Raw genomic sequence first — 127,254 nt, forward strand, 5'->3', positions numbered from 1 at the left:
CCCCCCGAGAGAGATCAGAAATGTAGTTGCCATTAAAATGCAGAACTGAAGTGTTGTTTTTCATTCACCAAACTATGTCATTTATTCCGAGAAAATTGTGAATGCAACATCTTGCACTCAAATCAAATCTTTTCTGCATGTAATTATCATTACGGCGCATGATAACCTGCTAACACGGGCGGGCATGATGTACATAAATACATCTGCGGGCAAATAATTCAAATAGGAGTGTTTTACAAACCAACACACGTCACTCATGTATTAAAATGCAAATGCGCACGTGGACGCACAGTGCATACATTTATGAGGTGCCGCGGGTCCCAAGACTAATGAACGAAAGGAAATGAAAAACAACACATGATTCTTGTTTAACAAATTCCAGAACAGCTTGTTTTTCCACATCTTGTCCTCAAGCAAATTTTAGCCAGGCTGCCTCAATTATATCTGCAATTATAGAATATACTTACCTCTGAGAAACAATGGGTCATTTTATTCCACTGATATCTGCCGGACTTTGGATTACAGTTTTTAAAATTACAAATACAGAAATAACAGTTTCAACCTTGTCTATTTATTTATTTATTTATTTATTTATTTATGTTTGGTTGGTAACCCTAACCCTATTTAATTGTGTTAAGGAACGTTTTAATCATTATTAGCTACATATTACAGTCTTTGGTAATTTGGTAGCAGTACGGAAAAAAAATACGTCTCAAAAGTATTCTCATGAACAAGGTCACATTTTTCATCCAATTATTTTTTGCTATGCTGTAAACAATATTTCTCAGATGTCTAATTAAAAAATAACAAAAATAAAACAAAAAATACTGCATATTTTAAACCTGTGCCTGTTTTATAAACTGTTGGGGAAAATAGCTACAATGCTTCATTTGTAAGTCCTCCATTTAGGGTCACTTGTAATTATTTGTTTGTGTCAAATGTGTTTAAAAAAAATTGCACGTCCTCACTATTAATCTTAGCATTGAATAAATGAAAGCAAAACGCAGTGGAGGTCCGCAAACAAATCACCTGTATTGACATTTCACCGCAACCTGGGATTATTTATTAAGTAAACAAGACTATGCAAATGCACGACTGCAGCATGGAGGGCAATCTAAAGGAACATGAGCGATGCAGGAGAAAAGAAAACGTTTTCACCTTCATTACACGTACGCATCAGACACAAGCTGAAAAGTTCTTTTACTTTGACTATTTGAAAGCAGATGTCAGACTTCCTCTTTAGCAACACTTGACAGGAATTAAAGGATGAAGACATGAAATGAATTAAGAGAATAGAAACATCAGAGCAAACAGCGCACCGGCATCAGTCTTTGCCGGATGAAATAGATTTGCTGTATCGGACGGCACTGTAAGCGTTTATGACTCAAATCCATTAGAGGAGTCGATCGGGTCAGCCTCCTTGGGCCATGAATGTGAGTCAACAGAGGGAGGATCAGATCTTCGTTATTGCCTGATTAAAATCAATTTGCTGTGTCTGACACGCAAGGTGGAAAGCCAAAATGAGATATGGGAGGTGGTAGCACGGTAAACCGCCTGGATTATAAACATATGGCAAAAATAAATCCAAAGGTCATCAGATGTGGCCTGTCGTGCAAAACCATCAGGATTAAGATGAACAGGACAGGGACGATTTCAGATGGAATGCCAATGATGATGATGATGATGACAAATTCAACCATATGTTGCGTGATCGCAAGTCAAATTCCAACCAATGCACACAGGCGGGCACAATGGAAATACATCTGCTGACAAAACATTCCAATAGCTGTGTTTTAAAAATCAACACACATCCAAAGCAAATAAAATCACATAAAATTCTTGAATGTGTATTTTAATGACGAGAAACATCATTCTTCGCAGAGGATAAAGAATATATGACTGACTGCTGCGTACTGTGTTTGTGTTCATTGCTATTTAGCTTTAAGCTAGCAAACGGAAAGATTTTGAAAACAGAAAGTTGAATTCTCTGTTTACTTTAGTTTGCCAATAAACTGTGATAAACACTTGAGCCTCCTTTGAAGTGTTATTAGCGATCTGCCAATCAGCGATTTAAGTCGTGCTTGTTATCTTAGCTTGCAAGTCAAAGCAAAAAAAATCTTTTCGTCAAAGGCTCGTATCCCAAAAAACAAAAAAGCTCCACTGTGTTTCCTCTTCGGTCTGTTTCATATTGATTAAAAAAAAAAAAAAAAAAGTCTAGTTGATGTAAGTGAAAGCTTTTCGTTCACTTGGCAGTGCAATTGGCTGTGAAAACAGCGATTGCTGCGACCAATCACCAAGAACAATGTGCAACTTGCACCATCATTAGGCACTTGACCTTTTAGGCAGTTAATTAATGAGCTTGACGGCAGCTCGGGTTCTCTTAAAGACACACGGACGGCGCTTCTTTATTCCATTTAAACCATGAAAGGGGCTGTAAACACCATTAAGGGGCCTTGCTTGATATCACATCAACAAAACACAAGCTCGGGATTTAAGAATCTTTTTTTTAATGGCAAAACAGCAGCAGCTCACTCATTGTCTTCTGCGGGCCCAAGGTATTTGTTAGCACTTAACGGCGCGCTAATGGAAGGACGTCAAAGAAATAAGTAAAGAAAAGATGGTGCCAGCAACGCTTGTCGTCATGGAGGACACTTCTGGCGGTGGATGAGAAAGCGGTTTATCGCGGCACGGGCCAAAGCTTGTGCAGGGGAGCGGCAGTCTGTTAAAACTGCTGTGTTATGGCCGAGGCGGAGGGCTCATCTATCACTGCCAGACGTTGACTTTCTACGGCAAATTACCTGTCGATAACGGACACACGACATCGGAGAGGAAAAAAAAACGATACATGCGTTCTACTTTTAGAAAGAAGTTATTTTTTTCCCAGCTGCTCTCCAAATACATTTGAAGTGATATCAGCATTAGCATTGATTTATTTGGTTTGGTCAGCGATGTTTTCATCCAGGTCCATTTAGCGCCACTGTTATCTTAGCGGGAGGTTATGATGCGTCGCAAAGTGGACGCGTGGCTATTTCAGTTCGATTAAGAATGACAGCGATAGAAGACGTAGTATTTCATTATCGCTGAAGAAAGGGCAAACATCTCACTTTGTTTCAACAGAGTTCTTGTTTCAAGTCATTTGTTTTTCATATTAGACACAGTGATATTTAACGCAAACACAACTTCCAATACAACTCGATGTTATTCCACTTCAGTTTTTTGAATGCCCATTGAGAAGCTTATGGTTTATTCTATCGCATGATTTGGTTGTCTTCTACAAAGCTCCGTTTGATCATGACCATGAATTTGCTTTAATCCACCTTCTCCAATCCAAGTTTCACATTTTAACCTCTGCCCACCGATTTCTCTGCCCCAGCATTAACACAACTAGAAGGTGAAAAAAACCAAGTCGGATCTGACAGCTTGTGCTGTGCCACCTGACCTGTGTACGATTCAGGCTGTGAACACCCGCAGTCAGTACGCCAATGGAAAGTGCCCATCTGAAGGTGATAGACTCTGCTGGCCCGGGGTCACAATGAGTCACTAAATCCGGCACGCAGGAACTCCAGAAAGTGCAGAGGCTGGGCCGCAAGCAAGGTGACGCAAGTTCCCACTCTTCAAATGTTCGGCCACCTGGCATTGCTCCTGTCGCTATTGCCGCAATCTGAACAGCAGACACTGAAATGCAATTTGTTTTTTAACCTCGGGATGAGGACAAATTAGTCGGATTATGAACGCTATTTTAAGCAGCAGCAAGAAAATATGAAAGGATAGTTGCTCTCAGTATTTTGGCCGAGCTGTTGTTGAGTGCATCTGTAGGAAGTCGGGCAATAATCCACACAATGTTAGCCGTCTAAAAAAAAAATCGATTGCAGTCTGCTTTACGAGTCGCAACTAAAGCTTTTACAGACTCTGGATTTTTACTTTCTGGCTACAGTCAAGGTTGCTCTGACCCTCTGAAAATGTGTTATGCCCACTCCTGCTGGATCATGTCACTGAAATGAGCTCAGCTCTTTGTTTAAAAAAAATGAATCAGTGCTATGGTCTAGTACTCGTATCACTGCAATTGTGTAAACAATTAGAAAGGACCCCGCTGAGCAATTGCGAATTTCTTATGAGATCTGCCTTGGCATGAGAATGGCAGGTTTGAAAATTGCAGTGACCCTTTGGTTTACATTCAGAACGGTTTTATTGGCCGTCGCCTGATGTATGCTAAACAATGCAGGCAAGCAAATATTAGACGTTCTTCTTGAGCATAGGTGTCAAAGTCAAGGCCCGGGGGCCAGATACGGCCCGCCACATCGCTTTATGTGCATCCACTTCATCTGTCAATACTAAAGTTACAAATTGTCTTCACTTTTAAAAAAATACAGATATTGCTCGCTACTTTTTGCTCGTTTGACACCCCTGTAATCTTGAGGTTTGACACAAAACCCAAACCTTAAGCAGTGCAAATCTGAGTCAAAGCAAAACAAAAACAGGCACATGATTAAAGTAAGATTTTCACTTTTCCCAAGCGCATTTGTTAGAGCTCCATTAGCATGAAAGGCAGGTAATCATGACAGACGTACACTGTTTATCCACACTCATTTTGTTTTTGTTTGCCACTGGATAAATTGTCAGTGCCACCAAGGTTTCTACGTCTGCATTTTCCATTAGTGATAAAAACCCTTCTAAGCACGGTGAATGCCAGACAATGGCACACACACTTCTTAAGAGTGACCTTTGGCATTCTGGTAGATGCGAGCTTAAAATTAGAGCTTTTTCCCGAGGTTATGACTTGATATCGACATTTGGCACAATGCAAAGCTGCATTTCACTGCCTACATTTGTTCCAAATGTGCAGTAGAAGCAAGCCGGAGATGAAAGTGAAGCCCTGCGGTCTTAACAAGGAAAATGTAGCTTCAAGGGCAAATTAGCCCCAAGCATCCTCCAAGGGATGGATGGAAATGGAATGATAGAGGTCTCAAATTCATATATGCCGCATGTTTTGGTTCATCTCTCAGTGTGGCTCCTGTGAGAAAATTGCAAGTGCATCCACGACGTGAGCGTAATTGTTTCGCTGCCTAACGAGGAAGTCGTTTGAAAGCCAAAGGGACCGAATTCAACGCTAATTCACTTAGGCGAGCTGTTTGGCAAGGCGGCCGATGGGACGCCGACGCGGTGTTTGTCAAATCTCAAGACGAAATGAAGTGTTAAGACAAAAGCGCACGGCCTCGCCGGGGATTCGTCCTCATCCTCCCGGCGCAGACTTGATGAATGGTTCTAATCAAGTGGCGGCCCTCGACTGAAACGACCCCACGCAGACCGCACCTAATAACACTCTGACAACAAACAACTCCAAATGGAATATTGATGCACTCGGCATTCATGGGCCTCTCTTGTTTCATTGACAGCCCCTGGATCAGCTTAAGACGCCCTCATGAATTGGAACATGAAGACGCTGTTTGTTTGTTTTTAACTAAATGGGCGAGGGACGTTTTATGTGTTATATCAGATGACAGCCAGGACAGTCATTTTTTGGTCAACACCGCGTTGTTTTGTTAGTTTTCATTTTAACACGGGTAATGGGAATCAATTCCACACATAAATCGACTCATCCGTTGTGACATCAACATCTGGCGCATGAGTTGAAGCTCATTCTCCCCACGACTCTGCCTCACCCGTGACCCTTCAAGTTAATGGCTTAGAAGAAAAGAGTAAGAAGCGCCTGGGCTGTAGCTCCTCTGGCAGAAAACGCCAAATACTCGGAGACTTTTTGACATCCGCCCTGCTCGTTTCTCTCAGCTCGCATTCGCCATCTGCCTTCCCATCTGGGCACTTTCCTGTATGGCGAACGCCATTGTTGCACTGTCCAATTATCTTTGGATGGAAAAAAGGAAGCAGTTGGCAGCGCTCCATTATAGGCTGGAATTTTGTGGACCTTGTAACAAGCTATAAGTTAGCCTACTTCACAGGTCCACGGTCATGTGCCGTATTTTCAGATTTGAAATCCTACCGTTTTCTCAAAAATGAACAATTCGTCTTACGATCAGGGATGCCTTTAGTATATATGTCAAAATGAAGTGGAATTTTGGAAATTTCCCAAAATAGACCAGTTCATTGAGACGCCTTATAATCCGCTGAGCCCTATCGTCCGGAAAATACGGTAAATAAGATAAAGTCCAACACGGAGTATTTCACACAATTCATCATAGGCAATGTGATTTAAGGTACTCACATTTCACGTTTACTTCCGATTTAAAGTCGAGCAGCTGGGTGCCATGATAGTCGAGCGCAGCCGTAGTTCCGTCGAAATGAGCCTTGTCAACGTTTGCATTTGAACTCCTTAGTAGAACATTTGTACAAGTGTGCTCACTTGGTGTTTTGGAATAATAATAAACAATTGACAACAAATGAAAACAAATTACATTGTGTTTGATTTTAATTTGTGTCATTTGCTCGTCTGAACTGTTTCCAGAAATTGCTCGCGGGGAAGATTGTCAGCGCGCATAATTAGCATTCCAACAAGTCCACTCTGATGGAACCAACGGCTTACATCAAACTTGGATTATTGTTATCTCACTCATTATAGCGCCACGCTTGTGTGCCATGATTATTGTTTGGACAGCAATGTGAAAACAACATTTTGTTTACGCAGGTAGGCTATTAATTAGCTGCAAATGATTACTGTCACCCAAAGGTCAGTTTGTCTTCAAAGGCAAGAAACTATTTTTTCTGTGGCTTCATTAAAATGACGCTTAGTGTGACACAGATTGAGTTCGCACTGATAAAACAAACAAACAAACAAACCAACATTAGTGCAGTGACAAAATTGGCATTCCATCGTATTTTCAGCTCTTACGATTGTGTCTAGTCGTAGTGATTGTATGATGATAAGTGATTTTGTTTCTCGTCATCGTCCCTGTGTCTCTTTTTTTACTTTGAAACTCGGTTTTACTTTTGATTAATTTGTGACTGTTTGTAACTCAAGGCAGCTTTTTTTCAAATTACGTTTCGCCATTGACATGAATGGAGATGTCCTTTTTCCGTTCCTTCCTCTTGACCACTATTTTTATTTATTTTTTTAAATGAAGCTAGGCTACATGCAAATTTCAAAGCACATGTATCAAAGTTTTTTTTTTTCCCCCTTATGACTTATGGGTTTCCTGACCCATGGGATTGATGATTTTTTAAATAGGACCTTTGAATGTGAACAATTAATTAACCTGCTACAGTTAATCAGTTTTGCAAAACAACAATCCATTGCAGACTTATTTTACTTGCGTGACATTTGAAAATTAGTCTTCCTAATTATATGTGTCATTATGATGAGTGGTTAATGCCGAGCCCGAGGTAATTGATTTAGTAATGCTGTGACTTTGCAGAAATGTTTGAGTTTTGGCCTTTTCGTGTGTTTGAAAGCCACACTTTGTCATCAGCCTTTGTTTCTTCTACCTGGATAATGTGTCTGTAATTTATTTCCGATAAATCAGCCCCAGGTCTCAGTTGACACATTAAAAATGTTCCCCACGTCAAAAGGCATTTGCACAGCCCAGCGGGTCTGAAGGAATCCGCAGAGAAGCAATCAATCCTTGCCATAAGGCTGAGCTTGGGAAGAGGACACGAATCCTTCTCATGTTTTTACATCAAGACTTACAAATAGAAGGTGTGCAAAGGACCACAAGAATGTCCTCCGTGTTTGATTCGATTAATTACAGGGACTTTTCTGGAGCAAATCCTTCTGAATGATGTGTTTGAATGCATAGTGTCAATCATTTTCAGGCAGAGTTGAAACGGAGCTCCTTCCATTACCGGATGCTAATATGTTTTTGTATGGAAGAGAAACATTGATAGCGCATACTGCAGCCACGCCATTCACAGCTCTCCTGCGTGAATTGGAAGGAGTCAGGAGGTTGGACCGGAGGCTGCTCTAGGAATAAATATTTCACGCTGGTTCCTATTGTCAACTACTTTCTACTTTTATATAAGTACATTTCACAGTCAGACCAACATTTTCAATTTTGCATCAAATTATTTGTTGAGTACGTATTTCTATTTTTAGCAGTCGAGGGTCGGTAATTTGCTAGCTAGCTAAATGAGGCTAACATATTCAAGGTTTGACAATTGACGATGATTTTTTTTTCTCCAGATATTTTATAATAGGACATTTGGTCGCGTACGGCCATTACAATGATTTACTAAACGTCGTCGCAGTAATCCCTCCTGCACACTGTCAAACCAATGTCAGCCGTAGAGCAGGTGACTGCTTTTTATTGTTGCATCCATTAAACATTTTACGACATAATCATATTAATGTGAAAATGCCCATTTGGTGCTTTGTCCCATTCAATCATTTAGACAAATGACTTGACATGAAAGCATTGTGCCAAAACTCCCATACGTTTGTTTTCGATACTGTCCCGGTACCACGTGGACAATTTAAAGCCTTAAATTAACCTAGCATGCATGTGGGAGGAGAACCACGCAATCAATCAGAGAAGGAAAAACACTGAATTGAATATCTTCACATATATTAATTGAAAATATGAATTCAACCGACCTCAGGCCTTTTATTTTCAGGCTAAGCGATTCAGGTGAAAGGTATCAAATGTCCTCTAACACCGACATTGTAAGGAGGGCAACTATATTAAGGCTACTTATATAGGAACTCCTACCTGCAGGAACATGAGGTAAATGTCACCCTTGATAGCCTGAGGCTAAACTGGCTTTTATCAAGAAGCAGCGGGGGAGGAGCTGTTTGTGGTGATGGCACCTCGAATTAAAAAAAAATAAAAATCAGTACGCTAAGACCTCACCTTTCACTCACTGCCTTGCTGTCTCTAAAGACTAAAGAAATACCACCACCACCAGCAGCAGCAGCAGCAGCAGCAGCAGCAGCAGCAGCCGGCAGCCAATCAAATAGTCATGCATAATTTACCATGTCATTTGGCTCTGCAGTCAAATTGAATATGATTTGCAATTAGGTTATTTCAGCAATATCACACACGAGAGAGAGGCCTGGAATTACCGTCATGATAGACAGCACAACGTTGCGACCTCAAGTGTGAGATTGCCATTTATCAGGTCATTGTAAAGGAATTTAGGAGTTGTTTGTTTATTTATGCAGATATTCTGCTCCTCAAACGCAAATATTTCGGTGGCGTAAGATGTACGACAAGGAATTAGCGGTTAGTCCACTTTAAGTTGCGTTTCGCTGTGATGTTATTTAGTCTAGTCCAGAAATGCTATCTCAGTAATTGACACGATGTTACTTGCGTTAGCATGACGGAAAAGTATTTCCCACCTGGGGGCAGTATAATTCAGAAATGTATCTAATCCAACCACTCGGTCGGATTTCAAAAGTAGCGAAGAGTGAAACGTCTCCTATCCGACACTTTCTATTTTCTACCTGGAAAAACTTTCCTCACGACTGCAGTACTCTAATATGCTTTCCAAGTCCGATATTTGACAGCGGGAGTGAAGTACGGGAAAGTTAATGACAAAGCTAAAAATAATCAAATCCCCTAACTTCATTGTGCAAGGCCAGCAGCAGCAGCAGACAAGAAGCTCCGTGCCTGGGAAATGCGAGCAACCTCAGTGGGAGAGCTACGTATGCATGGCTATGAAAATTGAGGCCTGCGGGTGCAAACATTTAACAAAAGGCATGCTGAGATTCCAGCGCGCTCTATTCTTAGCGAGCTGAAGGCAGGTAGAGCGCAGCTCCCTCATACAAACCCTTCTTCTAATTAAAAGACAACGGTAAATTATAGAGCTGCGACAGTGGAGTTACCCACTTGGGTCAGCGCCGGCAACGGGAGACACCAGAGTCTTCTCGTTCATTGTCACATATTGCCGCTGGCGCTGTCAGTCAAGCGCTACAATTGCTCCTTCTCATACTTCACGTAGTACCTGCGTAAGGCTTCTTCGTCTAAGTGCACAGAAGCCAGCCGATGCGCTGACTTATAAATGACGACGTATGTCATGTACCCGAGTCGGTGCTGTGAGCCCTAGGCTGTTTCTCTCTATTAATTGTGTTCATTTGCAGCCTAACAGCAAGGGCACTCTGGACGTCGTTGTCGATCCAAGCCGCCCATCATTTATTCAGCACCGGTAAAGAAATGTTGCCAATTTGCTTGTAGATTGATGTTTCTACCGCCTCTCAAGCAAAAGCGCAGTTGTGCCTTGAGATACAAAGTGAAGGTGTAGCTCATATCTCAAAAAGTACAGCGGTGACGAATCGAGTCGTAATTCCGCTGAATCGAATCGCTCCACCGAAAACTTTAATTGTATCATACCTGGCGTCAAGAGATAAGTATCAAATCGTCTTTTATTGGAGAGACGCACAATCGTAGTAACGACACATTTCGGATCATTTGAGGCCCGATTATTCCGCCTTGATTCCAAAAGATTTTTTGAAGCAAAAACCATCCTGTCAAGTTGCAGTATTTCTTTTTATGGTGGAGAAATGAGCCGTAATGACCCAAAGTGCCACTGCTGCCACATGGCCTGCCTGCAAAAGCCTCATTCCTATTTGCAGCAGTGCAATTGTAGATTGTAACGCCTCCCCGAGAGCGAGAAGATGAAAGCCGACACGCATCCCGTGTCATTCCCTTGTAAAAATGTTTAATGCAAAGCGTCGGGCCACGCCGGCCTGTCGTGGCTTGAGCAAGACGCTCGTTCATAATAAAGAGCCTAAATAATATTGCACGCCGTGGGCGGAAGGTCCGATGATAAAAATCTGCCTTTCGCAGACAGTTTCGATGAAAAACGAGGCGCTACGCACTGTTTAATGGTTGCGGCTCTCGTAGGAAATGGGCTTTATGGTTGTTCCGCACCTAAAATAACAAGCGATAAACACTGGATCATAATTTGCCGCTGTCTAGTGCCATTTAGCGGAAATTAAGTCTGATACAACTACATAAAGTCTTGCAGGGGGAATGTTGGGCTTTTACGAAACACTGAGGACCCTCGGAATAGCTTTTCACGCTAGCACGGTACTAATTAATATTAAAGCTGCTGGTCATTGATTAATCTGTCACTCATCAAGGGTGTTTAGTAATAGCGGCTAATTAAGGTAGCAACCGGTTTTGAATGCACCAACCATATACTAATTTTGTCTGTTTTTCCACACCCTGTCAAGTCATCAGAAAAGTATTTTGGTTTTTTTTCCCTTCCCTGTCTGCTTCAGTCTCACCTCTGAGCATTTTGACGTGCTTGTAATTATGGAGACACTGGGAAGATATGTTTGGTGGAAATCATAGACTTCATTTTTTGCAAGTTGTCATGAATGCATTTCATTTCATCCATTGGACTGATTTAGCAGAAAAACAGGAATTGGCACTTCTGGATGATTTCAAGTCTTTGGTGGACCGCAGAAAGGTCAGACGGCTTAAATGTTTTCGCTGTGCAAAGTGCGAGGACGCTATCTGACCTTAACAATAATTTGGCGTTAAATGGCATCAAAAGTTTGGAAGACGACGAGGAAGCTCTTCTAATGTGATGTCGTGGATTTTTCAACCTTCATGCATTTTTGACTTCAAAAATGTCCTTATCTTTTTCTTTCATTTTTTGTTTTGAAGTTCAACCTCTAAAATGTTTTTTACCATATGTTGTCATTTACAGCAATGACGTTTCAGATAGAAGCAAATATTCGAGTTGCTAAACCTGAATCACAACGAATAAAACTCTGCAGTGCTGCACGTTGCTTCCATGAATCTCCCGTCCCGGGCAAGGAGGAACTCTCAAGCCACCGGCACATTGATTCTGCTGGTGGTATATGCTTGTCTTTATTAATATTTCATTATTCAATGTGTTTTATGTTTTCATAACCTCAATTTCATTGTACCTGCAATAAAGTCTTTCTATTGCATTATATTTATGTTCAATCTTTATGTACAGCGCTTTGCTACAGCTGCGCTGCGCTCTGTAAATAAAATAAGAGTTTAGTGTCTCAAACATTAGTCCAGATGGACGTGCACTGTCAAACTGTGAATGGCTCATTAAATCAGATCTGTTACTTGACTAACTATGGCAATTATAAAGCTCGTACGTCATTCACGGTGACTTCGGAGACGAGTCCATTAGATCGACTCGCTTGCCTCGTGATGCGAGAGAAACACGCAAGCGCGGGAAGAACGAAGGAAAGCACAAGGTGAGACTCTAACCCGGAACCTCCAAATGTCACGTTTCTGAGGTTCACCAAGTTACTGTACTTTGATTAGGTTGCAATTTATGGTTTGGCTCACAAGCCGAATTTCTGGATTTGAATTTCTCCAGAGCATTTCTGACTGAAAATGAATTCCACCAGCTGTAATTAAGATGCGATACGGCACAGCATAAATTGAAAAAGTTTGCCGCTCCGAAATGAATGCCGCATGAAGAGAAAGGTGAGAGGGTTTTATTCCTGCCGGATCCATGTTTATGAGATATTCAAAATACTGCGACTCAAAGCGAGCTTTTTGCATAAGTCACCGTGGAAGCGTTTCAGCGACTCGCAGGGACGATACAAAGTTGCGTTGACAAACACTTTTTAATAAAGCGACTATTGGGAGTTTCTTTCAATGTCATTATATCGGGAGGGTGAAGAAAAACTGGAGCGAGAACAACCTCCAGCTCATAAATCGGCCATCCTCTGCTGTTGCAATAACGAAATATTTGGCAATAATAAACCTTTCAAAAAAGAGCAATGCGAGGTGCTTAAGCACACAGGCGTGTCTTTTCCATTTGAAAAACCTGCATGTTTACCAAATTGTCTCTTCTCAAGCGTGTATTGGAAACGGATGATAATGACTTATTAATGTCAAGCCTACCTGTTTGTTTTTTCCCCCCGCAGAAACACATCTGCCGCTTTGCTAATGATCTCTGACAGACTTGACAGGACCTCTCTGCTGAGATTTCTCATAAAAACAACCACGTGAATCGATCAGCTGGGCCCCACACCGGCCTGCAGCTGATGCATATTTTATTAGTGTGCACCAAACAAATCAGGTTGAGAACAATCTCATTTCCAACTACCTTGGCACACCCAAATGGAAATGTTTCTGGTCAAATAACGCCGACGGTTCGGCCGGCGCCTAGGAAATGCTAAACGGCTTTGATTCCGATATATGATAAAAGGTCACGCGAACGTAATTATCCTGGAAATATTGACCTTAACGTCGGCCACCCCGAGCTTCATTAAGATTTTAAATCTGAAGTCTGACACAAGAAGGGCGAGCGCATTTTCATCGAGTAATGGGATCTAGACGCGGCGACCTCCAGGAGTAAATACGTCGGATTTCCCTTCCTACTCTGTTCTTCAATACCCGAGCAAAGTCACTTGAAGGTGATACCTGGGAGAATAGGATCCCGAGGCCTATTGACTCTGTACATTATTAATTCCGTTCCAAGCTTACAGCAGCGCCCGCCAGCATCATTTCACAAGCAGAGAGGAGAAATTGGAACAGTTGGGGGTGTCATACTCTGACTTCTCTTTCTGCCCCATGTCAATACCACGCCAAGAAAAGATCGAGGTTACAGCCCACACGCGGGGTCGGGGAGGAGTGCTCGCCGAATCCAAATTCGCTTCTGGGTCCAAGTGAACTAAAGTCGTTTCTGGTAAACTTCAAGTAAGCGAGTAAACTGTTTTTATTTTCATACAAAAAGCACAAAGCAATGACAGACATAAAATTGGTATCGTCGCTTTCGGGCAGAATGCTCGCATCTCCAAAAAAGCTTTTTTTTTTCTTTTCAGGAGAGAAAAAATGAGCAGCAATGGATTTCCCTCCCCAATCCTTTTGCTTACAGCGTATCACGCAAGAATCACATAATAGCGACTTTCCGTGGGCAAAATGTCCGGCGAAAAGAAATGTAGCTTCTGCCCTGTCGTGATAAGAGGTGCGCTGTGTAATAATAACCGCCTCGGACAATCCATCAGCAGATCTATAAAATCTTATTAGCGGTGCAGGTAAAGCAGTGTCGATACAAGGCGACAGATGTGTTGCTAGAAGTTGCTTTTGTTGCAAAGCCACGTGCCGGTGACAAGCGTAACCTTTAAATGCAAGCCTGACAACTTCAATCTGCCTACTTCGCCCTCTTGTTGTTGTTGTTTTTTTGGGCGGGGAGGAAACGGCATAGCAAACGCCGCCCGCAGGAGAATTGATTAAATGTGAATAACGCATGAGCTATGAGCAGCGACTCGCAATGTAGCTGGTCAGTACTACGGGAGAGAGAACAACTGTCGAGATCATTTGACAGCGCCTCGCTAAGTCGCCGTGGCATCTCGGAGTCATCAGCAGCGGCCGAGATTAAAAGCGTTGGAACACGGGCGACGTTTTTGACAACTCTGAAGTGATGCATTTGTCAAAACACATCATGACTAATCACGAACTCAAGCGGGCTTGAACATCTACAACGTCACACAACAAAACACGCATGCACGGTTATGTTTGAATGATGCTTTGAAAAGACATGGCCATTTGTGCCATTTGGAAAGGCTACCTTCATATACAACATGCTTACAAATGTCTTCTCACGGATATGCCAGGCTAAATAATGGAGGTGTCAGCCTCAACGTGAACAAAAGAGGCAGCCGTTACTTTTCGAAAGCCCATGACCGGCTAAAATACTGCTTGACAGTCTGCAACTGTCATCAGTTGTGTGAGGACAGGTTTTTTGACCCAAGACGACTTTTTTTAAAATGACTAACACACCGGTGTCAAACCCAAGGCCCGGGGGCCTGATTCGGCCCACCGCATCATTTGATGTGGCCCGCAAAATTCAAATCATGAGTGTCAACAGTTTCTTGTTAACACACCAAAACTCTATATTGTCTTTCCTTTTAATAACAATGAGGTATTGCAAAAACAAAATCCCAATTTCAAGATGGAAAACTCTGCTGTGTGTGTGTATGTGATAATATCCACACACATTCATTTCTATTTAAGTCATTAACGGCCCGCAACAAAAAATGAGTTTGACCCCTTTGCTCTAACTCAACTCACTTCTCACGTGTGGTAATGTGAGGACCAATACGGTGGCACCGTGAAATACAAGTGAGCCAATTTCAAAGTCGTTCATCCATCTTTTTTTCTTCCTACTAACCAACCAATCAAAACCAGAGCGGTTCAACGTCACGCACGTTCTGTTAATGACCGAAATGTACCCTCCACCTGGAAGCCAAGGTTTATGGTGGCAATCGTCTCTAAACGGCTGCTGATTTATGTGACGTGAACATCATGCAAGCAAAAGAGCTATTCCATCACGGTACACCTTTTGATCAATGCTCCAAATTGCACCAAGGTCATCAAGCAAGAACTATGAAAGAGCAAGGCCACGAAGGCACATACGTTACGGGAGCCACGTACTCGCGATAGGTTGGACCGAGACCGTGTGGGCTCTTACATTATGATTAGAGGTTACTAAACTGCAATACTAGTCAAATCTTTGGAACAACCTCACAGAGAGATGAAGATTGCAGCGAGCATTGAAAAATGATTATCCCCCTCCAAGAAACGTGATTGGTCGGTCGACCAAAGTGGCCCTTTTGGGAGAAAACATTTTTGCAATCCCACAGAGAAATAGATGGCTTTCCAACAAAAGGTGTTGTCCATCGTGCCGTCTTCTTTTGTGCGCTTCTTTGTCTCGCAATGATGTCTTCATCAATAGCCTCTCTGTGATTGAATTTGGGCATCAACAGCCTGCAACAGATCAACGTTTGCAGACGCCCACTAAGCTACGCCGTAATCATGTTTGGACAGAGATAATCTAATTCTCAGTCAATTATCTTGGCTTCCACGGAACTGATAATGCTTGCTCTTAAGCGGCAAATTGGCAACGTTCGAATGTAAACACCATGTTTCACGCTAAATGTGTTGGCTCAGTCTATCGGGGTTTCCATTTTATGGTCCGTGGCCACTTTTTCATTTGCGGGCCACGGCGGAGGTGCTCGCTCGACAGCACGAGGGTGCGCCGAGGGGGGTCCCGGACTCCATTATCATTATCGCTAAATCCCATCTTAGACAGGGAGCGGCAAAGCAGGCAAAGCTACGGCTACGTTTGCCTGCCAAAACGCATGTGACAAAATGACAAAAGCAGCCACGCAGTCACCACCAAGATGAGATTTTCACTCGCAGTCAGTCAAGATGACAATTGCAGATCACATGACACCTACACATGCTCTAAAAATATTCCCCGCAACTGTCCAAGTTAGCAAATGGAATCCTTGAGTCTGTCTGCCTGTTCAGACTGTCACCACAGCGTGCCTGTAAATCCCGAGCAATTATTTGCTGAACGTAGAGGCTGAGACTTTCTCCACGGCATACCAAAGACCGCCACGTTTGTTTGGCCCTTGGGATGTAGCTTGAGCTTTGAAAAACAATCAATTCATGATGAGTTGGGTGTCTTTGCTGGCCTGGAATGACGAAACAAATTTCAAATATTGATGTTGTGATGGTTGAGAAACAACAAACCACATACAGACCACGTTCCAAGTGGCTGGGAGCAGGATCATAAATACATTTGAACGATTCAATTAAAGTCGATGCGCATTGCTTGCGATTGCCCGGACATGACTGCCACACGATTAGCACACGATGGATGGATAAAGTGGATAGGGGTAACAATTCAGACATAGCCGTCATCAAAGTCGTCGCAGTTCTCCAAACAGAAGAGGAAAAGTGGATCATTTGAAGCAATATTCGAATGCTTGTCCCAGAACGGCACAATGGTGTTTGTTGAATATTCTAAAAGCGCTCCTCTGTAGCGCTCTTCACCAGAATAATGAACGCCATCCAAGCTATGCCATTTGACTCCCGTATCAATAAAACAGCAGGGAGATTCATCTTCAGAGTCTTTTTTTCCTTGGCATATGGGATTCCAAGCTCAGTCCTATCTCCTAAATTGGTATCTTCAGTCGACAACCTCACTAAGTTCAAGGTGGAAATGCACAAAAAGATGAAATCAATAGACAACTAAAAACAAAGCCTTAGTTTGGCAGAACAACACAACCGGCTCGAATAAAGTCATCACTTCAACTCATGTGGTTTCTGCAGCACATTTCCTGTTCTCAACCTTTCCCAGCGGACTTCCCAGCACATTTTCACTCTCGTGCTCTATAAGGACAATTCATGTTGGGCTTTTGATTTCAATGGAAGAGACCACAATTCACCCAGGAAAGCTTTTGAGGAAAGAAGATCACTAGTTGGGAGCAAAGTATCATCAAAGCAGCTTTAGCTCTTTTGGCAAAAAAAACTCTTGTGCATCTCATGCTGGTATTAAGCCAACGCTGCATTTGAAAAAACACAATAAAAGCTTTACGGCTGATATTGCAGAAGCGCCGCAATATGTAGCGACAGCCGTCTTTTCATATGGACTGGAAAACGATCCTTTGATCCGTTGACTTATTTGTTGACTTTTTGCGCACAACTCCGTTGTGTGCGGAGCCTCACTTAAGCGCTACTTGAAGCGCGAATGGGTAGTTTTTCTTTCTTTAGCGTTAGCTAGGCGCGTTTGTGACAGAACATAATGTAGCACTCCACCGTAGATAATGACTATTGTGATGGGGCATTCTTAGAAAGAGAAGACATCTAAGCGCGACTAGCTTAAGAGTATTTCTCCGTAGCTGCTGAGCGTTTCAGTAGCAAAGCGACTTTTGTAATCATATATAGTACAGTAGTGTCTACAGAGGCTCCTTTTTTTGCCCCGGCAGTTCTAAACCTTAAATGCATCTCGTTGTCACACAGCTATCCGCCAGAGATGGTGAAGAAAAAGATGTCGTGAATCATCTGATAAGGCAGGGAAGCTAGCGCACAGCTGGATACAAAGGCACAAGCGTAGATCTCGTCAATCCCCTCGGCTATACCTGAACAAATTACAACACGAGTACGGTTTTACATTGGCAATCTCCAAAGTAAGATGGCGTCAAGATCCAAAACAAATGGAAGGACATATGTTCAGTTGAGCAGGTATTCACTACCCGGTCGTTGGCTACACAAGTAGCTTAGCCTAATTTGCTACATTTCTCTTGTGGGTAGCTTCAGAATATCACTCATTCAATTTTCCAAGTAGCTAGTCCAAGCATGGCTCTAACGGTGACAATTCACACACACACATGCGCAAATTCACTTACGAAAGCTGGTGATCTGCAATGGATTGATTGTATTGTGTGCCTGTTGAGTTCAAGAGGATGAGGTCACGAGTAACGCTTGAAATGACACCTCCATGACAGAGACATGAAAGGAAATGTCAACCTCGCTTAGCTCGTACATGCATGAAAACACAACCGTACGGCTGGCCTCGGGCAACGGGGGCATGCTGTCTCGGGGTGCAGAGACAATTGCATTGTGGTCAAATTGCACAGATTGCATCAACATGTGCTGCGCCTGCTTCCGTGGATTACAATCACTGCTGCGTTTGATGTAAAAGAATCAAATTAAAAGCGTCAGTGCGGCGGTAAGCCAGCTTCCCTTTTGGTGACGTCATCGTGTCGTTCATTACCTCAAAATGGCGGTGTTGAACGATAACGATATATTGTTTCGTGGCTTCGAATTTTTTGTTTTATGATACGTGAGAGTTTCGCCCGTCATCGCCAATATGGAACGTACCGTGTTTTCCCATGCATCATGCGCAAAATCTAACAAATTTATTGTCCTAAAATCTGGGGTGCGCATTATGCATGGGTACAACCATTTTTGAAGAAAATCTCCCTCGAAATAAAACTTGAAATCACACCTTTCTTCTTGTTTGTTGTCAATCGCGCATCGCATTCAGCCATCCTGCCCAACACACTTAGTCAGTAAAATTCATAATTGACGACACATCGTTTGATGCGATGGTGCAATCCTTGATGGTGTGTTATTGTCAAATATTGTTTGTTTTTTAATCTCCATCGCAAACCGGATATCATACGGAGGCCGCCATTACAGATGCGCAGAACGGATGCGCAAGACACGTCAGCTATATAAAGAGCGAGAGTTCAGTTCTCTACCTAAATGCGTATTCCAGGTAATATTTTATTTCACAACACTTGTCCTTGTTCCTTTCTTCTCTGCTGTTCACTTCAAACACGCGCCATACGAACACAATGCTCTCGTATCAGACGCTTGCTCGATCACCTGCTCGTTTGCTGTCACAATGGACCCTACACAAATCCGAAACATTTCTCCGCTATCGAGTTTGCTAGCGCATGCGCAGTGATACTGACCGGCAGAATAACATCCGGTTGTTCCCAAAGACGATCTTTTTTCTGAAATAATTTTACGTTTACGGACTTAAGTAAGAGTCCAAATTTGGGTGCGTATTATACATGGGTACAGGCTTTTTTCCAGCATCGACATGCCATTTTTAGGGTGCGTATTATGCACGGGGGCGCATTATGCATGGAAAAACACGGTAAGCCATTATTGATGAGCCATTGATGAGCCCAAATCCAGACGTTCACTTTGACTGAAAAGTGAGCCTAAAGTGAATTTAAATTCCAAAGCACTTTTCTCTTCTTTTTTTGCACTTAAGCTCTGTTCAGAGTATCTATAAATAGCCATCAATATTTAATGCCACAAAAAGATGAGGCCATTTTCTCCTCGGAGCAGATGCTATAAAGAACAATGATGCGCCGCTTTGGCTCCCTGCTACACAAGAAGTGCAAAATAGAAATGCACTTTAAAGGCAGCCGGGTCTCTCCAGGAAGTCATTAGGTCAGAGAAGTGTGGAGGATGGTCGACGAGGGGGCTTTAATAATGAAGAGCTGGCCGGCCGTAGGGAGACGCTGCCGCAGGCAGCCATTTACACAGCCGTGGAAATGAAAGATATTGAGGCGTCTCCAAATGTCCCAACTCTTTGGAAAAAAAAGGGCCAGCCAACACTTGTTAGGGTGAACACAAGCACCCAATTACGATGCAATCATTAATGAGTAAAAGAATATCAAGCTTGAAATCAGAGATGATTTAAAATTGCATGGCACTGGCTTCAAAATTAGAGCGTTTGTTGACATGCGTGCTTTAATCCAGATACGGTTCTAATTTGACAACACGTTTAATCTGACTCTTTGTTTTGCCCAGCATACGGCATATGCGCGCGAGAAGGATAAGATGATTATTATATTATAGCACGGCATCATATGGTCCCATCCATTCTTCTATTAATCTTTTGCAAATATGCAGCAGATGTGACATTTTACAATGATGGATTTGGATTAGACAGCACTGCAGATTCTGTTTTTGTTTTGTTCTTGAAGAAGAACTCTGCGGTGGTATTATTATTATTATTATTATTATTTGACTGTTTCCGATCTCTTTTGGATTATGTACGTTCAACTAGGAGGAATGAGATATGAACTATGAGCATAATGAGTTACCTTGCGGATGCGAAATGCAGCGTGTAAATTAAAAACGCATTGCTTTGCTTTACCCGAGCCTAAAGAACAGTCCAAATGAATTCATATTTGGATTAAAGTTGATTTAGTTGAGTGGAATCAAAAGTCAAGACAAAGCTGCGTTATTCTTTTTTGTTTTTTTTCCATTCACAAGGCAACTCGATGTTCTTCACCGAAGCAAAAGCAGCATTTGCAAACAAAACAACTGAAGAAAATCAAAGGCAAAGAAAGGAGAACAAAAGAAGCTCATTAAATTAACAAAATGAACAAACATGGACGTGCTAATGCAGTCCCGGCCGGCTATGTGTGAACTGAAGGCTTTTTTATCAAACATCATTTCTTGTGATTTTTCACCATGCATTACAAATGAAATGTATTATTTTTATTGGAGAAAGTCTCCTAAGATGTCGTCTGCGGGTGTTTACGAACGATGGAGTGCGAAGAGGCAGATAGCAAGTAAATGCATCCTCGATAGCGCGACGGCATTTACTTACGCGCGTGTGCGTGACCTTTACTTGCTCCTCGTGGACCATCGATTGGCCTCCTCCTACCGTGTGAGTTTTCATTTGCACTTAATTAGTCCCATACGCTACACTTGAATGTCACGGGCGCATTTGAACTTTCTTACGCCCACACCATGCCCATGTTGGAGTTTTCTGTGCATTTGCGTTTGTTTTCTTTTCTTGGGAAATATACGCACGGGCAAATCAATCAATGATCTTTAGCTTTGCCGCTTTGATGGCTTTTGTTGACAGAAACGATCAATGTTTGTGCTGAGAAAAGATGTAAAAAGTGATTCAATATTTAGGGAGTGACAGTGTTTTTAAAGAGGAGTACAAATATGAAGTTAGTTGAGCTAAAGCAGCGACTTTGAGCTATCAAGTGTGCCGCTAATGTGTGCCTCATTTGTTTTTCTTATTCAGATTGAAGCCCGCAGCGCTAAGCCGCATCGTCAATGAGCTCATAAATCCAAGATGAGACTATTTTCTCAATGATAAAACCGAAACGACTTTATTTGAACAACACCAAAATAACGTCGGCAGCAGCAGCGAGGGAGGCCCGCAGGGCTAAACGTCGACAATCACGAGTAGAGCTAGAAAAACATCAAGAGCAGATGCTCACTCATTGTCACAAGCGTGTTGATGAAATTGACAATTGCCGACAAGATAGCTTGACTAATTCCAACAATTGATATTCAATGATGGCATCAATTAATCAATAATGACTCCTGGATTATTTCTATTTTTAGAAATAAAAGAATTGTTTTCTGCTTTGCACATGGACAATGTGTTTCCTATTTATATATGTCTAAAATAAAAATAATTTATTTTACACACTGGTAGGTGGTTGATGATTTCAGTCACATCTTGTTAAAGCAAGTCTGCTCCTCAAAAGGGCCTTTTTTTTCCTCTCGCATGTTTGGTGTTAAAATCAGCGCTTCCACCTCGAGTGGAAATCACAGGAAGTACGGCGCGAGAGGCGCTTGTGTCGACATTGCGTTCACTTTCGCGTTTCATTTGAAATCTGAGTGTGAATACAATCAAATAGCAAATGAAATGATGAAGCCTGTTTGTTACATGTTAGATTGTACTTGGGGAAAAAAAAAAATAGATGGAATTTTAAGAAGAAAACAGTTATGACTAATTCATGGTGGACTACTGTAGTGTGCAACTTGGCCACTGGGTGTCAGTAAAGTGCATTCAGGAGTGAAGAGTTGTTTTTTTATTCCGAATATTTAAATATTACAAACAATAAAGTTTTACTTGACTACTGTGAGTGAGTAATAATAATAATAATAATGGGGTGTTGTTTTTGGCAGAGGATAAAGAATATATACCTGTGGATACGGTTATATTGTCCGTCGACGTTTCGCGTTATGAACCCGTCACGTAAATGCTATTCGTTAGCCCGTCTTCGGCATGTCTCGTTAGTGTTAGCATTCAGCTTACAGTTATGTGGTTGTTTTGAATAAATACCAATATGATTCTCTTTGTTCTATGTTTAGTTTGACGGTAAATTTGTGTGGGCGACATTCCGAGTACAAATCCTGAAGGTCGACGTAGACCTTTGTTGTTTTTTGCTTGGCAGTACCTGTTCAGAAACAAGTGACTCTTATCAGCGGGCGGCTAGCGGCGGATACACGCAACACATTGGAGGCGCCAGTGCTTAATCTCTTGTGGGAGCGGCGAGGTCCATGGCACCTAACTTGCGCACATTTACAATCAGCCGGCAAGAAATCAGAAGGCGCCGAAGCCACGCAAGGCGGCGGAATTGCTCTAATCTTATCAAAGGTGTCGTCTCCAAACAAACACGGCTGAACTCGGATTGCTGCGAGCGCGGTTAATGAGTGTGCTCGTCCGATGGAGCGAGAGAACAAAGATGGTGAACCGCTCAGATGCATGTCAGGGAAGCATCTTCAATCTGACGCCAGATGCTGCAGTGTTTGTGTACCTTCTCAAATTGCAACACAAAAGTAACGACTCGAGATTCCACGGCAGGCTCCCGCCGACGAGGGAATTGCCGCTGCAGGTAAGGCGGCCTTGCTTTTTCTTTTAGATCTTGCAATTCACCAACTTGTTCCATCAAAGCGCATTCAATTATTCATCTTTCAATCTCACAAATATTTTACACCTAAAAGCCTGTTAAAGTGCAAAGTCAGGCTGAGAGCGACTTGAGATATTCTTAGTGTGTCTAAATGCGACGCGCTGGACAGTAAACAAGGTGCGCTCGCACGGTGATGTGAGAACGATGCCGGCGTTCGGCCTCCGTTCGCCATCGAAGTCTGTTGGATTACAATTAGCTCTGGCAGGAAAGGAAACGGCTACACACACACACACTTTGCAGATTTGAGAGTCTGAATGTGCAAGTGCGTGCCGCGCTCCGTTTGTGTGTCAAAGCAGCTTTGGATCGCATGTGTCTTCGGTTAATGGAGTACAAGGCAGCATACTAATTTGTAGATTTAGTCCTTTTTTTTTTAACGTTGCCTATACGTCTTGTGATTAAAGATGGAATCAAAATGCAGATTTTTGTTTCAGTGTAGTCCCTGCTGCCTTTCCAGTCTTCAAACCAAAGGAAGTGGAAAGATGTTAATGACTCGGGTTTGTAATTTGTTCTTTAAGAGGAACGCAGCGCGGCACCATCAACTGGCTTTAGGCTTGTCTGCTGAATGAATTTCCTCGGGGGGATGAATCCCTCCCTGTGTGTTGGGCTGTTTTGGGCCAAGGCGGCGAGATGGAGTCCAGTGAGGCCTCGGCCCGTGCCAGGTGGCAGCTGGGCGAGCGGGTCCCCGGCTAGCTTCAGTGAGCAGTCATCGGGTCCTGCCGCCGATTTCGCTCGGGGTCGCGACGCTTGGGATGTCACGGGCCGATCCGCCGTTTGAAAGATCGCAAAAAACGGACATTTTGATTCCATTATCCAAACTGTTTGGACCCCTGATTGATTCTCATTGGCTGAGGGAATGAATTATTATCAATGATGTGTTCAATTTTAGACAGAAGCTTTAAGCGGCCTCACCAGCAGCACCGAGGAATCAATATGCCTTAATTATCAGAGCGGCAAACAAAGAAATTGTATTAACTCGTTAAATGCCAAAAATGTTTGGTTTTTTTTAGCTGGGAGATAAGCAGCGAGAAAAGTTCAAGATAATGTTTAAGGCTAATGACACAACAAAGAATAAAAGATCCCATGGCAAAACAAGCCGCTTGCTACGTTTGCTACATGACGGCAAGATGCCAGATAAATAGTCAGCGGCGTTTTTCAATTTCTTCCGACAGCGTGCGAGAGCATGGCGAGAACTCGGAATAATGTACTTGGTCCTGCGGGCGTCGCCCTTTGCCCTTTCAAAGCGACTGACTAAGAGACACTTAGTTGAAGGCGTGCGCATTTTCCACTCCTTCCGACACGTTACATTTGTTTTATTCGGGTTTTGCTTTTCAAAGCGGGCCGTCGCTACAAAGCGTGGAGGAATTTTCAAAATCCTGAAAAATAAATTACATGTTCCTGAAAGGAATAAATCATCGAATAGGTCGCCTGCCCCCCCCTCCACCAAAAAAAAAAAAAAACTCAGCAGCCTTTCTGCAATAAGCCCGCATACTAATTTTAACCTTTACAGCGCAGCTGATTTGTCGGCAACACGTCTGCTCTGTTGGCGTGGTCCGCGTTTTTGTGGGCCGTTTTTTTTTTCCCCGCGTGACGTCAGGCTTACTTTTCAATTCACGTTGCATTGCAGCATATCCATCAGCCAATAATAACCTCAACGGCACCCAGCTCATTTTATTTTACCGTTGCCCCTCCGAGACCTATTCTCATTAGAATATCTGGCAATAAAGCACTTGCATTTTCCTCCATTCATAATTGATATACTCTTTTTAGTTCCATTTCTCGCCACGCTTTCACGATATGACCGAGACACTCTCTCGGAATTGACTCCAGCATCGCCGGGCCTCTCGGCGGGAAATGTATTGATTCATTAATCACATTTGCAATTAAGTATCACGTGGGTAAAAAAAAAAAAAACTCATATGAGCCCCCCCGCCGCACGCAATGAGTCCTCTGAGGATATCAACGTGTCAGATTATTCGATTGGAAAATGTAAGGCCCCTTTTTCGATTATTAATCAATGTCATGTGTCGCTTTGAAGCCAACGACGTTTGTATTGCCAGACAATCTAATGCTGATTCAATTGGAGCCGGTTTGATCTGCGAGCTGATTTTTCTGGCTCCCACAAATATATTCTGTACAAATCATTATTATTTATTATTTAAGCGGTATAGAAAATGGATGGATGCTGGATGATTTTTATTGTTTATTATTATTATTATTGTTTTATTTCTATTTTTGTTATTATTATATATAAAAAAAAATCACCAAACTTTGCAGACACATTGAGCCCGGTGAACAATTTTTGATTTATGACCCAAGTACTATAAACAAGAAAATGGGTCTTTAGCGCCCCCTACAGTAGTACATTTGACCTCCATTGATTTCACTCAGCAACTCTGACCGAGACGGACGGCCGGTGTCCCTAGGAGTGCAGCTGGAGGCCATACATCACCTCTGCCCCGACCAGGATTGATGACAGCAACACTTAGCTGACATCACTGACTGGATCTGTCAGCTGTTTTCAAGTCTCTTCAGAGCGTGCTGGAGACTGACATAGGTAGGCAAACGCTGACTCAGCTATTACCTCAAACAACCTCGCCGAACCAGTAACGGCCGCTGAAATGTCAAACGTGCTCCAACACTCCAAACGCTGAGCTTTGCCTCGAGTGTCTCATCTGCTCAATGCTCATTTCCAAGTTTCTGACGACTCGTCTGGTTTTTCAGCCAAGAACAAGCGGGACTTAAAGAGCACCTGAGGCGGTTGGGCGGGCGGGCGCCTCTTGGATGGAAGCAACATAAACGCCAATAACAATCGCACTCGGCCGTTTTTTCCCAATTATGATGCTGACTCATGTTTTGACATCACCTTTTTTCAGTCCGGCACTCGGACCTCCTCTTTGCAATTTCTATTGACTCTGCACTAAATGCAATCCACATGTGGTTTTGCCAAGCACTGGGTGAAAAAAAGTGCGGTCATAAGGTGGCGCCCTGAGGAACACCAGTGGCTGAGGTTGAAACGCGAGCCCCAAAGGAGGCTTTGGCGCGCTCGCCGTTGGTTTTGTGTTAATGTCTCCCAGTGAAATATGTAAAACCCAGATGAAAAAAAGAAGGCCAACCTTTAAAGGTCAACAAAACACAGAAGTGCGCCGATGAAAGCAACTCTCTGATTTCCCGTTAACATTCATCTTGGCCAAGGTTGAATTTCTCGATTTTGGCTCTGCAGTGGCACTTTGTGGCAACTTCCTTTTGCGAGGCAGCACCCATTAAAAACAAATTTGAAATGAGTTTCGATTGTGTAGTGCAATAATAATTTGAGGTTGTGTGGGAAATTTGCATCCTCTTGGAGTTTTTTTTTTTTTAAAGGAAAATGTGAAAAGTAGTAGTAGCTTGATCAAGACCTGAACTGAATTTCCAATTTGGAAAAAAAAAGATCTATTCATTTGAATTAATTAAATAAACCATTTTGCATTCACTAAAAGAGTCATTCTGGAGATCTCTACAAATTTGTTGACGTGTCAAAAGGAGATGTTGGATGTCATTAGGAATGACTCAAATTCTAAAAATCATTCCTTCTACATCTTGAATGTAACATAGCCGGCTGGAATAATTAAATAATTTACAATTGTAAACGTGCACTTCTCTCGACCTCTGTGATATTATCTAACCAAATAAGTTGCTGAACATGTCCGCCACTACTGTCAAATCATCCGTAACCGAGCGCACATTACAAACAGCCTTGATTTTGTTTTTTTGCTGATTCATTTCATTCACAGCCAAACAATTCCATCAATGAGCTCTCAGAATACTGGAAATTGCAAGCGGCCGAAAGCACGAGCTCACCACTTGGCATTGGACATGACAATGCTGGCTACCACAAAGCAAATTAATATCAGACTAATTAGGCTGACAAGCAACTTTGCCGTTACGAGCCGTTATCATTACGAGCCTTTTAGACAGCACTCGCATTAATTCTCGTTGGCTTTCACAAAGAGCCTCAAAGCGAGTGTACATGTGAACATTTCAGAGGTGCTCTTATTTCCCTCCTCAGTGCATCCTCGAGGTTCGTCTTTTCATTTCATGCACAGTAAGAGAGGTAAACAGTAATTTGGTGTTTTCTTTTCCCTCGTGTGACTGCTGGGCAAATTATAGACACAAACACAAAAACTCACCCTTTTTTTATATCGCCCTTGGTTTTGAGAGGAATTCAATGAGTATACTTGACATTTCTGGAAAATACGGAAAGTCTGAGAAATGTGACCCGACCCCCAGGCTCAAGTGCAACAAAGGTCATCACATCATTAACTCCACCAGAAAAAGTAAAGTTTTCAAAAAGATGGCTTGCCTACGTTGCTTATGGAAACTTTCTGTTGAGATTTTGCTACATGAGACAAATATTCAATATTGGACAATATTGGTGAGCATATTGACAAGATATTTTATACACACACACACAAACTATTTTAAATATATATATATATATATATATAAGTATATATATATATATATATAAATACATATATAATATTCCCAGCTATATATGAACTAAAATTTGAAAAGTGTTCTCATCCAATCGAATGTCCATGTGATTCGATTCGCAACCGAAGCGGCTTCGCGTTTTGCATTCCCACATGCGCTGCTCCCACAGTGCCGATTAGGAGCCAAATCTCCACGAGAGACAAACACAGCCCGAAGGAGAGGAGAGGAGACGTTCACCTGCTGCACTGTCTGATAGCGCGTGCACGCATACGCCGAACGTGACTATGCCGCCCCCCCCCCCCCGCCCCGATGCAAATACGCAACTCCATGTGCTGCTCTACGTCACAGTGTCACAATGGCAAAAGAAAAGAAGTCCAACTCTGCTCGTCACCTCATCACGCATGCACGAAACAATTGAGGAATGCGGTTCATGCACAATGCGCACGTTTACCACTGAAGGTGCCAAGTTGAGCAAGCGCCCCCCACTCCCACCCCACCCCGACTGTCCCTTACCTTTGCGCTCATCCGTCCCTGGCGACGGCTCGATGCATGGAAATAATCCCGAGAAAAGGGCTAAGAAGGTGAGGAGGAAAAACTCGGACATGTTTTCGGAGAGCGGGCTTATCAGGAGCCACGGCGCGTCCCCCCGGTCCCGTTGCTCGCTCCTGGCCCAGGTCCAGCTCCAGCTCCAGTCTCCCCCCCTCCCTCCTCTCCGGTCTCCTCCACCACCGCCACGCGGTTGTTAAGCGCCGTTATTCGGAGATGTCCAGAGGATGCGGTGCAGCCAGCACGCCCCCACCGCTCCCCGACGCGTGCACTCGGCTCCGTGCGGCCGATGAGAGCGAGTGCGAGAGCGAGCGAGAGAGAGCGAGGAGCGGCCAGGGATGGGATGGGATGATGGGATGGGAGGCGAATGAAGATGGACAAGTGGCTGGGCTCTTCCCGTCTTCTTTTCCCTCACTGATTCAATGTCGTCAAGGTGGCGCAGCTCATCGCATCGGTCAGCCGGGTGCCGGGTGCCAGTCTGCTTGGACTGGATCAGCCTCACAGGCAATGAATTTAAACTCGGGGAGGTGGGGGGCAGGAGTGTGCAGAGAGAGGGGGGGGGGGGGGGTGAAGTCATTTTGCTCCCTCACTTTCTCGCAAGCAGACTTTCATGGCCTCATATACTCAGCAGCCTCCTGGAGTGTACTTTTAAATGGAATTTATATCCAGTCACTCTTTGCCCATTCGACTACATGGAATTGCCGTCAATCCGTTCCGGCCACACACCTCCAAAACTAGTTTAATAAGGAAAACAGCACACACAGTTTCTAGATCATATTTGTTATATATTTGTAAAAATCATTTAAGAGAATGGCAACAATTGGACAATTTGTGAATAAATTATTTTGGCTCCCTGTGTCGTATGCAAACCAGCCACCGGGCGGCAGTAGAATACAGTCATGCAAACAAACAAAGAAGAGTTTCACTCAACTTACTATTTTGCCTTACTAGGGGCACCGAGAAAGAAATAGTTCTTTTCACCAACAGCTATATCATATTGATATTTTGCATTTTTTTACATTATCATAATTATTGTTTTTGCTAGCTTACTTTTGAACTGAGTCTGTGTGGTCATGCTTAATTAATAACAGAGATGGGTGAAGTCACACATCCTACTAATAATTTTATTTTTATTATTAATAATACTATCACTGCATATTCTTTTAAATATGGCCTTTACGACGCAAATGCATCGTGGCTCCATTCCCCACAGATGAAGCCGCATTTAAAAGATGTCCTGTCGCGCAGTTGGAAATGCACTGCGCAAAACAAGTGTTTTCAATGACAATGAAATGTATCATGGATGAGATGTGTCATGTTTTATTCGAGACATGTCAAAGAATGAGGTTGTCCAAGTCTTTAAGGAAATATCAAGCCCTCCTGTGACCACCATCACCTCATTTTCTCTTTCCAAATGTGTGATGTATTTCATGGGGTCTCCATTTCCTTTTCCTACTGAGAGACGGCGACATTCATATATTGCAGTCAAATTGGTAACATTTTGTGTGAGCTATTGCCCAAAGCGCTTTTGTCAGTATAGATGTTTTTTAATCATGAAAGTAGCATGAAGTAACAGCTACCTAAGAAAGGTGCAATAACATTGTTTTTTTTTTTGCAGAAGATAAAGAATATATGCATGTGAATATGGAGTCCACATGTTTTGTGTTTAAATATTCATTACTTGGAAGAGTTAACACCACAGTTATAGATGCTAAGATTTAGCCCCCAAGTGGCGTTTTCCATGATATGTTAGCATTAAGCTAGTGGGTGTATTCTTAAGGCTAAGTTCTTTTGTTGTCTAAAAATTTGTTGTCTCAAATAGACAATTAACAGCTTGGGAGCAAAGTAAGTAAAAAAGGAAAACAAAATCAGCATTTATCAAAGAATATGATTGCCATTCATCTTCATCCATAATGAATGCAATGCGCCATGATTTGAAATGGCTAAGTGTGCTGGCGGCAGGTAAAAGATAGCATGCGACCGTGGCTGGCGTCAGAAGAAATGAGGAGCCCGGCCGGTGGCAGGCAGCGGCCAGGTCAGCCTAATAAGCCACTCGTGCAATGCGTGTCACTCACTCGCGCCGCAGGTCTCGACATACAGGACGCCCGTCATGAGTACACACTGACACGGACGGAGTCGCACAGTCGCTGGTAAGCGCCAGCCGCCTGACCTTCACGTCGATGTGAATTGCAGCGCACTGCGGGTCTTCTTTTCAACGCCTTTTGAGTGACAGTGACATTTTTTTCCAAGGAGCTCCTTCTAATCCTGACGCCAACTAAACACAACTGCCGAGAGCACCTTTCAATCCCGTGGGAATGACTTGTTATTTCTATTTCAACATCGCAACCTAAATATTCATGACTTGTTCAATTGAAAAGAACAGTTGAATGAGTTTGAAGATTAATCATGGCTGAACAATGAATCAAATTAGAATCAATATGGCAATGAAGTACGAGAATGCTACACCCGTCTTTCATTTTAATTGATGGCGCAATATTATAGTGCGCCATTTTTCCTCATTACGTTTGCAATAGAAACATTTTTTTGTGATGACCCCCCTCGGGTTCCATCTTGCGACCTCCAGTTTAAGACCTAGTGGACTACACCACTGACTTTGGATGACGGCGCTGTTATTTGCTGACCCTGCTTGACCCTGTCATCTCTGCAGGCTCATTATCAAGCTCATAAGACCGCCGCTGCTGGCTCGGCATTCTCTCCGGCCGGGTTCGCGCGAGACCGCCCCCACCCGCACCGGTCAAAAGGCGTTTTGTGAAAAACAGGAAGGAGAAAAGATCATCTGGCAAATCGGGTGCAGGGTCCGTCACGCGTTTTGTATCTCTTGACAGTTATTAGTGGGAGAAGAAGTCCATGTATGGGTCTGAGATTGGTTCCATCTGGTCAAGGAGGAAGGCCGAGCGCAGGCTGATGAGGATCCATGGGTAAACCCGTTTACCCCAACCCGCCCAGGTGAAAGTCAGGCTCACTTCATTTGAATGTTTTATATTTATGGCATAAAGGTGTTTTTCTTCAACATTGACTGGAGTCGTGACTTCTACTTCACACCGATGAAATTAATGAGTGATTCATAATGAAACAAAGTGGCCCAACACTGGCTACTATTTTCATGCAGTGAAGGAGGCTTTTCTGTTGCTGTGCAGACATGCTCATTTGTCAGTTCATTAGGCAAACTCAAATAATCTACTCGACACACTCTTTCAGAATACAATAGCCCTAAAAAAACACCCATTCCTGCATGGTTGGTAATTTTCTTTTTTTTTTTAAGTGCGTGCGTGCGTGCGTGTGTGTGTATATATATATATATATACTACAAAAAAATATATGTGTGTAGATAGATATATGTAGATATACTATAATATATATATATATTATAAATATGTATATCCATCCATTTTCTGAACCGCTTAGTCCCCACGGGGGATATAAATATGTATATATATAGTATAAATATGTATTTTTAATATATACAGTATAAATAGATATACTGTCCATAAAATCAGTATCCAGATATAGAAAGACGCATGTATGTGTGTTTTGCCTCGTTTCCATCAAAATCCATCAACGGGGGGGAAACAATCACGTTATTGTGGGGAGTTGATTGTTCTTCAATCCAATTTCATGCATATCTTGGAGGAAATGAACATATTACATCCACATCTTTCAAATACCAGAGTGCTGACCTGTAATAGCGTTTCCTGGACTCGTATTAAACTGTGAGGAGCAATTTCAACAAAGCAATTTCAAGTTAATTTCCTTTGAAAGAGAGCAAGAAAGAGAATCCTCCCATACGTCCGTATTTACGGCTATAGGGAAGCTGTGTCACAATGACATCTCGCCTTCACATCTCTTTTTCCTCTGCAGTATTTCCTGTAAATTTAGTTGGCAAATTTGTCTCATCACAGGAACACGAAACAAGATGGCATATTCCATCTCCGTGCATCAGATACATTCTCATGTTTAACTCACTACTGCCATCTAGGGATGCATTTCACCGCTGCATTCAAGTCTCTGACTGTGGGTGTTCTTGTGGACAAATATTTTGAGGGCAAGAGAGGAAAACAAAAAAGCCACTGGACCCTCAGTGAAGCCTGCATGACATTCTTGAAAGGTGTTTCTCAATGGACACAAATGGTGGCGATGTCAAGAACAAAAAACAAGCAGGGGGTGAATAAATGAGGGGAAGGCTCCTTCTTGCCACTGATTGAGATTTAAGAGGTGCGCTTCGCTGGAGTTGAAAGGAGCCAGCCGGGCTGGTGGGTCAGCGGACCTTTCTGAAAGCCTTTCAACTCGCCCGCTTCCGCGCAAAGTCCATTAACGGCTTTCGATTACATCCACGATAATTACTAAAAGCATTAATAATAATTTAGACTCTGCCGGGAGTAGGTTCTGCAGAAAAAATTCCTGATACCAAAAGTCTGTGACTTTGCTGAGCAGTTCGAGTCAGATATTGGCGGCAAAGGGCATAAAAGATTTGCGACGTTGTTTGTGGATTTTTACGATTTGTCACTGATCCAATGAAATACTTATGCCAAGGCACGGCTGTAAAAAAAACTGTACAGGTGTCCAAGTCAAGGCCCCGGGGGCCAGATATGGCCCGCCACATCATTTGAGGCAAATTGTGCATCGAATTCATGTCAATTCCAAAATTTCAAATTGTTTTCACTTTTAAAAAATATTGTTGGCAATTTTTATGACCATTCATTTTTTTTAAATATTTGATTTGATTTCAATGTTTCATTTTGAAACATTTGATCCGTTTTTATTCGTCTCTGTTTTGAAAACGTTCATACATTTATTTGGGTTGACAATTTGAACGGCCCTTTGAAGCAAACTATGACGACGAAATACATTTGCCACCCCTGCCATAGACTGACAGCGGCCTCTCTAATCTGGCCGACCTTTTGGTGGTGCAGAAGTGTACATTAATAACCATTAGATCCTGACACATCCTGACGACATATCAGGAGATTTAAATAATCAATGAGGAGACGCGGCTCTCAAGCGCAAACGAGCGTAGCAACTGCATGAGATTTGTGCAGCCACCCGTGTTGGCACAACTACTGTGTAAATAATGAGACCTTTAAGAAGCAGGACAAACATACTGCTGCATTTACTGGAGAGCCGGGCTTTTTTTTTTTTTTCTTCTTCTTGGTTAATGGAGCAACCAATCTGTGTTGACGCACGACCGCAATATGTAAATAATGGCTGTAAAATGACTGCACCGCTGACTTGGAAGATGGTTTTTAATTGGCTCGCGGCATATGTGACAAACAATATTGAACGGAGAAAGCTTTTATAAAATTAACCCTGTACTTGTTTGGACCTTGTTATTGTTTTGACAGGACTTGTGACACCGCATAACTCGTTTTATTTAACAAGCCGATAGTTTTGAGGTTTTTTTTTTAGAAGTGAGAATTGGACTTTGCGTAAACAATAACGTCGCATTCTGCTCGATTAATGCTAACACGAAATTGCTTCGACGTGTAGGCAGACTGTAACAGCATTATATTTTCTTTATCTTCTGCGTAGAATGAGCTGAGCTGAGAAATGAGTTGAGACGCCTCACGATCAGTAGACTTTTGTCTACAGTGACTTTTTTTTTTCTCCGAATGCATAAAATTTAACAAAGACAGTCTCGTCCTCATTGAAAATATATCGCTGCGGTATCAAATATTCGTCACCTGAACTGGCCTGGACCAAATCTATAATCCAAACCAAGTTGAAGGTGTCTAGATATGATAAATGGAGGCCCACACCTGTTTGTTAAAGGTTACAAACCTCGCTGCTTTTTACCACTCACCCATGTGACTCCTCACGCTTCACTTGAACAGCAATGAAGAGTAAGTGCGCAGATTGTTTACGAGAGGAGAGTGATGGCCTGTTGCTCGTCCATCACGCAACTGTTGCGAGAAACAAGCTCGCCCCACTCGCTAATTTCAACCGTGATTGATGTGAGGGATGTGGCCATGGAGCTTCTTGCCAATATCGAAACATTTCCGTTATTTGGCTGGGAGAAATGGCTATATTTTTCAAAAGTCCAGTCCATTTGGTAAGCTATCAACCGTGATTACTGTTCTTCGCCTGCTGCAAGCTCTTCTTCCATTTCAAATATGATAGATAGATAGATAGATAGATAGATAGATAGATAGATAGATAGATAGATAGATAATAGATAGATAGAAGATAGATAGATAGAGTAGATAGATAGAGTAGATAATAGATAGATAGATAGATAGATAGATAGATAGATAGATAGATAGATAGATAGATAGATAGATAGATAGATAGATAGATAGATAGATAGATAGATAGATAGATAGATAGATAGATAGATAGATAGATAGATAGATAGATAGAGAGATGAGCGATGCCTGCAAAATTGCAAAACAGGCTGGCAAAATAAAATCCAAAGACATTTGTAGATAGATGAAAAGGCACGGGGGTTAAGAGATAATCAGAATTGTACTAATTACAGTTAAATTGTGTTCCCCTCCAAATCAACCATCTGCTCTCACAATAACATAGCAGCATGGAACGCGGTCGACAACAAACCGACTCGATGGGAGACATCCTTGAGTAGAGACAAATAGATCAAATAAATGAGCACGCTGGGCAAAGAGGCGGTGGGTGGGCGCTTGGGTTTGGCCAACATATAATTACAATCATTTTGCTCCTAATTAAAATATGCTCTCTTTATTGCTCTCCCGATCCAAACGTACATGATAGTAAAAGAGCAGATGCGCAATGTCTCATGAGGGATTTCACGTTCTACACGCCCGCACTGTGACAAATTGGTCCCATTTCCGCACGGTGACCATACACGCTCTCGCCATATCGCCCGTTTTTGACCCAGTCGTGTTTCTATTTGCGGAGCCTCATTGATATGCGCCGGGGTTTGCATTGATAATTACCTGCTGAGCTCCAGATCGGCTCTGCAATTCAACATCTAATTCCACGGTGTCTGGCGTGTGCGCAGACTTCTAAAACCTGCATAGGTATAATATTCATAAAAGTAAGAAAAGACAGCCAAAGTGAACGCTTGAGTAACAAGGGAAATGAAGTTTTCTTTCATCTGCACCGTCTTTATTTTGATTTTACACAATATCTCTGGAGATACGGTTCATTTATAAAAAGCAGTAACCCGGGTCTGACCTCACGCAAACGACGTATTGTGTGTGTATACCGCAAAAAAGTATTTCTTGACTCCCGCTGAAGTCTGAAAGCATTTTTACTTGCTCCTGAATCTGCTAGCGAACTGAGAAGAGAGTAGCTCAACCATTCCGGATGAGGTTTAAAACAGGTTTGGGGTCATCTTCACGCCAAAATATATATATCTAGGTGATGTTTTATCGAGGGAGGAAAAAATACCCCTTCAGTGACATACTTAGATTCGCTGGCACGGTTGTAACGCAATGGAGTGCAAAGCCTTCCCAGAAGACCCGATGCTATTCTGCCAGTAAGTGTCCGTGGTTAAACAAGCACATGTTCAGACAGGTGCAATGGCCGCCAGTCTCTTTACCTTAATTCCATCAGAACGATGTGATCGTAGAATCTTTATCGTCTGAAACGTTGATTGTTGAAACGTTGATCTTTGGTTAACCGAAGATGAACCAAGCAAGCGGCTGAAAACGTAACTGGGCAATTACGCCAACTGAGGGAGTGCGAGAAAACAGAGTCTGTCTTTGTAAAATTAGAGCCGACAAATTGAAAAGTATTTTCTTGTCAATGACGATAATTAGACGCTTTCTTGTACACAGGCAAAAAGTATCTCAGATAATTAAAAAAGTTCTCCAAACTGACAAAAGTGCCGCCTTGGGAATACAGTCTCGTTTTTTTTTCCGTTATAGGCATTGTACACAGAAAGACGATTTCATAAAATCAATCCGAAGGCAGTCTTGACTGTCAATCATCATTTGTGTTGGAATAAAAACACCGTGCGGGAGACTAAGCTCTTATATGTAAAGCTGCTTTGCAAAGGGTTATTCAAATGTTCACGAACAAAGTTAAGTAGCTACAAGGACAGCCCGTGTTTGCTTGCCTCCCCGATGTGAGAGTGAACAGGAATGCGGTGAAAGAGACAAAATGGCAAGAGAGAATGTCAAAGTGGAGGTGTCGTCGCTTGTTGGAGGAGAAATGGCTGGAGAGGAAATAATCCATTCTAAAACAGCTTTTTATCACAGCTGTATGAAAGGTCAGAAATTGATTCCGTCTGATCTGTGAGGGGAATCTAATTCATAGTGATCTGCAAAATTCTCCCTCCCAGGTAAAGGACTTCAAGAGGGCTTTGGAATGACATCTTAGAAGTCACGGTTTCGCCTCGATGATCATTTTGCTCGCGGACATGCGTTCAACGCAAAGATGCAACCGACGATACCGACTTTGGTCTTGATTCTGTACTCAAACGGCAATATTTTTTTTTCTGGGCACAACATCTACATTTCAAGCTCAAATCCAATCAATTTGGATTGTCGATACGAAGATAATCGTACATACTAGAAAAAAACAGCGTTCCAGAGTACCTTGAGCAGCCAGAGAAAGCAACCAAGAAACTTTGGGGCCAGAGTCGTGAAACACTTTGCATAACTGCAAGATGCTAAATGAGCCACTCAAAAGCCTTTGTAAATGAAGTTCGACTCCCAACGTTTGGATGTTTGAACCTCCGCAGGAGTTGTGCCTCCCGGATGCATTTGCACATCTGAAACGGCGAGTCGGAATTCTTGCCATGGGCTCGGATGCGTCTACAAACGGGCCATCTGTTTCTGGATAGCGGGAAAATGCAGCAAAAGATGAAGACAGGGACCGTGATCTCAGTGTTGCATCAGCTATTGCATATTCAAGGCCTCCATAGAAGTAGCTGCTTGCTCTCTGTCACATCCAGCTCGTTCGTTGTTTACTCTCTCCCCCCTTCCCTTCTGGCTTTACTGTTTATCTCCTATGAACTATGCGCACAGCATTTGCGCAAGCTGACAGTTTGTGTTTGCGGCCCGACTCGTCGCCTAATGGCCTGCTGTGATTGACGGATAGATGAGAAGTCGGTAGACAACGTCGGAATATTTCTCTCACGCCTTACCTGCTACCGTTGTGTTCTCGCAATATATGCGCAATGAATTGGTGTTCTGACAAGGACGGATGGGGGAAGAATTGAAATTCTGCAAACCCTAACTATAAAAGTCAACATTTGGAGATGAATTACAATTGTGTCACAAACATTTAATCATGATTAAAAATTTGGAGTTGATTAGATGACCAAGCAATGTTGGAGACTCTCCATTTGGAAAAATGGCTCCAAAGTGTTGAATAATATTGGTATCATTTTGTGATCTTCACATGATTATCTTTGTGAGTCGTTGTAATTTTGTGTAGAAGTTGTTTATGCGGGTGTACCCGAGCGATTCCATACTGCGACCTCTGCTTCTTCAAATGAGATGTCAATCGCTCAAAGTGAGCACCGAGTGGTGAAGATAAAGCTTTCTAAGAATCAATATGACAGATGGCAGTAAATGACTTTAAGTGCTGTGATTTCTGTTTTACCTGGAAAAAAAAATAAAAAAAATCAGAACAGATGGCAATTGTGCTCTGCCAGGATAACTTTTCAACTATTAACTGCTCTGTTACACATGATTTGCTCTTCCAAACATTTGGAACCTTTTAATTAAATCAAATGAATTAGTCATGGCTGAAAACCAAAACGATACCCCAAAGTTGCTGAACAAAATACATCCTGTAGTTGATGAGATCAAATATAAACATGACTTTTTTTTTTTTCGGTTGTTGCTTTCGTTGTCTTCCAAGTGAAAGCCTTTGTATTTTAGTCTCCAGCGACATCGGCTGACCTTTATTTGATGATCCCTGGCAAAGTGTCACTCTTGTTGCTTAAGGGATTGTCCAAAATAAAATGAAACATGAGGAGAATATGAAATCCAACTTCCCATTGTTTTTCCCGCCACGAACATAAAACACAAATCTATCAAATAAAGTGACTTTGAAATTTGGGTGCCCAGAGCCTAGCAGGACTTGCACCAGAGACCCATTAACCCTAAAATTGGGATTAAAGAGATGCCCGTTTGCCTTTGTGAGCATTTCCCGGGTGCCAGAGATGGTTTTGAGCGTGAGCAGCCGACCTTATTCAGTGTCGCGCGTAAAAGCGAGAGTCAAATATAATCTACCCTGAGGGATACCATAAAGGTTCCTATCGTCTTTCAAAAAATGTCATCTCAAACAAACATAAAAACAAATCAATATTTAGGAGATTCCCGAAATCTAATTTCATAGTCATTAAAAGAGGATATATGTGCAGGTGAGACGGTTCCGGATGGAAATCAATTTTAGAATCACAGATGTGGGCGGGGTCAGCCACCAAAGGCTAGCAGACCCTCGCTTGTACGAATACTGGCTGTCTGAAATAATCAGCTCAGACAACTGCAAGCTGCCAAGGAGTGTCGCTCAATTCAAAAACATCTTCTTTCTAAACGGTCACTTGGACGGAGGAGAAAAGTCCAAATAGCCACTTGAGCTAGGCTGCTGCCAAAATGATTGAAGGCCAACACGTTAACCCAGACCTTCCAACCTTGGGGAATCTACTCGGGTCTGCTTTATTTATTTATTTTCCTTACAGTACTGTGATCTTCCTCTCTCATTGTGATTCCAGGTAAGGCCGCAACAACAATCCCAAGTCCTCGGACAAATTGTGTTTACAGATCTGAGGCATTAAGTTAGCATTACTTCACGGGATAATAGACAAGGTTTTCTCAAGACTAGAAGGTGAACAGGTCGCTAAGTTGCATTATTATTATATTCATTATTACTTATTATATGAAGTTATTATTATATTTACATTTATTATAATATATTATATTCATATTATTTATTATTATATTTATAATTTTTTATTGTTATATTTTATTAACTCATGCACTGCCAACCTAGTTAATATCTTTGACGTCTATGGCATTGAATGAGTTCAGGGAAACAAACCAGTTCTGCAAATGAATCCATTTTAATTTGACAGTCCTACATAAGGCGCAATGTAAATTTTGGATGAAATGAAATTTTAAGGCGCCGTATAGTCCGAAAAGTCTGTCGTAACGTGGTTTGGTCTAATGAATGATTCCCATTTCTTATTCGGCCAAGCTATGCTTTTCAAAGATTAATGAGACGCGAGAAAGTACACACAGAAATAGTTTAACGGAAGTACATAATCGAGTATATATCCTGCTTAAAAATGTAATGTAATATTCATAAGCACGGTGCAGCGTGACACGTGATATTACTCTTGCGCAGGTGAGATAAAAGAGCTCACATCAGCTGACTCAATGGAGTGTAGGGAGGAATGAGAATGCTCCGCTGCCTTGTCTCCTCATCTTAGACAAAGAGTTCACCTGGAAATAGGACTTCAGGGACTGCTAGAGATACACTTTTGGAAGATAAGCCTCATTAACATGGACATGCTTTGATAAGAAGAATGTGACCCAGGTATCCCTACTCACACTCCACGCAACCGAAGCTTCATAGAAAGAAAGTCAAGCCTCGACAGAAAAAACAAGTAGCCAGACAAATAGTTCTACTTCGGACCTGGCCGTGCTACGACATCATTAGATGTAACTCCGCCCACCCGGGTTCGAGCAATTAGAGGATTTTGTTTTAGCTTCATGTTTGGTCCATGGTGCTTTCGTCTTTCCCAGGATTTGTATCTGTGCTTTTGTCAGCAGGACTACATTCTCTTTTCTCCGTTGGATTCAAGGGAATCAGAAAACCTTTGACCTGGTGTCCCTGGGCCACAATTCGGAGAAGTAGTAGTAGAACGAGGGTGTTGATGATGACAACGTAATGGAAAGCAATCTATTAGTCCATTTCCCTGACTAACCATGCGAAGGGCCCGTTGTTAACAGAGTACATGCGGCTTTATGGTCAATTGAAATGTAATGCCGCAAATTAGATGAAATTTCGAAACCTGTTTTAGTTGAAGTTTGCAAAGACAGGCGGCGTTATGATTTCCATTGAGTCGCATTCCTATGAGTCACTGTCTGCCAATATTTGATCTTGATAGCTATTTGGGGGCTTATCTTCATCCGTCTATCCTCTTGCCTTCCCGAAGCCAGAATGTAGAGCAGCTGGCATTGGGAGGGAGGAAGACGAGGCCGGCCCAGCGCGGCGCGGCGCGGCGCGGCGCTCAACGTACCGGCGGCTACGCTCGCGTTTAGATTCATCTTGCTCAAGTCAGCAGTTATCGGAAGACTCGTTGTTTAGGGTGGGAGCGCCCTGGAATTACAATTATAGAGAACATTTTCACCAAAGACTCATTTCTGGTTATTATCTATTCATTTTTTTTTTTTAAATCAGTGCACCACCATTCACAACACTATCAAGTCGCCCGTGAACTCAAATTGATTAGCGCCGACTATTCAAAACTTCATTAGAAGCCGTGCATCACGTTGACATGATAAGGAACCTTTCTCGGGCTGCTGCGCGCATGTGAAAGGAAGAAGAAAGGCTTAAACATGGGCCGCTCTCCCATGACTCACCTGAGCGCCGCTTCATAATTAATCAGCCCATAAAGAGTCTGAACAAAAGAAAAGGAAGCTGCCGGATCTTGTGAATCCACCAAGGTAATTAGCATCTCGACTTCAACCTGCGAGATCACAGCTTTCACCAAATAATTGCCTGTAACCCCCCGGAGGAAGCCTGGTGATCTCGTGTTTGTCTGTTTAGACACGGAAAGGTAAGTTGGCGTCGACTATATTTAGACGAGAGCTTGATTTCAAAGACTCGGCTGTATGTTGGGAAGAAAGGTGAACTAGTTTGCGAAAACAGTCCTGTCAGTTTAATAATTAGACACATTAATTATATGGCATATTTTTAGCATCTATGTAAGTTCAGTTCAATGCGGGAAATAAAAATTGGATGCCTGAACTAACAAAAGCGATTTTTTTTTTTAGTCCAGTGTGAATGGGACTATCTCGCTGCTTAAAAGTTGCATTTGTCAGCAGTCCGTGAGGTGTCAAAATGAAATCGCTAGATGCATCCCTCGTGCTTTGTTGAAAATAGCAGCAGCATTAGCACCCCGGGATTGAGGCAGGAATCCAGGGACTTGGCCACTTCTCATCTCGTGCATTTCAAGTCACGTGGTGGCCGCACCGCCCCATTTGGATCTAAAAATATGAGCTCGGAGGGCAAATTTCATGCGGCCATATTAAACATTGATTGCTGCGCTTGTTATATTTAATAGATGAATTCACACAGAGTGTGTTTCCCACCCGCTGAGCCGCGGGTACACAACAACAAAATAAACAAATAAAAGCCACAAAGTATATCTTTATTTTTACGCTTCAGGAACATTAATAAGGGGAGGGGGGGATCCCTGAGTGCAAATGTCTGCACTTCAAAATATACGATCCAAACAGTAAGCACTCCTCTCGCACAAAAGGATTTTTCTTGAGGCAAATACTGGTGTGAAGCAAGTAAGTAGCATAATAGTTGCAGAATTTGTGATAGCTTCATTTTTTTATGTTTTTTAGATAAATACTGGTGGGAAGCAAGTAAGTAGCAGAATAGTTGCAGAATTTGCGATAGCTTCATTATTTTTTTATGTTTAGTCAAATACTGGTGGGAAGCAAGTAAGTAGCATAATAGTTGCAGAATTTGTGATAGCGTCATTTTTTTTTTTTTTTTTAGATAAATACTGGTGGGAAGCAAGTAAGTAGCATAATAGTTACAGAATTTGCGATAGCTTCATCCTGTTTAGCATGTCAAAGGAGGAGAACGACGCCAACAAGCTAGAAAGTGGGTCCGAGAGCTCCTCTGAAGCGCGAATGACTTAGCATCTCGCCTTCCAACTGCACAACGTATTGTCACGGCCAAAGCTCCATCCGTCTTTGTGTTGTATTTGACTCTTAAACCTCAAAAAAAGCTTAAATGCTGTTCCTCAAAGTGTCAACAGCTTGCGAACCGCTTTTATTATCTCTGTCAAGGAAAGTACCCAAAGAGCGGCACTTTCAAAATGTGATTTTCAAAAGGTTGTGCTAAAAGGCCAAAGCAAAAAGTCGTTTCATACTATTGATAATGCTGATTTGGTCTGCCGCCGTGAGAGAGGGTGAAAATCAAGGTCGACAGCCAATAAGTTAGTCGACCCGAAAGTGACCTCATGGCAGCTTGTTTCACTTGAGGGACCTCGCTGCGTTGAAGGCAATTTTTCATGTTTGCGACGTGTTCGCCAATTACCCGCCTTCCGTAAAGCATGGTGTTTTATTGACTTTTCGGCAAATCTCTCTGGACCTCCAAAAAAAAAAAAAAAAAAAACAGCCCAAATGACCTAAAGCAGTGGTTCCCAAAGTGGGCGGTACCGCCCCCCTGGGGGCGGTGGAAAGCTCTGGGGGGGCGGTGAGGAAGAAAGGGGCGGTAGGGGGGCGGTAGGGGGGCGGCAGTCGATTTGTACACAACACGCCGCTCTGGCCCAGTCAGATCCGACAGCATAGACTACAAAAGCAAAAGCTCAGGTTTGTAATTTCAAGCTTGTAATGTTCAGAATTTTATCTTATAATAAAAACCGCATTCTGGCGGTCAACATCATCTTGAGTTCAAGTCAACATGAAATTGCGGACTCGCCAGAACGCGCCGTGTTGTGTTGGGTTGAGCTGGTTAGGGCAGTGGTCCCCAACCACCGGGCCGCGGACCGGTACCGGTCCGTGGGTCACTTGGTACCGGGCCGCCAAGCCGCACAGAATTTTTTTTTTTATCGACGATCAATTAATTCAGGTCAAGACACTCGTCCCGGTCACGTGACATGTTTCCCCAGTCGAGCCCGTAAAGCTAATATGTGGCGACAGGCTAACTAACCAGGCAGTGAAGCATTCAAAACTGCTTCAACACATGGAGACCAAGCATCCTGCAATAAAAGACAAACCTTAAATCACTTCGGGTGTCATTGTCTCCGATTACGTCTAGATGGGACCGGCTCGTTTCTGAGAAACAAACTCAGTGCTCCCACTAATTCAACGTAATGGTAATGATATTATAAATGTATTATTTATTTATTTATATAAATGTATTATTTATTTATATAAATGCCGGTCCTTGGGGGGGGGGGGGGGGGGGGGCGCTAGGAATTCACTGGGGAGCCAAAGGGGGCGCCAGCCTGCAAAAGTTTGGGAACCACTGACCTAAAGTGTCAGTCAACGGCTAGTGTGATTGCTGCTAGGCTAATCGCTCGTGAAAAAAATATCAATGACATCATCAACGTTGACTTTGGTCACGAGTTCGATGCTAGTTGCTAACTCAAACAAATACTAGTTGGAAGCGCAAGGCAGGGGTGCTAACCACTAGTCCAACGTGCCGAGCAACAGTACGGAACTGTTCACACCTCATTACACAAGAGGACATTTAATATAACCCCTTTGTCCGTCGAGAGTTGCGACAGAAAAGCGGCAAGTAACCGAATGATATCAAACTTCCGAGTCCCTTAACTGCCACGTGTCGCCGAAACGAAGTATTTGCACTTGGCGCACGTCCAATTGATGCAATCGCGTGGCAATCGGCCTTCATTGGCATGCGGGCGGGCTTCCGTCATTGGCTCTGACACTCGGAGCTGATTTCTGTGACAGATGAAATCATGCGACGCCGATGATTCAATCGCCTAACCGAGGGGATTTCACAATGCCAAGACATTAGCCAATAGGGACGTTTATTTGCGCCGTCAACACATCTGTGAGTAAAACGTCTTTATGGACTCTTACGACCACCAAACTTCATATCCGCAAAATTAAATGGGATCATTTGAATGATTTACTTTGTCATCTGTGCGGCGTTATTGTCATTCGCTGGCAAAGTGACGCCAAAAAAAAGTGTTTAAATGAGTGCAGCACAAAAAAGTGACATTAGGAGAGACGTTTCTGGTGAAAGGTGATATTTTTGAACATCAACTGACATTTCTTCTACTCTGTTATTTTCCTTGCCGTGAAGTGATGACTTCAAAATGCAAACCAAGGACGCTTTTTTCCATCCTTGACAGTGTTGCATTTGAAATACGGGAGCCCATTTTAAAGCTAGTACTGCACATGAAGCATAAATATAAACCTTATCGACACACAGTGTAATGTTCTGTCCGCCTTAACTAACGAAAAATATGTTGACTCCGTTGGCGGTTAATCGTCCAATTCGTATCATTTTGAATATGGTCCAGCCCGTCGACGTTTGATCCAAATGGTGTATTTAAAAAAAGAAGAGCAACCTCATTATGTCTGTCTGAGGGAGACAACAAGAGACATCACAAGGGAAAACGCACGTGTCCAGTTTGATCAGAGTGGAAGCCGCCTGGCTGTGATGCAACCGCAGGGGGGAGCAGGAACCCGAAGGCCGCTCCACTCACCAAATGTGCAATCGACGACACGTTTCTTGCGTAACAAAAATCCCGGATTTCAATTCACCTCTGCCGATGTGGACAAACACATTCAAACACTTCAAAACGCTAAATGGATTGTATTTGTGAACTGCGCTTCTTGTAATCAAGGTAGCGATGTATAAGTAGGTACTTAAAAGCAATTACAATCCATTTTTATGACAGAGTCATGCTGTTAATTGTTTTGGTACAAGAAAATAATAAGAAGTGGTCCAAAGTATCTAAAAGAAGTGATCCAAAGAGAATTTAATCAACCTCTGGCCGAGTCAGAGAGAACTTTTGTTTTTGCTTGAATGTCGTTAACAACTGACCAAAAGAAAGGCAAAGCTTCTAAAGTGATTTGCGTCGTTCGCGACAACAGAAGTGACCGAGGCGATTGTTGTCAGCGCCGACTGCGGCTCCAGACGGTGCCAAGCAATCTCCCTCCAGCGAATGCCCGTGGCGCCGTTCAATCGAGGCGCACCGCGGGTTATCGGCGACTCCCGGCGATCTGACAAGCATGAAAGGTTGGCAAGGCGGGCGTGAGGTATCGCTTTCAAGTCTGCCACATGAAGGCAAAGAGATTGATTGCCACGGCGACAACAGTGATTGACTGCAAAAGCCACCGAGCCATGTCATCGGCTACGGCGTCATGTCGCGCAAAAGGCGCCGGGTTGGATTCCGGGTCACTTGGAGATTTAATGGGGGTCGGATTTTACGAGATGCGTTTGGTGATATATGAAATGGCGAGATGGAGACATGATAGGAATTGTTGCTTTTGCCTTGCGGATGACAACCGTTGTCAGTTGCAGAGACTCGACGTCGCTGTTGTGATCAAATCGGAAACTTGTAAACATTTCACAAGAGCAAACAAGTACTTTGTCTCGACATCATGGATTTTTTTTCCCTGTTCTGTTTGATTGCTCCGAAATCAAGTTCAACTCTTCCAATAGGCCTTTCTTGATATTTTTCGGAACTTCCTATTTGACTTCTTTATGAGATATTGCGCAATACGTTTGCGCAACTCCCCACTGACCACACAAGCGAGAGGCGCAACTATTTCTTCAAAATGGCCACATTGCGTTTGATATTATTCTCCCGCATTGTGCTCGGGCCACGGCTGGTGTCACTTGAGTCGCTCGTCTCCGTCGTAATGACCTCCTCGGGGAGTCAGGGCCGCCGTCTTCGCTTTTGCGAAGGACCTCACCACTTCATGTGAAATAACAGAGAGTAGCGAAGGCGAGCGCGGTGCCCTATTGATAAAAAAATGATGGGGGGGGGGGGGAAGGAAAGTAGCTGAGAAGCCTACAGGCCAAGATGAAATGGCCAAGCCCTCTCTCCGGGCAATGATGAAACGGAGTGGCGAAGAAAAGTGCCTTTGATTGTACTCTCTCTTTCCCAGAAATAAATTTCCTCCCAAAAGAAACAGTGAGTATCCGAAGAAAGAGACTACTGCGGGGAACGAAATCCTTCAGTATTCCAAATCTTAGTAGTTTTGAATCTCATGAGCAATTCATTTAAAAAATGTTGGCTAGATACCCAGAAAAAAAAAATGGCTGACGATTGTTGCCTGCTGCAGGATCCAGCGGTTTGGTAAACTACCAAGTGTCATCTAATATGAGCTTAGAAGTGCTTTGTGAATATTAACAGCAAGCTCGAGGACTTTCATTTCGGAATTATTTATGTGCTGCCACGTTTGTGATCTGAAAAGAATGTTAAACAAAAAAAACAAAAAAACTCCTACCAGCATTTGAACGCAGAAAAAAAAAAAAAAAGTAAAAGTCACTTGAAGCCGGATGCTACGGTTTTAGCGTCGCATCCGAGTCAACGGCTCCACTTTGCCGTTGCGGCGTCTCTTGGAAAAACAAGACGCATTTGTTACCGTTTGCTGATGCGCTTGGCAGAACACAATCGTTGAACTCAATTAGAATCACGTCGAGGCTGTCGTCAAGCTGACGTGCGGCAACAGCCTCTGGATTCAGCGCCGCATCGACCCGTATCTATTATGCGAATAAAAGCTTCTATTTTTGGAGAAGGTTGTGACACAGGGCTCATTTGACATCAGGCTGTTGGATTAACATTTATCAGTTTGGAGAAGAGCAGTGCCTTCCTGGCACAAATTCATAATACCGTACTTTGATGATGTACGTTAACTCATTCACTGCCATTGACGCCTATAGGGCTGCCAGTGAAATACAACGTTGACGCCTATATGCGTCATAGTAGTGAATGAGTCAAGATGGACGAGCGTATTTTCCCATTGGGAGGCGTACCGGGGTAGAAGGCACACGGCTGCTCAGCGGCAAATCCAATTTATTCAACTTCCTGATATAAGGCACACCTGATTATAAGGCGCGCTAACGAGAAAATTCAAGTGCGCCTTATATTCTGAAAAACACGGAAAAATATTCAACCTATTTTGTTTGTAAAAAAACGCTAACAGCGTATTTACAAGGACGACGCCATTTCAGTCAACAGATGATCAATTCGGAGCCTGCCAGGGCTTTGCAAACAGAAACAAACTCGACATGGATTTTCATAACCGCTGAGCGTCGCACGCCGTGTCTGTTTGTACAAAGGCTGCCGCCGCCTTTTTGCGCCCCGGATGCCGACAGCGGCAGCCGCCTGTGCCTCCCTTTTCGAACGCCGTCTCAAAGTGGATGACGAGGAGTCGGCGCCGCCAAACCACGATAACGGGGCAAAATAAGAGTCAGAGCGAGAGGAATGACAAATTAATCATATGGGAATGAATCCCGTGTATAAATAAGGTCATCAAAGTGAAATGTTTTCTTTGCGGATCCAAACGGAACAAAGATCCCTCTCGTCGAAGAAGAATGTGGGGCAAGAAACTTATTGCTTCTGGTTCTTTTCTCATGTTAAGTGTACAAAATGCTAATTAGCAGAGCACAGTGCTGCCTATTTTTTTGCTTCAAGGAAGCGCGCTGTCATACATGGCATCTCAACTTTAAAGGACAAGATGTTCGAAATGAAGTCGTACGCCATTCGATTCGCGCTGCGGGTTAGCCGTTCGCCTGACAGACTACAACAGGCGAGAAAACACGTGGCATCAAATATTTAGTCTCCGCGCCGCCCGCGGTGCGAAGAAAATCCGCTTCTGCGGGTTTTGTTTATTGTTTGTTTCTTGACGCAATTTGATTTAATTGAAGCGGAGGGTCTCGCCTCACACTATTTTTCAAAGTGTCCAATCAAAAGTACACCAAAAAATCTCCAGCTGACTTGACATGCAATATTCTTTGAAAACAACAAAGACAAAACAAATAGACTTTTTTATTTTAGATGGAATCAAGAGATCATTACACCCACTTTAGATCTCAAATCACGACATTTTTACATTCCGAAGCACAACACGACATTTTAGAATAAGAAGCAAAACCGGGCGAGAGCAGATTTTGCCCTTAAAGCTGAATAAATATCACGATTAAAACGACTTCAAATTGAGCAGGCTGGAAAGTAAATAAAATAAAAGGGAAAAACGGATTAATTACAATATTTCAAAACAAAGCCCGGTTTAAAACAGCAACCTTTTGGCCAAAATTAATTTGCAAGTTTATCTTTAGCTTATTCCTCCTCTTCGCTTTCTTTCCCTCCCCGGCAAGCAAAGATGGGATTTCAAACGACTCCCACTGCTAATTATCAAAGTGGAGCTTTATCTTGAGGTGGATTTCTTTTACAAGTCAAATGAGGAATTCGCACTTCCAGTAGGTAGGTATACGTCGCTGCGCAACCAGGTTTCCCACTTAATTAGGGCAAAATAATTACTTTGAAAAGTTATTTACTTTTGCCGCCAATCTTGTTTACTGTTCTCACACTTCATTATAAGCTGCGAACAAACAACGAAAGGGAACAAAAACAACCGTCGACACTCTCATGCTTTAAAAAATATCTTTTTTTTACTCTACCTCACTTGTTATCGTTATATCGTACTTATTGATGTCAATATACGCGATATGTGTTTTATTTATATTTATTATATTATATTTATTTATTTATAATTTAAGCTGTAGACGCGCGGACACACACAACACATTGCAGTCATTGTTTTGGTAATAATGGCTGTTTTCTTTTTTTTTTTTAAATAAGTGGAAGAGCACTTGCAAACCTCTGTGGAATATTAGTATGCTAATATAACCGTACCCCCCCCCCCCTGCCGTGGTACAGAGGTGGTACATAAATATGAAATGATTTTCGCCTCCCGAGATGGCAGAATATGATCTCTGAAATCCCATTTATTTTTTATTTCATCCTCCTGAATTATCTACAAAGCGAACGACATTGTGCACCGTAATGGTGCACTAACCTTGACGCCTTTGAGTTAAAGCTTCAGTGGCTGCAAACTCGTCGCGGCTTAAATGTCACAGAGTTGGTCATTGTTCTGCTGTTGTTTTTATTTTTTTATTTTTTATAACGTCAGCCCCTTTGGGAACCCTTTGCTGACCGGAGCTTTCCCGACAAGCACTCCCGACTTGAAAGCCGACGCGGCGAGTCCTTCAGCAACACATGACAGAGTTGCGTCCCGCAGTCTCGCTGTCATTTTTGGCCTTGCAAACGCTGACATGAAAGTGCAGCGAGTGTCCCCGCTTGACCAGAGCCTGCAGCCAAGGACTGCGTGAGCGCCACTCAAAGAGATGCGCACTGGAAAGATAGAGTTGAGTGATAAAACTCTCAATACCGCCTAATGGGGTTGGCCCACTCTGAAAATAAATAAATAATATATAAATAATAATAAATAAAAAAAACGGTGTGAATTCAGTGATACTCTCTCATGCCACTAGATGGTGCTGGCGTTCCACACACTGGCAAATTTAAATACGAAAAGCCTCCAGTCCATGAATCGTCCGACGTGTTTTAAAATGATACTTGTGTGCTGTCACCGTGCCATCGACCCTCACGATTCTTTTTTTTTTTTTGTCAGTCCTCATCAAATCTAATCACCTGACTCTGCAGGTTTCTTTCGTCTCCACTCCTCCAAATTAATGAGTACGCCGCACGTATAATGACATGCAGCTCTATCTAGCCGAATATGACCTCTGAAATGCCAATTATCTTTTATACATATCATAAGCGCCGGCATTGCCACATACTACATGAATACGCAATTTACACGTAGGCAGGATTCAGCAGACGACGGTCAGGGTATTAACAAATAAAGTCACGGAGGAAAAGTCATTGCAGCCTGCAGCCAGTCCAGTCGCGTTGAATTCAAATTTTCAAATTAAGGAGAAGGAAGACTGAGCGGTTCCACAGGCACAAGGCTGACGTTAATGCAATGCAGGAGGTGCCCACCTGGCTTTTAGAACGATTTACTTCTTCATAAAAAGACTCACAGGGTATCTTTCTTTCAGTCAGAGTGGAATTAAAGCTGTCAGGTTAATTATCTATGTCAGAAGATCGGTAGGTGTATTTAGAAATATAGATTTGTTCCATAGCACACAACTAAATTTCATTTCATTTCATTTTATTTAATTCACTGCACATTGTGCTGCTCCTGGTGTGTGAGCCTTGGCCAAGTTACTTGGAGAAAAAAAAAAAAAAGAAAAAAACAAGCCTAGATGATCAAAATGAAGTAAACAAAAAACAGATCTATTTTTTTCCTCTTTTCAGGCTTTAAATGAAGCCCCTGTTTGAATCGTTGATGGAGCGAAAGCCTTTCATGAGCAAATGAGGGCAATATTGGAGCACAGCAAAGAAGTGCGCCGCATGCTAAAGAGTCAATCGGGAGCACAGGGACTCAGTGTTCCAGGTAGTTTGCTCTCTTCCTCGCCGCTTCATTTGCATTCCGCTTGACGCGCATTCCTGGAGCGGCTCACCGGGGAAAGGTCGGGCTATGTCTTGCTCATGTCTTCCGACTTCCCGGGTCCAGACCTCTCACAGATGGGGCCGGCCCACAAGCTACATTGTTAGCGGGACAGCGCGTGCGTGTAACGGATGCATTGAAAATCATGTTACCCAAAAGTTTAGAAGCTTGTCCCGGAAACTTCCCAGTGACCTTTGCAGAAAAGCATTACACGCTACACAGTGTCAGGTAAGCTGGAACGCGGGCATATAAACGGCCCGATAAAGAGTGAATTAACGTCTCGAGCTGTTTTGAATGTCACATTTGCTTCTCGGCGACCTTGCGTGAAGCATTCGCCTCACATCTCCCGCCGATGATCGACGGCTGCGTTTTTGCTTTACGAGCCTTCGGCGCTCGGCTCGGCCCCTCCCTCGTATGTCATGGCAGGTGGCGAGCTGACAACCCGACGATTCTATCAGCACTGCGGCTCAAAATCGTCTTCCTTTGTCTGCTATGAAATGGAAATCTTTGGCTCGCCTTTGCGCGACAATCATCTCGGGCAGTGTGTAAAGGTACGCTGGGATGTACGGCGTTGACAACTTTAGCGTCGGCACGTGTGGTCGATTTGGAATGAAATGAGCGAGTAAGCCAGATGACGACGGTACAAACGGAGCCGCCAAGGCTGGGACGCGTCTCATTGTGGAGGCAATGTGCCTCTCGCACGCCTGTCGTGCCATCTGGATTTGTTTGGAGGAGCGCTGCAAGGCACATATTTTCCAAAGTGAAAATGTGTTTGTGCTGCATCTCTTTTGCACTTGTTCTCCACATTGCTCATAATGGCCCGCAGCATCCGACTTGCTTTTTGTGGCCTTCTGTGCCTTGTGATGTAAACAGTCATCACTGTACGTTTTGATAGAGAGCAAGTTTTATCGTTCCAAAAAATTACACATTGCAAAATTTGTTTTTTTAAAAGAGCCTGGAACGGTTTAATGACATTTCCATTCATTCAATAGGGAAAGATGATTTGGGACGTGTGTTTTGAGTCACAAGCGTGGCCATGGAAGAATGAATTAAACTCATATCTCAAGTATTTGTCAAAATTGGATGTGACCTTTATTTAATTGACGACAGTCGACACGTTTTCCCTCCTCCGACATATTTGATTCAATCAGGCTCGCGCCACGGAATGCAATTTGAATCAAGTTTTTGAAACACTTTGTCAAGAAGTAGCGTGAAAGCCAGGGCACAAAACAAAGATCCACCTTCTATGAACTAGCATTCCCGTGCAGATGACTTTCTTCTCCGATGGAGAGACACTAAATGAAACTGAACAATTGATAACAACCGTCTCAGTGGATCAAAGCGGAGATTTGCTCCAGGAAGTTTCCTGCAAATTTCCCTGCTGTAGCTCACTCGGAGTCTCCCGTGACAGCCAGAAGAGGAATTCGGGACTAATTAACATGTCAGAGCTGGCTGCTGCCTTTTGAGCTGCTACGACACTGATTGGCAGTTGATCTCGGCTTGGGAGAGAAATGCCAATACGTTGGAGTTTAGGCACCTCGGACTGCTTATTTGAAAACGGCGGCCGCTAGTTAAGTTAACCTTGAGGTAACATTCAGCATTCCGCGTTCAGTCGTAAATGAAGGCAAACCTCCCGACCAATGTCACCAAAAGTGGGTACATAAAACAACTGCGTTACGACTGCATTGCTTTAGACATTGTTGGCGTGAAAATACCCCATGCACTAATAATCAACACCAAAACAAATCAGCCCATCTGCTCTCATAAAAGTAATTTGCAATCAATAGCGAGCATATGTCGACCCATAAATCCAGCAACATTATGGAGCAGATTTAGCAGGAGCAGTTTTTAGGCATGGGGTACGGCGATAAAACCGCCACCATTCATGTGCATAATAAATTGAATCTTTTGCTGCACGGTGGTGGCAAAGGCAGCGGAGACATTAGCCCCCCCCCCACCCCACACCCCCACCCTTGCAAAAAACACTCTGTGTACTGTTTGCAAGCAAAAGCAGATTGATGGAAGACAACATTAAGAAGTAGCAGATTTACTTCCAGTGAATTAGTCTGCAATTGTTCTACCCAAATTATTCCGACGTGACTAGTTAACAATCATGTGACGAGTGTGTGTACAAAACACACCACACAAAGAAATTACATTTTGCCAATGAGCCATTTGTTCCCGTAAACTTGTCCGAAACGGTATTTAGATACTTTTCGCTTTCCGAAGGGTTCACACGCAATGACGTCATCGTCCGAGAACCACCGGCGATTGCGAAGGTCACGGAGAGCATCCGCGCGCATACTAATGGAACACAAGCGGCGCTAATGGAGCTGGAGTAATATATATTGACACTTTGGAATCGTTAGAGTGAAGCCCGGGTCTTGGCGTGGCGCGGGACCCGGTCAAGTTCATTTTTCCTCATCTGTGTCCGCTCTTCATCTCGGCTTTCATACTCCATTACGGCAACACCTGTGATGCTAGATCGATGTCGATACAGTCCTCGTTCATGCGCTATTCTTAACCTCATCCTTCACCCCCCCCCCCCTAATTAATCAGTGATGGATATAAGGTATCTACAGTGTCAATAGGACGTTTGTCAGAATAATGGTGACCTTTTTCGTTCCAGGCTAATTCACATTATTGTACACCAAACTACTTTCTGTGATACTTCAATGTTTTTCTTTTTAGCCCTAATCCTTCGGCATCATTATCAAGCGCAATTATTTTGAAAATTCCACTTTATGTATTTCTTTTTAACAATGAACTGTTGACTGAAAATGAGAATCAGCTTTATTTTTACAATATATAATACGGGATTTTAGAACAGTAGGGGGCTAAGGACGGAGCCTTGCGGAACGCCTCGGTTAAACATTGCTGAAGTGAATTTAGATTCCGTTTTCTGTTGCGGTTGTATTAAATGCTACGCAGCATAAAGACACATTTTGAGATGTAGTGTTTTTATAAAAGCACATGGCACCATTTTGGTGGAATAGCCCAGATAGATTGCGTAACTATTTACAAGCTTTTTAAATAGGATACAATACTAATAGTATATGGTGCTTGGATTAATGGTCTGAGGGTCTGAATCGTCTCTATGTGGCTGACCTATATACTATCCCAACATTTATAGCTCACGCCGGAGTAGGGACTTCTTTGATTGAGCACGGATAATGGGCAGGACCGAAATGCATTGTAAAGCACTATCGCGACCGCCTCGTAATTGCCTAATGACTTTAATTAAACTTCAGTCTCTTGTTCCTGACAAATCGCACTGCCCCACAGGTCCCGGCCGGCTTTCCTATAAATGGCGGCCCGTGCGGCTCGGTGCTGTCGTCAGCAGCGGTCTATTCAAAGGACTCGCTCTTATTGGGAATCCAAACACTCTACACACACACACACACACACACACACACAATTTGTCACCGCCTTTGCTAAATTGTCGGCAAGTTATCACAACAAATAAATCAGTACTCTCTCAAATAGCCTCCAAAGGCAAAGCATCGCCCAAATTAATTATCTGTTTATTGCACGTTGTCACTTTATAATTGCCTCCCGGTAACGTTTTTCTGCAGCCGTTGTGTTTCTTTCATTGTTACTCCAACAATGACCCACTAAAGGCGGTGTACATTTTATAACCGCCGTAAAGAATAATCATGTGTATCGTGTGTGTATTTTTCATGACTAATTTGGATTAAACATGTCCGCAGAGGCATTAAATAAACATTAAGGGCAAGAGCAGCTGAAAAGTGGCAACAGTGGCCTCTGCTGGTTCGTTTTATACTTACAAAGAGCAAATATAAAGGATGCATTTTAAATGTGTTTTTAATGATTTAATTACTAAACATTATTGAAGTGTTGAACTAATGTCAGTGATTATTCAAGTAACCCGTATGTAACATTTTCTGTTTTTATGAATACGTGCGTTCATCATGTTTTTTTGCATTCAAAATGCGGCTCTTTGACATTTTGCGGCTAGTGAGTGTTGCATAATTTATAAACAAATACTTAATTACATGCTGGAAAGGTCATCTGGGTTCATTTCCACTGATGAATTTATGGATATCAAGGCAAAAAGTGATGATGGCGAGATTTTCATTTGGAGACATGCTACGGGAATTTTTTTTCTATTGGGAATAAAAACACAACAGATTCAAGGAAAAAAAGAGAGATAAGAGATCGTCCCAGTTGGAAATAAAAAGTGGATTTGCGCTGATTACAGAGGTGGCGCTTTGCGGGCTGCTCTTCGCTATACAATCTCCAGATCAATATCCGCCAGCTGTTTGTTTTCACGACCGGAGGGTTTCTCCGTGATAACGTATCGGTGTTTGGATAGATACCGCGTGACACGCTGAGAAGACGCAGCCAGAACGTGGAAAATATTGGAATTCTAAATCCCTGCCGCCCTCACAGGCGATGCAAGAGCCATGCGGTAATTGCAGAAGCTCAGCAACAGATCCGCAGTGAAATTATTCAATTTTGGTAATCTCCACACAAGTGCGGCGGGACACTGGAAGAAAAAGATTGCTTCTCGCTGATTTTGTGACAGGAGTGTTTGAGATAGTGAGGGCGGAGCGTCACGGTGGCTTATCTCGGCCAGAGGTGGGAAATGCAATACAAGATTTATTTGAGGGCAAGTTCTTTATCTGCCCCGTGTTTACTTTGTGCTGGCAATGTGGCGGATGTCTACATTTAACGGAGTGAATTGGAGAAAGCTGGAACGTGCTACTGGACTTGTTTGGCTTCAAAGATATGATGTGGCACTCAAGCCCGGTCTTGGTCATATTAAAGGTCTTGGACTTTTGTGTGTTTTCCATTTTTTCTGGAAATGACTTTCCCTATTTCCTTCAGAGAATGTCGAACGAATGTTTATCAGTGTTTTCTGAAGAATTTTTTTTCTGGTGCGTGGTGGGGCTCCATGCCCCCCCCCCCCGAGGAAAAAAATTCTAGCTCCGCCAATGCATTTGGTAAAACAAGCACTACCTTCAATTGACGCTTTTCCAAGCACCCACTACATTCGTCAAAGCGTCGCCCTAAACACAGTTAAGCTGACGTGAACTATAAAAATATGAAAAATAAACAAATATAAAAATATATAAAAAATATAAAAAAACATTAAATCAAAATAATTGAGTTAAGATCGTCGCATGCCGTGCTTGGAAAGTACTGCATGCTTTTGGCCGCCAAAATCCATTTAGAACAAAAATGAAAGCGAGTCTGCTAACCTTCTCAACCTTGTCATGTTTTTTTAAATTTCATTTTTCTGATCTCGGTCTGGACTCCCAAAAGTCTTCCGCTGGCAAATAGTGGAAATGTTAAGACTCTGCTTTGAAAACATAAAGCGCCATCTTTCATCTCAGCTGTGCTGAAGGATCTTTATGGCGGGACCCCAGAATCTCACGATCAAACGGCTATTGAAGGTTTAAATGAGCGTTTTACATCCGGCTCGTGGTAAACGCAAGCTCGTCATGGCTGGAGCCTCAAGAAGAACGTCCACTGAACATCTTGCCGCCCGCCACGTGACATAACGACGACTTTTGCACTCACCGCACATTTGATATGTGAAGCCGTCCATCATCCTTAATCTGACAAAGGGTTCAACTTATTGATTTGAAGAAGGACCAAAGAAGCCCACAGCTCAACATTTTGCAGGACGGCTCAGCGAACCTTCCCACGGTTCATCTCTGTTCACAATGTGCTCCAAAACAGTACTGAAAGGTCTCATTGAAGAATGAAAACTTCTTCATGACTTTTTGAGTGTTGAACCGATGAACTATACAGGCAATAAAAATAAATAAACAAAATGCTACTCCACGCGTATGACTTTGCTCTCGACACCCACGAGACTGTTTTGAACCGGTGGCCTATATTTTGAACACAAGGAACTTCAACTCGCCAACGCAGGCAATTAGTGGTAGAAAATGTATTTTGGAGTACGTACCTTGCTCTCACCAGAGAGCAAACTAAGATGCTAGTGCTCATACTAAAAAAAATCCAGAAATGAAACATTGAACAGCTTTGCTCTGCTCGTGTGAGGTGGAGTGGAATGACGATGGTGTCCGGGGATGTGTTGCGAAGGACACTGGTTGCCGCTACCAACTTAATGGGGGTGTCATTTTGGTGTACAACGCATCCTGATATAACCTCTTCCCATCCCATCCATATTTTATATTGCATGAAGCTTGAGAAGTGGAGAAGCAACTGCAAAGAGTAGGAAGAACCTACAGTTGCAGTTCTATTACCGCAGAGGATAAAGAATCTACGCCTGATTATTGGATTGTCTGTTCAAAAAGGCACAGCTCCAAGATTTGAGTTCAAATATCGGTTGCATGAAGGCTTTTACAGAATTCCTCTCCTATGACCTCCACCGCATGTTCTATTCTATACCTGCTGGTTTTTTGATTCCGAGTCCCACCTTCTCGCCACGTTTCTCAGCGGGTCTGCCTACGTGGGCAGCAAATCCAACCCGGGCTTCCTTTTGAAGTCCTTTCCCCATTGTGATGGGGGGTGTCGGGGCGGTCCGCTGCCCATTGTGAAGCAAATAACCCGACCCAAAGCTTTATAATACATCACAAGATGTGTTCGGCCTCAGATGTCATAACACGCCCACTGAGATGGCGGCTTGCCACAATTAAATTGAAAAGCCAGTTGCGGGCGATTTGAGGGGAGAGGCGTGGTACTCCCCGGCCCGGGATTGATCGCAAGTCAATTACAGGTCTCAAACAAAGCAGCTATTCACAGTAGTTGTGGTCCTCAATTAAGTCAGGGTACATTTTCTTCCATCGTGGGAGGAAAGTGGAGCACCTGAAGCAACAATGGAAACAGGAAGTTCTCAATCCTGTTCCAATGCTAATACTCGTCGCTATTGAAATTCAGCACGGCAACACGCGTAAGACAATCTGTGTGCACTCTCCTATAAAAATATAAAAAGGCAGCACTTGCCCACATGCTTCAAATGGTTTGATGTTTTTCGAGTGACCTAACAAAAGCGGAACGCGAGCAAATCCTTTGGGGTTGTTTGGCCAAGAAAATATGAGTGCCAAATACGTTGGAACGCCTTGTGCCCATGTTTCAGACTTTCCAGTCTGGGCTCTTCTCTTCTTTTTTTTTTTTTTAATTGAGCTTGGAAGGCTTTTAGAGGAGGAAGAAAGTGTCTCTATACTGCCATCTGCAGGAACCGAGGGAGAGTGATTTCATTCATTTGCAATGCAGCTGAACATTAAAGGTAAATAATGTCAAAATATCATCATTATTGTAGCTGCTTGTTATTTGCCTTTTTTTTTTCCCAAAAGTGAAGCAAATCTTTGTTGAGGCTGAAATGTTTTGAACCTTTAATTTAATATTGTGGCAGATCAGCGGATAACAGTTTCAGCATGCATCAGTTTATTCCCATCTAGAAAAAAATATAGATTGATAATATGTAATTCGTGTCATATTCATTTTGTTGCACTCTTTCTGAAATCCTCTTGAACATTTTGATAGACTGACGACGTAACAAAGAAGACAGAGGAGCGAAGACTGCTGTGCTTTTCTAAACCATTCAACAAATACTTTCATCGCCCACGGAAAACGTTCCCCTTAGCAACGTGAACTTCTTGTACGGACGCATCTAAGCTGCTCCGTCCTCCAAAGAAAAATACACACAAAGGGGAAAAGAACAATTTCTTCAACTTGCCCGCCAAGCGAACAGATGTGTCCTCAGGTGCTCGAAAAACAAATGTCGCCGGCCGGGCAGGTTGACGACATCAATCAAAACAAAGTTTGAGCTGTAATCGCAGGCCATCTGGCATCTCACCGCTTCCCGCTATGAAATAAACTTTTTCTCCCAAACGCGAGGATGGAAAGAAATCCCCCTTGACAATAAAGATCTGTTCTATTCTGGGCATAAATAACTGAGCTTTTCAAAGAGGAGCTAATTTTTGTTGGAAGGCCATCGTGAAGTGGATGTTTTTGGAGCGGTGCTCTTGGATCTTTAGAAGGGGACAGAGTTCAGATAAACTGTGGCATGCCAAAGCTGAGAATGTTCAACAGGGGAAATTAGACTTGGAGTTGAAGGAAACTCAAGTTCCTTCTGGTGCTTGGCTCGGGGTATTAATCGATTAATCGGCGAAAGGCCTGTCAATACTTTTTGTAAGCTAGTTCATAAGTTCTATAAAAGCTGGCAAACAGTGATTTAGACATAAGCAGTGCTTTGCCGCTATCTTGTGGGATGGATTTTTTTGAGGGGGTATCAGGCTATTGATTATCTCCAATTTCCATTTTGAGGGATATTACGGAGTTCTTCAAAAGGCCCGACTCTCCAACAATGAGCCTCAGTTTCCATAATGTGTTCCCTCTGACTTGAGTTGGCCAACTTCTGGTTTCCACGTTCTCCTGATTTATGTTTCAGGTTGGCCTGTTAAATATTTTACAGCAGAATGCCGTTTTTATTATGCGTCGCTTGTCCATGCCAACCTTGAGAGGTTGGCAAAAAAAAAAAAAAAATTCCAGGGAACTTGGATTTAAAGAGTTTCACATTGCAGCATGGTGTGTTGAATTCAGGCTGCTGATAACAGGGGCAAAAAAAACAAAAACATGTCCACTATACAATCTTTTCTGGGTTCTATCTGTTCAATCATTTTGGATGCCAGACTGATGGTGAGTTGGGTGAAGCAGAGAAGCTGCAAGAGAGGCAGCGACGTTCGCACCCCACAGGTGCATCTACAAGCACGGCGTGATGAGGTGTCTTCTCGAGCGCAATCGCTCACACTGAGTGATTTCATTAGACTGAGGCAAGATGTATTGATTTCTGATTCGGAGCAAAGATAGTCGTACTACAACATCATTCACGTTCGCGGACAGTTTGCACTCAAGCGGGATGCGTGCTGGTTGTACATAACACATACAAATGAAGAACTGATTCAAATTTTAGTGTGCAGGATAAAAGATAAAAGTTTGGGTCTATAACTTGCTATATTATTGGAACAGTCCATTCCTAGCTTCTTATCCATAAATGTTCAATATCAAATATGTTGTCAAATCATCAACTCTTGGGCCTACCTTCTTTGTCAAAGAGGTTGTTGAATGTGAATGCAGACGTTCCATTTTGCCAAGCTGCAGAATTGCAGTCAACATGGCCATCTTGTTGTGAAGCTTTCAAAAAGCCTCAGCAGCTGCCAAACCACAATATATATTCATATTAATCAATATTAATGACGCAAATAAATGGAGTTGCGTTTGTAAAATGAGAAAGGAATAATCACCATTTCATGGGAATGTCTTGTTTTCTGTTTGTTCAATCCATCAATGTGGCATTTTAGTCATTTTAACTCTCAATGTCAGTCTAATAAAGAGCCAAGTTGAAACTGTAGTGGGGGGAAACACATGTTAGGGAAAGAGTACAACTGTCAAATGGAGGTGTGACATGCATGTAGCATGTTTGGCCCAGTTTTAGCAAGGTGCCACAACGTATTTGCTAGCTCCAAAGTTCAAGAGCACAGTTACGGTGATGTCAAGTGTACACATCCGTGTGAAAGGTACGTTTACCTTTTCTTTAAAACACAGAACTTAATTGAGATCAAATGCTTACCTGGAGGTGACGTTTTATCTGATATGTTATCGATTACGCAACAAACAAGCTTGTGTGCTATCTCGAAATAAGACACACGAGGGGAGTGTTGGCCAATTGTGACTACACGAGGGGGATGATGGATCATTAAAACGGTGCGTTCCATGTGCCTCGGAAATTGTACAACTTATACCGTGAACTTTCTTTTTAGGTAGTTTATTCTTCTGTTTTCTCGTAAATCTTCTATTAAAGTGTTGACTTTAGAATAGCTGACTATATATCCGAATGTTTGATTTAAGGTTATTCCTCTCTATCTGACAGATTGTCCTATTCGCGACATCCCATAAGCAATCCTTGACGGACACAAAGGAGAGGTTGCAAATATCCTATAGCATTCGAACGCACCACTCCCCCCCACTCCCCTCCGAATCCGGAGGTGATGAAGGGACGCTGAACTATCCCGGCGACGCCGCTTTGGACACTCCCCGTGGCCGGAGGACGCCGAGCTCTCGAGTCCATCCGGAGCTCCATTCAAAAGTGCCGAGAGCCACGTTCAAGCTCCCAGACAAGCTCCAAGAACCGAGTTTCCACTTCCAGGCAACCCGGGGCCGCTCCGGATTTGGACCGCAATCATCTGCGCGGTACTACTTTTCTCCAGAAAATTGGATATTGGAAGGGAGGAAGCGACTTTTGGAGAGTTAACCGGTAAGTTCGGCATCGAGCTCTGATTTCTGTACGGCGCTACCAACTCTAGTTTTGATTTTGCTTTGTTGAGTTGCTGTAACTTTTTTGGACACTTTTCCAAGTCGTCTTGCTTTACGACTCATTCATTCCTCTCCACTTCGCCGTTGAAGGAGTGCGGGGGGGCGATGCATTCGTGTTTCTTTGTGCTTCATATGAATAAATCGGAAAATATGGGAAGAGATTTCAGTATTTCGCAGTTTTGCTTCTTGTTTTTGTGTGTCTCGAGTTAATTGATTTCATCTGTCGTCTTTGTGTGTGGTGAGATGTCCCACTGAGGAGATGCATATCCAACTTAAATCTTTTGCAACGTGGGCCCATTTGTTGACCTTGTGACTATTTCTGGCATGATGGAACTTTAAGCATGTGCGACTTTGTGCACAAGAAAATCTTCTGATGGGTAAACATCCCTTTGGTTTGTGAATAAACCAGGAGAAGAGGCTCGATGTTGTATATCTTAATCACGACAGGGTCACTGACCCCTGTTTTAAGAGGTCTTTTTAGTGTACTGGAATAAAATCGATACTCGTCGTGGAATGCCGGATTGCATCACACATCCGTTCCCCCTGTGTGTGTTGAAAGTATACAAATGCATAAAATGTGCTTACACTGACATCAAATGTATACAGTTGTTTGTAAGCCAGAAAAATATCAATACTCTTGCAGCGTATCATTAATGGAAAGCACACAAAAGTATTTTGATTGGATTCAGCCTAAATGAGGCATAAGATGTTGAAACCACAACTTCTACATTTCAAATGTTTTCCATCTGAAGTCAACTTGAATTTTACAACAGTTTGTTGTCAATATCTCTGTTGGCTTGGAGGTCCCCCCCAGCAAATCAAATATGAACTTTTTACTAGTCAAACAAAGCTGTCAGATAGTGGCAAAGGTTTTGGCAGTTCATTCTCTTTAACTTGACCAATCATTTATGACTTCTCGTTGCTTCATCGTGGCTTTGTGCGTTTGTCTTGTTGCTGAAGAGCTTTTGGATCGCTCACGGCATGGTCTGCAGCGGTGTATTTAAAGTCCCTCAGCCTGTTTGTCATGTTTGTAACTTGCCTTGCCAACGCGGCCATGCAGGTTGGTGTTGAGTGAGGCGTGTCTCATGTGAGCGCCGTTGCATCAACAAAACAAGAGCAACAAAAATCTGCGCGTTGACTTTATCAAAAGGCTCAATTTACATCCACAAATCTATTTTTTATGTTTTAGGGTGGAGGGAATCTTTTAAGTGACACATGATAACAAGATGGCAAAACCCAATGGAAAATAACGACAACAATAAGCAACAACGCAAGGCAGCCATGAAGCAAACGCTAATCTCGGGTCCAATTAATTCAAATATTGAAACGTTTCTTCCATTTAAATGATGTCAACGTTGGCATTTCCCAATCATTCAAGAGTGGTTTGATTGTTTTTGGAAACTGTCTGAAGTTTCTAGCTGGAGTAAACCCGATCTCATGATTGGGTGTTTGTGGTTGAATCATATTTATTAACGGTGGACGGAAAAAAACAGCTTTAGCTTTTTTTTTCCCGAGTGACATTTTCACAGGGCCTCGGGCAGCAAAACAAAGAGGGACAGTCACAATGGCCCGGCTCCTTTTAGCTTCTTTTATGTCATGGGACAAACCAAACAATAGTTATCTGCTCTCTCCTTTATTATTCTTATTATTAATATCAACAGCAGTTATGAACTAGGAGCTTTTGTTATCTACGTTGTTTGTAGAATCTGCTGTGTGAACAAAGTCATATTTGCCCACCTTAAACACTCGCACAATGGAACTAAAGCGACCAAGGAATGACGGTCTTTCTGTCTGATCTGTATACAAAAAAGAGGCAGGAGTCGTCTTTTTCTAAATAATAAATGCACTTTTAATGGCCTTTCGCCAGGTTGCCCTCCCAGATTTGATTTGCCGGCGCTATCTGGGTCACCGAGCATGTCTCGTATGATGACGATGGTGCTAATCCATCGCTAGCAGATTTCCACTGATTTAAATCGGAACATTTTTTGGAGAGACGTACGTTGGGCAAAATTGTCAGGAAAGCACTTGGATCATGAAAAGATTGATTTTTAAAAAGTCATGTTATGGAAGACAACATTGCGTTTTGCCACATTGGACATCCCAGTTAAGTAGTAACACATCGGAAGTCCAAGATTGACTTTCTGTAAACGATGCCGTTTTGTATCTTTGCAACCATCTTTCACGGCCTGCTGCAGCCATGTGGCTAGCTATTTTGTAGCCTAATAACATTAGGCCCCGGAGGGGAACAGAAGCCAGGGAAAAAAGTCAAGAGGAAGTCTACACACAGCCTTTTTTTTTTTTTCTTCTTCTAAGAACTGTGGCTGTTTCTAAGTTACTGCTTGTTTGACAGCCCGAACAGAGTTATGTGTCGGAAACCATCGAGGGTTTTTCCCTCAAAGCCTCGTAATCTGCTCCGCGTCATTTCATTACCTGCGTCGGATGCCTTTGTCTCAGAAGTTAGCGTCCACACGCCTCCTGAGTGTCATTTTGAATTTGAAGGCCCGCCTTTTAGATGACGGCACCGCTGCTACTGAGACGCATACGGAAAACTTCTTATTTCCCCATTTTGTATGCTGCCGGTCATGATGGCGGCCAACGTGGAGCAAAGCCCCCGCATCAATGTACGCTAGGCCCCTCTTTTTTGCTCTCCTATAGCAACGGGATTACTGGCCCAAAGGCATTTGAGGGCAACGCGGCGCCGAAAAGTGCCAGCCCCAGCATTGTCTTTGTCCGGGTCGCTTTGTAGCCGCGTGTTGCGGCCAGCGAGCGAGCGGACGGGTGATAAAATTGGGAATCTCGCGCTATTTTCTTGATTTATCAAACCCACTGACTGCAATGTGAGCATTTCCCATCTGAGTAAGCAGCCAGAGGTCAAACGGAGAAGTCATTCTCACACGCAAGAAAGACCAAGTCTTCCTTCTGCACGCAACTATTGTTGACTATACGATATGCCCCGATCCAGTGTTTGCTTTTCCGGCTAAATTTAGGACTGTTTATTTACCTTGTTCAGAATTTGGACTGAAGTTCTGCCACATACAAAAGGCAAAAGACAATGGCCACTCACCTGACACGGCCACCTCCTTTCAGATTAACATGTTTTGTTTATTTGATTTGTTTTGTTATTTGTTTCTTTTCTCAGGGAGAAAACAGCAGACAAAATGGAGGTGAAAACGTCCCTTCTGGACAACATGATTGGGGTGGGGGACATGGTCCTCCTGGAACCCTTGTCGGAAGACTCCTTCCTTGAGAATCTGAAAAAGCGCTTTGACCACAATGAGATCTACGTAAGTATGGCGTTTGCATTTTAACACGTAAGAAGTTCCATTTTTGAGATTTCCAGTGTCATCATTTTCTGAAGACTGGCGAAATCTTTGCAGCCCAGTCAGTCAGTCAGTCGGTGGGTGACGTGAGAGTGTCCAGCAGCTTTTGTTTCTATAAGCAAAGCATTTCCTCAACTATTTTTACGCCTCATAATAGGGGCCGAGCGAGCTTCATGCTCAGACTGCCTGGCTGCTGGAGACATCAGCTGGGATGATTACACCTCCGCTCCGGTCGGCCCACGTTGGTTCCCGAGGGAGAACCAACGTCAACTCACGCGGCAATGATAGCCATCGCGGCGGCGCACCAGATACTCGCTTGGTGTTTTTATCTTCCTGAAGATCACGCTAACGATAATCTCAGAGCTTCTAATTTTCTAAATAAAGACTTCAGTCTTTCTTGGCATAGCTGTGTTTTTATTTAAATAGTGTATGAAAATAAAGATTTGCAAGTCACGGCAATAATGAAACAATTCTTGCCTCTAAATGAAGTGCGTATTGAAAAAGATGATAGCAATCTTGCTTTGACTGCAGGGCAAAAGTGGCTTATTTTTAAAATGCCGTGATCGGAGAACAGATAAAAGAGATGGCTTTGGCGTTTAACTTCATTTGGAAATAATAAAGAGGGCTGCAGATGTTCACTTCACATCAACGCTTTATTTTGGGGTATTTTAAACAAACTGATAAATAACTAGTTTTGAAATCAGAGACTAGTAAAAACTGTTCGAATATTTGGTAATGGTAATAAACATTGCAAGCAATGTCTCTATTATTTTTTTAAAAGTAAAGACAATTTGTAATTCTAGTAATTCGATGCAGAATTTGTCTTCGCGGGCCACATATAATGATGTGGCCAGCCGTATCTGGCCCCCGGGCCTTGAGTTTGACACCTATGCCTTAAATGTAACTTTTTCTTTTTTCCATTTATTCAAGTCCTTCTTTTCATGTCTATTTTTGTTGATATCTTCAGTCGTGACTGATATTTGATGTCCCGTTTTAGAGCATCAAATGACGGCCAACACGTTCATGTGCTTTGTACTCTGTGGCCATCCAAAAACCTTGGCAGCACATGTCCATGTTTAGATTGCAGTCAATTATAGAGCTTTGTAGCGCTTGAAACGGCCTCCAGCTTCCTCCTGTGTGCTGTTGAATGGGAGGGAGGGAGGGAGGCTGTGGGAGGTTGTTGCCGCAGGCGGGGCCGCGCCGCGCTCCTCTCCGTTTGGAGTGGATTACGCAACAAACCATTAGAGAGAATGTTCAGGTTGATGTGTGAAAATTGCGATCCAGACTCTGTTGCGAGCGTAGGCGTGGGTAGCTCGCTGCTCGTGCTCTCGCCGAGCTCAAGTGTTCGATTTTGCTCAGACGTGGTGTCAATGTTACGTAAAGATTGATTTTGTTACAGTATGATTCTGTTTTATGTAAGGCAGCCATCAAATACTAGAATATAGTGTAATTGCACATCCACTGAAGTAGGTGGCAGCGGCGCCCTCATTGTTGTCGTCTAAATTAAAGTGATGCAGAAGAAAACTTAACTTGAGGTATCCTAACACCTCTGGCTTGTGAGCTTTGGCCCCGCCCACAATCCCTGTTTATCCAAATTTCACTTCAGGCATTGCAAGCCTCAACAATGTATTGGCAATCCCCTGCTGTGAAAAGCTGAGGCCAGCAGAATTCCTGCCATTGTTGTTCAACAATCAGGGTTCGAATGGTCTTTTTATTTTTTTTAGGCTCAGTCGACCGTCCGTCAATGAACCATCTGATTTCTTCCCCGCAGACTTACATTGGCAGTGTGGTGATCTCCATGAACCCCTACAGGTCACTGCCCATCTACAGCCCAGAGAAAGTGGAAGAGTATCGCAACAGAAACTTCTACGAACTTAGCCCACACATGTGAGTGCAAGCTACCCTGATGTTTCTCTTTTTGTTTTTTTCCATGCTTTAACCCTGAAAAGGATAAGCCGATGGTGATGCTCAGCTGTATCTACTGGCAAAAGCCAAAAGATTAGCAAAGTGCACCAGTGGGGGCGGGTGAGGTGGGGGCGGTATCAAAAGGGCACTTGCAGTCTTGAGTCAGACTGGACGGAGCTCCCCTGGCCATTGAGCTCTTTGGCCGACCATCTGTCCAATGGCAACCTTACGTCAGCGTTGCTGCGAGGCTGCCAAGACCAAACAAAGGCCAAGCGCTCGTCAATTAGCCGGCTGGGTCTCGCCTCTGTAGCGGTCTGAAGCCCCTGAGAGACAGATTGCAAGAAGGGGAATTACCAGTGTCCCAGAGAACACGCGTGATAAATAGACAGAAGCAAGATTTGGTTTATATGTAAGTTGGAAAGGAAAAAAAACACTGCTCCAAGCTGTTTTTTTCTCCTTTGAGTTTTGTGTGTTTCATTTCATAGACAATACACACACACACTATAAAAATATATAATAGTCATTATTATAATAAATAATAATAGCAATAATAATAATGCAGCTACTGGCACTTTTCCATTCCATTTTTTTTATGTTAGTCAAATCATTAGTCAAATTGGCTCATTTTCAAATCAGTCGTGCCGTGCCATGTTGACAAAACCAGTTTAGCCGTGTAAAGTACATGCAAATATCTTGCCAGCTGCTTACAAGGACCGTCCTACCACCCGCTCGTCCAGATAATGCCCGCTTTTTATGACTCATCCTGTGCACATATTGAACCATCTCGGCTTACCAGATAACACAAGCAATTGTTGACGTATTGACATTTGGCACCTCGGTGACAGCCCGAGAAACTTCAGTGAACAAATAAGAAGCAACAAATAACTTTCACTTTCTTTTCAAATAATACACCCCCACTCGAAAAGTCAATCTCACTTCTGCGTCAACCCAATCGCAGCTATTTCACAAACAGTTGGAATTTCCTGGCAAAAGGTCATTAAAACTAGCCGAGCTGCATTAACCAGATGCGCCACCCGTCGCTTAACAAGCGCTCCCGAGAGACGCGGACCTTCTTTCCTCTTCTCCATGAAGGTGAAGCCTTTTAGGTCAACTCATTAGCCCGTGCACAAAATCTTGCAAAGCAGCTGTCCGTTGTTGCCAAGGCGAGACGGAAGGACGGCTTTGGAGTCTCGGGGGTTGGGATCCTGTTCTTGTTTACATTTGGGGGCTTTCCGCTCCTATACGCGCCGTTACGTCATGCGACATTTTTTGCAGATTCGCACCAAAATAATTTGATCTTAAAAAAAAATCAATCACAGGAAGAATATTTTGAGCTAGCTAAACTGATATCTGATATCTGGCCACCCTTTCAACCTCTAGCCCAGACCTTCCAACACACCTGAAGACAAACTAAGCTCCAAAAAGTTCATAACGTGCTGCTGATGATGCAGTTTTGTTCTGAATCATACATAAGCCATTTCCTTGGCTGTAAATTTATGGCTGGGGTGAACTTTAGTCATTTACTGATTAATGGTACCACACCTCGCTTTGTCTTTGACCGTTCGTCATAGTTCAAGGTTGGAAATATATATACGGCCTTTGTTTCCTCATTACTCCTGGACTTTGTACCGAGCTTTTCCTGCGAAAATATTCGAGAGGAAATTGTTGTGTTCTCGCATTTGAATGTGCGTTCGAAGGGAAATCAACCTAAGCGCAACTAATTGACGGGCGGTTGGTCCTGGCTGCAGCCTATCATCGACCCGCAAGAGAATTAATGATACGGGAAATGCTTAGAATTCTACAAATCTTTGCCACTGTTGGTTTTCACAACACAGGGCTCTGTCGTGATGAAGGCTTATGTAATCAAACCTGTTTGTCGGTAGCTTGAAGTGGGCACTTTGCGAAATGCCGTTTTGACTCCGGTGGGCGGACTGCGTCGGCGTGATGGCGATCATCAGCAAGCCCACTCAGGAATCATTGGCAAAGAGTACGCTTGTTCCTTTTCCGCCCGCAGATGAAAGTTCGAGACGTTCTGTGGGCCAGGTGATATGAATTCGACCTGCAGATGTACCTAATAAAGAAACAGACGGAACGGACGAGTCGTGTTCGGGTAGCTTGTGATTGGTCACGTTAAGTCAAACAAGCTGGATTTGGGAGTGATTCATGTGACGTTGATTCAATAGCCTGTGGAAATTTGCCCATGCGATTTTGTTCAAAGAGGGCCAATTTAGAGACACAACAGGGAGGCCGCCGCTAAACGGGCCTTTACTTTGCCCCTTTGTCTCGCCATTCAGCCAATGCCAACTACCCCATTTGGCACTAGAGAATGTTATCTTGGTTTCTTACCACTTTGCATGACGAAGTTTCAGGGAGCAGCGCCCGTCCTCGCTATATCTCGCGCTGTCATCACTGGTGACCAAAGACATTTGCTTTAGCGGCAGAATAAGACATTAAGAGCAGAATTTCCCCAATCTGACAAGCCTGCTGCTTTTGGGATCATAAAATGAAGTCTCCATCCTTTGTTTCCATTTCCTTGCCTGTGGCTTTATGCATGTTACCCGCTCCCACCACCAAGTATATCGCCCAGCCAGGACATTAGGATTCAACCATGTGCTGCGTCATTTATTACTCGATGAAATCTCTCGACTCAGGCGTTCGGTCACATTCGGTATACTCGCTACTCAACTTTTTAAGGCTTATCTGTTTTCGAGTAAATTCTCAGCTCCAGCACACGCACACGTTTTAACATATGGACCGGGTAGTAGCGCCACACAATAAAGATTCGAGGCAGTAGCCTCACTTTGCTTGACTCTTAATTCAAAATCCAGTAGAGCTATTGTGGATTCGTGTCGCCCGTTTTAGCATCTGGGCCACATCTGTTCCGTTCGAACGCCGCATCGTTCTTTGCACGTGTAGCGCCCGGCCGGCCACCCACGCCGGCCGCTTTGCCCACGCTCGCTTTCATGCCTGCCCTCGGATCGGCCTCTTCGTCCACCTGGTGTTTAGGAAGGAGTCGTTTCCTCGGCTCTTGCGGCAGAACCGGGGCGGATTTCCTGCCTCGCGGGGAAGCGCCATCACTCGGAGATCACAGGCCGCTCTCATGATAGCGCCTGAAAATAGAAAAGGGCTGATTGCAGCCAACATCCTGTGCAGCCGTTGTCAATTTTGGAGATACGCTACTAAAAAGTCTAAATCGAATGAAATGGCATCTCTGCATTCGTCTATTGGAAGGATTGTGACCAAAGTCTGCAAAAGGAGACATTTATCCCCCCCCCCACCCCCGGTATCCCGGTTACAGGAGTCGATTTGAGAACTGACTCAACTATTTTCTCCCGCTGATGTCATGCCGCTGTGGTTTTTGTTCACCGCTGCCACGTGTAAATCCAAATTACAGCCCGCGGCCGCGGTGTGACGTGCAGGGGGAAGCGCCAAGCACAACTTACGGGCCTCAAGCTCGTATTGCCAAGTTCACACACTTTTGGAGGCGTCTCTGATGATTGAATGTCATTTAGGTTTTTCGCAATCCTTTGCGTGTACGCTGGGACAAAGCAATTAGTCGAATTTGATCTGTTAGTCAAGCTTGTGATGGCGGTCCAACCAAACTGTGCTGGCTGTGACTCACGTTGGAAAAGTCCCTGGCAATAGACCCTCCCACCCTTTTATATTTTGTTTCTGTCCCGGTACCCTCACCCCTTTTGGCCCACAGTTCTCCCCTTGGGCGGGATAATTTTTGCTCATTGTCGGGATCAAGTCAGGCGACAGAAGGCTTTTGACAAAGACGACATCTGCCACACTGTGCTGCCCTTTTCAGTCTTTGAAAAGTGCAAACTGATGAGCTGAGAATGAGAAAGATGTGAGGTTTGTCGAACCCAAATGCCACAAATGAAGTGTCACTTTTGCCAAGTTGCTTAACGGTGACTTGAGGCAGGCTATGTCAGGATTACAGCCCAGGCTAGTTAGGGCCTTGCTTTTAAGTCGTGTAAGCTAGCAGGAGCTGGAGCCCCATTAGACGCAACTTTGCCTGGAATGCTAACTGCCATCTACTTCTGGCCACTACCGTGGCATGACTTCTTAGAAGCAATTATTTGCTTTCTCTCCGGCTTACTCGCACAGACCAAAAACACGCCACGGTGCTTTGTCTGTCTGTTAAAAGGCTACTCTGTGGTTTCTCGTATGACCAGGATGGAGATGACCTCTAACCCCAATGCCAGCCAGCAAATTGTCATAGCAAATTTGACAAATCCTAGTCTAGGATTTAAACCCAGTCGAGACTTAATCTCATCACGTCTCTGAGTTAGTCAGTCAGTTAGTTAGTTAGTTTTGACTCCTAAGCGGAGAGGCGACAATGTGGCGAAATAACGTGACGAAATAACTGTTTTACAGATGCGACCTAATTCCGCAGTATGCTCACATGCTACTAATTAGCTTCGACGCCATTGGGCCTGAGACAGCACTGTGGCATTTCACTGAACCTCTTTCACGCGTCACCTTGCCAGAAATTCTGGAGAGATTTAAGTGTGATCAAATAATTGACACTTTGTATTTGCAAATTATAAATGTGACTCTAACGCGTTCTTCCTTTGTGTTCCCCAGTTACGCTTTGGCAGATGAGGCCTACAGGTCACTCCGAGACCAGGACAAGGACCAATGTATTCTCATTACAGGCGAGAGCGGGTCGGGGAAAACCGGTAAGGAGCGCTTTCCTTTTCACCTAATGTTACATGAACGCTCCTAAGGGGGGAATCTTGATTTCTCATGACTCCAAAAAATGTTCAAGAAGAGAGTGTCTCGGATCCGAGCGGGCCGGTAATTGGTTAGTACATGCCCAGTGGGTGAAAATGTGCCTCATCAGCTCAGCTTGTCATGTTTGGGACGCACCGCAAAGTTCTTGGAGTCAAAAGCAAGTGTGTGCTTCCTATGCAGGGGGCCGCCGTAACGACTTAGATCAAATCTACAACTTGATGGCGGCGATGAAATGCGTGTTAGTACATGAATTACATAAAACACTTCCTGTGAGCAAAATAGCCAATATGTGGATGTTGGGTGAAATCAGAGAGGCAGACAAAATACATTTTATTTTTGTTAATGTAAAGTGGACTCTTTTATAATGGCTCGGCATTTTCAAGCGAGTTGCTTCCGTTGCTCCAAATGGTTGTCAGACATCTGCCTACATGATGCAATAATAGTCCTGTAAGAAGAAAGTCCCGCGCTTTGTGTAGATTTGCTACTTTTGCACTACATTCTGCCTGATTGATCCCCACCCATCCCTCATTTTTTTCCTTCCCCCCGCGGCAGGGAGATTGAAGGATAAGTCACGTCTGGCGACAGAGCCGACTTGATATATATCTGTGTGTGTCGTTCCAGAGGCCAGTAAGCTGGTGATGTCATACGTGGCAGCGGTGTGTGGGAAGGGCCAGGAGGTGAATAAGGTCAAGGAACAGCTCCTGCAGTCCAATCCCGTGTTGGAAGGTGAGTTGGCTGGGCCGAGCAGCTCCGTCGTGGACTGCGTCAAATCAAGTGCAGCTCAAACAACGCCACTCTTTTGCCCAACTGTTTTTCGGACTTAATCGCTAACATGTGTATAAATTGCGTGGAAGGATATTTCCAGTGTTGACTACCCTCCGGCGTCATGCATCCATTTTGTGAATGTGAAATGCTTGTTAAAAGAGATTGACTGATACCTGCTTCTGTTATGCGTGCCGTGGCCTCAAGGGGGCAATGTGGCGCCCGCCTGCCGATAATTCGCATATGATAAAAAAAAGGAAAGTTGTGACAAAGCTGCAATAATATTATTATTAAGCTTTCAAAAAGTGGAAAGAATCGATTCCAATGTGCGTATTGTTCTTTCTGCATATGTTGCTGCTCAAAATGATTTTCAAGCATTTTGTGCGCATGTTTCCTTTAAGCAAGCTGACTTGCCAGAGGAAGCCACGCATTTGCATAAATATGTCATTTGGAGTAACTTAGCTCTATTGTGCGTTTAACTCATTTGTACTTTGTACAAGTCGAGCTGGAAGGTGCACGGCTGTATTTTCAGTGGGGGGCAGTGGGCAGGAAATGCCCGTGAAGGATGAGGCTGTATGCGAGTGTTTTTTGTCGCTGCACATCTGCAAGAGTTTAGCTGGCGCTTAATGCTTCAGAGGGGGGAGGGGGGAGTACAGTTAGCCGGCTTCACACAATGCAACCGTGTGCCGTGCGCCTTTTCAGAATATTCCCCACTTTTTATTTGATGTTGTAATGTCTTGAATATACTATCGGAATTGTTATTATATGTTCATTTTTATTTCACTAAAATACACAGATTGACGTGAATGTGGCGTGACAACAAGGTTCGGCTTTTATCAAAGCCAGGAAAATCCAAGTACTTTACTTAATCCATACCGAATTATGAGGCGGATCTGTAGTCCTCAACTGATTGACGTGTAGGAGTTCGAAAGGTCACAGTATCGGAAATATGATTGTCTAAATATCACTCTGAACAATTTTCCTATGTTTCAGCTTTCGGAAATGCCAAGACAGTGAGGAACGACAACTCATCTAGATTCGTAAGTGTTCCGACAAGCGGCGCGTTTCTTTAACGACCAATCTTGGAATGTGGGGAGCAAGCCGTCTGTCTCCACGGTGACAAACATTTGTCCCGTTCCCTGTACAGTTATGTTTTTGGCAAAACACGCTCCCCTATGCTTCTCACTAGCAGCAGACTCAAAGGCTGTCAGGTTTAATATTTTGAAGTGACACACAAGAGTTTTGACTTCTTTCTTAACTCATTCACTGCCAACCCAGTTTACATCTTTGACGTCCATAACCCTCAATGGAAAAAGTCATGAAATTCCTTGCTGCACTGTACGGCCCTCAAAACACCATTTAACATGAGTTACTTTTTTTTAATTATTTTTTTTACTCAATTACAATATGAAATAACTAATCTCCGTCGCCGCAATGAAATCATGCCAGTGCTTCGCCTCAGAGCAGAGTTGCACCCGTGCACAAGTATTATGACGGATTACGGCCCTGATCTGTTTATATTTAGGTAACCTTGGCATAAACCTTTAGATGAGGTCATGATGACAACTCACCGGAGACCGGGTCATCTGACACAAAACTGTCTTTTTAGAATTTGTGAGATTTGGGTCGGAGGCACCATTAATGCGTCCGTCGCAAGGCTGAGACCTGGAGTAGCATTAGCATGTAGCATTTATTAACACTGCGCAAAATGCAAAATGGTGCATCGATGAAATTGCGTCATCTTGTAACTGGTGCTCTGTGACCCACAGGGGAAGTACATGGACATTGAGTTTGACTTTAAAGGAGATCCTCTCGGTGGAGTCATCAGCAACTGTAAGTAAACCAACTCGGTCTCGTGAAGAATAAAGACCTACCGTCGTCGCATTCCTTCACCAAACGTTGCATTTCATAGCCACTGATGCTTCCCCCCCCATCACGGAAGTCAATTTCATACCCAGACTGAACCCGGCCGGCACTGACCCCCCATCCCTATTCAGTTCTTGCCTCTGTTTTGCTTTTATCTCGCCTCTGTTCACTTTTGTTTTGTCTGCGGCGAATTCCCCGCCAGAGGTCTCGGAAAAACAACGAGAGGAGGCACAAGCCGCTCTCTGTTTGCAGGCCCGAGTTAATTCCGGCACGAGAGAGCGAGTGTGAGCACGAGCCACTGCACGAGCATCTGACAGAGCAAGCTTATGGCTACACGGGTCAATGAGGACTTTCCTTTTCAAAGCAAATTAGGGCCCTCTAATTTTGTGTCCCCGCATCAACCACATCTATGTTCTCACCATCGGTCCGAATGGAAAGGACACTTTAGCTCATGGGTGTCAAACTCAAGGCCCAGGGGCCGGATACGGCCCGCCACATCATTTGATATGGCCCGCAAAGACAAATTGCGTATGGACTTAATGTGTCAATTCTAAAATTACAAATTGTCTTCATGTTTAATAGAAATAGAGAAATTGCTAACCATTTTTATTACTATTCATCTTTTTATTGTTTTTTACTCGTTTTTACTAGTCTGTGATTGCATCACTTATTCTTATGTAATATAAAGCGTTGCTAGTCATAATGGCCCTCCGAAGACTCCATTCTGCTAAATGTGGAGTTGTTTACACTTGTGGATCACTCCTGCCGAGCGTTTCACACGGCGGGGGTGGCCGACCTGATCCCCCGAGTCAGTGAAGGGTTCTCTACTTGCATTGCCGCTGCCCACCTACTGGATGAGTCAGTTCTGAATGACAAGAGTCCATTGTAACTCCTAAAACAGTGAATATTTGTCAGCGCACTTGAAAAGTTTCGCTCACAACATGATTGAGCGACGTGTCGAGCTTGACTTCCTACCTGCACCAGCACGTTTGCTCGCAAGGCCCCAAAAGAGCATCTTTGTATTCACAACGGAATGTTTGCCTCATCTAATAATAAAGAGGTCGGAGCAGAAGCTCCCATCCTGGCAGCTAAAAAAGACTCTAACCTCATACACGTTTTGGATCATGCCGGTCCATTAAAAGAGAACTCCGTCATCATTTTTGCGGGTCAGCTGCCCGTCTGTGTGCGGAGAGTCTTTAATTAAATCGAACGCGGTGAGCACATGAGGGCTTCCCTTTTAATCAAAGGGGCAAGTGAGCTTCCAATGCAGATGCCGGACATCTTAATGCGCTTCCTTACACGTATGCGGTTGCAGATAAACAAACATTGCCTAAGTTGCCATAGCAACTTGACGACACGGTTTGTCATTGTAAAGTTTAACCCGATCGTCCTTCCGTAAATCCGCAACCTTCCAAGTATGTTCATCTTTATCTCATTCAGCTTCATTTTTATCACAAAGCAAATGTGGTGACCCAAATTGTTGGAGTCAGGCCTGGTAAAATAACCGGGGGGAAAAAATGTCAGATACTGTGCAACCAGCATTGTTTGCTTTTGTTTTTAGATCTACTGGAGAAGTCCCGCGTGGTGAAACAACCTCGAGGAGAGAGGAACTTCCACATCTTTTATCAGCTCTTGTCCGGAGCCTCTGATGACACACTCAGTAGGTTTCAAGCACACTGCACATTCAATTGGAGTCATGTGAAATTCATTTTTCTATTTTCTGTCTTATACATTTTTGAAGCACTTTTTCCCTAAAGGATATCTCAGGCGGTCCGCAAAACAAAAAAACATTTTTACAACTCCCCCCCTCAAATTGTTCAGAAAACACAGCTAAAGATTTATTAAATATTTCCTACAGAGGATGAGTAGAAATGTTGAAATAAATTCCATAAATATTGGAAAATAACCAAAAGTTAATTAGTTAGACTAGCACGGTGGAGGGGGGTGGTCCAAACATTTTTTTCAGGGGAAAAGTGCCCCAGGGGGCCCCCCTCTATCACCGCCAGTGTTTTTTAAAGGACCTCGCATCAATGGCAGGAAATAATTACAACAGCTTAAAGGAAGCCTCAGGTAGCCAGATGTTCTTTTCAGAGTCTCGAATTTCAGCTTCCTCTTTTCATTAATTCAATTGAGTTGTCAGACAGCGATGGCGTACCCTCATTACTAGCCTTTGAATTTCTTTCATTCTTTTTTCGTGTCCATAAAAGTCGTGTAAATTTCCCCAAATACGGTGTGAGCATTTGCAAGCGCAGTGCAGCTGGACAAACACCCGACGGACGGACACGTAAATGGCACACCGTCTTCCGCAAAGAACAAAGGGAGGCCGTGAAAGTCGTATTTGCTTTTCATTGTTTGGAATGTCGTGCACAGGATAAGAACATAATGGCCATTGACTCCCGAGCGCGCACACGAGAGGCGGCTTGATTCGGTTAATTAGCGCAAATCCATTCTTGCGTCGTGCCGCTTCCAAGATGGCTATTTTTGTCCTTTGTGAAAAATGTTCCGTGTGCCAACATGGCGAGTCAACTCAGGCCGTCTGCAGTTTTTGATTATCTGTCGGGTTAGTGTTGGTGATTTTTGTAGGTCATTCTTATCTTAGCATGGCAAACTAAAGCCGACATCATTTCCGCCTCGCTTTTGTGTGTAACAGAGAAACTGAAACTGGACCGGGACTTCAGCAAGTACAACTACTTAAGCCTCGATTCCGCCGTGGTGAACGGGCTGGATGACGCCACCTCGTTCAGGACGGTCAAAGTGAGCACAATGTTTCACTCGCATAGAAATTCATATCTTCTTGTCTTTTTGTAATTCTAGCTTGCTTGTCTTTACAGTATTCAAAGCCTCCCTAATCAGACTGCATTTGATTTCCCATCCCCAGAACGCCATGCAGATCGTGGGCTTCATGGAGGACGAGATCCGGTCGGTGCTGGAGTTGGTAGCGGCCGTCCTGAAGCTCGGCAACATCGAGTTCAAGCCCGAGTCGCGGTGCAACGACACGGACGAGAGCCGCGTCAGAGATAAAAACGGTACGCTAATCTCGACGTTGCGCCGCCGTTAAGCCGCTGCCCCCTATTGGCTGGATTTGAATGTCGCAATATTTCTGCTATTGAACAAGTTCAAACATTGAGGAAGCATTCTAGTGACAAACAAGGGAGCTGCTGAGAATGGAACACACAAATGATCGCTATCTGCCAAAATGCCTGTGCGCTTAGCACAAGCATATCAAAGGTTGCAATCGGCGGCTGATAAACAAGCGAACATTCTTTTTTACCAAAGCGACTTTTCGCCCGGGAGCAAATTGAATTCTTTGCTTTGAAAGTCACTATTTGCCTATTTCCTTCAAATGCTTGCAGCTGCTGATTTGTTTTTTTTTCTTTTTGCGTTTATTGACCGTGTCTTGTATTTTGTCTTGCTGTGCAGATTTGAAAGAGATGTGCGAGCTGCTGGGGATCGAGCAGACGGTGCTGGAACGAGCCTTCAGCTACCGCACGGTGGAGGCCAAATTGGAGAAGGTGTCGACCACCTTGAACGTGGCCCAGGTGAGAAGCGAGCGTCTGAGAGAAAGACTTTGAGCAACACAGACTCACGAGCTGTCACCTCGCATCGGCGTTACGTGCAAAGCTCTCAATTATACATGAGGAGTAGGCTTCTTGGAAATTCATTTGTGGGTCATATTTGAGAGGTTCGTGGGTTCATTCAAGTTGAACGCAAAAAAAAACATGTTGCTAACCCAATCCGCACGGGATGCGACCCACTTAATTGTTGCTAGCAAGTTTTTTTATGTTTTTACATTGTCCTAACATATTGATTTTTTTTTTTTAAATTTTATTCTTGCAGGCCTACTATGCCCGAGATGCCCTTGCCAAAAATCTCTACAGCCGTTTGTTTAGCTGGCTTGTTACGCGGATCAATGAAAGCATAAAAGTAAGAGATGCTAATGTGTTTTTTTTTGTTTGTTATCTTTTCGCTCTTCTTCAAAGTAGCCATTTTGGCGATGCAAGTGTTCGATATTGCATAAGCCACTTGCCCTGTAAAATTCTCCTATTGAGTAAATTGTCCGCCCGCAGGCACAAACTAAAAGCCGCCACAAGGTCATGGGGGTGCTGGACATCTACGGCTTCGAGATATTCGAGGTAGGAAAACTAAAAGCCTTCTGTCTGTCTGTCCTTCCGCCTGTGTCTCATGAGGACAGAATGTGACCACGCATCCATTTGATCAGCTTTAAAAGGATTTTGCCTGGGGCTGTCCGTGTGGCTGGCGACATACCTGCGCGGAGCTTATCACCACAACCGTGGGCTGATAAAAGCATATTCATATTGGATTAGTTCAGCTTTACTGCTCTCAGGAGTTAAATCCTCTCTGGCCGCTTGTTGATTTCAACGCTCATATCTGCCGAGCACAATGAAACAAACTGACCTTGAAGACGCCGATCGATACATCATTTCGCACATGTAATAGTCTCAGTTCGACATATGACATTTTGTTACAGTAAACAATTTTCAATTTGCGTGCAAATTCTTGGAAAACATTTTGTCATATTTGTGTCTTTATTTTTACATTTGTCCAGTGTTATTAATAACATTAGCATGTACAAATGTCTGGCTCCCTCTAGTGGTATGCGAACGAATTACTGAACTGTTTCTTAGTTTCTAGTAGAGGTGTAGAATTAATGGATCAACTAAAAACTGTTTGCCAACAATTGTAATCATTGAATCATGGTTGGATTGTTTGGAATCAATTTCAAAACGGTTGGTGAGTGCAATATTCCTTGTCATGTGACGCATATTCATGAAGTTGATGTCTTTGTCATGCCACTGCTCATTCACTCGACTCACTTTCTTGCCCGTTGTCCGCCGTCTTGGTGAGCAGAAAGCCGTAAGTAACCCCAGCCCGCTGTTTGCTGTGCTTGACGCATGCTCCGATCCATCCTCCTAATTCGACGACAATTCGGGGTGGGGGCAGAGATGCAAAGGCAACTTTTGCATCGGCCGAGACACGGCATCCACTCAGCCCGTATGGAATGAGGCTGGAGGTTCCTCTTTGACTTGCCGACAGAGTGTTTTTTGCTTTTCCCTCATTTCTTTTCGGTGGGTGATCTTACCTGAACAGGTTGATCAAATGACGTACGGGAGAACACGACAAAGTTTGCTTGAACGTGAAAGGAGGCTGTTATGAGAGAAATTTGGGGTTTTGGGCAATTCCCTTTATGGCCTGCTGCCACTTGCCTTGCTTTGCTATTGAGTGACTTTTAGTTTTTTAGCTGTGAAGGTGACGGCGGTTTCTCTGGAAAGGGAAATGGCTCGGCACGTTGCCATTCTTTTTTGTCATGGAGAAACCTTGCCGTGTCCCTAACTCGATGAGCTGCTCTACTAAACACGCCTCTAACCACCTTGTTGCTGTCGCTAATAATGTCTAACCCAACACGCGGCGCAATTAGGGCCATCTGCTAGGAGGTGTGACGCTCCCCACAATGGGTCGTAATTGACAACAGTCGGAAATATTTCACAAGCTAATTGCCAACGTGGATTTATCGTAAGGGCCTCCCGTCTGCTTGTGCTAGAATGTTTCATCGTAGTTCAAACTGCGTAGCATTAGCTAAGGTTAGCAAAGTAGCCTGCTTTGTAATCAAATGTTGTACCGATATTTTCAAAAAGACTTTGTGATTTTTAAGAGGCTCGTGTTTCTGTGGCTCCTCCCACAGGACAACAGCTTCGAGCAGTTCATTATCAACTATTGCAACGAGAAACTGCAGCAGATCTTCATCGAGCTGACCCTGCGTGAGGAGCAGGAGGAGTATATCCGAGAGGCAAGTTTACAGATCCGCATCCGGTCCGTATCGTCGCAAACGAGGGGAGGGGGCGGGGCATTAAGGCCTCCACGTTAAGGCCATCTCTCAATGCAGAAAGCGTAAACGCCCCGCCCGTCAAGATCTGCTTGTTTTCAAAGCTCCGCGTCTGTGAGCGGCGACCCCGCAACTCGTCTGGCTACTTTCCAGCGGACAGCATGGGAAAATACCACAAAGCCTGTCGACAGGAGGGAAGTCGCACCAATCAGGAATGGCGCTGATGGGCCATCAGTGGAAGCCACGCCTTCTTTGCCCCCCCCCCCAACTGAAGCCGTGTTCCCAGCCCATTAGTTGCTGTAATTTAGAGGTCGGCAGAGCGGGATTTTATTTTGAGCACTTTTTCTTTCAAAGCAGCTTGCGTGATGCCAAATATGCAATGTTGTCCCCATCGTAACAAAACGGCAGCACGAGAACCCCCCCCTTATTTGTTTACAGACGTAATGGAAACCGAGTGCAGGAAGGTTATGTTGAAGAATGTTTTTTTTCTGACTGCAATCTAACCATCCGACTTTTTTTTTTCTTTCTTGTCCAGCCATTGTAACTCTGACCTTAATCTCACTTTTGTTGCAGGGCATCGAGTGGACCAACATTGAATATTTCAACAATGCCGTTATCTGTGACCTCATTGAGAACGTAAGTCCCACTGTTGAAAAAAGAAAAAAAAAAAAATCATCCGGCACGGGAATGGTCATCTTGTGTTCTTGCTCCACCAGAACCAAAACGGCATCATGGCCATGTTGGACGAGGAGTGCCTGCGTCCGGGGACGGTGACGGACGAGACCTTCCTGGACAAGCTGAACACGGTGTGCGCTGAGCACCAACACTTTGAGAGCCGCTTGAGCAAGAATTCCAAGTTCCTCAACGACCACAGCTTGCCGCACAGTTGCTTCCGCATCCAGCACTACGCCGGCAAGGTACGATCTCCCCGCTCGGAATCGCCGAGCCGGAGCAGACCCGTTTAGTCGTTTCCCTCTGCGGTGAAGGTGCTGTACTGCGTGGAAGGCTTCGTGGACAAGAACAACGACCTCCTGTATCGAGACTTGTCCCAAGCCATGTTCAAGGCCACCCACAGCTTGATGAAGGAGCTTTTCCCCGAGGGCAACCCGAGCAAAGTCAACCTGAAGAGACCGCCCACTGCCGGCTCCCAGTTTAAATCATCGGTGGGCACGCTCATGAAGAACCTCCAGACCAAGAACCCCAACTACATCCGGTGAGGTGATATCGACGACCGTTAAAATCCGATTCAGCCCCCTAAAGTTCGGTCTCTCGTATTTGTTCCAGGTGCATCAAGCCCAACGACAAGAAGGCGGCGCACATTTTCACCGCGTCGCTGGTTTGCCATCAAGTGCGCTACTTGGGCCTGATGGAGAACGTCCGCGTGAGAAGAGCCGGCTACGCCTTCCGCCAGCCGTACGGGCCCTGCCTGGAGCGCTACAAAATGCTCTGCAAGCGGACCTGGCCGCATTGGAGAGGCCCCGCCAGGTAATGGGCATGTTTATTCACAGTCGGCGGGTGGGGGAGGGGTTGGGGGGCATTACCGGGCTTTTGGCCAGAACCTCCCTGGAGACTTAGAGTGAAACTGTGCAGCCGTGGACTTGACATAGTCTGAGCTTCAGGCTACTGCCAGTGGAAAGAGTTTGCGAGCTGCGCTAATAGGCCGCCGCCGGAGCGCTGGGCTCCCAGCTGGGAGTTGTCGCAGCAATCTGGTTCTGCTCTTAGAAGGGGCCACAAGGTCCCCTGAAATGAAAATGGATTCACAATGGCATGCGCATTATTTGCCTGCTGGTAATGCAGCAGTTCATTTGGGGGTTTCATGGCCTTGTGTTTATTGGTGAATCTCAAAGTGACACGAGCTCCCTCTCGCGGTGCCCAAATGATGAATTGGCCGATTTTGAAAATCACCAAAAAATCTGCCTTTTTTTTCTCCCCCCCAATTATTACTTATTTATTTTTATTTATTTATTTGTTGCTGAGGAAAAACAAACTTGCCATTTTTCAGCATACAGTTAAATAAATACTAAATGACAAATGAATGTAAAACAGTCAAATGTTATGCCTCTAAGTCATATCAACATTTTTAATGAATAATAAAGTTGTCACTGTTCAAACTGAGCACATTGCTTACAATCACACCAAATGTATTTTTGGTGTTTCAAGTTCATTCTAAAAGCAGAAATGTTTCTAATATTGTGGCTCGTCTGTGCTTGAAATGTCGCCTGGCCTGTGGTTGTTTTTTCCCCCTCTTAGGGAGGGAGTCGAAGTCCTCATGGCAGACCTTCAAGTACCCACTGAAGAATTCTCCTACGGCCGCTCGAAAATCTTCATCAGGAATCCACGGACGGTAAAACGAGCAAGCGTGAAGCGCCTCGCAAGACTTTGTGTTTTAACATAGGAAAAGCCTGTTGTGGGCTGCTTTGGCAGAAGGTGGCGGCGTTCCGGCTGCCGGCAGAACGACTGCCTCGGAGCGAACACATGCTTCCATTTAGCCTTACACGGGAAACCAGCATCTCTAGTCGGCTCTTGAGCTTGCTCAAGCGTGCGCCGCATTTTTCTCTCTCGCAAAATTGGAATGGCTTATACAATCTGCTCGAGGGCGGGTCAAAAAGACAAATCAAACAAACAAGCCTTGCCAGATGAATGAATAGCACGTCCATATCACAAAAGGACAATAAATGTATTTGGATAGCAGCTTAAGATAAGGGATTTTTTTTTCTCTATAATTTAGCTGCGGGCCAAGCAGTAAAGCGGCATTTTGTTCCCTTCAGGTGGCGCTTGGACTTTGTTCTTGATATCTCTGAATCAATATTTGCTCCGAGATATAAAGGTTGCTTTCGGCATCATGAAGACCGTAAAAGACGGTGCACTTTGCGACCTGCATATCAATGCCTCAAAATGATTTCAACAGCAGTATAAAGTGACATCTTCACCATTTCCTGCAAACATTGAGAACGTCTTGTTCTGATCCAATTCCCCTTCTCTTGCCCCCAGTTGTTCTTTTTAGAGGAAAGGCGGCGGCAGTGCCTGCAGGACCTGGCCACGCTCATTCAGAAAATCTACCGCGGCTGGAAGTGCCGTACTCATTTCTTGTTGCTGAAAAAGAGTCAGGTTGTGGTCGCGGCATGGTACCGGCGCTACGCGGTGAGGAAAACAAACCCGAACGGCGCACAAACATGATCACTGAGCTGTCCGTTTCCATCTGACAGCAACAAAAGAAATACCAGCGGATCAAGAGCGCCACCACCGTGGTGCAGTCGTACGCTCGCGGATGGCAGGTGTGCGCACAAGTTTGCTTTGAATCAAACGAAGGAAGGATGACGCAACACGCTAAGGCCTCCTCGTTTGTTTTTTTTCAGGCTCGCAAGCTGTTGAGGGAACTGAAGCATCAGAAGAGGTGCGAGGAGGCGGTGACCACCATTGCGGCTTACTGGCACGGCACTCAGGTAGCGCCTTCGCTCACCAAAACACCAAGGCCCGTTCCATTCCACCTTTTCCCGCCGCCGCTTCATTTGCCGCCGCCGCACTTTGGCTTTTTCTTGAGTCTGCTCTTTTCTCACGCTCTGCTCTTTGTCGCCAAAACGACCCCGGCGTCCCTCCAGGCTCGAACGGAGCTGCGACGCCTCAAACAAGAAGTGCGGAATAAACACGCTGTGACAGTAATTTGGGCATACTGGCAGGGAACGCAGGTATTTCCACCCGGACGTCGTGTGTAGCCGTCGTCATCGCAGACCCCGTCGCTCGTCTCATTAACACTCGTGCGGTTTCTTCGTTTTGTCTGTGGAAGCTCGTTGTCAATGTTTGTCGGCATCACCTCGTGCAGTTCCCATATTCTGCCAGCGGAGGCGACGATGCACATCAATTACATGTTGGACCTTATCAGCATTTACGTTGTCATATTGGTCACGTGGCTTCCAAAGCGGCCGATAAGATCATCGATGCCGTCTTCCGAAGTCTTTGGCCAGATGATTTCATCAGCCGGCTTGGCTGGCCCATTTGAAGATGCTTGATTGAGGGATTGAAATGAGCTTTTGCCGCGCCGTTGGTTTCCTGTCAGGCTCGGAGGGAGTTGCGGCGGCTGAAGGAAGAGGCCAGGAACAAACGCGCCGTGTCGGTCATTTGGGCCGGCTGGCAGGGCACCAAGGTATTTGGGAAGCCTGTTGGATTGACTTGTCGTGATTTTGTCACTGGCCGCCTCCATCCACCAAAAAAAAAAAAAAAAAACTTCATGTCCATAAGCCTTCTAAGCTCCACATCCGTTTTTTTTTTTTCTTCTTCATTTATCCAACCCTAGTGACGGCTTGCTCAGCTTTGCATGCCTCGTGCCGCCTCATCTGCATGACTGCGCCATGCATGTTTTCTCTCCGACCTCATTTTTTTTTCCACAGGAACCGTTTGGAGGCCTTCAGGTGACATTTTGCGGCAAAAGCGCTTCATTGTCACAAAGTTGAATATCAATTCCTTTCCAGAAACGCCTGGAAAAAAAAAAAAAAAAAAAACATTGTGCTCAATGCGTTCAGCCAAACAAATGTTGCGTGTGTGTGAGTGATGCAGTGTTTGATGTGTTCCCACCTCGGGCAAAGCGACATAGCGTGGCGTGCTCCTCTTCTTCGCTCATCTTCTCTGGCTTGGTTTTGTTGTGTGTCCTCGCCCGTCCCTTGCTTAGGCTCGCAGGGAGCTGAGGAAGCTGAAGGAAGAGGCCAGGCGTAAGCACGCCGTCGCCGTCATTTGGGCCTGCTGGCAGGGACTCAAGGTACCTCGCAGCCCTCAGGCCGAGCCATCGCCCAACCTAGTAACCGCTACTAACCATCTCTCCTCACGTCTCCTTCCACTGTGTGTGTCCTCATTCAGGAAGCCAGTCTCTGCCGAGTGCAGACATCACACTTTATTCATAACAACACTAAGCTAGCAATTCAACGCAACCCCGATCGTGACTTTTTTTTTTGTTTATTATTGTGTTCTTTTCTTCAATAAACTCGACTCACTTCAAGCAGTTGAAGTGTACTGTCAAATTTCACTTCCACCGAAAGGAATTGCCTTTTAGTTTGTTAGCTTAATGCTAGTGTAAACACAAATTCCAGCATTTCCCAAGCTCAAAGGAGAATATTTGGACTCCGAGTGCCGAGGCTGTCTTCTGTTGCCGTCTGTCATGCGTTCAACTAACCCCTCATGTCGAGCGACATTGTTTTTGTGTTTAACCTGCCATCTCTTTCTCTTCATCTAGGTGTGCGTGTGTGTGATTGTCGCGAATGCCTCAAATGGTCCACGTGGACATTGTTGCGGTGTTAATCTTCCATCATCCTAATTGTTCACCCCCACCATCCACGCTGCACCTGTTCACAACACACTTTCCACTATTAAGGTCGGCATGAAGGTCGTTGGCCAGGAGGATTTTCTTTTCTTTTCTTTTTAATTTGCTGTAATGGCAGCAACTTCCCATCCGTTTCACCTGACATAAAAAAGGAGCAGCGGATGATTGTTTTGTTTGCGCTTGTCTTTGATAGGTCCGTAGGGAATACCGAAAATTCTTCAGGGCAAACGCGGGGAAAAAGATCTACAACTTCACCATTCAGAGAATCGTAAGTTGGGCAGCGCTTGATGAAATGACGTTCACAGATGAAAACAGTCACCGACGTGCGTTTCCCTCTTGCAGATGCAGAAATATTTCCTGGGCGTGAAGAGCGGCTTGCCTTCCATGTCCCCCGTCGACAAGAACTGGCCTGCGCGGCCTTACCGCTTCCTGGATGCAGCGCACGCGCAACTGCGCTCCATCTTCCACCTTTGGCGGGTCGGTCATAAATTGAGCAACGGTTGTCACCGCTTAGCTATACTTAGCATGCCATGCTAAATTAGCCAGAGTTTGTTCAAGAGCTTTTCATTCAATGAGCTTCCCACTGAAAATGAAAGAAACGATTCCATTATTTTGTACTCAGTGCAAGAAATACCGAAGCCAGTTCAGCCAGGAGAGGAAGGCCGTGTACCAAGAGAAGCTGGAGGCCAGCGAGCTGTTCAAGGATAAAAAGTCTCTCTACCCGAGCAGGTACAGAAGATTCACTCTTTGCTTTTCATGTTGAGGCGTGACAAGTCTCAATTCTGCTATGATTATTTATTTATTTTTGTCTCAGCGTGAGCCAGCCCTTCAAGGGGGACTACTTGGAGATCAGCAAGAACCCCAAATATCAGAAGCTCAATAGTTGCGTTGAGGAAAAGGTTCTGCTGGCCGACGTGGTCAACAAGATTAACAGGGCCAACGGCAAAGTAAGAAAGGTTCCAAAATGGCCGCCGCCCTCTTCCATTTGCGCCGTTCAAACTGTGTGTGTTTCCGTCAGGGTGCAAGTCGCATCCTCCTCCTGACAAAGAAGAACGTGGTGCTGGCCGACCAGAAGACGGGCCAAGTGAAGGCCAGCGTGGCTCTGCCCGACCTCATCAGCGTTTCCGTCAGCACGCAGAACGACGGATTCTTTGCGCTCAAACTCAAAGAGGTGGAAATTAGCGCCGCTGCGACGTCACCATTTGCAAAAACGCGGCACTTCCCGTATAAGAATCGCGTGTCGGCGATTCCTCCGCAGGGCTCGGCCTCGGCCGTCAAAGGCGACTTTCTACTCAGCAGCGAGCACTTGATCGAGACCATCACCAAACTGCACCACATCGGCTCCACCGCCTCCGACGACGGCGAGCAGCTCGACATCAACATCTCGGACGAGTAAGCCGGATGACGACTTTTCGCTTCGGACTACTTGACGTCTTCCTCGTTGTGTGACCTTGGTCCTCTCTGGCAGGTTTCTGGTTCAGTTCAAGCAGGACAAAGTATGCGTGAAGTTCATCCAGGCTGCCCCCAAGAACGGCAACAGCGCTTCTTGTAAGCGGAAGAACAACCGTCTGCTGGAGGTGTCGGTGCCCGCCGCCACCGCATAGCCCCGAAATCGCGAGCACCATCGCCGCTTATTTGGCCTTTTTTTTTTCTTCCTTATCATGAAATGTACCTGAGCTGAAACACCTGCACCATTTTGGGCAGCAAAGAAACCCCGTGATCAGGTTGCGTGAAAAGTTTGGTTCCTTTTGCATCGGGAAAAGAATTTGTCACGAGCGGCGGCGCTCGCTCTGGCCGATAACGAGGTTCCGAGCCCCGACTGGCCTCAACTCGTCCGCCTTTTAAGACGCTTTAAAGACGTCATGAGGGTTCTGGAGCTGTCGGGTCCGCAACTTGAAGTACTGCACTTGCTTTTGTACTTTGGTAGAACCAAAAAAACACCAACAAGAGAATTGTATTTTCTGGTTAGTTCCTAAAAAAAAAAAGCACAGTGAATTATGAGATGATTGTAAAAAAAAATTCATTCCTAATTCCAGTGTGCCGTTGACTTGTTGCTTAGAAATGCAAATTCGAATAATCATTGCCAAAAAAAAAAGTTTGCAGATGTGCAACGTATCAACTTTTGGACACTGCACACGTGATCAATTCCCGCTTTATTTTATTTTATTCTTTTTTTTTTATACCTTAGCCAGTGTGATCCATGCCGAGCTTTATTTAATCCACAACAACGCGACGACGACAAACACGAGACGTTGCGAGCTGTTTCTCCTGTGCAATTTTTTTTTTTTTCTTTTTTTGCTAAGCAGTAGTGCGCGGCCTTCCGCGGCGTGGCCTTTGCGTGGACTCTCTCTCTCTCTCGGTCTCCTCGTTTGTGAAATTGCAGCGTTTTCAACGATGGCTTGAGCAGATTTCTATTTTCTTTGCCTCGAATAACCAAACGCTAAGCACGCACGTGGTGGTGTGTTTGATGAATTGCAGCAATTTTGATGAGGTTTTGTTTTTTCCAGCTTTTCAGGGGATCTTCAACAAAACGTGGTTATTAATATTTACTGGCGAGGACACAATATCGCGTCATGGAGAATGTGTGGCTAAGTGGAGTCTTATTTCTTGGTACCTTGGTTTGTAGTGTGTACTTTTGAATGTCACCTATGATGCTGAGACTACTGCGTGTTGCTTTTTGGGGGCGTGCCCTTTCAACGCACCTTTTTTGCTTCACTCGCATTCTCTTCCCTGGTGTCTTGTGGCTACAGCTGCTTTTGTGCCTAAAAAAAAAAAAAGATTTGTGTCCTGAGACAGAACGCAGAAATGTTCCAATGTAACATATACAAGCAATCTTTTTTTTTTTTTTTTTTTTTAAATTAAATAAAGATCAGTAATAAATGAAGGTTAGCATGGGGACGTTGTTTTCTTTCTGCGCCGTTATTTATGGCAACGCCATTTGTGGGTTTCTCACTGCACATGAGGGAATTTAAATGATTGCTGAATGATGGATGGCTGTTCTCGATTATTTGGCAGCATTTGCTCCTGGCAGAAGTTGTTTAAAACACATTCAAAAAGGATAAATAAAAAGGCTCTTTTTTTTTTTCCAATGGTTTTCGAGGAAGTCTGTTTTTCTCGGAGGGTTTTATTTTATTTTCAAAGTTTAGGTTTTAGTAGTTAATATTTAACTCATTGAAAGTCAGAAATCTTACAAGACTATTTTCTATAGCGTAAAGAGATTTTTGTGCTTTTTATTCTTCAAAAGAAAAGGCCTAATCTTGTGAGAAGTCTGCTTTTTTCTTGATTCTCACCTGAATGTTGACATCTAGTACATGCAGTTGGAAATCAGCTTCGTCCGTTTGTTGCCTCGGGCGTTCCTGTGAAGCCGCCTCAGTTATTATTTATCAGCCTTGCGTCAACAAGAGGTTCTGCCGGCCGGTCCCGAGAAAAAAATTAAAAAATGCTTCTCCTGGTGAACAAGACGAGGGGCCTTGTAGTCCGGCGGCCATCCAGATGTTTTCCATCACATCTGGGACGCCTTGTCCTGGGTTACATTCCGTGGCTTGCTGAGCCCTGACTGCAAGGGGTCTCCAGGGAGCGGCCCTTTGGACTGGCCTAAAAATAACTCGTCGACCATGTTGGGCTGCCCGAAGAACTGGTTCCCACCGTTGCCGAGGTCTGGGAAAGGAAGGAGGGGGCCCGGCTGGCCTTCCATCACACGTCTAAGCGGAGTGGGAGCTCACGGGGAGAGTCCTGCTACAATTCAAACATGCAAGAAATTTATAAGGGGGACTGTTTCTTGCGGGGAGACCTAGAACAGGTCATGGGTTCAACTGGAACTACCAAAAAGCAGCGTGGGTGGTGACTAATTTGTTTTGAGTAATTTGGGGGGTCTTTGGCGACACCTTGTGGAGCTAAAGTGAAATTAGTTTTAAAAAAATGCAAAGTGAGATTACTGCATTGGGATACTTGGTTGGATTTTTAAACCGCCGGTGGTGACGTACTTTGAATCTGTCGGTAACGCCATAATCAAGAAGTGTCTGAAAGGATAAAAACGTCAAGGCCATAAATGAACAGAGACTGCCTGCCTGCACAGCACAGTTTCTTGTAACATTACACTATGGCCGCTAGAGGGCGCCCCTTCTTTTAGAAAAAAAGAAACCCGGAATAAATGTTCTACTCCATTGTTTAGTAGCTCTTTTTTAAAAATAATAAAAAAAGAAAAAAAAAAGACCATCTTTTCTAACTTCTAGACTTGCTTTTCTAACAAATATAACACTTTATAGACAGCTATTTAGAATCAACCTTAAGATTAAGATCAAGGCCTGGGCCTTGAGCCTCTCAAGTTCGACTTCTTTCCAAAGGTTTTGAGGTCAGGGTTCTTGCATCTATACCAGTCAATCATGTTTTTTTTTCTTTGGGATCGCACTTGGTCATGGCATTGTGCATGCGGCTCTCCGGAGGGAGGGCCATGAGCCTGCGAGGACGTTGATTAATGGCAGCAAGTGGGTGGCGGAGAGTTTGTGTCCCCACTCGCCCTCGTGCCGCCAGCACACTCAATGGCTTCATCAATTTGTAGCCATTATCACATCAATATAGGCCAGCATAGAGGAAGGAGGGGAAGTCAGGGTTAAGGGGGTGGTTAAACAAGAAAAATGGGAAGGAGAAGAAAAAAAAAAGACCCTTACTGCACCATCTGTGGATTGCTGAACATGCTTCAACCAAGCATCTACAATTGGATTGGTTTGTAAAGTGAGGTGGGGTAATTGAAACCTTTTTTTTTTTTCTCAAAATGGGAACATCTTGTTAGCTGATCCGTTTGCAGTTTTAAGGATGGGCGGGTGACGCTCTAAGATGCCAAAGGGAATTGTCAACTGTAGCAGGCGATGTTAGCATGAAACCTTCAGACCTATGCTGGAAAGCAAAAAAAAAAAAAAAGGCCGAAAGAGCCTTCTGGAACATTTAAACACACTTCAATCACGCTTAACGTGAGTTTGGATGCAATTGGCTAATTCTGAGCACAGCCGAATTAATCAATTCTAGGAGGGTGTGCAGACTTTTAAAAATGTCCTAACATACGAGCTGCGTCCATTTTTGCAAGCAACCTGGTGTGTGCAGCTGTGTGTGTGTGTGCGTGTGTGTGTGTGCGCGCGCGTGTGTGTGTGTCTGTGTGTGTATGTGTGAGATCGCAAGCAGCTGCGATGCCAATGGCGAGCAGCAAATGGTTTCTCACAGCTCATTAGGAGCTTATCTGCCAACATTAGGGCCTTGCAAAGGCAGCATTTGCAAGCGCTCTGAGAACTTAGCGAAAAGTGATAAGAGTGAGAGCGAGCTAATCATTTGTCACCGGCGAGTTGGCAAATCAGCCCCTGCAAAGTTGCGGGACAGCCAGACGGCGCAAACAGAAGGCCGGGAGAAAGCGGACCGATGGAAGGTGGCGTTTAAGGCGAGCGGGGCTCAATTAGGCCGATTGAAATCCGCCTCCTTCCAGCGTTGGGACAACATATATCAGACGGGGACGGACGGCCCCTCCTCCAAAGCTGTCCAAAGCTCGCCCTCTGTCACGGCCAGCCCAGCCGCGACGGTTTCTTCTTCTATTGCTATTTACAATATTATCGGTCAATCTGTCAAAAGTGTGCACAAGTCCAAATCTCGTTGATATTTTTCACGATTGTGCACTCCGTCATAATTTAGTCCAAAATGTGATGGGATGGAAAAGATGTTGTCCATGTAGCCGCAATTAGCGCCAAACCTTCAGGCCGCACGGGGACCATAAAGAGGAGGGCAACTCCGATATTAAGATGAGAGGCGCATCATTTGAGGCGGCCGCGTTTGATTAAAGCCAGCAGGCAAGAATTGGTGGGCGTGTCGGTGCGGCGTGCGGCTAATTGGACCGCCCCCGCTGTGACAGGGTGGACAGAACGATGAGGGATAAATGTAAATAGCAGGAGGGACACAAAGGAGGATGAGTTGAATAATGAGCTCCAATAATGGAAATGTACAAATGGACACAATGCGCGACCTTGATTCTCGTTCTATTTGGGACACGGAAAATTAGAGTGGGCCAACTCCATGTTTGATAACAGAAATTGGTGCTTTTTCACGTGTCCTCCAAGATGTGATCAAAAACCTCCTAGAACATTTCCCTGAAATACTTGATCTCGTTTTATGTTGACATCACAAAATCTGGCAATTGAACAGGGGTGTGTAGACTTTTGATATCCAGCATCTGAGGCCTCACGTCCCAGTGTAGGATGAACACAAAGTAATCCAAATCTGGCGTTTGAACAGGGGTGTGTAGACTTTTGATATCCAGCATCCGAGGCCTCACGTTCCGGTGTAGGATGAACACGCAAAGTAATTACGAGATGTTTCTGTCCCAAAGAGCAACAGATGTTGAACGACTCTCCATCGGCCAGTTTGGGTGCGCTAAGCAGCCCTGCGTGTGTCCGAGCCCTCCCCTCATTCACGCCGCCCCGTTTAGGGCTAATTAGCCGGGCGCTCACCCCATCCTCCTCCTGCTACCCCCCCCCCCCCTTTTTGCAGGTCTTACTTATCTCATTGTCCTCCATCTCATTGTTTCCCGCACTAAGTAATAATCATCCAAGCTCAGCTCCTCGGCCTCGGCTCCTCCTCCGCCCCTCCCTCCTCGTTCTCGTCATTGTGTCCGGGGCGCCGCCGTGACAAACGTCATCAATCAAGTCGTTGCGAAGCACGATGAACCTTGCAACCCGTAACACCCACCCGCTACCCGCCCACTGGGTTTTACTCGTACAGGAAGTATTCTGTCCCCCCCGGCGGTCCGCGAGGGCGATCGGAACAAAATCGGAGCGAGACAATAGATGTCACAATGGCAACGAAAAGAAGTTATCGGAACGAAGCCGGCAGACGACACTTTGCATTTTTCTCATCTCTTAATGTCTCAGGGGAGATGAATTAAATTTGTAGCTCACTATTTTGAACAATGAACTTTTTTTTTGGTTGCATTTCCCGCAGAACATTGGCCTGGCCAATGTTGACCTCTTTCAATTTGCCTATGAAAGGTCACAAACATTTTGAAACTGATTTGGTGGGATTTTCTCAACACAAAAACCTGGCATTTGAGCAGGGGTGTGTAGACTTTTGATGCCCACCGTGGGAATTTGTGATGGTAAGTCTTGAACAGGGTAAATGTTTCGGACTTTTTTCCCTGAGCATTTTTGGAGTAAATCGAAAAGGAAAATTCACATTAACGGAAAATCACTTGGGTTAATCTTTTAGCAATATCTGATCATCGATTATCGGCGTGTGCGTACTACGATTCCGCTGGAGTTTATTACAAGGAAATTACTCGTCAGAAAATCGTCATGTGGCGATAATGAAACTTGGTGTCGCAAGCACACACGCACGCACGCACGGGAAGCCATCCAGCAGGTGTTGGCGTGTTTGTTCTGGAGCGGTTTTGTTTTCTCAGGCTTCTTATCAGTCCGCCATGAACTGCGAGGAAATCACCAGCACGGCTTTTCAGGGAACGATACTTTCCAATCGTCAACCGATGGCAGAATTTGAAAGAAATGTGGTTCTGACGTCGTATTTCACCCATTCATTTGACATATGAAACAAGTGTAGAAGTTGTGTCTACTTGAATGCAACGATTGGTACTTGGCAACAGGTGGTGTGAAACCTTGCTCTGTTTTTTGAATCCTAACGTGATAGATAACGCAGCCGTTCGCGCCTCGCTGAGGAGAAAATGAGTTTACGGCCTTTTATGACGTGTTTGTAATCTGCTTGTTTGCATGTGCGCGGTGATAAAAGAGCAGCAAAGCCTCCAACTTTGCTCATAAAAGGTAATGAAGTCAATTGAGGGCCTTCCGCAGACTCTAATTACGGCAGAATGGACATGATAGCAGCAAAAGTGTGTTGACCGAAGAGAGACAGGTACAGTGCTGGGAGAATAGAACCTTGCATGACCTTTCAAACACTTGGCATTTATTTATTGATTTGTTTATTTATTTGAAAAAAAAAAGATATTTGCTTGTTTGTTTATTTAGGACTCCGCCAGTCAGTGACCTGAATTAGACGGAATTGCTTTATTTTTTGGTTTGCCGAATGTGAAAGTCAAACTTATGGAATTTACAAATATTGCTCTTGGTAAAATTGAATTTATCACACTTTTTTTTATTTATCGGTGAACTTTTTCAATTTTTCTTGCGTGTCAGCAACATTGTTCCTTGGTACTTGCAGTGAGCAGAGTGCGCGAGTGCTTTTGTCTGTCACCTCTGCTCGGGTGCTGGCCAATCACAATGGAGCAGACTTGATAGCTCCTGCTGCCTCCTTGACGGCCCACTGAGGAGATGGGTGCGCATTTTTGGAGAGGTCCTCAGCAAGGTCAGACATCTCCTCACAGGAGACATTGAGTTCAAAGAGCACTTTTTTTTTTTTTTCTTCAATTGAAGCATCGACAGGATGACCTCTCACCTGGAGAAATCCAAAAGCTTTCGCATCGAGGCGCTCCTGGCTCACCACGCGGACGGCGATGGCGCGTCCCCGGAGGTGAACTACAGCGGCAGCCCGCGGTCGCAGACGCCCTCCCCGAACGCCAGCCAAGCCCGGCCGGGGATGACGCCCAACGCCGCAGTCTACAACTTTCCCCAGGCGGGATTCGGCGGGGGGTTCCTGGGAATGCACCCGAGGTCCGGGTACCCTTTGGCGGCTGTCGGCGTCCAGGCGCCCGCATTCGTATATCCGGGCTTCCCGCAGCTGGTCCAGCCGTACCCGGGTCACTTAAAAGCGGGCAGCGTGCACCCGCTGGAGCCCTGGATCAGAGCCGGGATGATGTTCCCCAGACTCGGAGACTATGGAGGTCAGTGCGTCCGCAATATTAGAATATTCGAACCCCCCCCCACCCCGCCTCTCATTTGAGTTTCACGAGATTTATTATGTTTTATTGTTGAGATATATGAAATTGCTGTAAAAAATAAGCAGCTGTTGGCTCAAATTCAAAATGCATACAAGACTTTCTACAGTTCAAATAAAAAAACCTTTTTTTTACAGAATTATAAGAAAACGGTTTGATTGAATTGAAATATATATTTATATTTTATCTATATTATTTATATTATTTATAAGTTTTATAGTATCCATTCCAGTAATACCATGGAAAAAATAGAGTATATTTACAGCCATTGCAAAGTACAAATATGATCTACGACATATTTTTGCATGACTGAAATCGAATCTATTTGAAAATAAAAATGCCAAATCCACGCTGTGTCTCTCATATAGCAGCACCAGCCCAAGCCGGTTTGTTGGGGAAGTGCCGCAAGCCCAGGACAGCGTTCACCAGCCAGCAGCTGTTGGAGCTGGAAAACCAGTTCAAGCTCAACAAGTACCTGTCCCGACCCAAACGTTTTGAGGTGGCCACCTCACTCATGCTGACAGAGACCCAGGTATCATCTGCATAGAGACGTTTTAAGGAGCATCCCTTATTGCTTTCATTGGAAAGTATCACACTGCTTGCAATGTTCAAACCTCTCCTGTTGTCCCCAGGTAAAAATTTGGTTCCAGAACAGGCGGATGAAGTGGAAGCGAAGCCGTAAGACCAAGGAGCAAGCCAACCCGGCGTCCCCACCAAGCGATGGCGAAAGAACGGACAGTGTGCAACTCCAGGCGGACTCTCCCAGGTCCAGCCTGGAGGATGACGATGAGCTGGAAGGCGAGGAAGAGGACGAGGATGCAAGTGTGCTGCCCGCTTCTCTGGGCTCCCTCTTGAAGCGTGCCGGAGGGGTCACAGAGAACTACAGGTCCTATTTGGAAGAGGAGGAGGGAAGTTCAACAAGAAGCGGGGTTTTCCCGTAGACTTCTGACATCACTTTTGAGCGCCTGTGTTGGTGTCTTGCTCTGGAGAGGACAATGAGCAGATTTTATTCATCACAAGCTGGTGCTTCCTGGTTTGGTCCACAGGCCAGCCATGCTAATATATCAAACATGAAGTATTTTGGGAAACCTTAACATACTTACAGAAACCTAAAATATTCTTTTTTTTTAGATGGGTTTGTATTTGAGGAAAATGTAAAGATACATTTTAAAATGAACATATTTGATTGAACTCTACTCTTATAGTTAGTGTGTTTCTGTTTGTTCTTTAAACTATTCTCAACGACTGTGAATTTGTCTAAATAATTTAAGAGCCATATAGTTTAATATATTTGACCTCGACTTTGCAACCATGCTTTTTATGTTTTCTTGTATGCCATTGCTCCAGAAATAAAGTTCATTTGAAGAACAAGAAACGCATTCAACAAGAATTGTATGGCTTTAATGCCAAGAAACGAACTTTTGTTGTTGTTTTGCGAATAGCGGCTGCGCTATTTTGTCCTCCTTGGGTTTCCATAGTTTCTATGGCAACCGACAACGGCTTGTCAAGGACTCGCCGTGGACGACAAATTCCTCTAGATAAAAGTTGATTGTTTTTCGATGTATGTACATTATATTCAACACAAATGGAATAAATTGTTGCTGTCGGAAACTTTTCATACTTGCAGGTAAGCGCGTGTCTGTCTCACATAAACATGACAACTTTAACTGCCACCTGGGTTTTTTAATATGTTAGAATCCGCACAGTAAAATTTAAGTTTTAATGACTTGACTTACTTAATGCAAGGCAGCGTCAGCTAAGTTAAGGACACAGATGTAGAATAAATAAAACATTTTGCGGGTAAAGATCAGAGCTAGCGTAAATGCTTCACTGGCTACTTAGCTAGCGCTTCGGACGCCATTTTTCTTGCCCCACCTTTCCTAATTGAACTGTAGGCATTTTTCTCAAATATTTGCTTATTACGTTATTTTCAACGCTGGCGTTTTGTAAAGGATACCGTACCACCTTGCCTGCAAACATGCCGAATGTTTCGCCGTTCATTTTGGTTGTTTACATTCACGTCACGCAAAGCGTGAATTGAACGAGGCCGATGACGCACATTATTCGGATTATCATGAAAATATGAACGATAACATCTCATTTGAGTTGTTTGCAGTCATGTTGGCTGAGTCTGGAGGTCCAAAGACAAATGGATCAGACGGACTGTGGACGTCCTCCATCATTAGCAGCAATACCAAAGTAAGCATGGGCCTTTCTTTTTGCAAGTCTTCTCATTCTAATCAAATTGCTCTGCCCTGGCAGCAAGCAGGGACTCCGCACAAGCACCAGCGGCGAGTGCCCGTTCAGAGAAGCTGCTTTCTGGGCCTGGAAACCAAGCCGGAGCTGCTTTGGGAGGACTGGGATCAGGGCAGAGAATACACCAAGTCGCTAACGTTAAAGAACATTAGCCTCAAGCTTCAGAAACTCCACTTGAGGTCAGCCGCCGCTTTCTGAAGTAACAATTGAACCCATCCATCCACAAGAGTAATTGTTCTTTGCTCTTTCTCAGACCTCCATTGACCAAATTCTTCAGCAGCTCTAGTTCCTGCAACCTGGCTGTGAGCCCAGGGACGTCTTTGACCATACTGATCACTTTTAAACCTGCAGAAAAGGTAATCTTGTGTAAGAGTGACTATCACAAAGCGGCTCCCCTGTGAAACATCTCGTGTGTGGGACAGTGTAAGTACGAGGACAGCCTTGAGTTTGAGGGCAAAGATGGTAGCTTCCAAGTGTTGCTTCGGGCCGTGGTTCCGTATCCGGCTTTGGAAGTGCCCGAAGCTGTTCTCCTTCCACTCTGTGCGGTGCGTCAGTCCGTTACTGCGACTTTTCTGCTGAAGAACCTCAGGTGATCTCCTCGTCCCTGACGCGGACTTGAAAAATGGGATTCTGACTTGCGTGGAAATTGTGTCACCCAGCAAGCTCCGCACGTACTTCAGCTGGGAGTGTCCCGAACCATTTCAAGTGAGTCCCGAGGAAGGCGTGCTGAAGGCCAGCCAGGAGATTTCGCTCCTGGTCCTGTTCCAGCCGCAGCAGGCGCTGTTGTACAACAAACACGCCTTTTGTCGTTTTGGGGAGGAAGGAGATAAAGCCGAGTGCTGCGCCACGCTGCGACTTCAGGGAGTGGGTACTGACAGCGCTCGAATGTGCGAACAGCTGATTCGGAATGATTCGAACAGCTGATTCGGAATGATTCACCTCTTCCTTTGTGTCTGCTCTTGTGGAAAGCCAAGTACCCGTGTCTTCAGTTGAGAGGCCCGAGTTCGAGAGCGGATCAACAACACGGCGGTCCCGTGGTTAACTTTGGCTCTGTCGCCGTCGGGCAAAGTTTGCAGAAATGTTTTGACATCTGTAATCCCTCGCATGTGAGTAAGGAGCAAATTCTGATTTCATGCTGATTTTCAAAAATGATATTTTGATAATGATGTCATTTTCAGGTGACTGCTTTTTTTTCCCTGACTCGCCTTTCGGGTGGGGTGCCCCTGTTGGGGTCCGACTTCGTCTGTGATGTCACCAGCGGTCGGGTGGCCCCAGGCGCAAGCGTGACGGCCAAAGTCGCCTTTGCGCCGACTGTCGCCGGTTCGGTCTGTGTTGACTATTTGACTGCGGAATGCAAAGGGGCGCTCAACCAAACGGTGCTCAAGCTCATCGGGCACTGCGCAGGTACGATGACGCACCAATGGAACCCAATGCTCCAAGTTGTGATCTGCATGCATTGTTTTGGTCACCAGGTCCCAAGTTGTCTTTTTCTTCATCGGTGGTTGACTTTGGCTGCGTCCAAGTGGGAGCCGCCGCGTCGCAGACGATGGAGCTGATCAATTCTTCGTGCGTCCAGGCGACCTTCCAGTGGGACCTCCACTGCGCCGGGCACAGCGTGTTCAGCATCCAACCGCAGTGCGGCACCTTAGCCCCCAAGAGCCGTGTCGCGCTGACGGTCACCTACCTGCCCGCCGTGCCTTTTGCCCATCGCAGAAGCGTGCCCTGTTTCATACTGCACGGAGTAAGGAGCTCGTTTTTACTAAATCACAGTGAAACATGGTCGAAACATTATTTTATTTTATTTTGATTTCCACAGATTGCAACACCCCCATTTTTTTTTTTTTTTGAATAGGATCCGGTGTTCCTGGACCTGATTGGTACGTGTCGCTCAGATCTCCAGAAACCGGCCGTACTTAAACCAGAACATTTAGCAAGCGGTCCAGATGATTGGACGGACGTCATTAGCGCCCTACTGCCAAGCAACAGCACGCAGCTAGATCCGCAAGCATTCTGCTTATCTGCGACCGAGGTGACTCGCTGAGCCAAAATCACGCCGGGATCGTTTCATTCCGTGTTTTGCTCAGCCGGCCATTTTCATTTTCCAGAAATCAAGCCGCCTATCCAATGTCTCGACGGCGCGGTCGATAACTCCCAGGGAAGACGGTGACGAAGCGGATTCGCTGTCTTCATCGTCACCGTCCACACGCGTGTCGGTGGCGCCCAGCGAACTGCTGTTTAATCAGGTCACCTCCTCCGTGCCCACGTCGACATCCTCGTCACTTTCTCAGGGCGTGGCCGTCACCAATAACTCCACTGCCAAAATCACGTAAGATTCCCTCCCTCTTTCAAACTGGCTTTGATCTTTTTCCTAAACGGACAAAATAGATTTGTTTGCTTTCCAGCCTGGTGTGGACCAACGCCCGCGACTCTCCATTCTCAATCTCTCCGTGGACATGTGACCTGTCCCCGCTCAAGTCCACCTCGTTCAGAGTGACTTACAACCCGAAGGAACGCAACGCGCTGCACGCAGCTCAACTCGAGTGCTTCGCTTTCCAGGTATAGAAGAACTTCTGGAAATGCTTTGTTGAACTTCCCTCCAGCAGTGTTTCATTATTTTGTTAATTGCGACTAACTAGCTTGCTAGCGGGGGGCAGATAAGTCCACCCTGTTGTGTCATCGTCCGAGTCATCGGACACTCTTTTGAGCGTGGCAAAGAGCACTTCTACCCACAATGCTCTCTCGAGCCAAGTACAGTGGTAAGCGTGACACTAAAACCGGGTAGACTTTTTATACCTCCTGTACTTACCATTGCGGTGTGCCTGGTTTGTTGTAGGTGTTTGCGGGCCTTAACGTTCGAACCTATAAGACATTGCTCCTGCGCAATCACGGCGAGCATCCGCTCACCTTCTGCCGGAGCCTCAACGAAAGCGTGGACCCCGTGGCGGAAGCGTCGGTGTCCATCGTGCCGAGGTGCGGCTTGCTCCTGCCCGGGGCTCACCAAATCCTCACCGTCATCACCACTCCCAAGGAAGACTCGCCCCCGGAGGGAATCAAGCTGCGCCTGCAGCTTAATTCCAGCAAATGCACAAAGGTATCGTGCAGACGTCGATATTTGCCCACAAAGCTTTTTTTGGACAATTGACGTTGCGCTTTAGGAAATTACGGTTATCAGCATACTGGAGAACATCAGCGTGTCGTTCGAGGGAGGTGGCATTATATATTTCCAAGATACATCGGTGGGCTCGCCCAGCAAGCAGACGCACCTCATGAGAAACCTCTGCCGCATTCCTCTCGGGTCAGTTTCTTTGCCGACGGGAAAGCTCACCTTCCTCGCTCTCGGTACTTCAAAATCTTCTTGTCACAGCTTCCGATGGAACATCCGCTACTTGGACCAACATCTCATCTCCGTTCAGCCGGATGCCGGCGAACTGCAAGTGAATGAGAGCGTGGTAAGAGACATGGTCGCATATGAAATCATCGGCTTGAAGATGTTTTTGTTCACGACTCTATTTTGACGTCACAGCAGGAGAAATGGTCTTTTAATCCAAAGGAAGAGAAAACGTATGTACTTCAACCCGCGCTGAGCTTCTGGCCCCTTGAAAACCCCGGCTCGAAAAATTCCATCGTCACCCTCAAAGTCATGGGAAAAGGCGCCAAAGGTTCCATCCAGGTGAGGCTGAGCGTTAAAAGCGGATGTCCATTTTTTTTTTGATTTCCGCTTTCTCAGGCACTTACAGAAATCTTTGAGATGGGAGAGACGCTGGTGGGACGTGCTCAGTCGCTTGACATTCCCCTGGTGAACAACAGCACCTGCTCCATCTCCTTCCGAATTTGCATTGAGCAGACGCTGCAAGACGAGCAACTTCATCAGGACTTTCCACCTGCCGCGACCGGTAAATTGCCATCGCTCCCACAACGGCGCAGCAAGGCACATGAATCCATCTCGAGTTGGGTTTGATCTTTTCCAGCATTGCAACTGGACTGCACGGGGGGAACCGTGGCCTCGCACTCCACCTTTATGCTGCGAGCCACGTTTCGGCCCGATCGCCGAGCCCACTACCGCTGGACCATCAGCTACCAGACACTGAGTTGCAGCGGTACATCCAGAAAGCACCAAACACACATGTTGCTCCCATATCTCATTTCATCTCTCTCGTCCAAGGTGTGCTGCTGTCCCCTCCGCAAGAGGTGTGCGAGGTGCGCGCCAACGGCGTGTTCCCCATCGCCCAGGTGAGCGACGTGGGCAGCGGCGGCGCGGCGGCGTGGCTCAACAAATCCTACGTGTGGAAGCTGCTCTCGGTGGACAGCCTCAACGCGCAGCTGCTCTCCATGCCCTCCCCCGTGGAGCACACCTATAGGAACCCGAGACGGCACAGGTGAAGCGCGCCGCCGCCAAGTCGGCGCGACTTCCCGCAAAGTGTCAATTTGCTCGCTTGTGTCGGCAGTATGCGCACGTACCCGTCCATCCTGATCAAAGCCATGCTGGATGTCAACTTTGGCGCGGCGCCGCTGAATTCCGAGCCGTCGACTTTTGCCATGGTGTTTCACAACCCCGGCAGCGTCCCCGTAGAGTGGTAAGTTGGAAAAGACAAGACTCGCAATGGCAGTCGGGTTCTGAAAATACGACCGGCGCGTGCGTGGGATGGCGTACCCGTTGACCGATTTGTTTCCTCTTTTGAAATGTAGGACCTTTTTGCTCCCAGACGACCAACAGGTGGACTTCAAGCACTGGAGTTGGGGCCAGGAGTTAGGTCGCAATGAGCTCGAACTGATGCAGGCACGGCACAAGTCTTCTGGCTCACGTCATGACGTCAATGGATTTGCACAACGGTGTTTCATGTCAACAACGTCTATTTACAGATCGGGGAACTTTTCAGCGTTTCGCCCCTTTCGGCCACTCTGCTGTCCGGAGAGCAGAAATCGGTCCAGTTCAGCTACAGGTTGGTTCGGGTAGGGGAGGGGCTGTCCAATTTGGGACGGACCCATTCCAATGATGTTGCTTTGACAGCCACGTCGTTGCCGGGACGCAACAGCTGCCGGTCATATTGAAAATATCACATGGCCGAGAGATCTTGGTAAGAAATGCAACTCGCCCTGTCTCGTGGCGGCTTGCGAGTTCAACCATTTTTTTCTTCCTGACAGCTGCACTTGCAAGGCGTGACGGTGGAGCAAGAGAGCCCATATCTGTACTTTCTATCCAGGCATCATGTTTTCACTCCCATCATGATGGGGGGGTTGAATCCTCCATTGCAGGTGGGAGACGTGAAATGTCGCTCGCCACGAAACGAGGCCGACGCACGTTTGTCTTTGCAGACGTACGAGCTTTACAACGGCGGCGACGTTCCCGTCCATTACGAAGTGGACGGCGACGTGCTGTCGCAGCTGCAAGAGAGCAACTTCAATCAGCCGCTGCTGAGTTGCCTCAACCCGGCGGGAGTCGTCCTACCCGGGAAGACGGCCAAGCTGGAATTCATTTTCTCTCCGCTGGAGGCCAAGCTGCACAGCGTACGCAAGCCGGGCGCCGAGACTTGACGTCGAGACTCGGTGTGCTTTCAATCATTTTGTTTGCCGCTGCCAGATGGACGTTCCCATTCACTTCCGACACGGCGAAACTGCCACCGTGAGGTTCGAGGGCCTCGGCTTCGACGCTCACGATGACGTGTGGCCGAGCGGTGAGAGCACACCCGCCGCCCGAGTGCGCAGGATCGCCCTCCCCGGGCAGGTGAGGATGGAGACATTGGAAATTCATTTATTTGACATTCTCCACACTGATTATCCACGCTGCCTCATATTGAAAATGACACTGTGTGCGCGCAGCGTGCGTTCCTTTCTGCGGACAATATCGCTCTGGGGGAGCTCCCGGTGTGCTCGCAATCTTCCAGAATCTTCTTCCTCACAAACGTGTCCTCTGAAGAAATCTTCTTTAAATGGTGCTTGACTCAGGTGGGCGGGCTGCAGAAAGAAGCAATTGTTGATTGTTTTGAAGGAGCCGGGGTGTCTTACTGGTTGCTTCTGTGTTGTCTTTGGGCATAAGGTGATCCGGATCCAGCCTAAACAAGGCCTCCTGCGTCCGGGAGAGTGCATCATTTGTGTGCTGACCTTCATGGCCACCGACTTCCCAACCATTCATTATCTGGACATCGTCTGTCAGGTTAGGATTCTTCTCAAAGATTTTATTTCATTTTATTTGAATATTAACGTGACGATTCAAGCTCTGTTTCTCCTTCCAGCTGACCGAGCAGGCGGCACTGGTGCAATATTCGGACTCGCTGCAGCTTTGGGAGCAGGAACGAGAGCAGCGGCAACACGAGTTCACCATCACCGAGCGGGACCTGGCGGAAAGCCGGAAAGTTCCGAGCGACAAGGTCTCGCCACAGACGCAGCTGGGCAAATACAAGGTGACCGATGGAGCCGAGCGACATTTCCTATTCCCTGAAAAGGGCGTGTATCAAAGATACGTGTGTCTTTTCCCTCCAGACGCTTCCGCCGATTTGTAGCCGGGTAGCGCGAGCGGAGCAGCGGGCTCTGGCCGAAGCCGACAAACTGGCCAAACGCCCGACGCTACCTCAGCCTTTGTTGCTGCATCTGGAAGTGACGGCGCGCACCTACCGCTGGCAGGAATACCTCCGATACTTCCCCGACCGATTCGATAATCTCTTCAGGTCAGCAATCGAACCTACAAAATGTATATTTCTTTTCGGCAACATGACGTCAGCGGCGGCTTCTGGCGGCCGACAGGTGCTTCCAAACCATCAAGCCTTTGAGGCCTCAACTATTGTGCAACACTCTACTTCAAGAGGGACGCCCGTTGCAGAAGCTGGGCCCCGAGCGACACTTCCTCGAGCATATTCTCACTTCTCTCATCAGGTAACGTTGTAGGTCAAAGATTAAAAATGCACCAAAAGAGACGTTTAAAATCAAACAGTTCTAAAATATTCAAATCAAATTCTAGTCTAGTGTATTGGACTTAAAAGATAAATACAACCAGAGTACCTTAAAAAAAAATAAGTCACTGTAACGTTTCATTCAGTGTTTCATTTGCCTACCACTAGAGGGAGCCCACGTATCAATTTGGTCATTCCAGGTTCAGAAGCTGACAAGTTGCGTTTCATTTTCCATAGGAGCATACTGGACAACGAGGCCTTTTCGCAGTCTCTGCTCACTTTGGCATCCAAGCCGCTTTTCTACAAGCCCAAAGTCATCTTCTCCGCTCCTTCGTCAATACCGCAACCCCTGATCGGGTTGGAGGAGACAAATCCCGAACTGCACTTTTGCGCCGACGGCTCGGCAGCGGCGGGAGGCGCCAAGCTGAGAATGGGGCAGCGCGCTGAGCGCATACCGGTGGACGTGTTCAATGATATCTTACTCAACACCCTCCAGAATGTGATGATGGAGGTCGTCAGAGGAGAGCTGGACCTCATCGAGCAGCGCGGAGGGTCTTCGCCAAATGGCTCTATCAGGTAAAGACACGGACGGGATTTTCCTCCCAAGTGTAGAACGCATAACAGATCCGTGTCAAGTCCAAACTGCAAATGGTTCAAAGAAGACATCTTTCCTTCCTTTTAGATCCAGGAGGCACGCCAGTGGCAAAGTCAAGAAGGACGACAAGGAGACGAGCCCAAACTCACCACCGCCGTCTGATAAAAGCTCGTCGTCAACAGAGCATCACACAGACACAAGTTAAATCTTTTGCCATCTGACTTTGTTCATCTAACCTTTGGTGGACATGACTCTTTACTGCGGGTCTACTCAGTCGGCCTAACCTCCGACGGGGTAAGCGTGTAAGTAGGAACGAGTAAGTTAATATCAACTGTTTTTGCAATGGTAAAACATTTCCGTCATATTCTTCAGGCAAGGAGTCTTTTCAAACGGGAAAGCAACAACATGCACAGTTCAGTATCTGATCACTGTTAATTGTAATAATCATGTCGTCAATTAAACGGCCTCATTTCACTGCGGCGGTTTAGATTTTCATCAATGTGTTTGGAGTTATGGAGGGCAATGCGGATATGCTGCCACCTAGTGGCAACTTCGGAGCACTTCATTCAGACTTGACCACACCGTCGTAATTCAAGCAACAGAAAACTTAGATGACAAGCAACTCATTTTATACCCATTAGTATAAATGTATCCAATTATTCATTCATAATGTGCCAAAATATCAATTTTACGTTATAACCATGCATGTCAAATTGAATGGGAATGACCAGGATAGATCTCAATTTGACATGTCCATTTAAATCCACAAGGTGGCGGTCAATGCAAACAATTTGGGGATGACCAAGTCATGTACAGTATTTTATTCCGGTTACCTTGGCCCATTCCCTGTGCATTACTGAAACTTTCCTGAATTTGTGGATACTTTCTAGTTATTCTGTTTCTTTCTGTTGTGCAAAGGTGGCAGTTTTTTTTCCATAAATGAAAAGCAAGGAAGAATCATATTACAGTAATTCGATGGGAAAAAAAAAATCTCCTCATGTACAGGACAGATTTTGCCTTTTGGAGTAAAGCGGACAAAGAAGCAAGTCATTCAGGCGTGCTTGGTTTGCAACATTTGTATCTGCACCTGCCTCGTCATTTAATAGAGCGTTGTTTTGCAACTTTTATCACCAGACAGAGAAAGATCTCAAACAACAACACTGTTTAGTTGACCTTCAAGCTGTTTTGTTTTTTGTTTTTTTTTCCAGTTAGCTTAGCTATTGCCTCACAAAACGTAACCATGCAAAAAAACTGCGTCAGTTCTGAAGGAAATGTTAGATATTAGAAAATGACTTCCGATACTGCGCGTGACATCTCGTGGCACTTTTTGGGCTTCCCACCAATCGTGTCGCTGACGGAAGAATTTCATCAGCCTGGCTTTTGCGCGGCGTTCCCAGGGACCGACCGCGTCTCCTTTCAAATCTTTTCGGGCCATCATGTGTTTCTGCTTCAGATCTAATTGGGGCTGTCACATAAAATATCAGCTTGGATGGGATTCTTAATCATTTGTGATCGTAATCGCCTGGGAATTTGTTTAGCGGATTTGGCACTGAAGACTTTTTTTTTTTCCCCCCTCCGCTTTTTGTGCAGAGCAAAGGGGCACATGTGCAGTACAGAGAAAAAGAGAGAAGGAGAAAATGTAGCTGGTGCATTCTGCTTGACGGTAGGGATCCATTTCACGCCCAAATGAAAGCAAAGCCAGGGGGGAATGTGTGTCAAGCATGTGTGTGTGATAGGTGTGGTAGGACACGGGTTCGGCCTGTTAGCGTTTGGAGAGGGGAGGGAGGGAGGGAGGGGACCCCCTTCATCACCCGGCCTGACGTTCCCCCGGTTCAGTCCGAGCACGCAGATCAGATGAGTCGGCACATTATTGCAGGTCATTATTTACCCTGATTAGTTGTGTCCAGACATATCGGGCCAGCTGTTTGTATAGCTCGATATTAGCAATCATACATTTCCAACATGTACGTGACCTTTGACCCTTGCGCCTTTTGTCATATTTGCTGTGAGGAATGAGAGGGAAAACCTGGAGGGGAATGAAAGAGGATGACGCCCTCCTCGGAGAATAACAGACACGCAAGATGTGCGAGTTTGTGTCGTCATGGCAGCAAACAAGAAGACAGCCAGCCAGCCTGCGAGCCCGCGTTTGACTTTTTCAAGATTTGTCGTTTGCCACCCTGTCGTCGTTTGCTTTACACTTCCTTTCTCCAAGTAGGACCATTTTCCAAGCGTTCCATTTCCAGTCAAGTTTCCAACCTGTTCCGATGCATCTCCAATTTGTTAACAAGGACCAGCGACGAGGTGAAATACGACGTTTGACGCCTGTGTATAAGAATTTGATCCATGTATCTGGCGTATATACGCTGATGATGGCCATCTGGTCAGAACTTGTGGAGTGTCTCCTCCCAGCAGGCAACTGGAGCTGTGAGCCAAGACCCCAGGCCCAACACCCTGCTGGACTTTGAAATCAGATCTTTATTGTCCATAAAGCCTCGGCCAAGTATGAAAAATCAGCCCTTCCTTACAAACACACTGGTCCAGCAGCGAAGGGGAGGAAGAGACAACGAGAAGTAAGTACACGTTTTGGAGATGTGCTAACACGCCAGGATTTGAACGCAGAACTCGATGCGAGGCGGACCACCCCCTACGCGGACGTCCGTCCAGGTGAAACCAGTTTTGCTCCTATACTTGACTTTTTTTTTTTAGCCCTCCTTCCATATCAAAGGTATGCCACACACCTGTGATGACGTCAGCCCATTCCAGCAGTCTCCACCATAAACATGGAGTCACATTATAGCCGTGTTTACACTCGTGTGTGTTTTGGCCTCCTGGTGGCCTTTTTCGCCGGATCTCGGCGGGGGCGGCTAATTGCAGTGTCTCAGCTCTCCTCTGCTCTTCCCTCTGCCCCCTCCCCTCCGCGCTCCACCACGCCTGGAGCGACGTCACACCAAGGTGCGAGAAGAAGAAGAGCGCATTTTTCCTCCCTTCATCATCCAAAGAAAACACACTGACACACACCGTGGTCCTCCTCCTCTTCCTCCTCTGCGCCCGCAAGACCTCCACTGAGTCATTTCCAAAACGCTAAAGACGAGCCGGGACAACCGAACGGAACCGCAAATCCACGCGCTCTGCCTCATCATCTAAGGACGTATTCTTTTTTGGATTGCTTTTTTTGGTATGTTCGGACGGAGGCACTTTTGGGTCGCGTTTTGCGCTCGGCGCGTCGGGGAGCTTGTAACGTGACAGAACCGGAGCGACAATGAAGAGTTCACCCGCACCTTTGGACCTCGGCTCAGTCACCTCTTGACCGACTTTGCTGCGCATTAAGATGCGCCCGATGGGAGGGGAGCTGGATGATGAACATTGATTGACTTGACGTTTCCTGAAGACAAAAACAAGAGGAGGATTGTGTTTTGTTTCGTTTTTAGATCTGAAAAGTAACCTGGAAGTTCTGAAGCGCGCAAACATGACGGTTCGCCTGTCCCGGATCCAACTGGCTCTGTTCTTTGTCTTGCTTTGCCCGGTCAATATCATCGGATTGTGGTGGTAAGTGCTCATGTCGAGTGATGATTTTTTTTTTTTATGGCTGCAACGCGACGACTTTGATTGGAATTTTGCGCGCACTTGCGTGGCGCACTTTTATGCGCAACTAGTTGTACAAAATACCAGCAAAACTGTCAAAATGTAATTAATTAATTTCTGTCTATCTGTCTGTATTGGTTTCATAAGTGTACGTTTATAGTGAGCTTAAGTATTTGGAGGATAGGAAATCAGAAAGAAAGGAGGGCGGTGATAGCTGTCTTCTCAGTGCCTGCAGTTGTGTGTGTGTGTGTGTGTGTGTTTTGGGGGTCAGAGTCAGGAATGTCAGGTGGCCCTTCAGGGCGCCGTGGATATGTCATCATAAAACAATCCGTGCAGGTTCGGCACGGCATGGTGTGTGACAGACAGACAGACAGACAGATGAGATATTTTCTGTCTTTGTGTTTGCGTTCCTTCCTACCGTGTCGCTTGTCTCCATTCACACCAAGAGACGAACGTGCAATCTTTGGGAATTCGCGAATCCTCCCACTTGACCAATTTGATTCAAGGTCAGCGTGGGCTGTGCTGTCCAAGGAGACTTTGTATGTCCTGCTGGCACCGGCGTTCCGTCCTGTCACGGGTGAGAGCCAACTCGCACTCCTTTTCGCATGGCCCTATTGGAAAGTGATGAGAACGCGTTGTAATCAACTCGCCGGGAAGTCACAACAATGTTGAATGGAATCTCTAACATGTGCTGATGCGGCAAAACTGGGGAGTGAGTGGACACAATAAGTTGAATTTGTCTGTCTTCAATAGAATAGAAGATGCATTTATATGGGAGCGAATCTGTTGTTGTAGGTAATATTTTCGATTTGTTCACTCCATTGGACGAGTGGTCAACAAATTTTCGACATTTTAGCTTTGATAGTAAAATCTGAGTGGTGACATTTCCGAGCAGGCCGTTCAGGCTACTCATGGGATCCTTGTTGCTGGCCACGGGCCGCATGTTGGTGAGCGGCGATAGCATCTATTTCCTTTTCATCCCCACTGACATAAATTGTCATCTTCTTTCAGCGCTAGACCGCCGAGCGAGCGAGCGAGCGAGCGAAGGAGAAAGCACACCTGCGCATCTGGCGGGGGACAATGATGTGCTCTGTTTGAAAAGCGCCGGGCGACCCGTCGTTTCTCGCTCGCCCCTCTCTAAAGTCTCTCTTTGTCTCACCCGGCTGAGGAAAAAACCCGTGACGTGGATCCAGCCGTCCAGCCGTCCGTCCGTCCTTTCCGAGCCTCTTTGCTGATTAGGCCGCTCTAATCATTTGGCCCGAGTGCAGGCGGCGCGGCAAGGAGGAATGCCTTTGCTTTGCCGAGCCGGGCCAACTTTTTAAGAGGCTGCACGCAAAGTGAAGATTTGCTTCGTGAGAGCCTCATTGAAACCTGAGGTCGGGTCGCACGCAATCTTTGATCTAGCGACCAATCGGGCTTTCTGACTTTGCACAATACGAGTGGATCAAATGGCTTCAATATGAGCGAGCGGCGCAAATCATAAAACGTATCAAAGGACATTCCAAAAAGCTTGCATGAGAAATCCCACTGTCGAGGCTCGACTTGTGTGGGTTGCTCTTTTTTTTTTCTTCCCCCCCCTGACTTCTTTCATGATGTCACACTGACGACGCATTCATGCGAGACAGATTTGACTTTGAAGCCCTTTTGGCCCCTAATTTCAGCTCCTGTAAATACCTCTCGGTTTGTTTCATTGTCTGTGTAGGAGGGTTGTCAGAAATGACACTCGAAGGAACACTGGCACTGTGTATTGTGACCATCCATGATTCAACAAGTGTGTGTTTGTGTGTGTGTGTGGCACCTGCATAGCTGGTTGCAAATAGGCTTAAACGGTAGAAGGTGTCTGGTGGCTCCCATTTGATGTGATTAGGGTGTGCATACTTATGCAACCACATTATTTTTGATCTAACCTCTGGGAATTTTTTTTTAATCAAATAGATATGTGATATGTCAAATGAATGGTTGAAAAAGTTTTTTTTAATCACATAAAACTGGCTTTTGAACAGGGGTGTGTCGACTTTTCAACAATGTCCTCATTCTCAAGGGCTGTCGTCACTAATTTGATATTTGCTTACTATAGCCCATCAACTGGATGGCATGTCAATTTGTTTGAATTGAAGATAAAGTTGAATCCCTTCAGTTCTTGTTTATTTCTTTTTTTCTTCTCACCTTGCTCACCCGTGGTCTCCAAACAAGGGCAAGAATGCTTGGCCCACACATCTGACAGATGCGCCCCCATTTTTGGGTATATCTCCCCTCCGCCAATGAACTCCTTCACCTTTCTTGGCTCCATTTTCAGATTTGCTCTTGTGTGTCTGATTTGCCCGTCACAAAAAAAAAAAGATATTACCTTCTCGCTCTTTGGGGGATTGACTCGGCTCACTTGATGGTGCGCACACGCACTCGCGCGTTGTGATGACAGTGTGTAGATAATAAGTGGTTGTTGAGTGGCGCTTTGTGTAGCTAAGTACCGATCCAGCACCTGCTAATTTACACGTGCGCTTGTGTTTATACATCTGTTCACACCCATTGGACAACTTGGTATCGATTGTCAGCTTTCACTCGGTCTTTGCGGAGATTCCGAGGTCTCGTCGGACGTGCGTGTCTCGCTATCAGTCCTCCCGGCGGGATTGTTTGTTGAACTTTCTGCAAACAAACTCAAGAGGCTGAAGAATGATTTGAGGTGTCGGCGATGAAGCGAGACAAGACGAGAAAGTGTGTGAAAATTGCTTTTGGCTCATTTTTTGGTTTCTCAGCTGATGATGTTCTTTGTTGTGGTCCAGGGCGGTGGGCAGTCCGCTGCTGATGGACCCCAACAGCATTTGCAGGAAGGCAAAGCGGCTGGCGGGGAAGCAGGCCGAGCTGTGTCAAACTCAGCCGGAGATCGTCAGCGAGGTGGCCAAAGGGACCCGGCTGGGCATCAGGGAGTGCCAGTACCAGTTCAAGTACCGGCGGTGGAACTGCACCAGTCACAACAAGTACTTTGGAAAAATACTACAACAAGGTGAGTCAGCGTTTTTTCATTTTCTGATCATCAGCTCCCCACCTGACAATCACACCATGGTTTTGCGGTTCATTAAAAAAAAGATAATAAAGCCATCTCCAGTTTTCCACTCGGGGGTTTGCAACCTTTGACCTGAGCAGACAGTCTTGCGCCAAGCGGAGGTCAGATGCCTGTCTAATGTCGCTCGGCAAGACAAGGGCAGCTTTTGTCGCTAGATCGGGCACGCTTGAAATGATGGGCTAATATCTGCTGTGAACATCCCTCAGCATCTTCCTGCTGCTGCTCTTTCATGTCTGCCATATGATTGCTCCCCTGCATAAAAAATGAATACAATAAAATAAATAATAATAATCCACCATTAAGGTTTTCAATCTTGGCTGTGATAAAAATAATAATAATAATTAAAACAATAAGAATAATAGGAATAATAAGAGTACACCATTAAGCTTTTGAATCTTGGCTGTGATAATAAAAAAAAAAAAAAATTAAATAGATAAGACGGGAAGAGAGGGCAAGAATGTACCGGCAGAAGACAGAAGGGCAATTAATCACACATTCCTGGCTGTCTATAAGAAAGGCCAAATTGCTCTTTTGTTTTGCAACACTCGGTGACCTGCATCTACTTGTAAGGCTTTTGTTGATACACATTCAAACAAGTCTCTCAGAATCGAAGACGAGGCGTCCTCCTCAGTACAAATGCCGCCTTCAAATGGTTTGTCAAGACTTCAGAAAAATGTCATAAGTTGCAAATGGTGAGCTTGTTCTGCTTTGGTGAAATTGGAACAAATTGGACGTCCCCCCTCCCTCCCTCCCTCCCATCATGAGATCTTATACTAACTGTTATTTCCTCGTAAAAATTGCACTCCACTTGTTTGTTGACGTTTCCCTCTGTTCCCCTTTTGTGCTCTTCCACTTGAGTTTTGTAGCTGCTCCAATAACTGCCGCTTCGCCACACTCGAGTCAAAACAAACACTCGCGCTGTGTTTTCGCTTTCTCTGCCCTCGTGTTTTGTTTTTCCATGAATATTATTGTGACGTTTAACAATTGGAGCAAATTCTACCGTGCATAATATTTGTAATGATGCACGTAGTGTTTTGCTTTTTGCCCAAATTGGTCTGCTGGTGCTTTTGAAGGCTTACACGGGGACGGATGATTGAAACATCACTCTAATCTCCTTCTGCAAAAATATCTGCGGGCTATCTTATAAACCTCGGCTAGCGTTAAGCATTTTGACCACATGCCAACAAGCTGTGTGGATGTGGGCGTGCATTTATGAGTGTGTGTGTGTGTGTGTGTGTGTGTGTGTGTGCGTGTGTGTAAGGCGTGTATTCACAATAACACATTTAATTGATTTCACAACATTACTTTCAGTCAATGTTGTCTTTCCCGATCATAAACCTTTACTAACTTTTTACTGCTTAGATTTATTTTATATTAACTATCTTTAAATCTCATCTACTCCTGGGCTGAAAAAAAAAAAAAATTCTACTTTTCTACTAAACTAATTATAATCTAATTTTCAGTTTGAATGGTAAAAAACTGGTCATGGTTATATAATTATATAATAATAATAATAATAATAAAAAATTATTATTATTACTATTATTATATCTACTAATAATAATAAATTATTATTACTATTATTATATCATCTAAAACCAAAATGTACAGAAAATGGACAATTTAGACACAAATGGAACTTACTGATCGGTGATGGGGAAAAGATTCTCGTGTCTCTCACACGCACACGCACACACACACACACACACACACACACACACACACACACACACACACACACACACACATTCCACTTACATCATGCTACGCAACACAATGAGCAAATATGATTCAGTCGATTATATATCATGTTAAAAACCCATCTGCAGGCAGAGATCAATGCCTTTCCCATGCTGATATTATTTGATTTTGGCATGATTGAGATGCGCGTGGTAGGTACGGACGTGCGCATTTCCAGTCGCTCTGGGAAAAGTCTCATTTGTCATCAGCGCAAATAGATCAGACGCAGCTGTTTCGGGGAAATAAATCAAGCAGGCTTGGAAAAGCAAAATATCAGGACCAATAAATATACTACCTGAGGCTAAACGGAGCCGCTGCAATTTCCACACGCTATTAACCCAAAGCCCGAGCCAATAAAAGTGTCTTTGCGAAAACAATATCAGCCAAGTTGTTTTCTTGGATGCCGTGCGTCCGCCACCCACTACGTGTCACCAAATCATTCTCCCAAGCAAAAAAAAAAAAAAAAAATACAGTTAACACATTTGTATTATGTCAGCCTCGGTAATTCATGTTTTGACATCCCAGACCTCCCGGTACCGTTGCCCAAAAGTCAGAGGATTGAAAGAATATGCGCTAATTCCCGCAGAAGGGCCCTGTGGAATTAGAAGCAGACGTCGACAGGCCCAGACACCCGCTGTGGCAGAGAATTTGTTTGGAATTCATGTCTCCAAGGAAAATATGAAACAAGGCGCTTTGTATCTTGCAATTTTTTGATAGCTTCCACTGAGCACAACAAGCTCCGACAACCCGGCGCTTTATTGCTACTTGTTTCCCGCCGCTTGGAGACAAAATACGCCTGAGACTAAGAATAGAAAAGGTGGAAAAAGTATTTAGAACTTAAAGGCATAGTCTGGTCAAAGTTGGTGTTGCCATTTTTGTCCAGAACTGATACGAGAATGCTTGAAGAACTCACCAATACCAAATACCGATACCGCTCGCGATGCTTTTGATATATAAAATGTCACTTAGCTCAATAACTGAACAAAAGCATTTCTTTATGACACAGATGATTTGCTGATGTGTCAAACTGCCGCAGTATAGCGCCAACTAGTGCAGAGGAGGACTCATTTGGCTCAAGTATCGGTGACTGGTATCGGCAGCCACCACAAGTAGCCGATACCTTAAAATAACGCCAGGTACCAAATCTGTTGAAGATGGAACAGTAAAAACAATGTGAAAAAAGAAAAGTAAATTAATATCTGTACGCAATTTTTGATAAATTGACAAAATGAAAAAAAAAATCTTTTCGGCCCACAGATATGAGCAATCATATTATTTTTGAAAATCATGAAGCCCTCACCATCCCATAGTGGTCACCTCACCCTGTCCAGTATGTAAGCACACGTGATAGTTCAAAGTAAAACAATGCTTTGCAAATGTATACACCGAGGCACTCTCCCCATGCGGCGGCTGTATCGCGCCGCCGCCGCCACCGCCTTGCACAGCTGGTCTTGATATCGCAAGGTTTTGCTGCGCGCCGGCCGGTCTCATCGCACGCCACCCATTGTGTGTGTGCGTGCGTGCGTGCACGTGTGTTACCATCCCTAATGAATCCCATTCTCCGAATCATGAGATATGGAGTTGGCAGGGGAGACGCTGGTGACTGCACGCTCGCCCCCTTCCAGCTTTTAGACATAAAAGTCACTTTGTTTAACTGCGGTCTTGCACACACGCACGCACGTCCCTATTCTGAAAATGACGGTCCATAAACTATTTTTTTCAAGCTGTTAAGTGTCGTTTCTGTTTTCAAATTCACACTTGCAGAATTGGAGCAGCAGTGTTGTTGACGTTCAAGTTTTGAGTTGTTTTGCTGACTGGGCAAGAAAATGCCAAGCGCAAAGTAAAAGTGTGCGGCGCGGCGTGTATTTGGCCCACTGCCGTCCCATTGGTCGGAATGGAGGACATGCTATTTTAACCTCCTCTTAGAGGAGCAAAGACGAAAGGGCCGTCCGTCCGTCTCCAACTCGGGGCCAGTTCTTCCATCACTTATCTGAACAACTTAAGGGGAATGATAACAAGATGACGGGATGAGGGTTTGATATGAGGCACAATGTTGGGTGAGCAAGTGTTGACATGATCAAGGAGGAATCTGAGTAACCGGAGGAATGATGTTCATTTGGCATTCTGGCCCTTCTCAGACAAGGAGGGAAGCACGCGGAAATTGGAACGCAGCAGAAAAATGGCGCGAGAAAAATAATGTGTGGAAATCAAGGGGTTGAAAATGTTCATACAATTGCACATCATCTATTTATTTGAGTGAGATGGTGCCAGGCATTGTCCTGAACACAACCCTGTTTAAAAGTGGGTGTGTACACTTATGCAACCATGTCATCGAAGTTGTTGTCCCCTCTAATTTTTTTTTCCCAAATGAGTTTTACAGGTTAACTAATAGTGTTTCAGTGATTTATCTTGGTGTCATTTTTGTACATGACAAAACAGGGGTGTGTAGACTTTATCGAGCAACTGATTACATTTCGTTGGCTGTCAGTCAGGTGAAACCAAAATATTCCACCCATGCGGAGTTGCGCAATGGAACTTTTAATTGAAATCACATCGGGCCAGTTGTCGAATTCTTTCCCAGCTCTCCACGTCAAGACAAATGAGCGGAGATAGCGCTGTGTTGATGATGCCAATGGGGCTGAGGACAGACGGCCATTTGCGCTTGCGGATGGACTTGACTTTAGCCCAGACAGGACAGCTCCGAACCAGAAATAAACCGGCAGCAGCTGTGTTCCGTAAATGGTGTGTGTCTTTAATCCTCTCGGCACTGCCTGTCCAAATCATGTCGGAGAATGGAGTCAGAATTGTGCCAAAGGGTCTTTGGCCCGTTTTTGGATAGAACTGAGGCACCCTTTTGCCGTTTCAGATATCCGTGAGACGGCGTTTGTGTACGCCATCACGGCGGCCGGCGTGAGCCACGCGGTGACCCAGGCCTGCAGCATGGGGGACCTGCTGCAGTGCGGCTGCGAGGCCACCAGGAACAGAGCCCCCCCGAAACCTCCGTCGTCCCCTTCCGGCGACGGGGTCAAGTGGGAGTGGGGCGGCTGCGGAGATGACGTGGAGTTTGGCTATGACAAGTCCAAGCAGTTCATGGATGCCAAGAGGAGACGCGGCCAAAGCGACATCAGGGCACTCGTTGACCTGCACAACAACGAAGCTGGACGACTGGTAAAAACACGTCGAAATGTACTTCCAGATTTTTGCTATCGGCAAATATATGAGCTGCTCTTCGCGGAGGATAAAGAACATATGCGTATTGTTATGACACTAAACGGTTTGTGCTAAATGGTTACAAGTTGGACTGACACATAGATGCTACCTGTTAGCCTGTCTATGGTGTTTGCCATAATGTGTTAGCACTAAGCTAATACGATGTCGTTTGAAAAGCCTATCTCTTAAAAGTATTTATTCCCAAATATTCATTTGGATGCTGGTGCTGCCACGCAGGTTCCACCTTTCACTCCAAGAACTTCACTCCCAGGGCTCGCTTGTCCTGTGGAATGTTCCTTCATCCCGCCAACAAGAAACACATCGCCCCCGGCCATGTTGGTGTTGCGCCGTAAAACGATATTCTGACAAGAATCAGGTTTCTGAAAGACAAAAGCAAGAACGTGCCACACTTTTTGTTTTGGAGCCTCCACGGCAGGTGGCCTCCGACGTTTCCACGGCTCAGCCAGACGCCCCAGGTTCCTGTTTGTCGCTCGTACCGAGGCGGTGTGCACGAATTATGGACCTAATGGGTCTTAAAGAGCGGGTTTGAAGCTTTTAGATTGGATCACCATGTTGATTTAAAGTGCGGCTTTTAACATCTCCTAAGTGACATCACCTCTTTAGTCGTCAGCGCGGCGGCGTTGGCGATACGAGCAAAGGACGTAATTACGTTTGACTGCAGCCGAGGTCACAGACAGGTAGAGAAGAACGGGCGTGGGGATATTTCCCAATTGTAGCATTAGCCAAGAAGAAACCATTTTGAACGCCTGCCTGCAGGTTGAGAAATAAGCGCGCGGCCGGCGGTGCGTGTAAACGGCTGTTTTTGTGCATTCATGCGCGTTTGTGTGTGTCGGCGTGTGTGATGGGTTAATTATGTGCAGTATAAGTGAATGATCTGTTGTCAAGGCTTGTTGGATGTAGGAAGGCCAGAGGCAAAATGGGGGGTTAGAGAGGTACATTCCTTGGGAGAAGCATCTGCTTTTATCTTACCCATCGAGCCAGCTAGCTCGTTTTGTTGTTGTTTCAAAACCATGCTAAGGGCTCACCAACTTTTCAGGTCCAAGGAGAGAGACAAAGGCACACGTCAATTGGACATGCCAGAAAGTCCTTTTTTTTAGTTTTACATTTCAATCTGAAGAGGATGACATGAAAGTGTGTTCAATTTGAATGTTCATCCATTGTTGCACTCTTGCTTTGTCAACTTCTCTTCAATCCTGATTTTTGCGCCTACACAAAGCAGCGACTCGATGATGCGTTCAGAAATGATCATCATTGGAATGCAAATTTTTGAATTCACTTAACTGCATCTTTCAGGGTGGATTTGTTTTTTTTACTTTTTTTCTTTGTCTCCTTTTGTGCCCCTCCCAAGGCAGTGAAGCTCTACATGCGGACAGAGTGCAAGTGCCACGGACTGTCCAGCTCGTGCACGTTACGCACCTGCTGGAAAAAGATGCCTCCTTTCCGCGAGGTGGGCGACCGGCTTCTGCAGCGCTTCAACGGCGCTTCCAAAGTGATGGGCGGCAACGACGGCAAGACGCTGATCCCCGTAGGGCAGAACATCAAACCCCCGGACAGGCAGGATCTGATCTACTCGGACGAGTCGCCCGACTTCTGTCTGGCTAACCGTAAAACGGGTTCGCTGGGAACGCGGGGGCGAGTGTGCAACAGCACGGCCATGAACATCAGCGGCTGCGACTTGCTCTGCTGCCAGCGCGGCTACCGTGAGGAAACGCTGGTGTTCGAGGAGAACTGTCTGTGTCGCTTTCACTGGTGCTGTGTGGTCCAGTGCAAGAAGTGCACCATCCAAAAGAACCTAAGTCTCTGTCACTGATGAACTGGAACGGATCCCCGTAACTTTTTGTAATGACTTTCTTTTTTTAATATATTGAGATTTCTGTGGGTTTGTTGTTTTTTTGGCCATCGTAAAGACTGTGGTTCTCCGTGTTGCACCTATCCTGCTTATAGCATTCCTTAAGATATTTGCATTTTCCTGGTAATAAAAATGATTTTCTTGATTTCTGATGAAAGCTGATCAATAGAAGCTTGACAATAAAACGTGTAGTGTGCCGCTCAAGTTGGGATCCGTTCCTCACACGTGCATCTCAAATCATAAAACAACAAATGTTTTTGCAACAAGATTTTTAATCATAATTTGAAAAAAAGCATCTTCTTTCCTTCAAAACACACAGCAATGTCGTCATCAAATAAAATGTAAAGATGTGAGCCAAAGACCTGCGGACTCAAATGAGTCTGCAAGTTGACACAAGTTGTGATTTTTCAGGAATTTGTTGCAGCGTTTGGATGCTTTAATCTAGTCAAGGAAAATGACTCTTTTCCAATTCTGCTCCTCATCTCTGTTCTAAAATTGTCTGCAGGTCAAATGCCAACCTCCTTCATTTTGCTTTTGCAGTCATTAATTGTTGATTTTGATGCGTGGAAGTCCGAGATGAGGATGGGAATGTTTATTTTATGACAAACAAACATCCACAAATGTATTGAATTGTGTGTTTGTGCACATGCCTTCACAAAACACACACTTAAAAAAGAAAAAGGGCTTGGTAGATCACGTTGTTTCCAGACATCTTTTTTTTTCTAGATGGCACATCGACTGCAACCTACCAAGAATAAAGACGAGCAGAGCATAGGCAGAAGACATTGCGTGATATCATTTCGATTTCTTTGTGTGTCTTGGCATGTGAAGAAATTGACAATAAAGCAGACTTTGACATAAAAAATGAGAAATGAGGGAGGGAGGGGGAACTAAATGAATGGAGGGGAAGAGGACCCTGAAGAGGTAACTTGACACTAGCATGATCGTCCGCTCGTGTGAACTTTTCTCCAACCGTGTGGCGCTCGTTCCCCTTGTAAGCATCATTGTACACGTGAAAATGCGGTACGTGGGCTCCCTCTAGCGGTGGCAAAGAGAATCTTTCAGTTGTAATGAATTTTTAAAGAGCCTGTAAAAATGATTCGTTTCTAAATGATTGAACATTTTATGGTTAAACGCTGGAAATATTGATCTGTGACGTCACTCGGACACTCCATTAGGTACACCGCCATTTTCAAGTGTACCTAATAACAGGCCACTTTATTAGGGAAATATCATGGTCAAAGGTCACAGGTGTCAAGCACTAGTCCACGGGGCCGCATTCCAACATGTTTTCCAAGATTCCCTCGTTAAGTGCACCTGCGTGAAAAGTTTTAGCCACCTTCACGTTCTGCAGGAGCTAAAACTTTTCACGCAGGTGCACTTAACGAGGGTAACTTGAAAACATATTGGAACGCGGCCCCGAGGACCAGAGCTTGACACCTGTGACCTTTGACCATGATATTTCCCTAATAAAGTGGCCTGTTATTAGGTCCACTTGAAAATGGCGGTGTACCTAATGGAGTGTCCGTGTGCTTCCCTCGTTAAGTGTACCTGCGTGAAAAGTTTTAGCTCATGCTGAACGTGAAAATGACCAAAATCTTTTCACGCAGGTGCGCTTAACGAAGGTCACTTGGAAAACATATTGGAACGCGGCCCCGAGGACTGGAGCTTGACACCTGTGACCTTTGACCATGAAATTTCCCTAATAAAGTGGCCTGTTATTAGGTACACTTGAAAATGGTGGTGTACCTAATGGAGTGTCCAAGTGACGTCATAAATCAAACAGCCAATCAGGAGGTGGGGGTGAGGGCGGGTGTGGCACTTTTCACTTTCAGTTAAGCTTTGACCATGATATTTCCCTAATAAAGTGGCCGTGTGATTCCCTCGTTAAGTGCACCTGCGTGAAAAGTTTTAGCTCCTGCAGAACGTGAAAGGAGCTAAAACGTTTCACGCAGGTGCGCTTAACGAGGGTAACTTGGAAAACATATTGGAACACGGCCCTGAGGACGAGAGCTTGACACCTGTGACCTTTGACCATGATATTTCCCTAATAAAGTGGCCTGTTATTAGGTACACTTGAAAATGGCGGTGTACCTAATGGGGTGTCCGAGTGACGTCACAGCTCCAACAGCCAATCATAAAGTGTGGGTGAGGGCGGGTGTGGCACCATCTAGTGTCCAAGTGACGTAGGTACACCTGTAAATGGCGGTGTACCCAATGGAGTGTCCGTTTGATTCCCTCATTAAGTGCACCTGTGTGAAAAGTTTTAGCTCCTGCAGAACGTGAAATGAGCTAAAACTTTTCACGCAGGTGCGCTTAACGAGGGTAACTTGGAAAACATATTGGAACGCGGCCCTGAGGACGAGAGCTTGACACCTGTGACCTTTGACCATGATATTTCCCTAATAAAGTGGCCTGTTATTAGGTACACTTGAAAATGGCGGTGTACCTAATGGGGTGTCCGAGTGATGTCACAGATCCAACAGCCAATCATAAAGTAGTGCTAGGGCTAGAGCTAGGGTTAGAGCTAGGGTTAGGGTTAGGTTAGAGCTAGAGATAGGGTTAGGGTTAGGGTTAGTGCTTGGGTTAGGGTTAGGGTTAGTGCTAGGGTTCGAGCTAGAGTTAGGGTTAGGGTTAGGGTTAGTGCTAGGGTTAAGGTTAGTGCTAGGGTTAGGGCTAGAGCTAGGGTTAGGGTTAGAGTAGGGTTAGAGCTAGGGTTAGAGCTAGTGTTAGGGTTAGAGCTAGGGTTAGGTTAGAGCTAGAGCTAGAGCTAGAGCTAGAGCTAGGGTTAGGGTTAGAGCTAGGGTTAGGGTTAGGGTTAGGGTTAGGGTTAGGGTTAGGGTTAGGGTTAGTGCTAGGGTTAGGGTTAGAGCTAGGGTTATGGTTAGAGCTAGGGTTAGGGTTAGAGCTAGAGCTAGGTTAGTGCTAGAGTTAGGGTTAGGGATAGGGTTAGAGCTAGGGTTAACCCTAACCCTAGCTCTAGCTCTAGCTCTAACCTAACTCTAACCCTAACTCTAGCACTAACCCTAACCCTAGCTCTAACCATAACCCTAGCTCTAACCCTAACCCTAGCACTAACCCTAACCCTAACCCTAGCTCTAACCCTAACCCTAACCCTAGCTCTAGCTCTAGCTCTAGCTCTAGCTCTAACCTAACCCTAGCTCTAACCCTAACACTAGCTCTAACCCTAGCTCTAACCCTACTCTAACCCTAGCTCTAGCCCTAACCCTAGCACTAACCTTAACCCTAGCACTAACCCTAACCCTAACCCTAGCTCGAACCCTAGCACTAACCCTAACCCAAGCACTAACCCTAACCCTAACCCTATCTCTAGCTCTAACCTAACCCTAACCCTAGCTCTAACCCTAGCTGTAGCCCTAGCACTAACCCTAACCCTAACCCTAACCCTAACCCTAACCCTAACCCTAGCTCTAGCGCTAGCTCTAGCTCTAGCTCTACTCTAACCTAACCTTAACCCAAGCACTAACCCTAACCCTAGCTCTAACCCTAGCTCTAACCCTAACCCTAGCTCTAGCCCTAGCACTAACCCTAACCCAAGCACTAACCCTAACCCTAGCTCTAGCCCTAGCCCTAGCACTAACCCTAACCCTAACCCTAACCCTAACCCTAACCCTAACCCTAGCCCTAGCTCTAGCTCTAGCTCTAGCTCTAACCCTAGCCCTAGCTCTAGCTCTAGCTCTAGCTCTAGCTCTAGCTCTAGCTCTAACCTAACCTTAACCCAAGCACGCGGCCCCGAGGACGAGAGCTTGACACCTGTGACCTTTGACCATGATATTTCCCTAATAAAGTGGCCTGTTATTAGGTACACTTGAAAATGGCGGTGTACCTAATGGGGTGTCCGAGTGATGTCACAGATCCAACAGCCAATCATAAAGTAGTGCTAGGGCTAGAGCTAGGGTTAGAGCTAGGGTTAGGGTTAGGTTAGAGCTAGAGATAGGGTTAGGGTTAGGGTTAGGGTTAGTGCTTGGGTTAGGGTTAGGGTTAGTGCTAGGGTTCGAGCTAGAGTTAGGGTTAGGGTTAGGGTTAGTGCTAGGGTTAAGGTTAGTGCTAGGGTTAGGGCTAGAGCTAGGGTTAGGGTTAGAGTAGGGTTAGAGCTAGGGTTAGAGCTAGTGTTAGGGTTAGAGCTAGGGTTAGGTTAGAGCTAGAGCTAGAGCTAGAGCTAGAGCTAGAGCTAGGGTTAGGGTTAGAGCTAGGGTTAGGGTTAGGGTTAGAGCTAGGGTTAACCCTAACCCTAGCTCTAGCTCTAACCTAACCCTAACTCTAGCACTAACCCTAACCCTAGCTCTAACCATAACCCTAGCTCTAACCCTAACCCTAGCACTAACCCTAACCCTAGCTCTAACCCTAACCCTAACCCTAGCTCTAGCTCTAGCTCTAACCTAACCCTAGCTCTAACCCTAACACTAGCTCTAACCCTAGCTCTAACCCTACTCTAACCCTAGCTCTAGCCCTAACCCTAGCACTAACCTTAACCCTAGCACTAACCCTAACCCTAACCCTAGCTCGAACCCTAGCACTAACCCTAACCCAAGCACTAACCCTAACCCTAACCCTAACCCTAACCCTATCTCTAGCTCTAACCTAACCCTAACCCTAGCTCTAACCCTAGCTCTAGCCCTAGCACTAACCCTAACCCTAACCCTAACCCTAGCTCTAGCTCTAGCTCTAGCTCTAGCTCTACTCTAACCTAACCTTAACCCAAGCACTAACCCTAACCCTAGCTCTAACCCTAGCTCTAACCCTAACCCTAGCTCTAGCCCTAGCACTAACCCTAACCCAAGCACTAACCCTAGCTCTAGCCCTAGCCCTAGCACTAACCCTAACCCTAGCCCTAGCCCTAACCCTAACCCTAACCCTAACCCTAGCCCTAGCTCTAGCTCTAACCCTAGCCCTAGCTCTAGCTCTAGCTCTAGCTCTAGCTCTAGCTCTAGCTCTAGCTCTAGCTCTAGCTCTAGCTCTAACCTAACCTTAACCCAAGCACTAACCCTAACCCAAGCACTAACCCTAACCCTAGCTCTAGCCCTAACCCTAGCTCTAGCGCTAACCCTAACCCTAGCTCTAACCCTAGCTCTAACCCTAGCACTAGCTCTAACCCTAGCACTAGCTCTAACCTAACCCTTACCCTAGCTCTAACCCCTAGCTTAGAGTTAGAGCTAGAGGTAGGGTTAACCCTAGCTCTAACTTTAAACTTAACCCTAGCTCTAACTTTAAACCTAACCCTAGCTTTAACCCGAGCCCTAAGGAAGTGTATGGTTATATGGGCCAGCACACGAGCAACTGTGTTGCAAATCTTTTGATAAAATATTTTAGGTGGCACTGAGATTCGAACTCGGGTCGCTGGGGTGAGAGCCCAGAGCACTAACCACTACTCTATGGAAGCCTCGCTCATACTGCATGGAATATGTATGGTTTTATGGAGCAGCTCACAAGCGAATAGATCACTGAAGACTCCACAGCAGATGTCATCACAACACATTGTGTACACGAACACCTAGTAAAGTACAATTTAAAATGATACTTTCGAAGTACCCAAAGTTAAACTTACAAAAGAAAACCCATAACAAATCAAATTTACACAAGAAGAGCCCTAACGTGGCACTTGACAGCTGTCAGTGTCAAATGCAAAATGTAAACAAGGACCATGTGAAAATTAGGTCAATCTCCGGTTAGAATATCTTATTTTTTTCCATTTTGCGCATAGGTATTAACAAGTAGAATAGTTTTAAATTATTCACAATTATTTAGGCAGTTAATTATGGGATATTTTGGTACACTACACGAGGTAAAAAAAAAAAAAAAGTAAATAAATGAATAAATAAGAAAGTGTAGCGAACGATTCTTTTGAACAAATATTTTGAGTGAACCGATTCTAAAGATTCAGTTCACTTGAGAACTGGAATGCACATCACTAGTACAAAACTGTGCAGACGACCTTGAGCTGGCAGGTCGAAATAGCCGACTGGTTGATGACACCGGCTCTTGCTCGGTAAGAACTTGGTTCGATCCCAGGTGTGAGAATGTACCTAAAAGTGCTTTCATTGTGCAATTAACCCTTTATTTATTCTTTTTTTTTTTAACCTCGGGTAGTGTGCCTATTGAAGTGTCCATGAGGTGTACCTACACAGATTGTCATATAAAGCAGTTAACCAAATGTCTGATTTTTATGTTTTAATTGGCGAATAAAGAAACAAGGAATAAAACACCAGACAAGTTTTAACATAAATGTTTATTAAAAATAATAATATTAAAAGTAAATTTCAAACCAGAAATCCAATGTGAAATTGCAGTCGCTATATTGGATAACAATATTTAGGCGTATATATGCATACACGTTATTTAAAAACGACTATAAGTGTTAGACCACTAAACTATAGCACTTACCAGCTCAGTGGACTAGTGGTAGAGTGTCCGCCCTGAGATTGGAAGGTTGCGGGTTCAAACCCCGGCCGGGTCATACCGGAGACTCTAAAAATGGTACCCATTTCTTCCCTGCTTGGCACTCAGTGTAAGGGGTTGAAATGGGGCTCTGCTCATGATCATTTTAATTTATAAAATCAAGATTACCCAAAGAGAAACATAATCTCCTCGTTTTTGCATAACGGCGCATCCCTTCATGCAATAAAGTTAGCCGTTAGCTTGGAGAAAACGTGCATAAAAGAAGTGGTTCTTTCTTTCCTTGGCAAATCGTAAATCTACATTCTGGTTTACATAGTCCACGCCAGGAGGGAGACGCAACACGATCACTGACTGATCCGTTGATGCACGGGAGGAAGGAAGGCAGTTGACCCATTGACTCGTTCGCGAACGGGAAAGTCAGGATTCATTCCCTCACGGATTCGTTCTCGCGATGAACTGGAAATGCGAATCACTCACTCACTGATTCGTTCACTCACAGATTCCTTCGTTGGTGAACGGGAAATGCAATTCACGACTCGTTCGTGAACGGGAAGTGACGTCATTTCCTTCTTCGTTTTGCTTTACGGCGAGGTGGCACCAGCTTCAATGCGCATTACCGACACCTACTGGTTGAAGTTATATGAACAAGGAAAAAAAACCCGAATCACTTTAGAAAGTGATTCGTTCACTCTCGTTCACTGAAAGGATCCGTTCCTTTGAACGAATCGTTCACTCACGAGCCAACACTAGCACGCAAGGGTGTTGCTTCTTTTCGGGGTGAGCTCAGTGCTAAGACAGATAAATGGCCGAGCAGATAAAGCTGAGGTGAGCCTGCACATTGCACTCCTTTTGTCATCTCAGTCAGCTTCTCCCTCCCCTTTCTGGTCACACGTAGGCTTGGAACATCAATCAAATCGTGGACGCTCGAGCTCCCCTCCTGTCTCGTCTTCATTTCTTTTGTGTTGCGAAAACGTGGCTGCCAGAGGCCAAGCGAGGGGCTGCGATGTGCGACGGCTGCTTCGGCTCAGGGTCACGTCTTGGCGTGGAGCTCCTGGACACAAAGCAAAGCAACATTAGTTTGAAGTCGAGCGTCAAAGTTGAGAAGCAGCCGCTGAGTCTCTCTCGCTCAACGTTGGTCAGGTTGTTCTGGTGAGTGAACACAAGGGGGCGTCCTCTGCAAAGAAAAGTCAGCCTGAGGATCAGACGCTCGTGAAGATGACGAGGACGAGCTGGAGATGATGATGATGATGATGATGTTATTCATATATGAGTCTCGGTCCTACGTCACTGCAAAGTACAAAACCAACAAGAGATTCATTACAAATAAAATAATTATCATAATAGCCCATCTCCAGGAGAAAGAAAGGAAGAAAGTGATTGATTACATACACGAAACAAAAAAGTGAACAATTCCTATTCATGAGTGTGTCTAAAAAAATAAAAAACAACATTTAGCACAGCTCCGTGTCATTTGTTCTCTCTCCATCTGAAAAGTAATCAAGACCTTTCAACAAGGCAGTCAGTTCTCAGCACTCCACAAACGTTCTTTCCCAGCAAAGACGTTTCAATCGATTTCAAGCAGACTGTGTGAGTTTTTCTGGGCCTCGGAGTTCGCAAAACTGACGCCATGAATTACAATTTAAAAAAAACAATTGTGAGGCTGTTGTAGAAACTTGCATGCGTAACAAGCCAACAAATGAGCGCGGCGTGTGCATGCTGTGAATTGTGAGCAGGTTGGGATCACAGCTGCATAATATCGCAAGCATACGTTTCAATTTTGGGTATTGAGCCCCAGGGAGAAAGGACAAGTAGTTGGAAGGAGAGAACGGGAACATTTGCTACTCTAGCTTTCTGTTTTCCAAAGCAAGGCAGGCCTGCTTGCTTGCTTGCTTGCTTGCCGCTTGTCCTGTTCTGCACACGCAGCAACGCAAGCAGTGGCAAAGAATGTTCGTTAGCAGCGTGTCTGTCCGATCATGGGCACTTGCGTCCGCTTTACAGAGAAAAATGAACTTTGCTTGAACTCCTTTCTTGGGGAGCCACATTGAGCGAGGGTGGGACTGCTCTACACAAGGTCGCTAGCCCCCGTGTAAGCAAAGGTCAGGAGCGGGGGCGGAGCTGCGGGGGGCGTTTGAGTCATCTGATATTCCCCTAAAAGTCGAAGGGAAAGGGAAAGTTTGAAATTGCGCTGAGTCATTCGATGTAGCCACGCTGCTCGCGATGCCATTTCCACAACAGGATCTTCGGCATACTTTTAACAAACGGAAGACATAAAAGAGTGGAAATTTTTTAGGGACAGGGACTCTCCATGTTTCGCTTTTTTGGCCAGGAACATTAGAAGAGAATGAAATAAAATATAAGAAAATGTAAGAAATAAAAACTATAGTATATATATATCATTTTTTTTTTTTAACCTTTATTTACCCAGGCAAACAATTAAGAACAAGTTCGTATTTACAACTGCGGCCTTATTAAATAAATAAATAATATTAAAATATAAAAAATAAATTCTAAATAAAATAAATAAAAAAACTGAACAGAATAGAATTGTCTGTCTGTTTGGCTCAGTACTCTTTTGCTGTGTGCAATAATAATGACTTAGCAGGATATCCAACACCTGACGACTGAGGTAATTGAGGTCAAAGGTCCAATCCATACATGTCCTCCCAGTCACAGCTATCAAGGGATTTTCCAAGGATGATTTCTCTTTGTCAGAGCGAAGGCCGCTCTGGTTCGAAGGATATCCCATTGCAGATGTTCAAGGTAGCTGAGGTTAAAGGTCACTATTGGCGTCATACCCCCCAAAAAAATCACAGGTTGATAAATACACCGTCACTAAAGTGGCTCGGGAGTGTCTAAATTTGATACCCAGTTTTCACTTTTGGCACCGGGTGGCCCTTCAAACCAAGTCAGTCAAAGGAATCTCTGCATCGGCTTTCGAAATCTAAAAGAAAGTACGAGCAAATAAAAAAAACATTTGCGTAAGACTATAAACGATCTGCTCATGACCCTGAATGTTTACATGACACTTGCAACCAGACTGGGAAAACGTAACTCGGCCGTGTGCCTCCCTGCAGGACAATTAGATTCATATTCAACCGAATTTGTCCATTCGAAAAAAGCACTCCTGGGAATAGGCCTGTGTTTTCCTTTATTATTAAATTAAAAGTCGAGCGGCTTCACGTTTCAACGAGAGTGAGCAGTGTGAGATTAAACACGCATGTTTTCAATGGCTGCATGAAAAATAAATATACTCAGACAGAAAAGCTTCCAGCCCGTAATGACAAAGTATGATGTTAACCTGGCCGGCTCAAACGTTTTTATGTCTCCAGACGCAGCGGTCGATTTCAGCTGAGACTCGGACTGACAATTTTCCCACATTTGAACGAGAGAATGAGAAGCCATTGCGCGCGTGCGTAAGAAATGGAAGCAAAACGACGACCCATGTTATGAGATGGGAACAAGAAGGAGGGCTCACTCAAGCAACATAATTCACATCTAATGAAAGCTGGTGGTCAGAATTTGCATGCTTCCCAGTTGGATGGGCGCGATCTATATTTTGGATGGAAATTTGCCAAACCACCAAATGTGCCAGCGGGCTTTGCTTTGCTGACACGCAATTGCAGTAATTGGACACAACAATCTCTCAGCTCAATCCACAAAAGGCCTGTTGCGATAAACACATCACAGAGGACATTTCAACTGTTTGGTAAACTTGCGTCGTAAATTTGACGATGGCAACTTAATTGCATCGGGACAAGGAGTTGATTTGAGGGATTTACGACTTTGGTGATTCTTCTTCCCTTTGCTGTGAGGTGGCGGTGTGTGTGTGTGTGTGTGTGGTGGGGGGGTGGTCTTTTATATTTGTGCTCCCTGTTGCTGAGATAAGTGTTAAATAAAAAACAGAAACACACAGTGTGATCACCTTTGGAGGAGCATCAGTTATTGCCAAGGGACAAAGGACGTGCGGGCGGGGTGGGCAAGGGAGGCACTGCCGAACTGCTGCCCTCTAGTGTTCTTTCCTTTCTCCTGCATGTGAAGAATAAATAAATAAATAAACAAATACATAAACGAAGACCCGAGTGAGTGAGTGAGTAAGTAAGTCAGTAAATAAATAAATAAATAAATAAACACCCGAGTAAATAAATAAATACATAAACGAACACCCGAGTGAGTAAATGAATAAATAAATAAACAAATAAATAAATAAATACTTGTGATTAAGCTCCATTCAATTTGGTACGATTGATTTTCTTTTTCAGTCAAATTATTTCCACAACTTGATCATTAAATAGCTTAATTGGCACATTTTGCAACCCGTATGGTAAGAATGAAGTAAAAAAAAAAAAAAGTGGCCAAAATGGCCTATAAAATTCCACTCAATTATTGAAGAGAAAACCTTCAAGAATTGTCAGAAAGTAAAGTGCTATCAAAATCAGCTGACTTCATTGAAAGCCTCAAAGAGTGTTCACAGATCTTGCTTTTGTGTCGACCCTCTGAAGTCATCGTCGCCTGGCACAAAATATGAAGAATATGCTTCTCGAGTTACACAAAGCTTT

General features: G+C 44.8%; 5 protein-coding genes across 13 annotated transcripts in view; 4 read left to right on the top strand and 1 right to left on the bottom strand.

The window, feature by feature from the left end:
• The window catches only part of LOC119115382 (low-density lipoprotein receptor-related protein 1B-like), a 136,665-nt gene extending 108,220 nt beyond the window's left edge, over positions 1 to 28,445 (bottom strand). The window contains 1 exon segment of the mRNA XM_037239819.1: positions 27,917 to 28,445. Coding sequence (XP_037095714.1) covers positions 27,917 to 28,007 — 91 coding nt within the window. The 5' untranslated portion in view covers positions 28,008 to 28,445.
• Positions 28,446 to 60,115: 31,670 nt separating this feature from the next.
• myo1b (myosin IB) lies at positions 60,116 to 87,092 on the top strand. 8 transcript variants are annotated; one of them, XM_037239821.1, is made up of 33 exons: positions 60,116 to 60,403; positions 63,602 to 63,746; positions 65,554 to 65,669; positions 70,281 to 70,375; positions 71,052 to 71,156; positions 72,186 to 72,232; positions 72,962 to 73,025; positions 74,620 to 74,718; positions 75,709 to 75,812; positions 75,937 to 76,084; positions 76,479 to 76,597; positions 76,896 to 76,982; positions 77,126 to 77,191; positions 77,928 to 77,933; positions 78,760 to 78,864; positions 79,474 to 79,536; positions 79,617 to 79,817; positions 79,887 to 80,113; positions 80,185 to 80,385; positions 81,151 to 81,244; positions 81,892 to 82,041; positions 82,107 to 82,175; positions 82,257 to 82,343; positions 82,500 to 82,586; positions 82,955 to 83,041; positions 83,564 to 83,650; positions 84,402 to 84,476; positions 84,551 to 84,685; positions 84,831 to 84,937; positions 85,023 to 85,155; positions 85,227 to 85,379; positions 85,467 to 85,600; positions 85,677 to 87,092. In XM_037239821.1, the coding sequence occupies exons 2-33, from the start codon at positions 63,621 to 63,623 to the stop codon at positions 85,810 to 85,812; spliced, it is 3,513 nt and encodes a 1,170-aa protein (XP_037095716.1). In that variant the 5' UTR covers positions 60,116 to 60,403; positions 63,602 to 63,620; the 3' UTR covers positions 85,813 to 87,092. The 8 variants fall into 8 exon arrangements, with proteins under 8 accessions (XP_037095716.1, XP_037095718.1, XP_037095717.1 ...); XM_037239823.1 differs by lacking the exon at positions 82,955 to 83,041; XM_037239822.1 differs by lacking the exon at positions 77,928 to 77,933.
• A 5,430-nt stretch (positions 87,093 to 92,522) lies between these two features.
• Positions 92,523 to 94,425, top strand: LOC119115414 (motor neuron and pancreas homeobox protein 1-like). 2 transcript variants are annotated; one of them, XM_037239867.1, is made up of 3 exons: positions 92,523 to 93,029; positions 93,455 to 93,615; positions 93,716 to 94,425. In XM_037239867.1, the coding sequence occupies exons 1-3, from the start codon at positions 92,633 to 92,635 to the stop codon at positions 94,022 to 94,024; spliced, it is 867 nt and encodes a 288-aa protein (XP_037095762.1). In that variant the 5' UTR covers positions 92,523 to 92,632; the 3' UTR covers positions 94,025 to 94,425. The 2 variants fall into 2 exon arrangements, with proteins under 2 accessions (XP_037095762.1, XP_037095761.1); XM_037239866.1 differs by having other exon boundaries at positions 93,452 to 93,615; positions 93,716 to 94,421.
• A 152-nt stretch (positions 94,426 to 94,577) lies between these two features.
• cfap65 (cilia and flagella associated protein 65) lies at positions 94,578 to 103,601 on the top strand. The gene is made up of 34 exons (XM_037239865.1): positions 94,578 to 94,710; positions 95,190 to 95,282; positions 95,346 to 95,518; positions 95,593 to 95,695; positions 95,762 to 95,928; positions 95,999 to 96,207; positions 96,309 to 96,445; positions 96,518 to 96,743; positions 96,812 to 97,080; positions 97,192 to 97,368; positions 97,445 to 97,665; positions 97,742 to 97,895; positions 97,976 to 98,095; positions 98,173 to 98,430; positions 98,495 to 98,634; positions 98,704 to 98,788; positions 98,863 to 99,009; positions 99,067 to 99,232; positions 99,308 to 99,436; positions 99,502 to 99,715; positions 99,785 to 99,913; positions 100,026 to 100,116; positions 100,200 to 100,279; positions 100,348 to 100,414; positions 100,482 to 100,592; positions 100,653 to 100,844; positions 100,918 to 101,061; positions 101,157 to 101,282; positions 101,374 to 101,490; positions 101,570 to 101,737; positions 101,817 to 102,001; positions 102,078 to 102,206; positions 102,461 to 102,799; positions 102,906 to 103,601. Exons 2-34 carry the CDS (start codon positions 95,202 to 95,204, stop codon positions 103,021 to 103,023), a joined length of 5,172 nt encoding a protein of 1,723 aa, XP_037095760.1. The 5' UTR covers positions 94,578 to 94,710; positions 95,190 to 95,201; the 3' UTR covers positions 103,024 to 103,601.
• A 2,185-nt stretch (positions 103,602 to 105,786) lies between these two features.
• On the top strand, positions 105,787 to 116,906 carry wnt6b (wingless-type MMTV integration site family, member 6b). The gene is made up of 4 exons (XM_037239750.1): positions 105,787 to 106,364; positions 109,181 to 109,401; positions 114,068 to 114,369; positions 115,781 to 116,906. Exons 1-4 carry the CDS (start codon positions 106,285 to 106,287, stop codon positions 116,240 to 116,242), a joined length of 1,065 nt encoding a protein of 354 aa, XP_037095645.1. The 5' UTR covers positions 105,787 to 106,284; the 3' UTR covers positions 116,243 to 116,906.
• Positions 116,907 to 127,254: the final 10,348 nt, after the last annotated feature.

Source organism: Syngnathus acus, chromosome 21 (assembly GCF_901709675.1).
Source record: "Syngnathus acus chromosome 21, fSynAcu1.2, whole genome shotgun sequence".
Taxonomy (NCBI): domain Eukaryota; kingdom Metazoa; phylum Chordata; class Actinopteri; order Syngnathiformes; family Syngnathidae; genus Syngnathus; species Syngnathus acus.

Bases quoted from the DNA above. Each gene is read 5' to 3' on its own strand.
- myo1b (XM_037239821.1), top strand. From the start codon at position 63,621: ATGGAGGTGAAAACGTCCCTTCTGGACAACATGATTGGGGTGGGGGAC. The intron at 83,651-84,401 runs GTACCTCGCAGC...TGTCTTTGATAG, and splicing joins CCTGCTGGCAGGGACTCAAG to GTCCGTAGGGAATACCGAAA. The intron at 84,686-84,830 runs GTCGGTCATAAA...TTTTGTACTCAG, and splicing joins CCATCTTCCACCTTTGGCGG to TGCAAGAAATACCGAAGCCA.
- wnt6b (XM_037239750.1), top strand. From the start codon at position 106,285: ATGACGGTTCGCCTGTCCCGGATCCAACTGGCTCTGTTCTTTGTCTTG. The intron at 109,402-114,067 runs GTGAGTCAGCGT...TTGCCGTTTCAG, and splicing joins TGGAAAAATACTACAACAAG to ATATCCGTGAGACGGCGTTT. The intron at 114,370-115,780 runs GTAAAAACACGT...GCCCCTCCCAAG, and splicing joins ACAACGAAGCTGGACGACTG to GCAGTGAAGCTCTACATGCG.
- LOC119115414 (XM_037239866.1), top strand. From the start codon at position 92,633: ATGACCTCTCACCTGGAGAAATCCAAAAGCTTTCGCATCGAGGCGCTC. The intron at 93,030-93,451 runs GTCAGTGCGTCC...TCTCTCATATAG, and splicing joins CAGACTCGGAGACTATGGAG to CAGCACCAGCCCAAGCCGGT. The intron at 93,616-93,715 runs GTATCATCTGCA...TGTTGTCCCCAG, and splicing joins TCATGCTGACAGAGACCCAG to GTAAAAATTTGGTTCCAGAA.
- cfap65 (XM_037239865.1), top strand. From the start codon at position 95,202: ATGTTGGCTGAGTCTGGAGGTCCAAAGACAAATGGATCAGACGGACTG. The intron at 96,446-96,517 runs GTGAGTAAGGAG...TGTCATTTTCAG, and splicing joins ACATCTGTAATCCCTCGCAT to GTGACTGCTTTTTTTTCCCT. The intron at 99,437-99,501 runs GTACATCCAGAA...CTCTCGTCCAAG, and splicing joins CCAGACACTGAGTTGCAGCG to GTGTGCTGCTGTCCCCTCCG.